Below are 144,179 nucleotides of genomic sequence, written 5' to 3'. Positions count from 1 at the left end.
TGATATAGAACAAAGATGTTAAAATATGAAAAGTAAGAAGCGAAGACCAAAATCATATAATCAGTAAAGTAGATAACATATGAATATGGAATTTAGAATTTTAGGCAATTCTTGCTATTACATCACATGATAAAATCCTTCAAAGGGAAAGAGAGTTGCAATCAAAGGAACAAATTTTTATAAGTCATTAGGGAATGGATTATCGATCCCCTTATTCACAAGCTCATCTACTGTCTTGTTACCTTCTCGATATATGTGATTAAATAAAAACTTATCAAAATATTTGCAAAGTTCCATAGCTTCTACAAGCTTTGCATTTAACTTCCAATTTGTAAAGGAGCCTTTTCTTAGATCATTAATTATGATAGTCAAATCACCTTCTATTTTGAGCTTCTTAAGTCCTAGCTCTTTACATAGAGCAAGTCCTTCCACCAATGCTAAAATGTCAACCCAATTGTTAGTAGCTTCACCAATATCTTTTTCTATTGTTGCAAGCTCCTTTCCTACATCATCATGTATAGTGCACCCAACTCTTGCTTTACCAGGATTCCCTCTCAAGGCACCATCAAAATTTAATTTGTATCATCCCTTCTTTAGCACTTTCCATATACAATAATTAATTTTGTCTAGTCCTTGAGCATCCTTCTTACCAATAAAGGGGGGGATTTTGAGGCTTGTCCATCGACCTCTCATCTCATCCCAATGAGACATAATTATTAGTTTGATATTCAAATTTGAGAGTTTATTGTTGGTCAATTCAATAATGGAGGCCTTTAATTTGTTGGTGAGTTGTTTGACCTCCATCTTCCTGTCTTGGAAGACTATTCTATTCCTCTCCTTCCATAATTCCCATTGAACTGTGGAGGGAGGGAAGGTCCACAAGTAGTGGGAAGTACTATCAAATTGTAAGAAGGTCTAAGCCATGAGCAGACTAATAATAGAATTTGGGAGATCCAAGCTCCAACCTAACTGGGAACACGACCATTACTAGTAGTGGTTAGAATAAGGACAATTAAGGAAGAGATGATCAACTATCTTGTCCTTTGACTCACATAGAGGAAATCTACTTGGTCCTTGGAAGCCCACTCTTCTAAGTCTTTCTATTGCAAGGGCTCTCTTATGGAGGACAATCCAAGTAAACACATCAGCTTTGAGTAGACAAATCTTGTCCCAACATAATTTTAATGGAAGAGGGCTCTTCACATGACCCTTAGAGGACTCTAACAAATTGTAACTTTGTTTGGAACTATATTTGGCTATTACTGTCATCCCATATAAGACCATCCTTAACACCCTTGAATGAGACTTTCTTGGAATGAAGTAATTTCTACAGAAGTTCCCCATCTCTTGAGGGGATATCCTCTCCCTCTAAATTCTTCCAATGCCATCTAAGTTTATCAACATAGAAAACCACATAATCTTTAACCTTTGATCCCCATCTTGTTTCTAAATACTCCATAGAATTGGTGAGAAAAGGGAATTTGTATGGGGCCTTATACCCCTTGAGAATCATGCCAGAAGGAGGCATCCTACCCATTTCCTAGGCTCCAAGCAAGTTTATCTTGGATGATTGTATCATAAATATAAGAGGAGTAACTAAGAGGGAAGGGGTGAATCAGTTACCACTAAAATAAATCCCAGATCACTCAGATGCCAACATAAAATATAAACACTACTGAAAATACTATTTCTCGACAAACACATAGGCACTTGGGTAATATGTTGTATCTCAATAACCACTGAAATACCAACTGTAACTCGACAAATGCTTAACATGAAATCCTTAAGATATTATCTATGATTAACCTTAATTAACTTAGTTTCATACACACAAAAGAAATAGCATGAACACAAGTGACACCAAGATTTAATGTGGAAACCTAATTTGGGAAAAAACACTAATTGCAACTAGTTGTTGATTTTCACTCTTCTGAAGTGAGCCCTGTTAGGAGCCAACCCTGTTAAAGGTTACAAAACACACTATTAGGTTTGACTCTGTTAGGAGTGGCCTTGTTAGAGGTCTTTAGACCCTTCAATCTAGAAATGCCACCTTGTTAGAGGATTTACAAATAACTATTAAGCTGACTCTTTTAAGAGATTGCTACAATGATTAGAGAGCAAAAATGAGATGATTTGATTTCTGATGCAACTGAATTGTTGATTATATATCTCAATTCTAGCTTGAATACTTGATCCTTTTTTATCAAATGTATCTTTGCAACTCCTTAGGGATATTTTGCTTATCCGTCTATTTCGCTTCCTCTTAGCATCTTCTACTCTTCCATACACTTGCACACATTCAATCCTTAACTTGACCTTATATTTATACCTTGTGCATTATCAAGTTGGCTTGAATACAACTTAGAATAATTAATATTCATCTCCTCAATCGACTAGAACCAACAAATAAATCCATTAAACTCAATATGCCAAAACAAAAAAAAATCCTTTGTTAGCCAATCCTACTCCGTAAACACTAACTCAAAAATGATTTTCTTGTGTTAACCAAATGAATTAGGTTAACACTGCATCTTCGCAAAGTTCCTTTGGTAATCGAGTGACCTTGGTTAACACTAGTTCCATCCAACTTTTCATTTGTTACTGGAGTGAGCTCAATTAACACTCAACTTCTGCAAACTTCTCTTTAACACCCAAGTGAACTCGGTAGTCACTGACTTCTAAGCTTGGCAAACTCTAGAATACTCGGTAGACACAAGGAACTATCTTCATCACTCAAGTGAGCTTGACATACATTGATTGGTAAAGATATGTCATTCTGTGTAACATCAAAGATAATACACAAGTAACCAATTGTATTCAACAATCTCCCTCTTTCGCATTGATGACAACAAAACGTGTCATAATACAATAAAATTTTAGAGAAAAATAAATTAAGGAAAATATCGTTAGTTTCATTCTGATTCTCATCCATGAGAACTCCCTCTAGTAGTGTGAACTCCCTCTAACTTTAGTTTCTCCCTCTATCAACAAACTCTGTCTTCAACATCTTCTTCTGATAGCAAACTCTCCTTCTTTGATATCAGATCAAGTTCGTCTTCTTTGACATCTTAAAAAAAAATTGTGATATGACAACAAACTCTTCCTCTTAAGAAACTTGATGTGATATGACACAACAAACTCTCCCTCTTTGACATCTTATGCCAGAGACAATATCCAATGAATTCCAATGTACCTTTTGTACCGATTCATATGCAATCTACCCTTTTCAATACTCCATCAACTGACTAATCTTCAATATGCACTAGTTAATTCATCGCTAAACTTCATTTAGTGAGTTTTAGATAGGGGAATGGCCCCTTACCTTATCTCTTAGACACAAAAATGCATCCTTAGGTAAAGGCTTATTGAATATGTTTGCAATTTGTTCTTTAGTATTCACATATTCCAATCTTACCTCTTTATCTTGCACCAATTCTCTTAGAAAATGATATTTTATTGCAATGTGCTTGGTCTTAGTATACATCACAAGACTCTTTGATATATTAATTGCACTGGTGTTGTCACAGAAGATAACCATTGAATCCTTGATCTCTACCTTCATACCTACCAATAGTTGCTTGAACCAAACAACATTGGAGCAACTAACTCTTATTGCCACATACTCTACTTCTACTGTAGACTAAGAAATATAATTATGCTTCTTACTTGTCCACTACACTAGTCTTTTATCAAGAAAGAACGTTCCTCCATTGGTGCTCTTCCTGTAATCAACATTTCCTATCCAATCAACATCCGTGAATGCCATCAAATCTAAAGTGCCTCCTTTTTTGTACCACAATTCATAGTCTTCAGTACCCTTTAGATACCTCATGATTATTTTGATTGCCATCATATGATTTTCTTTAGGATTTACTAAGAATCATGCCACCATACCAACTATTAGTGCAATATCTGGTCTTCTATGCACTACATATTGTAGTTTTCCAATCATTGATTTGTAGGTGGTTTGATCTACTTCCTTAGAACCATCATTCTTGGAAAGCTTATGTCCATTGGACATAGGTGTTCCAACTAGTCTTGAATCCTCCATTCCAAACTTCTTTAGTATCTCCTTGATATAGTTGGATTGAGTAATGTAGATACCATCTTTCTTCTATTGAATCTGCAATCCAACAAAATAATTTTATCTCTCTAAACATGGGCATCTCAAATTCCTTACTCATTTCCTCTGAAAAAGTTTTTCACAAATCATCATTTCTAGTAAACATCCACAAAGATTTCTACTAACACAATCCCTTTTTCTGGTCCTTCTTTGATATACAGGTTGATTTAGATTAAGGTAAAAATAGGTTTTGAAGGGTACCTAAAACCCTTAACAAAAAAGAAAAAGATAAACTAGAAAGCACAACCAAGTTTTACAAGGACTTGAAACCTGTAGTTTAGAAGTTACAAAATTAGGTTTTACAGGGACCTAAAACCACAAAATAAGACCATAAAATGAAACCAGGTTTTACAAGGACCTAAAACCTAGTTTTTAAACAAAATGAACAAAAATTAGATAAAAAACCTAGACCAAAGACCAATTACTGAGACCACCACTAGAACAGAGACTAGTTACCAAGGACACCACTAGCGGTTACTGCAGCTCTTTGATCATTTTCACCACCTCTTTGCCCGCCTCCGTATTGCTTTGGATGATATACAAGTTGTTGTTATTATTTGTCCTATGAAAACCAATCTTTATCATGTAGTTATGAAGTCTTTCATACCAAGTTGTGGGAACTTGCTTGAGTCCATACAATGCTTTGTGTAGTTTACAAACCATATCCTTTTTTATATGATCTACAAAACCTTCAGGTTGTTCTATGTAAACTTCTTCTTCAAGAATTCTATTCAAAAATATAGATTTCACATCCATTTGATAAACTTTAAATCCTTTATGTGCAACATAAGCAAGTAAGGTCCTAATACCTTCTAGTCTTGCAATAGGACCAAAAGTTTCACCATAATCAATACCTTCTTCTTGAGAATAACCTTTGCATACTAACCTTGCTTTGTTTTTGGAAACTTCTCCATCTTCATTCAACTTATTTATGAAAACCCAGTCTATGCCAGTTACATTTTTATCCTTGGCTCTAGGAACAAGAGTCCATGTCTTATTCCTTTCTATTTGTTCTATCTCTTCATTCATTTCTTCAATCCAACTTTCATTATCCAAAGCATCTATAACTGATCTAGGTTCAAATTCAGTAAGCAAACATGTACCTTTCAATATTTTTCTTGTCATTGTTCTGCCTGACTTGTTTCCAATGATCTAATCCGGTGCATGGTACCTTCTGACATATCTTGCTAACATAGGTACTTTGGATTTGGAACTTGTTCCACTAGCCTCACCATGATCTTCTATATCAAGCTCGAGTCCTATTATTTATGACTTGGGTCCTTCAAACTCAATTTACTCTGGCAACAACTTGGTAACCTTTGACTGTGACTTGGGTCACATTGGATGCAACTCAATAGCCTTTGGATATTTTGGGGACTTGAGACATGAAGTCTACTAACTTCCAATTGGATTTGACAATGTGTCAGGTTCATAGTAGATAAACTTTTTGTAGTCCTCAAGTTCTTTGTTACTCTCTTCTTTTCTCTTTTTTGCAAACTCATCAATCCTTACATATGCATTTTATATGATCTTATGAGTAGATAGATTCAAACACTTATATGCTTTGCTTCTGTAGGAATATCCTAGGAATATGCCTTCACCACCTTTGAGATCAAATTTACCTTTCTTAGATTCCTTGAAGATATAACATTGCTACCAAATACTTTCAAGTAACTTACATTAGGTTTGTAGCCATAACATAGTTCAATTAGGAGTTTGATTTGAGTCTTTCTTTAGTTGTACTCTATTCAAGGCATGCATTGTAGTACTGATTACTTCTTTCTAGTATTTGATTACAACATTCTTTTCTATCATCAATGTTCTTGCACAATCCATGATGGATTTGTTCCTTCTTTCAGCTATACCATTCTATTGTGGTGTACCAGGGGCTGATACTTATCTTTTGATTCCTCTTTCAGTGCAAAATGAATTCACCACCTCTATCTAACCTCAAATACTTTAGCTTCTTTCTTGTTTCCTTCTCTTTCAGATACATTACAGTCATCATTGTAGAATAATCATGAACAAAAAGAATAAAATACTTATTTCTACTATAGCTTTCAATTCAAATAGGTCTACATAAGTCTATATGAACCAGCTTAAAGACTTCTTCAGAATGGTAGTTCTTTCTTTTGAAACTTGTCTTGCCCATCTTACCAATTAGACAATTTTTGCATAGGCCCATATTAGGTTTCCTCAAACTAGGAATACCTCTCACTTTTTTTTTTTTCGTTCTCTTGATTAGATTATCAAAGTTCACATGACATAACATTTTATGTCATAACTAGCTTTCTTCTACTTGAGCAATGAAACGTGAACTTTCACTGAGATCTAGGTAGAATAAGTTATCTTTCATTTGATTACCAAACCCAACTAGATTCCCTTTTCCACCTAGTAGCTTGGCCTTCCCATTCATGAATTATACCTTGAATCTAATGTTATTCAACTATGTCACACTTAGTAGATTATGGTTTAATCCTTCAACTCAGTAAGCACTATCACATCTAAGTTCATTGGTTAGTGAGGTACAACCTTTTCCCTTTATGCAACATGGTTTATTATTTCCAAATCTCACATTTCCACCATCATAGTGTTCCATTCGTTCAAACTTTGTTTTGTAACCAGTCATATGATGTGAACAACCACTATCAATAATCCATGTATCATTTTTGCTAACATGAGAAATAAGTGTTATTTATCTTCTTCGTCATTAGATTCATCTTTTATAGCAATATAAACCAGCTCATCATCATCACTGCTATCTGAATCTTTAGTCATAAAACAAGATTTCTTACCTTTATATTTGTAGTCCTTGAAGTTCTTGAAATCCTTCTTGCCTTTTAACTTCTTGTGTTTCTTTTCATCTTTGTCTTCTTTGTTTGGACACTTTGTAGTGATGTGACCAACCTCCTCACAAGAAAAATAGATTAACGAAATTTTACCTTTGTACTTTCCTTTGCCTTTGGGATACCTCCTTGCAAGTAATGCTTCAATGGATTCAAGGTCATTGTTAGAATTGTCTTCCTCTTCACTTTCAAATTGTTTTCCTTTAGACCTTTTTGCTTTCTTCTCAAGTGACAACTTAGCTTCAAATGCAAAGTCAAGATTTCTATAACTAGGAACATAATTATCATATTTATCTAGCTCAAATGTTGTCAATCTTCCAACTACTGTGTCCATTATTATATCACTCTTTGGATTGCATCTCATTTCTTGAATTGCTAATACTCTAATTGCATATATAGGAAGAAGTGTTCTAAGAAACTTATTTACTTTTGTCTCATCTTTGATCTTTCCTCCTAAAGCTTTGATTGCACAAACACTGGCTTTGATTTTATCACTATACTTTGCAATGTTCTCATCTTCTCTCATCTTTATTCGATCAAATCGTCCTCTAAGACTTTCAACTTTACCTCTTCTTACATTATCATCTCCTCCATAGATGTCTTTCATCTTGATCCACATCTCATAAGCAGTTCCATAGTTCTTGACTTCGTCAACTTATGCATAGTTGAGAGATGAAGCAATATCAATCATCATGATGTTATGACTCTTCTTTTCTACAATTTCTTCAACAATCATAGTTCCAACAGGTGTCGTATATTTGGTATCTAGGTACTTTAGGCCTGAATCTCCAACGATTGCTAAATGCAGTCTCATGAGGTCTTCCCATACCTTGAAGTTATCTCTATTCAGCTTAGGGATCTACCTTCTGTAAGACATCCTAATCTTTAGCTTAGGTCCTTGAAACCTTCTCTGCAAGCACCAAATGCTCTGCTACTAATGATTGGAAATATAAGAGAAGTAGCTAACAAGGGAGGGGTGAATGAGTTACCACTAAAATAAATCCCAAATCCATTAGATGTCAACATAAAATATAAACACTACTAAAAATATTGTTGCTCGGCAAACACATAGGCACTTAATTAATATGTTGTAACTCGGTAACCATTGAAACACCAACTATAACTGGACAAATTCTTAACATGAAATTCTTAAGATATTATATGTGATTAACCTTAATTAACTTTGTTACTGTAGGACCAGAAAAATGGGCTAAAATGCATAACATACTATGAGCAAATCACAAACTCAATCAACATACGTTAGCACCCACTAGTCTACCATGAAAGCCAAACTAAACAAAAGAAAGCAAACATAATCAAAAACTCCCTCTTCCGTTTGTAGCTCCCATGTCCTTCTTTCTTCTCCAAATGATTGTAGCTCCAAAGTTGCCTATAATGCACACAAAATTGAACAAAAGCCTATGATAGTGATAATGCCATGAGAATACTTGAAGTGTGATTTTATGTGAGAGAGAGAATGCAAAATGCAAATTACTAAAGACTCAAAAACTCAAAGATTCAAGGATCGACTTAAGCATTCTAGATTCAAGAAGACCAAGGACCCAAAATGAGAGAAAGAGTGTTCATTTTATAATCAACACTCAAAGTGAGGGCATTGGATTTTTCACCCATAGATGTGTGATGTGGCAAGAGATTCCTATGACGCATATGACAGAATATGCCAATTTTGAGATTCTATGACACATGCAAGTCAAATTTGGAAGAGAATCTATGATGCGTCATAAGATTCCTCAACCCACTTAAAGCCAAGAATCTATGACGAATAAGCCAAATAGGGACATGCGTAAGAGGTAATAATAATTCATATGATGCATATGATAGAATATGCCAAAAGTAAGATTTTATGACACACGAGAGTCAAATTTGGAAGAGAATCTATAACGCGTCATAAGATTCCTCAACCCAGTTAAAGCCAAGAATCTATGACGAATAAGCCAAATAGGGACATGCGTAAGAGATAAGAATATTTGATTATGACAAATCTCAGCCAAGTGTCAAAGGAGAATCCACAAGGTGTCACATCCAAGTGTCATGATGATGAAATATTTTATGGAATATTTGAATTAAAAATCCTTTTATTCCACAAAATAAGAATTAGTAGAAAATGGAATTAATGATGGAAAATGGAACTTAGGAAATTGCAAATTTCCATGGTTTGTAGATAATGAATCAATTAATTAATTGAGGATGATAATTAGGAAGAATAATTAGTGAGAATAATAGAATTAAATTATGGGTTATTTAATCCTATAGAGAAAATTAGTAGATGATTGGCCAAATTGATTAAACGAATGCGACCGTATCTTTTGATGAAAATGTGACGATGATGGATATCGAATAAGATGATGAAAAGGTAGACCAAAGCCATGGTCAAATTAATTGATAGATCAAAATTGATAACATGCCAAGGACACATGACATGAATTAATTGATATGTAACATTTAACCGACATTGTAAATGCTACAGGATTGAAATTGATTGATAAGGTTGATCATAATAACACTGACGGACACAGTCAATATTATTAAAATGGTTGATGATGCCATGATTAGACATTGAAAGCCTCAAAAATTTCAAAGATTGGATGACATGAATGATAGTTTGACCTAGCACTGAGAGCCACGACAGTACTAAGGTCAAATTGAAAATATTGATAAGTTGATAGGTTTCCAAGGCACTGAAAGCCACAACAATACCTAGTAGTCAAATAAATGATGATTGATTTGGGATGTTTGATATGTTTCGAGTTGATTAGGACTGATTTCGGGTGATTTTGAGTTGATTTGGGGTGATTCCGAGTTGATTTGATATGATTCCGAGTTGATTTGATATGATTATGAGTTGATATGAAATTGATGTGAAAGGGGATACAAATGAAAAAATATGGTCAATCTGGCCAAAAGATCGAAGTTAGTAGAATGAGAAAATGGGACAAATTAGTATGAAGAAGTTATGAGGTTGTAGATGCAAACCATTTTTGAGCGTCTACATTTTGCCCCTCTTTGATACAATGTGATTTAGAGCATTGTATCAAAGAATAATTGATGAGAAAGCCACAACATGCCCCAGTAGGGATGATATATATGGGTGGCCCCTCGAAAAATTGACTAAGATAAGCATATGATAAGTCAATTTATCGAAAACAAGAAGACAAAACCATAGCAACTGATAGAATGAAAATCAGAGCTAAAATGTGAAAGTTATGAGGCCTAGAGTGTAGACCCAAAACTGTGCGTGCATGCCCAAAATGATGGAAAGATGTCATAACATGAGGCAAATCATCAAAAATGGTCGTATTTGGTCAAATATGATGAGAAAAATGTTAGACTGAGGTTGAACCAGGTGGAAAGCCATAGAAAGTTGATTGACAGCGTAGGATGATGCAAGAATGCATGAATGCAAGATGAAGATGATTTGGTGAATCAGAAGACATGATCATGGTGATGGAGAATGAGATGACGAAGAAAGATGAGATGAGGAGATGTTAGTATGATGGAAAGACTTTTGCTTCTAGAAAGTGCACTATATGTCAAATGGAGCTTTATTTTGATATGGCAAATGGAATGCAATGCATCATGGCATAAAGGGCCAGAGCGCAAATGCAAGCCTTTTGCGTAAACAAGCACGATGCAGACAGAGAATGACCTTATCCTTCTTGAGGCATATGTACATGCCCCAAACTCTCAAAGGTACATTATAACAAATAGAAATGAAAAAAGATGACCATGAACCATCCTGGCCACTCTCATAGATCAATTTATATCATCGAGTAGCATAGGGACATGATCAAAGAAAAAACAAAGCAAAAATAAATCACTCACTAAACAACGTGAGCCAACAGCTATTCTTGTCCATTATTACGTTCTTGTTAATGTTTTAGGTGTGTAGATAGTGTTCGACAGGTTGATGTGATAGCACTGGTTGTGGATTCAGTTGATAAGTTCATAGTGACATGTTGGATTGATTGTTGGTTCACGTTGCTCAAATATTGTGATTGGCATTGAAGTGGAGTGCTTTGATTTTTAGTCTGCAAAGCGCAAATGTTTATGCAAAAGGGGTGGTTATCCATAGTGAAAATGTGCAAGGTTTATTGCAAAATTTTGACAGGTTTTAATTTTTAGGGTTTTTGGAAATATTTGATTTTTTTTGTGTAACTGATTTCTTAGGTCATTTTACGATTTTTAGGGTTTTATCTCAAGACATTTTATGATTTTTAGTGCTTTTTTCAGGATCGTATTTGAATTTTTTTAAGGATTTTTTTTTCAAGACATTATGTGATTTTTAGTGATTTTTTTTCAGGACATTTTATGATTTTAGGGATTTTTTCAGGATCATATTTGAATTTTTAGGATTTTTTAGGACATTATGTGATTTTTAGTGATTTTCTTAGGACATTTTATGATTTTTAGGGATTTTTCCAGGATCGTATAAGCATAAACAAGTGTTAGCTCCAATCTGTTATGTGATAGGTCTAATGGATAAAAAGAACTTAGGGATATGCCCCCAGTTCAAATTCAAACTCATGCACCATGTAGGTAATATGCCCCCAGACAAGACGCAAACTATGTACAAAGGCCAATGGCAGAGTGTGTGTGCAGACTGGTGATGCTTAAGCAAGGTAACAAAGGACATTAACCAGTTCGTGAGCCATGATAAGGGACGAAGGATGTCTTGCAATATGAAGGATATGATCAAGGAATGATGGAGGGGGAAAAGACCAGATGGAATCCTGATAGATGGAGGAGCAACACTGATTACACATGGCGCCTATTTGCCAGGTTTTCACCATGGTACTTGCCCAAAGCGCCTGTTTCCCAGGTTTTCACTTTTGGACGAAATTTTTCTCTTGACTCAAATTTTTGTGCCAAGATGCCTATTTGCCAGGTTTTCATCAAGGCATCCATTTTTTCATGACTTTTTCTCACTTTTTTCTTTTCTTTTTTTCATGACTTTTAACTTTTTTTTTTGGTATTTTTTCAGGACTTTTTGCAATTTTTTTGATATTTTTTCATGACTTTTAGATGGAATCAAGAATGTCATTGACAAATGCTGAGAAGATATTTGTTGTTGATGCTGCTAGCTAATGAGCTCTGAATCCATGACTGACCATAACTACATAGGATTTGTTCTGAGTCTGTAGCTAAAATCAAACCACTATAAAGGCCTCGAGAGATACCATCGTGTACCGTATGTAAGACAATGTCTATCTCTTGCAAATCAAGGCATTTGAGGATAATTGGGTCAATAGATGTATCATGTGGGATGTCACTGATGATGACATATGCAAAGGCTTGTTGGATAAAGGACTGATTTAGTTTATTGGACAAATTAGGTAGCTAGATTTGGGGATAAACAAAGGGATATAAGGGAGGGTTGAGACCAATGACCTTCCGCATGAATGCTGATTGAGAGAGCTCCAAAAGACTTTGTGGCATGTTGAATGTTGGAACATTGATATTCATGGCATCATCTTTTTCATCTTGTATCATTGGGAGCTGCTTAGCTTTGGATTTTTTATAGTCTAATGGTGCCTTTTGATTTTCACCAAGAGACCTATGCTTGTTATTTCTTTCTCTTTTTGCTTTGTAACTAGAAGGTGGAGTAGGCTCCCCAAAGTATGCCAATGTGTTCTCTTTAGAAGAAATTGCTTCTTTATGATCTTCAATCATAATTCCTTCAAAGTCTATTATGAGAGTGTCATCATTGTCGAATTGATCAAAAATTGGTGGTCCACGTTGGTCCCAATCCAAAGGTTCAAGATAACTTGAGGAGATGTCATCATCAGTGTTGAATGAGCTTTGGTTGAAGGTAGATATATGGGTAATTGATTCAACTGGGTCATTGGGGTTATGCTCAGAGGCTAGGGGATTGTTGGTTTCAAGTGGGATATCCTCAGATGCCTTTTCATCATTCGAAACATCCATAGTCTTACATGTAGGTACCGTGGTACTAGGAGGACCTATTCGTAATGGTTTAAATCCAAGCCCCAAACTAGGAGGTTGTCCTTCTGTAGTGATAGGTTCAATGATTCCTTGTTTCTGATATCCAAGACCACTATAGCCATCATAGCCTTGTTTCTACATGATGGTAAACCCAAGTCCATACTTGCTAGGAGATATCAAAGTGGGTTCTCGTTCTGCTTTTGCTTTCTCAATACATACGGATGTATCATTCCCTGTATTGATCTCTAAATGTTGTGCTTGAAGTGGTTGTGATTTACCATGAGATTGGGGAGAAACTAGTGACTCCCTAATGTGAGAGACTTGAGACATAAAGTACTCTCCACACCCATTGTCTTCAATCTTCATCTTTTCCTTGGCTTTACTAAGCAGTATATCAGCATCCACATACTTAGAGGAATTTGTGGGTTGTGCTTCATTGTTTGTTGGGATTTGGTATGCAGTAGCATCTCTTAGATTAGCACAAAACTGGAAAGGATCTGGATCGCCAGGGATGGTAACCTCCATGTTATTATAGGAAAACTTCAGACATTGATGATATGTAGAAGGGACTGCTTTCATAGCATGAAGCCAAGGGCATCCTAGTATCATGTTGCAATTCATTTCTATATCTAGGACATGGAACAATGTATCTTCAATAGCTGGACCAACTCTGATAGGTAATGTGATGATGCCCTTGGAGAAGCGTTCACCATCATCATAAGCTTTTATTGTGATTCTTTGAGAGGGATCTACATCATCTTTTGAATAACCCAAATTGTTGACAACCTTAAGAGTACAGATGTTTAGTCCTGCTCCTCCATTTATTAAGACACGTCTGACTTTGGCATTATGGATGAAGACTTCGAGATAAAGGGGATCATTATGGTTAGGTTTGTCCTTAGGAATATCACGGGGTGAAAAGGTGATATGTTGTGATGCAGATAGGTTCCCAACCATAGCTTGGAACTGGGAAACATCAATGTTATCTGGGACTACTGACTCTTTAAGGGCTTGCTCCAAGATCTTATGGTGTTGGGGAGATGCACGCAGTAGGTCCAAAATGGATATTTGTGCAGGGGTTTTGCCGAGTTGTTCAACAAGGCTATAATCAGATGAAGTAGGAGCAGTAGGTCTACTTGGGGGTGCAGGTCTAGTAGAAGCAGTAGGTCTAGATGGGGCTCTAGGTAGGGTGATCTTGCTACGGCGTGTAGTGACAACACAACGAGGGTCTTCAGCCTTCAATGTGAATGTGGATATGCGAAAGTCAGACTCATTAAAGCAATTGGTGGTGTAGTCATAGTCGGTACGTGTGTAATTCACATTACCTTGCGAGTTTGAGTTTGAACTTGAGGGTTTCTCTTTGTCATGATTACCCAAAGGATCTTTGAAAATAGTATGATCAAAGTTGGATGCTAACAGTGATGGGTCAATTGTGATTACACCATCATCAATAAGGTCTTGTATTGCATGTTTCAATTGGAAGCATGATGAAGTCTTGTGTCCTTTGGTGCGATGGTAATCACAATACTTTTTGTCATCCCACTAATCTGCTTTACTTAATGGTTCATCTTTGATTGGGGGTAGCTGCAGGAAGTTATTACTCAGTAACTGTTATAATGTAGTCTCAAGTGGTATTCCCAATGGTGTGAATTTTCTATCCTTCGTTCTAGGATGTCTTTTTTCTTGCGTGGAAGTCTCAGTTTTCTGTTATTGAGGTGTTGTTTGAGTAGGATTTTGTGAATTTGTGGGGTTTGTGCCTTTCAAAGTCAATTGAGGTTGTGTTGTGCTAATCGTGCAGGCATCTACAATGCCATCATTAGTCACATTCTTGTTTTTGGAGAAAATTTTTGCCTTGTCATTAGATGAGTTGGTGTTGGTGTTGTCCTTGTTTGTCTTGAGGATTCCCTTACGAATAAGAGCATCTTCAATACTAGCCCCTTTTTTCATCAGTTTAGAAATGGTGCTTGGACTCTTCATTTTGAGTTCATACATTAATTCTGGGACTAAGTTTTCAATGCACAAGTTTACTTGTTGTTCTTCAGGAATGTCTAGTGAGCACTAACTAACTAAGCTTCTCCAACGCAGTAAGAATGTGATGAATGATTCTCCCATCTTTTGTTTAGTTGAGCACAAATCAGAAAGTGTCACCTCATTTGTAATGTTGAAGGAAAAGTGGGAGATAAACTTGTCTGCTAGCTCTGACCAAGATTTGATATTACCAGGAAGTTTGGAGTACCATTCAAGTGCAGGCCCACCTAGAGAATGAGGGAACAATCTCATAAGGTACGTGGGCTCATCACTGAGTTCGGTACATGAAGCACAAAATTCTTGGATGTGATCAACAGGGTTTCCTTTTCCTCGGTATTTTTCAAACCTTGGAGCCTCAAAGTGTCTTGGGAATGGAGGCATATATAGACTTTTATTGAATGGATTAGGACGTAGGTCCCTTTCTGTATATAGAGCCTATTTCTTTTGGACTCCCAATGCCTCGACTTGTTTGGAAAGTTGTTTGAATTGTTGTAACAGTTCTTCATTGGGGTTTTGCATGATGGTCTTTCCTTCAATTCTTCTGTGTCTATGAGTAGACTGTTTGTTGTGGCGAGAACTATGTCTACTTGGTTCTGACATTTCTGTGTCTGATGAGTCTGATGAAGTGTCGCTAGGTGGTGGAGGTATGTTGGCACCTTGAAGACAGAAAGGTCCTTGTTGTTGGGGTACTTGTTGTGGTATTTTATGTGGCATTTGTTGTGGGATTGATTGCGATTGTTGTACCATGTGTTGTTGTTGTGTCGTGTGTTGTGGTTGTTGTTGGGATACCTCTGTTGGTTGTATGTGAGAGCATGTGCGTGCTTTTTGTTCTAGAGGTATTTGTTGAGGTTGTTGTGGCACATGTTGTTGTTGTAACAAATGTTGCTAGTATGCGATTTGTTGCTCAAGGCGTCTTTGGTATTCCAACTGTTGTTTGAGTTGCTCTTGTTGTTTAGCAAACATCATTTGTTGTTGTTGGAATTGTTTATTATAAATTGTGTGTAAGTCAAGTGGGTCCACATGGGATTGCATATTAGGAATGTTGGATGTTTGCCCCACTTGTGGTTGTTGTTGTTACGTTCGATGTTGTTGTTGATATGTGGGATGTGTGTCAAGTGGATGTAGACTTGGTTGTGCCTTGGAAGTGTTGAGTCCTTGTACCATTGTAGGTTGTTGTTGTCGTGGGGGTTGACTAAGTCCTTGAGAATTGAACGTCATGTTTGTATTGTTGTTTTGGTACCTTTGTGTTTTAGATGTTCCTGCTTGCGACATCGTATTGACTTGACTATGAGATACATTTCTATTGGGAATGGGTGTAATGTCAATAAGACTTTTCCTTTGTGTGTCCATAGGGATGGTTGCGCTTGATGTTTCACATGTTGTATTTATGAGAGGCTCCATAGTATTTGATGTCGTAGCATTCAGCAAAGTTAGGAGTAAAGGTGTACTTTGTTGATTTGCCTCCGAAGAAGGTATGTCTTGCATCCCTAGAGCACGGGTCCCTTTAGGTGCATCTTGTTGTTGCATCATGTGACTAAAATCAAGTCTTAATGTCCTTTTGGGGTGTTTAGGGATTGGTGGTATTTCATCAAACAAGGGGTTGACATTGATGTGTTCAAATGTACTTTGGAGGATTTCAATTGTTGGTTCTTGATGGGATCTTATAGGTGCCATTATTGCATTTGAAAACTCCAAAGGTTGTTTTCCCTTTCAAGTCCAAATTTATCATGGGTTGGATGTTTTCAATTGTTGTGTTGGTTTGATTTTTGGACTTAGGACCTTCCAAGTTTGGGTTAAATTTGACAATTTCTTGAGCTGCCAAACGTTTGAAGTTCTTGCGAAAACTTTTGTCTTGACATGCCCTAGCCATTTCTTCATCAGTGATGCCATAATCAGTGTCAAAGTCATCACTTAGGTGTACAATACCTTGTTGTGTATTTGATGTGTTAGGTTGGCTGAATTCAAATGAATGTGATTGTTCATCTTCAGGTGAGGTTGGTACACTTCCTTCTCCTGGTGGCATTGGCACGAATATAGGTTCAAAGTCAGGACTCCATTGAACCATCCCATGTGTGGGGGAAGTGTTTGGACGAAATCTCATGATAGGTGCATTGTTCAAGGTTTGTTGTGCCATAGCTTGATTATGAGGATCTTGCGGATACATATTCAAAGGGTCTAATAGTAATGGTTGCGATGTCTCGATTTGGTCATCGTCAAAGGTTTGTTGGATTTTCTTGCTCTTTCTTTGTCTTGGATGAGGTTTTGGTTGTGCTTGTGCCTTAGAAAACAAAGGTTGATAGAGTTCCTCTAGTCTCTGAGCTGCTTGTCTCCTAGTAAGTGCTGGCATGATACCTAAGAGTGCAAAGATTGGTGGGTATGCAAGATATGAGTGTTTTTGGGATTTTTAAGTCTTTAGGAATGTTATGCAATGTGAGGAAATGCTAGATGAATTATGGTTTTGATGTGCAAAGTGAAAATGTCCTAGGGATATTATGCAAATGCAAAATGCAAGGTGATGTTTTGAAGTTTGACTAGAGGGGATGAAAATGACTCTAAGGTATGCAAAATGACAATTAGGGTTATGTTTTGGACTTGTTAAGGATGCTAAAGGTTGATGTATGCAAGGTATACCATGCAAAGGATGATGTTCTAGGGTTCGTAATGACGTTTGGGACATGCAAAATGAGGGTAAATGCTCAAGAAGACAATTTGGTTGATGGACAATTTGATAGGGTTTGGTAGTGAAAATGATGTTAAGGATTTTGATCAATGCAATATGAAGGGAATATACCACTAGGGTAAGTCAAAATGACATTTGGGGATGCTAGGGATATAATTATGCTATGACAAGGGTATATGGAAAGTTTTGAACTTAGGTAAAACCTTTTAGAAAGTATTTTGTCTAGGAGTTTAACCTTGTGATAAAGGACTTTGGATCTTGACCAAAAACTGATAAAAGACGAAAAGATCAAATTGATAAAAGATGACAAGGTCAAATCTATCAAGACATAGATAGATTTTGACCAAAGAAAATGATAAGAAAAGATAAAAAGACTAGTCAAGATCCATTATCCGTCAACACTGGGAGATACTCTAAGACTCATACTTTGTTTAGATTTTTGACTAAGTTCAAAGGTTTTGGGGGTTCAAAATGATGTTTTGAGGACTCAAAATGATGGTGATGCTAAGCGAATATGTCATACGGACAATGCCTATGATGCAAAAGGGGATTTTGGGTGTAAGATGTGATTTTGGGTCAAGTGCAGAACAAGGAGGTCTAGAGGCTCCTAGATGCAGTTTTGGGGTCCTGAAGTGCAGTTCGGAGGCCCAAAATGGTCATGTAGGTACCCAAGTGCACCCTAACAGTGCCAAGTGTGCCCTAACAGTACCAACTGTGTCATTGACACACTTGGAGCCAGTTTGGGCGCAGTTGGTAGTTTCTGGGCGTAGTTGGTAAGCTAGGAAGAACGTTTGCTGATTCTAAGGGGTATGGTTACCAAATTGACATGCCAGGAAGCCAGGATGCTAGGGTTGATGTTAGGATGGATTGGGAGATGCAAAATGAAGGTTATGATGCATAGAATGATGTCTTAAGTGAAGGTTATGATGATTAGGTGCTGTAGAATGTAGATTTGGGCAGGCTAGTGCAAGGGGAGCTAACCAGGTACATAAGGACACTGTTGAAGCCCCAAAATGTTATCTGGAACCCAAAAATGGATCTCAGGACCACCAATTGCACCCAGATAGTGCAGACTACGTCAATGATGCAGTTGGGGCCCAGTTAGGTGCAGTTGGTAGTTTCTGGGTGCAGTTGGTAAGCTGGGCTGTAACTGAGGCAATTCTGGAAGCTATGGTTTCAGGATTGATGTCACAGAGAGGTAAATGGTAGAGGACAGTGTTAGGGCTAGTTTGGATGCTCAAAATGATGATTAGGACACCTGGAATGATGGATAAAGTGGTCAAGATGATGAATAGGTATGCAAAGATGCAAGGCGGTGAATGCAAAGTGCTGATTCTGAGATGGGAATGCAAAAACTAAGGAAAATAAAACTGAACCTAAATGGATGCAATATGAAAAGTAATAGATACTAAATGAGGACTAAAAGGTGCAATATGAAGTCTATATGATGCAAGAATGAAGCCTAAACTAGGGTGAATGCAAGTGAAGTCTATGCAAGTGTGAGATCTACATTTTGCCAAGCAGATTTAAGAGCACAAGTCGCCATGTTTTCCAAGGTTCGAGTGTGTTGAATCAATGTTTGCAAAGTTTGATAAAGGTTGAAATGTTTTGGCAATGTGTGGTGTTTTGACAAGTTCAAATGATATCCAAGGTGTAAATTTAACAGTTTGACTTTTATCTTGATTATGTTTTACACACACGCAAGACACATTAATACAATAATAGTTGTTGTAAAAGTTAACAAACACACCACAACCTAGGCTTTTAGGATTGTATCCACTGAATTCCTACTTGAATTGAAGTTCAGCCGTGCTTATCCAGAGTGGACAACCTAGGATCTTGGCACTGCAGGCTCCCCCTTACAACGCACTCACTTCTCGGGGCTACCAAGATCCGCTTCCCAAGGGGCATGACTTCCCAAGGGACTGTTGCCTCTACTAAGGACCACAAGAATGTAGGATGTCTTCACGGGCATGGGTGGCCCCTTGAGCCAGTGGATAGAAAGGGTTTTGGCCACTAAAACATGGTTTTTAGTAAGGGCATTCCGTTCGGCAAGTTAATGATAAACTTCCGTAGAAGGTCTCCTAGCCCCGAGAACTGGGGTTTGACGCACCACAAGGGTACTGGAGGAGAGCTATCATGCAACAATACCGCCGACACAACTTTCACTGTAATCGAGTTTTATATAGTGGCTGGAACGTTGACGTGGCTTTGGCCCGTTGCCGCTCTGAGGTCGTCCCCTGGCATACCCAATATCGAGTATCTTGGTCCAAGGTAGGCCTCCTATAGAAGTTACACGAATTTCTCTTACACCCAAGATCCACGAATGGCGAGGGGAGAGGATACGTCCAATGCAACTCCTAGGGATCTAACACCGTAGACACGCCAGGCAGAAAAGAAAAAGGTTCTTTTTAAGCACCAAACAAAATGTTGTCTAATCTAAGAAATCCACAGACATAGTTTTGAAAGACACACAATGTCTTCGACAACATCCTGCAAAGCACACATCAGTAGTTTGTTATGATCATATCTTCATCCAACGATTGCCACACGCTGCAAATAGACCATTAGTAACACAAAATCACCTAATCTATGTCCTAGAGAATGATAGGAGCTTGAAATGCAGATTTTGATTGGTGCATGTGCTTACTATGAACCTAGGTGTGCTCCGATAGTGCAAATCTAGGTGTGAAAAGGAAGAGCAGATAGTCGTTATACCCTTCCAAGTGAGCTCCTTCCTTGCACTTACAAGCACAAAACAAGAAAACCCAAGTTAGATATGCATGTTTGTGTCGGGTTCGCCAAATGTAGGACCAGAAAAATGGGCTAAAATGTATAATATACTATGAGCAAATCACAAACTCAATCAACATACGTTAGCACCCACTAGTCTACCATGAAAGCCAAACTAAACAAAAGAAAGCAAACATAATCAAAAACTCCCTTTTCCGTTTGTAGCTCCCATGTCCTTCTTTCTTCTCCAAATGATTGTAGCTCCAAAGTTGCCTATAGTGCACACAAAATTGAAGCAAAAGCCTATGGTAGTGATAATGCCATGAGAATACTTGAAGTGTGATTTTATGTGAGAGAGAGAATGCAAAATGCAAATTAGTAAAGACTCAAAAACTCAAAGATTCAAGGATCCAAGACTTAAGCATTCTAGATTCAAGAAGACCAAGGACCCAAAATGAGAGAAAGAGTGTTCATTTTATAATCAACACTCAAAGTGAGGGCATTGGATTTGTCACCCATAGATGTGCAATGTGGCAAGAGATTCCTATGATGCATATGACAGAATATGCCAATTTTGAGATTCTATGACACATGCAAGTCAAATTTGGAAGAGAATCTACGACGCGTCATAAGATTCCTCAACCCACTTAAAGCCAAGAATCTATGACGAATAAGCCAAATAGGGACATACGTAAGAGGTAATAATAATTCCTATGACGCATATGATAGAATATGCCAAAAGTAAGATTCTATGACACACGAGAGTCAAATTTGGAAGAGAATCTATGACGCGTCATAAGATTCCTCAACCCACTTAAAGCCAAGAATCTATGACGAATAAGCCAAATAGGGACATGCGTAAGAGATAAGAATATTTGATTATGACAAAACTCAGCCAAGTGTCAAAGGAGAATCCACGAGGTGTCACATCCAAGTGTCATGATGATGAAATATTTTATGGAATATTTGAATTAAAAATCCTTTTATTCCACAAAATAAGAATTAGTAGAAAATGGAATTAATGATGGAAAATGGAACTTAGGAAATTGTAAATTTCCATGGTTTGCAGATAATGAATCAATTAATTAATAAAATTAATTAATTGAGGATGATAATTAGGAAGAATAATTAGTGAGAATAATAGAATTAAATTATGGGTTATTTAATCCTATAGAGAAAATTAGTAGATGATTGGCCAAATTGATTAAACGAATGCAACCGTATCTTTTGATGAAAATGTGACGATGATGGATATTGAATAAGATGATGAAAAGGTAGACCAAAGCCATGGTCAAATTAATTGATAGATCGAAATTGATAACATGCCAAGGACACATGACATGAATTAATTGATATGTAACATTTAACTGACATTGTAAATGCTACAGGATTGAAATTGATTGATAAGGTTTGATCATAATAACACTGACAGACACTGTCAATATTATTAAAATGGTTGATGATGCCATGATCTGACATTGAAAGCCTCAACAATGTCAAAGATTGGATGACATGAATGATAGTTTGACCTAGCACTGAGAGCCATGACAGTACTAAGGTCAAATTGAAAAGATTGATAAGTTGATAGGTTTCCAAGGCACTGAAAGCCACAACAATACCTAGGAGTCAGATAAATGATGATTGATTTGGGATGTTTGATATGTTTCGGGTTGATTAGGACTGATTCTGGGTGATTTCGAGTTGATTTGGGGTGATTTCGAGTTGATTTGATATGATTTCGAGTTGATTTGATATGATTATGAGTTGATATGAAATTGATGTGAAAGGGGATACAAATGACAAAATATGGTCAATCTAGCCAAAAGATCGAAGTTAGTAGAATGAGAAAATGGGACAAATTAGTATGAAGAAGTTATGAGGTCGTAGATGTGAACCATTTTTTAGCGTCTACAGTTACATACAAATGAAAGAAATAACATGAACGTAAGTGACACCAAGATTTAACGTGGAAACCCAATTTAGGAAAAACCACCAATTGCAACTAGTTACTAATTTTCACTCTTATGAAGTGAGCCCTATTAGGAGCCAACCCTATTAAAGGTTACAAAATACACTATTACATGTGACCCTATTAGAGGATTTAATCACACTATTTGGAGTGGCCTTGTTAGAAGTCTCTAGTTACTTCAATCTAGAAATGCCACCTAGAGGATTTACAAATAGCTATTAAGCCAACTTTGTTAAGAGATTTAGATCACTGCTACAATCGTTAGAGAGTAACAATGAGATGACTTGATTTTCGATGCAACTAAATTGCTAATTACAGATCTCAATTTTGGTTTGAATACTTGATCCTTTATGAGCGAATGTATCTTTGCAACTCCTCAAGGATATTCTACTTATCCTTCTAATTCGCTTCCTCTCGGCATCTTTTATTCTTCCATACACTTGCAACACATTCAATCCTCAACTTGACCTTATATTTATACCTTATCCATTGTCAAGTCGGCTTGAATACAACTGATCTCCTCAGTCGTCTAGAACCAACAAACAAATCCATTAAACTCAATATGCCAAAACAAGAAAATCCTTCATTAGCTGACCTTGCTCGATAGACACTAACTTAGAAATGATTTTCTTGTATTAAGCAAGTGAAATCGGTTAATACTACATCTTCACAAAGTTCCTTTGGTAATTGACTGAGCTCGGTTAAGACTGGTTCCATCCAACTTTTCCTTTGTTACCCAAGTGAGCTCAGTTAACACTCAACTTCTGTGAACTTCTACTTGACACCCAAGTGAACTCAATAGTCACTGACTTCTAAACTTGGCAAACTCTAGGATGCTTGACAAGCACAGAAAATTGTCTTCATCACTCAAGTGAGCTCAACATACACTGACTGGTAAAGATATGACATTTTGTGCAACATCAAAGACAATATACAATTAGCCAATTGTATTCAACCGATAGATCTACATTTGATCATTAAATTCCAAAATCTCAAACCCCTTAGAGGATTGGCTTCCCGAAAGAAATTTATTGGGTTAGGGAAAGACTTGTATCTGTGAGTTTAAATCCTGGCCCACTTTAGATGAGGGTATTTCAACAGTCTCTAAACTAAATTGAGTCCTAAAACCATCCCTTGTAGTTTGATATTCTCGATACCTCCCCCCCCGCACCAGATCCTTAGATCTACAGACTTGAACCTAAGCTAAAAGAGGGAACTTTATTTTGTCAACACTACTTTGCTAGAAGAAAGTTCTCAATTGTCCATTATTTTTATTAAGTTTACCACTTGAAAGGTCAATGCAAGAAAGTTGATAAATAGGTTGAGTAGGTAGAACAGACTGAACCAAGGCCTTCCTCCTACCTACAAAGAGTCATTTCACTTTCCAACCTACAATTTTTTTCTTCAATTTATCTATATTTGGGTCTCAAATCTTGGTAGTTCATTGCCCAACATCTAAAGGTAACCCAAAATATTTATAGGGAAGGTAACCTTTATTGAAATAGGAAATTATGCAAATTCACTCTTCCATGATAAGTTGGGTATGAAAGAAGAAGATATTCAATTTATCTTTATTCATTTCTTGACCCAAAGCCAGATAGTATTGTGTCAAAATGTTACATAGAGTGGCAGACTCCTCAATCATACTCTATCCATAAAGCATAATATTATCTACAAAAAGTTAAGAACCCAATACCTCAATCTCCTCCTACCATTGCTTTATTAGCTTCAACCAACTATCATCTTTGAGCCACATAAGTTCAAACTTGAAAGGGAAGTTGCTAAGGTGTTTAACATCCAAGATTTTAAGCTCCATCGAGAAATTATCAAACCAAGAAATAGATCTTACTTCAGAATGGAAATAAATTAAAAGGGATGATAGATTCTTGTGGATGAGGAATCTATTTATTTTTTCACTATATTATTGAATCCCTTCCTTCTATTGTTTTGAGTGAAGGAATCATATGAGTATTCCATTTCCATAAGCCCCATTTCATTGACCCAATCAACAAATTCCTTAGAAGCAGAGGAAAGGGACCTAATTCTCTCCCCCACCCCCCTCCCCCACTTTTTTGATGGATGAAAGATCAGCTTGAAATCTCCTCCTAGGATGAAAATTCCTTCTTCTCCTACACTAACCCTCTCTTCAAGTTCCTTCCACAAATTAGATTTCTCTTAGTTGCTAGACCATAAATATTAAAGAGATTATAACGAAACTTAGATTTTATACCTTTAGCTGATCCATAAATCCAGTATTTATGAAATTCTAAAGAAGAGATTGACACATTCCTAGGGTCCCATAAAACAACAAGACCTCCCAAAGATCCCTTAGCCATGGACTCCCTATTTTCTCTCCGTCTTAAAGACCACCTAAATCCATGCATCTCCTCTTTAGCTAATTTAGTTTCATGAAGAATAATAATATTCACTTTAGTGGAAGAGATGCAACACTTTAGAAGTTGCTGCTTGTTAGAGACATTAAGGTCCCTAACATTCCAAGTTAGGACATTCATGATGCCAAGGGAAGGACCTTCCCCTTCCCATCACGAAATAAATGGGTAATCCTCACTTGTCCTCTGTCTTCTCCGTTACTAGTACTAAGCTTTTGGAGGGATTTGCGTCCTCTTTTCCTAGAGGACTTAGCACAATCTAGATATGACCTACTCAAGAGAGAGGCTTTGAGATCTAGGGAACTTGATGCATCATCCAACAACAGTTCCTGATCTGAATTGCCATTATATTTGTTTAGAGTTAAGGGGGAATCTTCCTCTTCTTCATCCTTGAGAATCAAATTGATCAAGGTTGATTTATATCTAAGGACATCTTTTTCATCACAATTTCATCCAAAAATTGATTCATGAGATCATCCACCACCATATTATTCAGGGCTTTTGCCAAAATATTAACTTCTACCTCAATTTTGTTAGGGTAGTCACATGTTGCTACCTTTTAATTAGCTAATTGATTTATAGTTCTTTCTAGCTACTGATCCAATTCCATTGGATTACAAATATCTAGAGGAGGAGCTCGATTGGTTTGTGGAAAAAGGGGATCTTCTTCCCTAAGGGTTTCTGATATGACAATAATTGACTTCAATCGAGGAGGGTAATCTTTGATTTACCCTTCCTCTCACTCTTCTACCATTTGAACTGAGAAACCTCTAGCCTCTTCATTAATGTTGATTTGAACATTAGAGTGAGCCTGTGTCATGTCCTAGTTAATAGAAATTTGGGCAAAAGATTTAATTGGTTTTGGTTTCTCCCTAAAGAGTCTTGTTGCTATTCTCATCTTGACTAGGATTATTCTACCATTAATATTAATATAAAATAACTTTATGTTCTGGACATTGACATCTAACTTTACAATGATGGATTGGACCTATTAAACTTCGATTCAACAAAGCCCTTAAAAGACCTTGATTTATTACCTATAAGTTTAAGTGTTTCCTTACTTAAAAGTTCAAATGGAAGATTTCAAAGCATAACAACCTTCTCTGCTTCAAAATTTATAGAGTTTGTAGGATCAAATAAGGGTCTCCAATCATTTTTTTTGAAAGGGTGGCCAATTAAAACTAGGGTCTCCCTGGATAAAAGTTCACTCTTTAATACTAAACCATCACATGTTATATATAGGAAATCATTTTCCATGACTGCTAAGTTAATATGCTTACCAATATGATCTTTGATCCATTCAATAATTAAAACTACATCCATATCTGGACCTGTCCATTGACCAAAAAATCCTAGGCGTTGGCATTAGCATCAAATATATTCAATCGCATGTCTTGTTAAATCCAAGGCTAGCTGCTCTTGTTTGTCGATTTCTCTGCGGAATCTTCCAGACACATTAAGTCTTTGAGTTGGAGACAACCTGTTTGATTGTATTAGAGGGACTGAGCCAGAATTTGCAACGTGCTCCTTCACTTTGGTTGTCTTAAGAGGTGCGAAGGTTTTTTAAACTGAAAATCTTCCCTCTCCTTCCTTGGGAAAGACTTCGCTTGAGATCTGCGACTATTTACCCTAAATTTAATGTGTAAATTAGTTTGTCTCCTCTTAGATTTGCGAGATCGAACTTTGATCCAACCATTTCCTAATTCCTTATCTACTAGTTGTAAATCCACAGACTGGTAGAACAACATTACATATCTAGTTCACCTGAAATACGAACAATGCCTGTGATATCATTCCAAATCATCTTCTAGGCATAATTTTGGCATTTTTACATAGTTCACATTATTCGCAAAGATGGAAGCCATGATCATATTCACATTTTTTGTTTAATCTAAATTTTATTCTTATGGAAGGAAATAAAATAGACGAGGAATAATTAGAAATGTTTTTTTTGCTTAGCTCTAATTTAACTTCAATATTAGTTTTAATATTAATCTCTTAAACACAGATAATTGATAATTGTTTACTTAAAGACATAACAATTTTGAATAAGAGATAATTATAACTAACAAAAGGATAAAAAATTTAGAATAGATCAACTTATCTTAATATCAATGATCTCAGAAACTTTGATTCAAGCTCGAATCTACAAATGGTTCAAGTTGAGATCGGATGCCACCGAGATCAGAGGGGAATGTTGCTAGGGTGAAGTCTCAACCACTGTTATAGAAATGACAGATCGCATAAACTCCCTTTGTTTGCATTCTTAATATTGCCTGCTCTGCTTATAATATTTTATTGTTCAATCCAAATCTTTACTCTAAGATATGTGGTGAATTTTCCTGAAGCTCGCACTTTAGGGATCCAATTTCTAATTTAATCCATTTGCACTCTCCTTGAAATCACCTTTGACTTTGATTTATTTTTGCCTTGCTAACAATGTTTGCTTTGTTGTGATGTGGAGCCTAGTCAAACTCAGAGGTTAATTTCTCTCATTTTATTCAATGCGGTTTCCCCCTAGATTATTACTACAGGGGGTTTGGGGGTAGTGCCCCTTGCGGGTCCTAGGGCATAGCCCCAGGTGCACTCCTTGTTGTAGTATAACGTGGGGTTGAGGGGGGTAGTGCCCCTTGCGGGGTCCTAGGGCATAGCCTCAGGTGCACTCCTTATTGTAGTATAACGTGGGGTTGAGGGGCAACGCCCCCATGGCAGTTTTCAAGAGAAGCGCCTCCAGAGCCAAAAATAAATTTACTATTGTAAAAAGCATCGACTATTATATATTTCTATTGGACGACTTATTCTAGCCCTAATTTTGTAAGTGGCAAAAAACTTGTATAAAATGGCTTAGGGCTAGGGATTTTCATAATGTATGATGAGATTGTAGCTTCTTGCAGCTGTAAATGATTGCAAATTGTAATCACTAGATAATAATAATATGGGACTTGTTGTTGGTGGACGTAGCCCAAGGATTGGGCGAACCATGTGAAATCTTTGTGTCTTGTGTTCTCCTCTGTGTGATTTATTATTTTATGATATTAGTTATATTTGCATGTAATTGTTATTTTTGTCCATGGTTAGTCCTAACTCACTTTTGCATGAGGATCCCCTTAATTTGTCCCAATTTTGGCTTAGTTTTTATTTTTGTAATTGTTTTTGTTTTCCTAGGACAATCTTCTCCATAGTTTCTTCCCGATGATCAAAGTGGATGATGCTAGCATCTTTGTAGTTTTTGTATTTGAGTGATAGTTTTCTGTTGAGTTTATGATTGCCGCAATTGATTTTGTGGTGCTTCTATTTAATTTCTGTTATTGGATGTTAGAATGCTGAGTTGATATTGCTAATTAATCACATGCCACTTATTTGCTTATTCCCAAAACACCACTAGATCTTCTAACAGGTCTTTGGATCGAATCCCTCCTCCCTCTCTTTTTATCGCTACCAATATTGATTGACATGCCGATCCGCTTTTTAATCCTCTTCGTGCCCAACAATTGTATATGCTTTAAGAAATGTTAACTCACCTAATTATACTTTTTAACTCTTATTCTTGTCATTTAGAAATTACAATTTTTATACTTTTATTCTTGTCATTTAGGAATTACAATTTTTATAGTATTTCTAAGCATTAGTTTTTGATTGAGATAAATATTTTAATCAAATTGTCATAATCCTTTTTTAAAAACATAGATGACTACATCTATAAATTCCAACTAATTTCAACAAATAAATAAATATTTCAAATATAACAAATATAATACAAAATAATTAAAATTCGCAAGAACACTTGATCCCGCCGCCATTTAGGTGTAAAATGTTGTAGAAATTTGAGGAACACTGTACCGCCGTCTCGTTATTCATAATCGGACTCTGAGCAGCACTCTATCCTCAATAAACAGTGCAAATTTAGCTCTGTATCCATTCTCAATATCAATTGTTTTTGACATTCATATAGAAGTCACAGAAGCTTGGTATTCTTACAGCATGGACGAAGATTATGGAGGGCGCGAGGGCAAAGCCAGAGCACCCGAAGACACTGTTCTCTACTCCATTTTTCCAGACTTTGCTCTAACAGAATCCATTTCTTCTGAACAAATCGAATCAAAACTTAAAGAGCTCCAGGTAAATTGCCTAGACATAGTTTCTCCTTTTGAAAATGACTATATATGGCAGCACGATTCCTTCAGCCTCAAATCCTCAGACACAAACTCATCCTGCCGTTGCACTTCCTCTTCAGAGGATTCGAATTCCTCACCTCTCGTACCCCACCTACATGGCAAGTTGAAATATGGCGACAATGTGGATGATGAGTGGTTTGTAGTATTTCTACTATATGAAATCACGCGCAAAATACCATATGTCTCTGCCAGGGCGTGGGATACGGACGGAGAATTTTTACTGATAGAAGCTGCCTATGCCATACCGCGGTGGATTAAGCCGGAAAACAGCGCCAACCGTGTATTTATCCGTCACGGAGAGCTCCATATATTGCCCTTGCCTGCTTCCCCCGCAGAGATTTACCGCCTTCCGGTGAAACCTTCGGTGCCAGACTCCCTCCGCGTTCTTGCCGGCGGTTCTGTGGAAACGAGAGCCAGTGACGCTGTTCAGGACATTTTGAATGTGCGGGTTGGGAGCTTTCCGGTGAGAGCCGTACAGAATATGCACAGGGTTAGGGTTCGAGTCCCTGTGAGGGTTGCCCAGGTTTTGAAGCATGAGCCACAGTTGATTTCTAAGGCGGTCGAGGGTTTTTATGACAGGGATGTGGATTCCATGAAAGCTGCAGCTAAAATGGAGAAGTTTTTGGGCGACAAGGAGATGGTGGATGTGTCTGTGAAGATGTCCAGAGCGATGTATGCACAACTTGTGCAGCAGGTTTTCCAAGCACCTCGTTGCTATCCGATGCCGCATCTGTCATCACCTAATTACAGGTATGGAAATTTTTAACTAGCTTTTTTTTTGCCAATTGGCTCTTATTTTATATAAATATTTATATTTTGGTTTGTTAAATAGTAAATATATCAAATTTGCCTTATTGTTAAGCAGTTGGAAGCATCTGTAAAGTGACATTACTCGATACAATTTTATTGCATGTAGTAGCCATAATTTGAAGACAACATTCCTCTATGTTTGAGCACGGTTGTCATGCCACTGCAATTGCCCATAATAGTGTTGCATGATGATATGATATGATAGATTTTAATGACGTCCACGAGGCTAAAGTAGTCTATGGGACCCATGCAATCACCCTCCCGAGTCAGGAGCCAAACTAGTCAGTTGCAAAGTTTTGGTTAACTTGTCTCTTCTTCTCTGAATTTTGATAATCAAATCCGCTGTTCTCTTCACTTGATCTTCCTCGAATAAATAATTGAATTCCTTGTTCTGCAAAATTTTTGTATAATCAGATCTGATGTCGTTGTAAGCCAGGCATTCCTTGACAAAGTGTTGCTCTGTCTCAACCGTTCCCGTATTGCAGAATAAACATGTTCTGTCTGCCCACTCTTCCTTTGGAACTTGCCATCTACCAGTTTCACATTGCAGCTGATGTGAACTAGTTCTAATTTGTGCCATCAACATTTTTGCTTTCCAGTGAATAGGTGCCCTTATATAGGCCTTTTCATCATGACTAGAAGTGGGATTAAATTCTTTATGTAATAAGATTTTTTCCGCCCTATTTGTCTTGTCCACAGAATATTGTGAAATTTTTCATTGACAAACTTCTTTATTTCTTTAATGTTATCCGGGCAAGTTTGGATGTTGATATCCCATTTTTGCATCCATTTGTCATTTTGTTTCATCCATGTGCTTTTCCGCCTCACAAGTTTTTCCTCTATTACCAACTTGGGCCAACGATGTGTTTCCAGACCTTGGGTTTTCTTTAAATAGCTTAGCATTCGGATCAATGCGACGGCTTCTAATGGAAAGGAATCCACCTCCGCCAAAAGGATTTCATACGGAACTGTGGTCTTGACTTTAAGATTGCATGTGATGAACTGTTTTTGAATTCTTTCTACTTGCCGCCATTTCTGTTTGGACATACTACCGCTCCACACTTCACATCCGTATAGAATAACCGGAGTGACCAGCAAACCAAACAAAGTTTTCATGGTCGTCCAATCCCATAATTTTGCGTTCCTGCACTTGTTTTGTAAAGAGTATAACGCCTTCCAGCCCCCTTGGATCCTTTTCGATCTGCAAGTATCCCAGTTGAGTTTGTTATGAAAATCGATGCCCAAGTATTTGTACTCTTCCACAATCTCAAGGGGGCTATTTTCAAACAGAAACTTGTCTTGTATGCCTTTATTCTTCTTTAGTGAGAAGATCATAATTTTGGTTTTGCTAGTGTTAACTTGCATTCCTACATCACGACAAAAAATTTCTAGTGCTTTCAAGTGCTCTTTCAAACCTTTAGCTGTTCTAGCAAGAATTATGAGATCATCTGCATATAAGAGCAATCTTATCACGAAGTGTGCCAGCTGCACCCCCTCACCATTGGTCTTGTTTATCCACTCTTCTAACTTGTCAATATAGAGCCCGAATAATGTTGGAGAAAGCGGACACCCTTGCTTAACCCCGATGTTGTTGTCAAAATCTTCTGATAGCCCTTCTGTCTTTCTGATTTTAGCTTTGACCTGCTCATATTCTTTTCTTCACTCTTTGGCCATGTTCCCATGTGCCCGCTTACTTTATTTTGGCTAGCAGCCCCACTCAACTCATCTAGGAATTAATGTGCAGCTGGTGGTCTTATGACCTAACCATTTTCCTTTATTTTTAAGGAGCCATATTATTAAATTTATGTTAGTAATATTAAAAACAATTTGTGCTGCTAAAAGTTTGGGAAAAAATATAAAGCTGAAATTGGAAAGAGGTAAAGAAATCTGTGTAGCCATGATGCAGTTTTGACAGTTTGCAGTTGCTTTTTATTTCCAGTATGTCTTTTTGAACAGCTCATTTCAATTCCTAAACTATTTTCACTCCATTAAAATAGGGAAGGATTCTTACTTTCCTTTTCTCGTAATTAATGATTTGCATGTAATTTTCCAGTTGTATAAATTTGAACAGAAAACATATTTAAGTAGCTGTATGTAGACATGGGGTAGATATTATCTTAGCAACTGAAAGATCCATTCATTAATGAAGGCTCGAGTTACATGTTGTCTTGGGTTTTACTTTAAAAAAATGCTATTCAACAAATATAATAGATACAACTTCCTTTTAATGAATGTTCAATTTCCTTTTTTTGATATTCTTTACTGCTTTAAATATTGCATTTAGCATAGCAGAAACTTGTTTTTTTTCCTAACCCTACAAAGGTTTCTATTTGCCTTCAAACTAAAATCTTACTAGCATGGACTTTGATAATATTAATCCCTTCAAAAAAAAATGTAACTAGAGTATCTAACATTTTTAAAATTTCACCCCAAAATAGAGTTTCTAGTGCTACATGATATTATATTGAACTACATACATCTTACTGTAAAAACTTCCCAGGAAATCTTTATTCACTACTAGTGGTTTATCAAGATTATTTGAATCCTCACACCAAGGATAGGAATGACCACTGTAGACATTTGGATTTGCTCTTTCAATCTGTTTGAAATATGGGGTTTCTTGGAATCCTAAGAAATTGTGCCTTTGGAGTTGAAGGGAAGGGTTGAGTATTGATTCCCAAAAGTGTGCAAGTAATTCACCCCTTAACCTAAGATGGTCAAAGCAGTTCAGTTCTTTATTGATAGATCAACTTTGTTAGGAGGTTTGCATAACTTTGTAAATAAAGGAAAAAGGCTCTATCAAAGATGCTCAAGAAGAGACAATCAACTATTTGGGACAAAGAGTCAAATGATTCTTTCTTGGAAATTAAGGATGCATTCAAATGAGCATCAATATTGGCAAGTCCCGATTTATTTAAAGCTTTTCAATTTTCTTGGTTGCTTCCTTCAATATTATTTTTTGCTGTTCTACTTCAGAAAAATTGTTGATGGATATGAGTAGCCTATTGCCTCATTAGCAGGGCATCACAAAATGCAAAAATGCATGTATATGCTCTTGTTAGAGCTCTTGAAAGTTTCAGACCTTAATGTAAAGGAGTATAATTGATTGCCAATGTACCTCACATTGCTGTGAGGGACATCTTTGTCCAACAAGAAGCTCTGGACAAAAGGTTCTTGTTAGAGCTCTTGAAAGTTTCAGACCTTAATGTAAAGGAGCATAATTGATTGCCAATGTACCTCACATTGCTGTGAGGGACATCTTTGTACAACAAGAAGCTCTGGACAAAAGGTTTATCTAGGAGTAAGACATTGAGGTGCAAACAATGAGCATGACGTGTGTTGGTTGGAAAATCATAATGAGGTCATTACTGATGATTTTGGAAAATAAGGTTGTCATTGCTGGCAAACCATTGCATAGATAACATGATTTTGGTTAAGTATAAGAAGTTAGACCAGCCAGTTAATAGGAATAAGCGACTTGTAAGAAGGAACACTTAGTGGAAAGAAGTAAAGGAGAAGTTAGTCGGTGAATGAATCAAACAGGTAACAAGAACAGGTGAAGTGTTATCGGTACATAGGAATAGTCAAAAGGTAACGACCGAGCCTTAAAGTATATCATTTAATATTTGAGGTTTCAAGTTTGAAATAAGTGAATTTCTTGTAGTACTGATTCACCCCCCCTCTCATTACCTATCATTTCCAACTATTGGTATCAGAGCTTTGGTTTTCTAGAGGGAAAGTTTAATTGCTTGAGAGTAGATCTGGGAAGATGGAGAGATATGGGTATGAGAAACAATTGGAAGAAGCCTTTGAGGCTGCTAATGTACAAATTGTAGAACTGAAAGACAAACTGAATGTTACATGCCATAATTTGTATAAATTTAAATGTTCTAGGTAACCGTTGAGATTTCATGTGAATTGGAAGTGATTGGTTAAATTGCTTATTCATTATGATTTCATGTGAGTTGGAAATGGTTGATTAATATGGTTATTTGTTATGATTACATTAATTGCATTTGAATGATTTGGAAGTTTACTTTCACCATGTTATTTTTCCTTGCAGGTGCACGATGAAGGGGGCAAAGCATTGACATAGAGGGAATAGGGCACGAGCACCTACCACTAAGTTGTTAGGTATTCGTCTAAACCACTTTGGCCAGGGAAATCAGACTGGGATAGACTAAATAGTACTGAGTGTCCACTATGACTTGACTAGGAGGACATCTAATCTAAAAGATATATATATATATATATATATATATATATATATATATATATACGGACAATAAATGAAATAAAAGTCTTACCTTTAAATTTGAATATGGGTGTTCTGTACCATCTAATGTGGGACATGATATATTATAAATAATACACGTACTTAGGTATATTTGTACGCATATGTATATATATTTGTATAATAACACATACAAGTACACTTAAACAATATGATTATTATTTATATTAGTGTGCGAGAAATTCAATTACCAAATTAATTCAATTTAATTCATATAGTATATTGGCCTCTTACAATCCCATTTAAATATTTCGGCCTTTTACATTATTCATATTTTGCCAAGATTGTAAACACATGTAATTCCACCCTGTATTCTTCTTGCACATAACTCCTCGTGCTCATTCTTTCTTGTTATAGCCAAACTTTTTCTATATATTTTGCAATCGTAATTGTGCAGGGGCTGCTTGCACAACTCATCAATTATTATTGGCAAATCTGCAGTTGTTTGATTTAAATTATTCACTCATATTTATTTTCTTTGCTAACTAATGCTGAATAGTGATATCCGATTTGAGTCTCATTGGTGTTAGTTGCTTGGGTAACAAAAGCAAGACATATATACTTCGAAACCCCTCTTATCAGGTCGTTTCTCCTAAATTTTTATATTATTTTCATGTTAAGAAATATTAGACTACTGTGCATAATTTTCTCAAGATGGTGTAGTCGGATCTTGTATTGATATATGCAAGTCAGTTCAAACTGGAATAGGACTGATATACCAGTCATGCAGGGAGCCTCATGGGCTTATAATAAGTATGTTTTACATTATTTCCTATCTAAAGCTTATGTATTATGATGGGAAGAATCTTGCGTATATGCCGTGTGCTTCCAAATACAGTGATATCAATTTCACTTGTCTCTGAGATTGTGGAAGCCTATCCTTGGCTGGAAATCGTCTGGTTACATAGAAATCACAACTCTTCCTTTTCCTCATTCATAAATATCTTTGAAGGCAAAAGATAATACATTACATCATTAAACAAATACAATGTAAGTTGGAAAGTTACAACTGGGATCATCAAGGATAGCCAAGAATGGTTGAGATGAGTGGTGTAGTCCATATAAATTGGACATGATGAATAATTTGTAGAGAATAGAAAGATGAATCAAAATTATGATGAATTACAAACTGAAATTATTAATTTAGTCATATCATGGTGGGAATTGAGTACCATTTTTGTTTGTCAAGTCGAGTGGTGTGTGATCAGGCACATAGTGTCCTTTGGTAATCCCTGGCTAGGGTAGGTTTAGTGGCAAATGATGTTTGCTATGATCACTAGAGGTCAGGATAATTCATAGTCAAATGGATAGTTTGTTAGGAGGGTTCCATAGTCTAGGCAACTATGTAGTTGACAACTCTAACACCAAAATGCTCAAGTGGCAGGATGAGATGGTGTACACACACCTTATCACATGTAGGGTAGGACCATTCTCAGTTAGAGAATGAGTGGGGATTGCACTAAGTCCATGGTTGGGAGGTTAAGCTTCTGTCAATGCTTTTCCTCTCCTTCGAATGCCAAGACTTGTACAGAACGTATCAGATTCTACTTCACTTGACATGGTGTGATCTAAACCTTGCTCCTATTTCATTGTTCTCTTTTTCAATTGTGTTGTATTTTCAGTTTTCTCAGTTGTATATCTTAATGCAATTGTTTTATGAATATATGGTATAGTGGTTAGAATATTGTAGTTAGAATTTGATTAATTATTTTGTGAAATATATCTTAGTTAATCTATCTGATTGATTCTTCTAGTTTATCAAGAATAGTTAATCATTAGTAGGTAGTTAAGACCTTAACATGAGAATGAAATTAATTAGTTGTTTTTCATTATTTCTCTTCTTGAATAGCTAGTTTATTTTTATTCAATAAAAATAAAAAGTATTTTTAAGGCTTTAGAAATTTTAATTGTTACATATGGTATTAGAGCTTTGTGTTCGACATTGGACCTTGGGTTTGACATTGACATAAAACTAAAACGAAAATGTTTGAATGAGAGCAAGATGAGGACCCAAATGACACCTCGGAAGTGGTATTAGAGCTAATACTTAAGTTTTTTCGGAAAAATATATAATTTCTTTGTGAAATTATTTGTTTAAATTTCTTCAAAATTATTTCCGTAGATTTTCACTCAAACCCACCTAGGGTTTTCTGCCTAGAGTAAATCTCGAATTCGGGTTTGTCTGCAAATCTCGTGCAAATCCCGTCACTGCAGACTAGGAGCAATCGTTTAAAAAAAGTCACGTCCGTTTTAAAAAAAAGAAGGGGCAATTTCTTTGCTCGCGATTACCAATCTTGACTAGAGGTCTGTGCATGGTCGGCTTGCGTCTGGACTTTACGGGTGGCCTTCAAACATTCAAAAAAAAGATCTTGCGTTTTTTACTGCAAATCGTGTGTCTAAAACTCGCGTCTGAAGGAGCTTGTGTTGGGTAGATTTTGGTCTACAAATCGTGTCTGCAGAACGTCTGGACGTCTAGACAACTTTCTGCTCCTGCCACAACCTTAGATTCTGCAATTTTTTTGCCTAAATCTGCCATTTTTTTTTGCAGAGTCGACTCTCCAATCCGACGGCTAGGGTTTTGCCCGAAACCCTAATTTTTGGGGTCAAAATTTTTTCCTGATCGCATATTCTTTGTGGGTTTTTTGAGATCTCAAATGGGTTGTCAGATTTTTCTGGGTGCCTCAATTTTTGAGCCAGTGGATCCAAATTTTGACAGCATATTATTTTTGGGTTTTTTGAGCTCTCTTCTGGGTACTTATCTGATTTTTTTGGGTCGTTCATTTTCTCACCTCGAAGTTTGTGCCATTTGAGATATTATAAGCATCTATATCAGCAGCATCAGAAGTCATACTCAATTAAAAAGCAAGCCAATGCTGCCCAACACTCAGAGCAAAAAGAATCTATTGACCATGCCTTTATGGCTAGCGTACCTGCAGATCATTTGAAATCTTCTGCCTGGTACATAGATTCTGATGCCTCCCGACATTTCACTCACACACGTGATTGGTTTGTTGAATTCACTCCCTATTCTGACTTAGTAATCTTTGGAGGCGACGAAGAATACAATATTGTCGGCAAGGGCAATGTTCAGATTCAGTCCAGAGGAAGAAGACTTATGTTCCTTAATGTATGTTATGTTTCTGACATGAAACATAATCTTCTGCCTGTTAGTCAGATTATGAAGCACTCCCCTCAGTTGGATGTCGTTTTCAGTGGAAATAAGTGTTCGATTATTGATCGTGCTTCTTGCACTACACTTGCTGTTGGTCTTGAGGATCATGGTATTTATAGGCTTGTAGATTCAGGGGATTCCCTTGAGCATGCCTTCATCACCGAATCATCCGCTCTCAGTAGCCTCTAGCATCAACGATACAGTCACTTGAACATTCAATAGCTAGCACAACTTGCTTGGGATAATTTAGTCCATGGCCTACCTAATATCCAGACCCAGAACCATCGCGTTTGCGAAGCTTGCCAAGTAGGGAAGCGACATAGGACACCATTTAAGGATGGTGAATCATGGTGGGCATCTAAACAACTCCAGCTGGTCCACGCTGATGTATGTGGTCCGATGAATACTCCTTCTGTTACTGGGAATAGGTACTTCTTACTCTTTGTGGGTGATTTTAGTCGCAAAATGTGGGTATATTTTATTAAGCAAAAATCAGATGCTTTTCCTGTATTTCAGTAGTTTAAAGCCCTAGTAGAAAAAAGAGTTTGGTTCCCCCATCCATACTCTTAGGACCGATAATGGGGGGGAATTCTGTTTTTCTGCTTTCTCTACCCTTTGTACTACTCATGGCATTAGACGTCAATTCACCACACCTCACACCCCTCAGCAAAACGGTGTTGTAGAGCGTCAAAACCGTACCATCACAGAAATGGCTAGGGCTATGCTAGAACATAGAAATGTTCCCAGAAAAATATTGGGCAGAAGCAGTATCCACAGCTATCTACCTTCTTAATTGGTCACCCACCCTTGCAATTAACCATAAGATTCCTGAGGAAGCCTGGTTTGGTCGCAAAACTAGGATCAACCATTTGAAAGTTTTTGGCTCTCTAGCATATGTATTGATTCCTGATGCCAAACACACTAAGTTGGATTCCAAAAGCCAAGAACTCATGTTTATAGGATACAGTCACACACATGAGGCCTACAGACTGATTGATGTAAACATTGATTGTTTAATCTTCAGTCTTGATGTGTTTGATGAGGAACTCAGATCATTTCAGCTCTCTACCTCCCTGCTGCATTTCGAGATTCAGTCTTCAACAATCTCTGACTTGGGTCCTATTTTATATGAGTCATTTGATGCTATTGATACACCACCTTAGCCACCTTCAGATAATACAACTCGTGCTCCTGCTCCTCATCCAGCTATTTTGACAGCATCTGATATTGGCTCCTCTACTCTTCGGCCAAAATGGTGGGCTCAAATGATTAGTGATCTTCGTCCTGATGAACTCATTGAGGGTAGAACCTCTAGAAATAAGAGCATTCAGCACAACACAGTTAATGTTACTCTTATGGCCAACATCCATAGTCTCCCTAAGCCCCAGACATGCAGAGGCCAAAGGAATTCCAGAATGGGAACAGGGAATGGATGCTGAGCTTCAGAGTCTTCAACAGAATCACACCTGGATTCTTTCAGATCTCCTTTCGGGGAAGAAACCCACTAGCTGTAAATGGGTCTATAAGGTCAAGTACCATGTAGATGGTACCTTGGACAAATACAAAGCCAGACTTGTTGCTCGAGGATTCACCCAGCGCGAAGGCATTGACTATGAGGAGTCCTTTGCCCTGACAGCCAAGATGAGCACTATTCGCCTTCTTGCCATTGCAGCTCAATATGGTTGGAAAGTTCATCAGATGGATGTGAAGAGTGCTTTTCACAATGGTGAATTACAGGAAGAAGTCTACATGATGTAGCCCCTAGGTTTGAAGGTTACCAGTTCAAAACCAAAAGTATGTAGACTCCAGAAGGCCCTCTATGGTCTTAAACAGGCCCCTCGGGCTTGGTACATAAAGATTGATCAGTACTTGGTTGCTTAGGGATTTCAGCGTAGCCCATCAAACAATAATCTGTATATTAAACACTCTTGGGAATGATATTCTTTTTCTTGTTGTCTATGTGGACGATTTGATCATTACTGGGAGTTCAGAACATTTGATTTCAACAATCAAATAGGATCTATGTAGAACTTTTGATATGACAGATCTCAGATTGCTTCATTATTGTTCAGGTATTGAGGTTTGGTAGATTGACAATAGTATTTTTTTTGTCTCAGTCCAAGTATACCAGAAATTTGCTTGACAGGTTTCGAATGTAGGATTGCAAACCTGCCTCTACACCTATGGAGACTGGTCCAAAATTGTCCGCACAATCTGATTCTCCTCCTGTAGATGAAACACTCTTAAGGCAACTAGTAGGTAGTCTCATCTCCCTTACTACTACTAGACCTGATCTCAGTTTTGCAGTCAGCTACATCTCACGGTTCATGACGAACCCCAAGCCTGATCATTGGATTGCAGCAAAACGTGTGTTGCACTATGTACATGGTACTTCAGATTATGGTCTTCTTTACACAAGGAGTGCTACTTCTCTGCTTAGTGGATTCACCGATTCCAATTGGGCCGGCTCAGTTGATGACAGGAAATCTACTTCTGGCTATGTGTTCAGTATCGGATCTGTAGCAGTTACCTGGACTAGTAAGAAACAACAGGCACGGGCACTCTTCTTTACAGAAGCAGAATATAGAGGAGCTGTCAAGGTAGCTTGTGAAGCAGTTTGGCTCCGTCAGATGCTTGCAGATATGCATATTCCTCAAGCAGGTCCGACTTCTTTGTTTTTAGACAATCAGGGAGTACTCAAACTTGCCAAGAACCCAGTGTTTCATGAATGAACCAAGCACATAGAGCTTCATTGCCATTACATCCGACAGTTAGTAGAAGATGGATCTATTCAATTACTCTATGTCCCTACCTTAGAGCAACCAACAGATATTTTCACAAAACCCCTTGGTCCTGACAAGTTTGTTAAATTCAAGGATCTATTGGTATAGTAAATAGATTGAGCATTAAGGGGGGGTATTAGAATAATCTTTATGTTTTTTTTTTAATGCTCACTATTGTATCTTATTGTATCTCTGTAAATATTAGAATGTTTCTAATATTTAGTTGCAGTCTAGAATAGAATGTTTATATTCTATTCGACTCTCCTCTTTGTATATATAGATCATTTGATCTCTGATTAATAAGTCAAGTATTCTGCCATTTACGTTTGTAACAGAAAGAAACCCCGTCACCTGGTTCATATCTTTCTAATTAAGAACATGCTTAAATTTGATTACCCATTCTGTTCCATGCCTAGAGATGATGAAACATTAGCCCATGTCTTAATCAAAATAAAAAAGGAAAGAGTTAAATGGACTCCTACTAGGTAGGCAATCGTGAGAAACAAAATAATTCAAATTTGGAATTTAAAACAAACTGATCCACTTATGAGGTATCATGCACCTTGTATTAGGCAAAATAAGCCCAAGGAAGGAAACATACGGAATGCCCAGGGATAGGGTGTCCAATTTCCTTGAAGAGTAATGTTTGAAATTTTGTTCTCACAGTAGTGGCTAAACTATGTAATAAATGTAGTTGTAGTTGCAATAGAAACCCATTGTTTTATTTTAATTTGAAAATGTTAATCAATAAAGGAAGTGTTGAGAGCAAATGAGATTGTATATTTACTTATTCTTTTTATATCTTTAGCAACCAGCTAAAAAAAATTGATGGATGAAACCGACTTAATTTCATGGAAACTTGTTCAAAAACAATGACAAATAATGAAAACAACAACGAAGTGCAAAATGAGATATCCAGGGAGGATAACTCATGAGGTTCTATGGACTAACTTGTTCAAGTACTACTTGATACCTAGGCTCGAATGAAGCAAATGGAAAAGAGAATGAATGATCTAGTAAATCAACTTGGGCAAGGACATGAAGACATCCAATCCTCACCTCTTCCCAGAACTGAACCAAAACCATTTGGTCATAGCAAGCAAGAGAATAAGCCAATTCCAACTTAGCTGGAAATGCAAAAGAGAAATCAAATAGCCAGTGAATTATCCATTGACATAAAGAAAATTAAAACTCCAAAGTTTATGAGATATGAGTTTGAGGATGTTGTTGAGGCATGGTTAATTGAGATGGACAAATACTTTGAAATTAGGAGTTTGTCCGAAACCTCGAAAGCTATTTGGGGCATCTACTAGCTTACTAGAAAAGCTGCTATTTGGTGGGAAACACTAAAGGAGTTGAATCTTAGGACCATTGATATTACTCGAGACAAGTTTGTCACAATTTTTAAAAATAGGTGGTTACTAAAATCCTTCTATGATCAGAAAGTGCTAGATTTTCAGAACCTTAAATAAGGGGATTGGACAATGAATGTATACCGGTAAAAGTTTACTCGACTTCTGAAATAAGTCGCTGCATGTTAGCAAGACAAAAACTTCAAGGTTCAAAAGTTCACCATGGGGGTGATTAATAGAATTGGGGGAGCCATAGGTGTATTAGCACCCCGAACCATGGAGGAATCTCATGAAAAGGCTATAAGGCAAGAGTAAAAGTTGAAAAAGGATGATTTCATCGGAGATAATAAAAGGAAGGCAAATTGGTGTTCCTCTAGTTTTGACCGAGGAACCTAAAAAAGAGCTTTAAGAACTTCAAGGCCAACAAACCCAAGTTCAAAGGGAGCAACAGTAAGGATTTCAAGGACAATTCCAATAGTAATAATAGCGGCAAGGGAATGAAAAGAAGTGACAAAAAAGGGGCTGCTTTATCTGTGGCAGAGATCATTATATTAATTAATGTCCTAGCAAGGGCAAATCTAATCATCCAACACGTCCTCCATTACCACCTCAACAAACTATTTTTCAACAAAGAATTTGTGCAGTAGTAGATGACCGACGCAAAAAACACCAGTTGGGTCTTATAGAAACTCCTAATAAGATATATGGGAACTCTACTTCTATACTAATTGATACTGGAGCCATTGAATGTTTCATATCTACAAAATTGCTAAGGAGGTTTCCAAAAAGAACATGATTTATGACAAATCCTTGGACTATTGAGTATGCAAACTAGTCAAAGGCTTGGGTAGATCAATGTTTGTTTGAGGCTCACGTAGACTTTCCAACTTTTCAATTGAGGTTAACCTGTATGTGGCACCTCTAGGATCTTATGATATCATTATGGGAATCTATCAGCTTAGTGAGCATAGAGCAAAAGTGGATTGTCTTGCAAAAATAGTGGAATGCTTAGATGACAACGAAAACGTTGTGGTTATTCAAGGGGTATCGAATGATGTTAAAACTTGTCAAATACCAGCCATGTAACTTAAGAGATGTAGAAGAAAAGGGTGTGAGATTTATGCTTCTAAAAATGGAAGATATGAATGAGGTTTAGGAGAAGGTTTATCAAGATGATCACTTTTTAGAGGATGGGGAAATAAGAGAGGGAGGAAACAAATCATTCGCAGAAAGGTACCCTTACCTTAGGAATTATCAAGATGTGTTCTCAAAAGAGTTACCTAGATTACCTCCTTCTAGGGTATTTGATTTTACCGTAGATTTGGTGCTTGGAGCAAAACCCATATCCAGAGAACCTTATAGAATGATTACCACAAAATTGATGGAATTGCAAGTTCAGTTGCAGGAGTTATTAGATAAGAAACTCATCCGCCCAAGCGTCTCTTGTTGGGGAGCCCTAGTATTGTTTGTTAAAAAGGATGGAACCATGAGGTTATGTATAGATTATATAATGCTTAACAAAGTCACCATCAAAAACCGATATCCAATTCCTAAATTGATGATGTATTTGATCAAATGAGAGAGTATTAGTATTTTCTAAGATTGAGCTTAGATCGGGTTTTCACCAACGCAGGATTAAACGAGAAGATAGTCATAAAACAACTTTTAGAACCTATGATGGGCATTAAAAATTTATAGTCTTACCCTTCGGATTAACTAGTGCCCTTGCAACATTTATGAATCTTATGAATCATGTATTCTAGGATTGTTTTGACAAATTTGTAATCGTTTTCATAGATGATATTCTTATCTAATCTCGCAATGAGGAAGAGCATCAGAAGCATTTGGAAATAGTTCTTCAAAGGCTGCGTGAGCACAAGTTGTTTGGGAAATTGTCTAAATGTTCCTTCTACCAAAATGAAATCTAGTATTTAGGGCATATTATCTCTGAAAAATGAATTGCAGTAAACCCTGCTAAGATTAAAGCAATCAAGGAATGACCTACATGAAAAAATGTATCAGAAGTTAGAAGGTTTATGGGTCTAGCTAGGTTCTATAGGAAACTTGTTAAAGACTTATCTCAAATAGCCCATCCAATAACTACCTTGCAGCGAAAAGGAAAAAGGTTTGTATGGTCAGAAAAGTGTTAATGGACTCATAGGCAATAACCTAACCACAAAGTGACCCTCGGGATCTAGCACTTCAAAAGTACCAGTCTAGTAGTTAACTTTTCATCTCAGACTTGAACACTCTATGATTACAAGGATTGGGGGGTGTATTGATGCAAGATGGTTAGGTTATTGCCTATGAGTCCATAAAGTTAAAGATCTATGAGCAAAATTATGCACCACACAACTTAGAATTGGTAGCCATTATTCATGGTCTGTAGATGTGGAGGCACTATCAAATAGGGAAACTGTTCGAACTAATGTTAGATCATCATGGATTGAGATATATATTCACTCAACCTAACCTTAATGCTCGTCAAAGAAGATGGTAGGAATTTCTAGTAGATTATGATTTTAAAATTAGCTATATCAAAGGAAAGGATAATTGAGTAGTTGACGCCTTGAGTAGGCAAAGACATTTTTGCTATAATAACAATAAACATTGGACTTAGAAATGAGGTACTTCAGAAATTTCCAAGAAATGATTTCTATAAACAAGTGTGTCTAGCCCTCCAAAATGATCCATGTGATATTAGATACTGTGACAAACGGATTTTCATATCTAAAACAAAGACAGTTTAAACTTAAACTCCCCAACATTTTCAAATAGATAATTGATTCCTTTTCACATGACATTAACAACTTTTAACAATTAACAGAAAATAACTGTAATCACATTCAATTGAATTTACTAGATCAACGATTAACTATTCATAACTGTAATTCATGATCAGCTGAAATAAATAGATTAACAACTAACTATCATAACTGTATTCATGATCAACAATTGACAAAAAATAATTGTAATCATATTTAATTAAAATAACTAGATCAACGATTAACTATTCACAACTGTAATCATGTTCAGCTGAAATAACTAGATTATCGACAAACTATCATAATTGTATTTATGATCAACTGATTAACAAGTAAAGTAAATGCTTAACAAGAAAAGAAAGGAACATACAAGCATCATCGGAGGATCTTTAGCTGGTTGTGCAAGCCTTGGCATTGGTGAGAGGAGAAGCATTGACATAGGCTTAACCTCCTAGCCTCGGGCCATACTTATCCCCACACATTCTATTAAAATAGAATGACCCTCCCTACCTTGGGATCGGGCTTGGGATGTTCTTCAGTCTAGCCACCTGAGCATCCTGGTGTTTTGATTGTCCGCTTAGTTATGAAACGAACATGCTTACATAATTGGCGTTACTGATATCAAGCGATCATTAGATGACAAACTTGCCAATAAACTACTTTGGCCAAGGATTTCTGATGTGTTCATTGACCTGATCACCACCGTTTGACTTGACAACAGGTTCCATTACAGGGATACGCATGAGCTATTAAGTATTTTATTATTTAAGTTATTCATGTTTGATTTCTTTTCTGTTTTCTTGCAAGTTCATTTCACCTCTTCACCATACGTGGCTTCATCACTAGTGATTCCCAAGTGCTTGAAAGATTATGAGCACTTTGCCCTTTTTACACCTCTTCACCATTTCATGGCTACATTGCCGGCGAATCCCAGGTGTTTTGGAAAAGTTATGAGCATTCTGCTCTTAATATCTTTTATCACAAATTGCAATAACATAAAACATATTCTTGAGATCAGCATTACTCATTGAATAGTATTTCCAGTTCAGATTTTAATGTTCTTAAGACACTTACATATGGGTTGTATCCAATTGACTTATGGAAGTTTAAGGAAGAAAAAGGACTGATATTAAAGACATTGAGCAAGTAGCAGCTCATATTGAATCTTGAAAAAAAAATCTGAAATGATAAAATCTTAGACGCCTAATTGGCTGCTCTAGAAAGTAATAAAATTGTACTGAAATGTCATAAGATGACTTGATGTAAACATTGGATATGCTTGAATCCCTACAATCCGTACTGGAATCTACTCTTCTTTTGTTGCAAACGTATCAATGCAGATTTACTCCAAGGGTTGAGTTCTTACGGCAAAATTACTATTGTAATGGATGCATAGACTGGAAGTAAATAAAATGAAACTTTGGCTTACGGGATTATGTGGATTCGAATGCCAGAGATGTTAAAGAACAAAGAATGCATTTGTAATGGAAGGTTGATGGTAATGCAGATGCAAATATTGAATGTTTTAAAATGGCAAGGCAGACAAGTATATATAAAAGGTGTTGGACTTCATACACGGCATCAGTTTGAAGGTGAGCCATGCCTTCTTGGCTTCCACCGGTTATAGAGCATTTGTCATATCGAATTACCAAGTGTTTAAATTGATAAGAAAAGAGAGGAAAAATAAATAAATAAAAGGGTTGGAAGGAAGAATTGAAAAAACTATAGTTTCAATTATTTCATAATATATACTTATATACGTTCACGTAAGTATATTAATGGAGTGACATCATTAAATTACGTTATTATAATTTATTGGTGCCATTTCATTTTTATATTTATATGTACGTATGTAAGTATTTATTATAATATTATGATGAAGATCAATTAAAAATCTCGAGGTATGTTTTATATTTTAAATTAGACTATTTTATGTTTTCTTAGATTATTTTTCTTAATAGCTCATGCGGTCCCAAAAATGTGTCTTGTGATCAAGTCGTTGCGTCCTTTCCAAAGAAGTTTAAGGTCATACTTGCCGATCCTGATGACTGAACTTAAGCGAACATCCCATTTCGATGATCCCGTTTACCAACATCTTCTCCTGCAATCACCCATAAAAACACTTCTGCCATGATAATAATTCTATAATAATTCATAAAAACATATTAATTGTTATTTTAAATCAAACAATTGGTAATCACCTAATAAGAGTTGGAAAGACTATAGTTATTAACTTATTATAGTTGGAAAGAAGAGTTGGAGAGGGAAACAATAAAAATAAAAAGGCTGGAAGGAAGAGTTGGAAAAACTATAGTTTCAATTGTTATTATAATATATACTTATATACATTCATGTAAGTATATTAATGGGGTGACATCATTAGATTACATTATTATAATTTGTTGGTGCCATTTCATTTTTATATTTATATGTACGTAAGTATTTATTATAATAATATGATGAAAATCAATTAAAAATCTCTTGAGGTATGTTTTATATTTTAAATTAGAGTATTTTATGTTTTCTTAGATTATTTTTCTTAATAGCTCATGCAATCCCAAAAATGTATCCTGTGATCAAGTTGTTGCATCCTTTCTAAAGAAGTTTAAGGTCATACTTGCCGATCCTAATGACTGAACTTAAGTGAGCATCCCATTCCGATGATCCCGTTTAGCAATGCTTCCCCCCTCTTTATCTTCTCCTGCAATCACCCATAAAAACGCTTTTTCCATAATAATAATTCCATAATAATTCATAAAAACATATTAATCGTTATTTTAAATCAAACAACTGCTAATCACTTAATAACAATTATTGGTTAACAACCATCTTCATTAACAATTAATACAACGTATATAAATAACTACCTATTTCACATGATCATGAAAGAATAATTCGTTAAATCCAACGGTTATGAACAAGTTTAAAGTTAGGTCAAAAATTTGGGATTTAACAGATACGAAGGCTAGCAACTAGAAGAAGATGGACTCTTAAGGTATAAGGGGAGAATGTATATGCCTAAGGACTCTGAAATACACAAAAATAATTTTGAAGGAAATCCATGCCGCTCCTTATTCAAGACATCTTGGGGTAACTAAAATGCTAGCCGGTATATAACCACTATACTTTTCGAAGGGTATGAAGCAAGAAGCAGTTGAATTTGTTGTGAGTTGTCTCGAATGTTGGAAGGTCAAAGCTGAACACAGGTATCCAACATGGCTGCTACATCCAAATGAGATTCTATAATGGAAATGACAAATAATTGACATGATTTTCATATAATGGAAATGGCAAATAATTGAGACTTTTGACAGCTCTTGTAAAATTACTATGATTATTATTTCCATGTACTTAATTGCAATTGTTCATTAGAGATGATAAAACACAACGGGTGGGGGTGTATATTACATCCTAGATTTAGTTTAAATTTAAATGTTCTATGTAGTTGCTAAGATTTCATGTGAATTGGAAATGGTTGGTTAAATTGGTTATTTGTTATGATTTCATGTGAATTGGAAATGCTTTATCAATATGGTTATTTGTTATGATTACATTAATTGCATTTAAAAGATTTGGAAGTGTACTTTCGCCACGTTATTCTTCCTTGTAGGTGCACGACGAAGGGGGGGAAGCATTGACAAAGAAGGAATAGGGCACTAGCACTAACTTGCCACCAAGTTGTCAGGTATTCGTCTAAACCTCTTTGGCCAAGGACAAGTAGACTAGGATAGACTAAATATACCAAGTGTCCTCCATGAGCTGACTAGGTCATCTTATACCAAGTGTCCTCCATGAGCTGACTAGGTCATCTAATCTAAAAGATACATATATATTCATATGGACAATAAATGAAATAAAATTGTCACCTTTAAATTAGAATCTGGGTGTTTTGCACCATTTGATGTCGGATATGATTACTTAGGTATGTTTGTAAGTATATGTATATAAATAACACATTCAAGTACACTTAAACAATATGAGTATTATTTATAGTAGTGGGGGAGAATTCCAACTACCAAATCAATTTAACTCATATAGTCCATTGGCCTCTTATTGATCCCATTTAAATATTTCAGCCTTTCACATTATTCATATTTTGCCAAGATTGTAAACCCATGTCTTGCCACCTTGTATTCTTCATGCACGTAACTCCTTGTGCCAATTTGTTCTTGTTATAGCCAAACTTTTTCTATATATTTTGCAATCATAGTTGCTAGGGGCTGTTCGCTAGTTCATCAATTATCATTGGCAAATCTGCTTTCTTTGCTATCTTACGTTGAATAGTGATATCCGATTTGACTCTCATTAGAGTTCGTTTCTTGGGCAACAAAAGTGAGTGATATATACTTCGAAGCCCCTCTTATCAGGTCATTTTCTTTAAATTTTCATGTTAACAGATATTAGACTATTGTGCATAATTTTCTCAAGGTGGTCTACTCAGACCCTGTATTGATACATGCAACTTTGTTCGAATCGGAGAAGGACTGCTATACCACTCATGCCAGGAGCCTCTCGGGCTTATAATACAATATTTCCTTTCTAACGCTTATGTATTATGCTGAGAAATATCTTGTGTATATGCCATGTGCTTCCAAATATAGTGACATTGATTTCATGTCTCTGAGATTGCAGAAGCCTATCCCTGGCTGAAAAGTGTCTGGTTACATAGAAATCATAACTCTTCTTTGCCTCATTCGTAAATCTCTTTGAAGGCAAAAGATAATACTTTACATCATTAAACAAAGATAATGTAAGCTGGAAAGTTATAGTAGGGATCATCAAGGATAGCCAAGAATGGTTGAGATGAGTGGTGTAATCTATATAAATTGGATAGGGTGAATAACTTGTACAAAATAGAAAGATGTATTAGAGTCGTGATGAATTACAAATTGAAATTAGTGATCTAGTAAGATCATGGTGGGAATCAAGTATTGTTTTTGTTTGTCAAGTCGAGTGGTGGGTGATCGAGAACATAGTGTTTTTTGAAATCCTTGGCTAGGGTAAGTTTACTGGTGAATGATGTTGCTATGATCACCAAAGGTCAGGATAACTCATAGTCGAATGGATGAGAAGAATCTTGTGTATATGTCATGTGCTTCCAAATAAAGTGACATCGATTTCACATGTCTCTGAGATTGTGGGAGCCTATCCTTCGCGGAAAAGTGTCTGGTTATATAGAAATCATAACTCTTGTTCTTCCTCATTCAGAAATCTCTTTGAAGGCAAAAGATAATACTTTACATCATTAAACAAATATAATGTAAGCTAGAAAGTTATAGTAGGGATCATCAAGGATAGCCTAGAATGGTTGAGATGAGTGGTGTAATCCATATAAATTGGATAGGATGAATAACTTGCAGAAAATAGAAAGATTTATCAAAGTCATGATGAATTACAAACTGAAATTAGTGATCTAGTCAGCTAATGGTGGGAATCAAGTATTGTTTTTGTCTGTCAAGTCGAGCGGTGGGTGATCGAGCACATAGTGTTCTTTGAAAATTCCTGGCCAGGGTAGGTTTAGTGGTGAATGATGTTGCTATGATCACCAAAGGTCAGGATAACTCATAGTCAAATGGATAATTTGTTAGGAGGGTTCCGCAATTTAGCTGACTGTGTAATTGCCAACTCACACCAGGATACTCAGGTGGTAGGACAAGATGGTGTACATGTGCCTTTTCCCATGTAAGGTAGGGCCATTCTCAATTAGAGAATGAGTAGGGATTACACTAGGTCCATGGTTGGGAGGTTAAGGCCTTGTCAATGCTTTTCCTCTCCTCCGAATGCCAAGACTTGCATAGAATTGATCAAAATCTACTTCATTTGACATGGTGTGATATGAACCTTGCTTGTATTTCATTGTTCTCTTTTTCAATTGCATCGTATCTTCAGTTTTCAGTTGTATATCTTAATGTAATAATTTTCTGAATATATGGTATAGTGCTTAGAATATTACAGTTAGAATTTGATTGTTTATCATGTGAAATATATCTTAGTTAATCTATTTGATCGATTTTTCGAGTTTATTAAGAATAGTTAATCATTAGCTGGTAGTTAAGACCTTAACATGAGAATGAAATTAATTAGTTATTTTCGTTATTTCTCTTCCATGTGAATGAATATCTAATTTATTTTTATTTGAAAAAACTAAAAAGTATTTTTAAGGCTTTAGAAATTTAGTTGTTACATTGAAGGGCTCATTTGCAAGAAGAGGGAATTGTCATAACAACTACCAGAAAGTCTGATTAGCATTGATCAATTGTCAGAAATAAGTGTCAATTCCGAGGAAGCTGATGCATCTATAGCAGATCTGGTGAGCAAGAATAATGCACCGAATGAAGAGGTAACCAAGATGAAAAGGGAACAAGAAGTAAAGCGCTAAGAATGACCAAAGTAATGAGAGAACGAGAGCAGTTGAGAGTGACAAAGGAATCTTGGAAATTGAAAAGAGGAATGCAAAATAAACTACCAGAAATAAAGATGCAATCCTACAAAGGTTACAACAGGAGAATCACACATTGAATGAGTAGTTGAGTGAAATTAGTGATGAGAACTTGCAAATACTAGCTGAGAATGAAAGGTTGAGAGATGAAAATGAGCAATTGAAGAATGATCTGAAGGTTGAGAAAGAAGTCAATGAGAGACTCACAAGGTCTGAGCAGAGCATGTTAAAAATTTATGAGCAGTTGAAGAATCAAAGAAGACCTAAAGACAAAGCTGGTCTAGGATATACCAATGACAACAATTTTGAAGTTGGAGTCAGCCAAATCTAATGCTAAGCAACAATCATAGATACTTAAGGATCCTATCAGCATACAAGTTAAGAAATTCACTAAACCCACTTGTTATAATTGTGGAAAACCTGGTCATACATCAAATGTTTGTTGAAGCAGATTTGTGAATGTTCCAAGAGATGCCACCATTTAATGGTCATTGTTACAATTACAGGTCATCGTTACAATTACAGTAAGTATGGTCATAAAGCTTATGAGTGCAGATCTAGACCAATTAGTAGATCATTTGTAGAAATCTTTTCTGGCTACTATTACAATTGCAACCATTATGGACACAAGGCTGAACAATGCAGAATAAGGAAACCAACTGACCATGGGTACTAAACAAACTGATAAGCATTCTTAGGAGAGGATGTAATATTTCTACTATGTGCACTAGATGTGGACATTTTGGACACACGGCAGTGAATTGCAGATTGGGAAATCCTAGAGGTAATTTTGGACCTTGGCGATAAACAAGTATGGTATGTTTCATATATCACGAGTTTGAACATCTTGCAAAGAATTGTAGGTACCGATTCTCTACCAATGAAGACACGAAAGATAAAAGAGTTGTTGATTAAGAACAAGTTAAAAATGATATGAAGAATGTTTGGGTAAAGAAAGATGAAAGCAATACATCTATGGTAACCCACCATCCTCTGGTTCATGGGACTCATCTTCTAACTAAGCAAGTAAGCTTTGCTTAGGGACTTAGAAGTTCATTGTTACATCTACCCGTCCAGTATATTGATGAGCAATATCATCTATCAACATAATTAGATGGATTGAAGTTAATGTTGGTATATCACATGAAGTTGAATGAACTTGGTTATCATTGCTTTATCATTTGGAATTGTGTATCTATTGGTTAATTGAGACAACTATTGATATGAAGTATGAAATCGGTAAGTAACATGTTATCAGTAAAAAGGTGTCATATCAGTAAGTGACATTTAGTGTCTTGTACAGCTAGCTGTTGAACAACTTTTTGGTAAATAAATAGAACTCGAACCTATTCATTTTCACTTAGCATTTTTGAAGAGCAATTTCATGAGCAAGTTTCAAGTGCCTATTGTGATCTATTATGCGAATTACTAGTTGTGAGTACTTGTGAAGGATTGAATTGTGAAGTTGCAAACCTTGGTTGAGCAGTTGAAGTGAGCAGTGAAGAATTTCAGAGTTGCTTTCAAGTGTGAGCAAAAAAGTCTTGGAGAATCATCATGGCAACAAAGGTTGATACGCCAATCCTGATTGAAATTGCACAAGAGCCTGAGCTTGAGTATAAGCTCTACTCACCGAAGCCAATGAAGGTCGACAAAATTGGAGCCCTATCATTAATTTCTCCCCAAGTGATGCTGACAAAAAACATAAGAGTTTATCCACTGTAAATTGGTTGAATTAGGTGACAAGCAGATTCAAGACAAATATCTGGCTATGTGCAAAGACGGAGGGATGAAAGAGGAATTTAAGCATTTGGTAATGAGGGGTAATGAATGAGCAGACATGTCTTGTGGACACGTCTATTCATGGCCTATTCTCTTTTATAAATCTAAGAGGCTGTTGCATTTGGAAGACACATACCGAATATGGTAGTGCTTAGTACATTTGAAGTGATCCTCAGGAAACTTAACACCCCTGTTGCCCAGGGTGGTGTGAAAATGCATATGGAAGCAATAGTAGCGATCAATCATTGATAAATATACATTGAATGGTCAACTATCTAATAAGCAACTTGTATCAAAGAAAAGTCATAAAGGAACAATGATTGGTCAATTTAAGACAAAGTGAATATTGACTAAGTTGGAATTTCATTTGTGAGTTGTGAATGTGTACACCAAGCATCAAGGTGGCAAGTTCAAAATAGGTGATCTGTTTAGCAAACACAAGCAAGCGATTTGCTATGAAGTAAGCTAATGCAAAGAAATGATAGGATCTTGAGGTGTAATCTGATTTCAGTTAATAATGATTCCTATATAACGTAATGTAGGAAGAAGTTCAGTTAAGAGAACAAATGGATGATTTTGAAGAGGTACATCCACTTCCTAAAGAGAAATCACTCTCAAGGGACATCTCTCCCCATAAGACATTAAGCTCTTAAATGGAGGACAACGATTGAACGGGAAGGAATGAAGGAGTTTTAGAAGAATGAGGGAAATCAAATAAGTGTTTCAATCAAATACATAAGACAGTTATAATCTGCAAATGAAGGAATATCAATCAAGTAGGAGTTTGTATAAATGAATAATATTCAGAAAAAAATAGATTTATTGGGTCTAATGCGTTGTAATGGGCACCCCTGGATGTCCCAAAAACTAAACCAAATTGCTGAAAGGAATTATGTCAAACAGTTTGCATTCAACTTCTTAAAACCCCTTATAACTCCGAAAATCAAACGTTTATTTGTTTGTTGTGTTTCGTGCATGGAATTGGTATCATACAACATAAACAAGAAAGAAACTACAATAATATGCAAAGTGGAAATGAACGGCTGCTAATAAAATGTTATTTTCAGAATTCATAAAACCAAATACATGGCAGATTTATCAACTCACTAATTACTTCAGCAATATTGTCATAATACTCCAGCCCATGCTTACGAACTTGCTGCTACAATACTTTGTCCTCCAATCAGTCTGCTACCTTCATAATACCATTCCCTCCAAGCGGCATAAGCGTCGGACAAGTAGTGAAGAAGATATGGGCAAAATATCAAATCTGCCTGTAGCCGGAAATGTAACTAAACTGCCTGATAATGAAACCAATAAGAAAGAATTCCAAAGGCCAAACCCCAAGGGAATGACGTCTAGAATGTTACAAGAGAGGATAGACGTCCTCAAATGCCAAAAACAAAGCTGCAACTCACACACCAATTTCTTCTCATATTCCACCTGCCTAATGAAGCCACAAATGCTTCCTTTTATTCTATTCCCACGGGTCCCCTCAACTCATATGGGCAATGTGGGATAAAAGATGTGTAATATAAAACATATATTAAAATACCCCTTATGTCTCCCTTGGGTACACATCACCATAAAATAAATATTAAAGTAACACTTTAATATTTTACAATTAAATTAGACGTTACTTTAATAAAACTTCAGGCATTAAAATGTATTAGCAATCGGACTCCGAATAATGCGAGTGATAGCTCATCGGAAAGCTCTCACCGAGGAGTATCGAATCCAATCACCAAAATTGACCTGCACTGTGTCGTGCCGACTTACTAAAAATAGTAAGTATGCCTGAAACTGAGTAAATCAACTTCGTTTTGGCCCAAACTGGAAATGACTAGGCCAAAACACTCCAAGATCCCATTAAACCCTTCGTTAGCCCTCGGGACCATGTAGAACAAGGCTAACGCGCACACACTTGGTCAACTGCTAAAATGGGGACATTACAGTCCGCCCCCCTTGAAATTGCTTGTCCTCAAGCAATCTCAGTCCAGCGTGCTGAATAACCTGCTCACTCTCCCATGTAGAATCTTCCTCCGGCAGGTCTTTCCATTTGACCAAATACTCCTTCACTATCCTGTTTCTAAGCTTCCTCTCTCTGGTATCCACAATAGCCTCAGGTACTAACACAAGCTTCCCCTCCTCATCCAAAGGGGGTAAATCTGCAGAAGGCACTACACTCTGACCAATGGCTTTCTTAAGCCTAGACACATGAAACACATTGTGCACTCGATTGCCCTCTGGAAGCTCAAGCTCATAGGCGACTTTGCCCACTTTGCGAATCACCCTGTAGGGACCATAAAATCTAGGTTTCAACTTTTCAGTTCCGCTCTTCTTGAGCGATGACTGTCTATATGGTTGTAGCCTCAAGTAAACCATATCCCCTACCTCGAAGCTACGCTCTATTCGGTGCTGATCAGCATACAATTTCTGTTGATTCTGGGCCTGTTGTATATTCTCTTTGAGCACTTTCAGGATGTCCTGACTATCTTGCAATAAGTTTTTGGCTTTGGGCACTCTACTGTCCCCCAAAACTAAATCCATGAAGCTAGGTGCTTCATAACCATAGAGTGCCATGAAAGGAGTCATCTTGATGGACATATGATAAGTGGTGTTATAACAATACTCTCCCATATGCAACCATCTGATCCAAGCCTTTTGTTGTGTAGTTACGTAGTTCCTCAAATATCCTTCCGCCCATTTATTCACAATCTCTGTTTGCGGATGATAACTAGTGCTAGGTGTAAGATCTGTACCACACAACCTAAACAACTCTTGCCAAAAAACACTCATAAACTTACTATCCTGGTCGCTGACAATGAATCTGGGCAGCCCATGTAACCTGAATATCTCTTTAAAGAAAAGATCTGCCACCTGTGCTGCTGTGTAAGTGGACGGAATAGCAAAGAAGTGAGCAAACTTCGTCAAGCGGTCCACCACCACATAGATGCAATCCCTTCCCTGCACTCGTGGTAAACCAGTGATGAAGTCCATCGAAATACTTTCCCATTTCCTATCAGGAATGGGCAAGGGCTGTAATAAACCTGCAGGAAATGTGTGTTCTCCCTTATTCTGTTGACAAACCATACACTCCCTGACATACCTCTGAACATCATCCTTGAGCCCTTTCCATGAAAACCGCTCTTGGATCTGCCTGTAGGTCTTGAAGACCCCCGGATGTCCTGCTGTGGGTGCATCATGAAATGCTTTCAATATCGCCTCTCTCAAATGTGATGACGGAATCAAATAAACCCTGTCCTGAACTCTGATCAATCCATCTATCACCTCATAGCGATCATCCTGTATGGTACCTGAAATCAATCCAGAAGCCCAAGCATCTCCAACATACTCTGCTATAATCCGATCTCTCCAATCTCCTGAAATCTCTGCCAGAGCACATAAGTGAGGTCTCCGAGATAAGGCATCAGCCACCACATTTTTCTTACCTTTGACAAACTCTATGTCAAAGTCATAAGCCTGCAATTTAGTCACCCATTTTTGTTGCCGGTCATTAAGATCACGCTGGCTCATGAAGTATTTAATACTGTTGTGATCAGTCTTGATCACAAAACGTCCACCTACCAAATATGATCGAAATTTGGCCAATGCATGCATTATGGCCAACATCTCCCGGTCATAGACAGAATAACTTTTCTCAACTCCTCGGAGCTTCCTACTCTCGAATGCAATGGGATGCTTCTCCTGCATCAATACTGCTCCAATCCCATCACCTGATGCATCACAATGAAGCTCAAAAGGCTTTGTGAAATCCGGTAGAGCTAGAACTGGACATGAAGACATTACCTGCTTGAAATGCTCAAAACACCTCTGTGCTGCCCCTGTCCACACGAAGGCTCCTTTCCTGGTAAGATCTGTCAAGGGTGTAGCAATCTGTGAGAATCCCTTAACAAACCTTCTATAAAAACCACATAAACCAAAGAATCCCTTAAGCTGTGTAAGGTTTGTGGGAGTAGGCCACTCTACAATAGCTCTAATCTTTTCGGGATCAACCCGAACGCCATCTGCACTAATGATATGCCCCAGGTAAAGGAGCTCAGTCATGCCAAACTCACATTTAGATTCCTTGGCATACAATGACTCTCTCTCCAGAATAGATAACACCTCCTCCAGATGATGTAAGTGCTCCTCCCAGGTCTTACTGAAGACCAAGATGTCATCAAAGAAGATCAAGACAAATCTCCTCAGCTGCTTCCTGAATACCTGGTTCATACAACTTTGAAATGTAGCAGGTGCATTGGTTAGACCAAATGGCATAACCATGAACTCAAAGTGGCCATAGTGACATCGGAAGGCTGTTTTCTCAATGTCCTTTGCTCTCATCCTGATCTGATGGTATCCGGATCGCAAATCAATTTTGGTGAAGAAGCATGCCCCATGCAACTCATCAATCAACTCATCAATCCTAGGAATGGGATACCTGTTTTTAATTGTTTTCTTATTCAGTGCCCTGTAATCGATGCACATGCGCATTGTCCCATCCTTCTTCTTTACCAATACTACTGCTGAAGCAAAAGGGCTCTTACTGGGCCTGATATGCCTCATCTCCAACAAATCCTTAATCGCCTTCTCTATCTCATCCTTGTGTTTCTTAGGATGACGATAGGGAGTAATCATAACTGGTTTGGCTCCCTCCTCGAGCTCAATAACATGTTCCATCCCTCTGTCAGGAGGAACCCCATGAGGAATATCGCTAAATACTTTAGCGTGTCTATCAAGTATCTTCTGGACATCTAGTGGATGACTCTTTTCTTGTGGCTCTGGTGAAGTTGGCATAATGTGGCACTCTGCCGCCCACTCTATGTCATCATGACGAAAAAGTCTCTGCATTCTCCTCAAGGACACTATTCTGCAACCTCCATCTGAAAGCCCTCTAAGTACCACAGTTCTCCCCTCATGCTGGAATCTCATCTCCAATTTCGCTAGATTGAGTGTGAACTCAACTAGTGAAGCCATCCATGTCATGCCGAGGATGACATCATAATCTCCCATGTCCACAACATAGAACTCATCTTCCAACTCGTAGCCATCTCCAAACCTGATGCGAAGATTAGATATCTTCCGAGTGCATAATAACTTATCACCGTTAGCCACCATGACTCTAAACCCATCATGCTCCTCTGTCTGTAACCCTCTCCTGGCTACCAACTGTGCATTTATGAAGTTATGTGTAGCCCCAGTGTCAATAAGAGATATCACTTTCTGCCCCTGGATAGTACCCCTGACCTTAAATGTGATTGCCTTTTGGGCCCCTGTCAAGCATGCCAACGATCTATCATCCTTAGGAATGTTGCTCTCCTCTATAGTGTTACCCTCATCTGAATCGGAGTGCTGATCCTCCCCTTCTGACTCTGACTCTTCTGCTGAAAAATACTCCATTTGATTTGCCTTAGCCTTGAGAGAACATTTATGAGATAAGTCCCAAGGCTCTCTACAATGGAAGCACAGCTTCTTCTTTCGAAGTTCATTCAAGGTTTCATTGTCTAGTCCTTTTGATCCTTCTTTGGGTTTGCTATACTCTTTCTGAAATGATTTTTTGTCTTTGTCCTTGCGGTAGGAAGAATCTGTTGAATGGTTTTTTCCTTTGTATACCGAAGGGGCTAAATCTCGTGCCTTTTTAGTTGCTTCAGCTAACGTGAGTGGATCATGTCCCTTCACCCAACCTCGTAATGGATCAGCAAGACCATCACAAAATAACACCACCAATCTCCTAGGAGAGATATCAGTAACAAGTACAGACAAGCGCTGAAACTCGGCAATGTAAGCATCCACAGAACCTGACTGTTTTAACTGTGCTAGCTCCTTGAAATGTAACTCGGGATCCTTAGTGTCAAATCTCCCAATCAATGTTTCGGTGAATTCCTCATAAGATGTAATCTGATTATGCCCCAAAGTCACCATGCCATGATGCCACCATTCATGTGCAACGCCATCCAAGTGCATAGCCGCATACTTGATAGCCTCCTCCTCAGGCATAGGATTAAGCTGCAAGTATGTATCTACCTTCTGCACCCAAGCTCGTGCAGTCATCTTCCCTGAAGCATCATAATAAGGTAAAGAAAGTTTTCCAACTTTCTTCCTCAGCTCAAAGTTTTGATTCCTCCCTCCTGCTTTAGGCATGTGTCTCATCCTCAAGTCCATATAATCTCTAAGAGAAATATCCGCCTGAAACTCTGGTCCACTAGCCTCCCAGTCCCTCCTGAACTGATCCTGTAACTCGGTAATCTGCGGTTCGTTTACTGGATGAACCGGATCTCTGGGTGGAAAAGTGGGTAGAAGAGGTCTCGAGCTCACAGTCCGTGCTGGGCGTGCAACGTGTCTAAAGTTATCAGCCTCATTCCCATTGTTGCCGTGTCCATTATTACCATTAATGTTATTCTCAGGACCATTGTTGTTGCCTTGGCTTTCATGGTTATTGTTTCCCCCGTTGTTATTGTTTCCCTCGTTGTTATTGTTTCTGTTGTTGGCATCACCTGGATTAATATTGACACCCATCTGTCTAGCCATGAGCTGCAACATCATGTCCATTCGCCTATTCTGCTCCTGCTGCATACGCTGCCCCTGCTCTAATGTATCCAGTAACTGTCGGAACAGTACCTCCCCTTGATCTGGACCAGCATTTCTGCCTCCGCCTAATCCTGTATTCCTGTCATCTCGATCACCCATATTATTGTCCTGATCACAGAATATCTCCTCTGTGTCTGTATGGTTGAATTCAATGTCCCCCTGCACGGATGTACTAGACTGTTTGCTTTGCAAGTCTGAAATCCTATTTTGTCTTGCTCTGGTATCGCGGAAATTATAAGACCCCTGTCGCATGCTCAAACATAAATGCTTAGCCTGTGTTTTTTTTTACTTACTTTTTCCCTCTATCCGGCTGTTCCAAATTCCCTATAAGACCTCCACAGGATGGCAGGACTTATAGCTCTGATACCACTGTAATGGGCACCCCTGGATGTCCCAAAAACTAAACCAAATTGCTGAAAGGAATTATGTCAAACAGTTTGCATTCAACTTCTTAAAACCCCTTATAACTCCGAAAATCAAACGTTTATTTGTTTGTTGTGTTTCGTGCATGGAATTGGTATCATACAACATAAACAAGAAAGAAACTACAATAATATGCAAAGTGGAAATGAACGGCTGCTAATAAAATGTTATTTTCAGAATTCATAAAACCAAATACATGGCAGATTTATCAACTCACTAATTACTTCAGCAATATTGTCATAATACTCCAGCCCATGCTTACGAACTTGCTGCTACAATACTTTGTCCTCCAATCAGTCTGCTACCTTCATAATACCATTCCCTCCAAGCGGCATAAGCGTCGGACAAGTAGTGAAGAAGATATGGGCAAAATATCAAATCTGCCTGTAGCCGGAAATGTAACTAAACTGCCTGATAATGAAACCAATAAGAAAGAATTCCAAAGGCCAAACCCCAAGGGAATGACGTCTAGAATGTTACAAGAGAGGATAGACGTCCTCAAATGCCAAAAACAAAGCTGCAACTCACACACCAATTTCTTCTCATATTCCACCTGCCTAATGAAGCCACAAATGCTTCCTTTTATTCTATTCCCACGGGTCCCCTCAACTCATATGGGCAATGTGGGATAAAAGATGTGTAATATAAAACATATATTAAAATACCCCTTATGTCTCCCTTGGGTACACATCACCATAAAATAAATATTAAAGTAACACTTTAATATTTTACAATTAAATTAGACGTTACTTTAATAAAACTTCAGGCATTAAAATGTATTAGCAATCGGACTCCGAATAATGCGAGTGATAGCTCATCGGAAAGCTCTCACCGAGGAGTATCGAATCCAATCACCAAAATTGACCTGCACTGTGTCGTGCCGACTTACTAAAAATAGTAAGTATGCCTGAAACTGAGTAAATCAACTTCGTTTTGGCCCAAACTGGAAATGACTAGGCCAAAACACTCCAAGATCCCATTAAACCCTTCGTTAGCCCTCGGGACCATGTAGAACAAGGCTAACGCGCACACACTTGGTCAACTGCTAAAATGGGGACATTACATGCGTGATATATAGAGAGTTTGATCCTGGTAAGTTGCTATTTTGTCTTCGATGTAAGAATGTATGTAATTACCATATTAATAGATTTTTATCATTGCTCTTATGGTGTTGGGTATACTAATTTATCTATTAGATTCCTTAGTACGTCTATCTAACAAATTGTTCTGTTATGGAGGTGAGATAGGGCATATGAGGAATGCAAGAAGCATAAGGTTCCATTCAAGTTGGGTAACCTTGAATGGGGCTTGGAATCTGAATGGAGTGTGTCATTCCATGCTCCTAGGTTTGATGGATAAGATTGAGGTGCTTTATATGATCACCCATGGTGCTTAATAATTTTCACAGATAGAGGAAGTATAATTGGAACATATATGAGAAATGCAAGTAGCTTGGGATCCATTCACATTGGGTAACCTCAGGTGGGGCTTAGAGGCTAATTGGTGAGTGTTGGTCCATGCTCTTGGCCTTGGTGGATCGATGTGAGGTGCCTTGTATGAGTTTCCAAGGATCTCCAGTAAATAAAATTAGTTATATCACATAATTGAGTTAATGTTCCTAATCATAGGAGGAAGGATCACTAACATAATTGTAGGGTCTCAATCGGGATCTATCTTGTTCCCCAACTGCTAAATGATATAACTAATTGTATTCCATTTCTTGTTTTTTAGAATCGTAATTTTAGGGCATAAACTTGGGCATTGGAAAAGGGGATACTGCATTAAAAGTGGTGATTTACTTCTTGTTGACCAATAAAGTCACAAGATTTGGTTTGCGTACAAGAATAATAGTTGATAATGCAATTTAGTTTAGATATCATTACCTTTTTGACATGCATTCTAAATATGGGATTGTTTATAACAGTTCCCTTATCATTTTTTGGGATGTCCAAATATATGGTAGTTTAATTCAGTCTCTCATTAGTTTTATTGGTCCATGTGGAATTTGGTTCTTCGAGGAATGCTTGCAGGCAAAAATTTTGTTATGTTTTTTTTTCTTGTGCATTGTTTATAAATTTTTGGAAACTTGGACAACAGAAGTGAATTTTTTTAAGTTGCATGTAGAAAAGTCAGGGTATTTTCTCTTGGTTAATCTTTCCCTTTTTGAAATAAAAGAATGTTTGATAAAAAATATTGTCCAAGTATTTTATACGGATACTTATTAGTAATATATTATATTAATACTAAATCAATGCTTTTCTTTGAATAATAGCCCCTTAACACGTATTTTTTGTTTTTCTCTGGTTTGACTTGAAAGAGTTGGCACTTTTGTAGACATACAAAATAATCACACTCTGGGAAACTTTCATGATTACAGGGAAGCAGAATTAGGTATGAAGATAAGCTGTGGATTTGAGATGATATATCACGAGCGGTCACAATATGAGGAGGATGCTGAGCCTGGTGTTGTTGGTTTCAGCGATGCTGCAGCCAACAGCTCAAAGCTGAAAGAAGCTCAGAATAAAGATATTGGGTGGGAGGCATTTAGAAAAAGTCTAGAGAACAAGGGCTATTTCAGGGGTCTACTTGAAGGTTCCAGTGAATATCGAAGACTAATGAGTGATGCATTGGACTATTACAGGAGCACATCTCTTTTTTCTAGAACAAGGTAAGATTTCTTTCTTTGACTATTATCCTTTGATTCACTTTTGAAGGATTCTAGTTACACATAATAGACAGTGGAAATGGAACCTTATGACATATTCCCAGTAAAATTCTCTGTTAAATTTGACACTTCCACATTTTAAGCATTTTAAGCACAAAGCACTGAGATTTATGTTCCATCTGGGCAATAACCTGTTTTATGATGAGAATATTGTTGAACTCTTAGTCTGCCCAATTTGATGTTTTTCAATCTTTTTTAAAGTAAGGTTTGCAAGCCAAATTAGAATTTTCCTCTGCCACTATAAAAACTTGGAAAGCATAAATATTTAGGGAACTTGGCTTTGAAGTCTGATTATTTGACTTGAAAGATGTTTCCGCTTAGCAGATATAATTGTGGTCAGAAAATGTTGCATGGGTATGATAGGTCAGGATGTTTCTTCTATGCAATTTCTCTAGATAATTACTTGGACACGTGTGCCATGGGTTAATAGATGTATCTTTATCTTCTGTTTGAAATTAGAGGGTTGAATATTGGCAATGAGTTAATGCTTACAATACCTGGTAAGTGCATGGAAACATATGCCATGGGTTAATAGATGTCTCTATTTCTTTGGTTTGAAATTAGAGGGTTGAACATCGGCAATGAGTTAAGCCTTACCATGTCTGTTTGAACTTTAAATTAATTGAGCCCAGATTAGCTTTACTATAGAATTTGGCCATCATGTCCTTCGAATGGTTTTTGTCTCTTGTGGACTGTTGCAATGTTAGCTTATGTGGAATTTAACAAGCTTTTCTTACCATATATACTCTGTAATAGGTGAAGTTTTGTTATTGCTTGGAAAATAATTTACAGGGCATGCCTTTGGTGTCAGAATTTGTTATTTGATGAGTAGCTTGTGATAGTTTAAGAGATGGCACTGAAGCTTTATGAGTTTATTTTTATTATATTGTTGATTGTGGTAGTTGGATTGTATGACTGGAGGGCATTTTGACTTTAATAAGAACCTAAGGAAGTGTTTGAAATTGTTTGAATACTTAAAATTACGTTGCATTCTTCATGTGGAAAGAAGCCATTGGCAAAGAGACCTTTTTTGTAAACCAATTTCATCTTCATAAACACTTCCTTGGGTTCTTATGAAAGTCACCATGCCCTTGGGTCATACAATCTAACCACCTCAATGAATAATATTGTAAAAATAAGCTCAGAAAGCATCTTAAACTATCACAAGCTATCTGCAAACAATGAATTCTGATGCCAAATGCATGCTCTGGAAATCATTTTCCAAGCAATAATGAAACTAATTACAGAGTATATATGGTAAGAAGAGCTTTTTAAATTCCACATAAGCTAGCATTGCAACAGTCTGCAAGAGACAAAAAGCTAATCTGGGCCAAATTATTTCAAACAGATATGGTCCGACTTAATTCATTGCTGATGTTCAACTCTCTAATTTCAAATGAAAGAAAAAAATACATCTATAAATCCATGGCATATGTTTCCATGCAATTTACTCATTGCCAATGTTCTCATCCATAAACCTCTATGAGCATCACCTAGATGCAATGAGTGCTAAGTTTTCCATTCATTCTCATGAGAGACAAGTTTTTGTCTACTTATGAAATATGGGTCAATGAGTTTTGACTTAAAAAACTACACAGTTGACTCCTTATAGCAATATCACAAAACCATGGGTAAGTTAAAAAGTAGACAGAAGGTTTATGAAGAACAATTGATATTGAATTATGTAAAGATGAGGAATGGATTTGAGTATGAATGATTTGTTAATATGGCGGGGTCAATGAGTTTTGACTTAAAAAATTACACAGTTGAATCCTTATAGCAATATCACAAAACCATGGGTAAGTTAAAAGTAGACAGAAGGTTTATGAAGAACAATTGATATTGAATTATGTAAAGATGAGGAATGGGTTAGACTATGAATGATTTGTTAATATGGTGCTTAGCATTTATACATGAGAAAAAGTATTTGATTGTGTTTTGAAAATTATCATACAGAAAGCAACCTATATGTGGATAATTATGTACTTTTTGTTTTCATTTCAGCATGGTTATGCACAAACCAGTTAGGTGTATTAATGAAACTTTGGCATTGCCTCATTCATCTGCCGATTTTATTGGTTTGGAACTTCCACCAAGTGACGATGACTCGTGGCTCTATAATGGAGAAGAAGACTTGAATGCAGCCCTCTTAGAGAGACAAAAGGAAATGGACTTGTATGAAGAAGAACGCCGTAGGTACAAGCAATCAAAGAAGCCTAAAGAGGATTCCACCTCAAGGAAGATGGATGATTTTAATTTGGAAGATATAGCGAAGAATATGCATGCTTTTGTCGAAAATATGTCAAGCTATGAAGGAGCAGAACTTCCAAGAAATGCAAATTCTGAAACAGTATCTTTGGATATGAGACAGTTTCTCAAAGAATTAAAGTCAGCGGTTGGAGCCAATACAGAAAACAAATGTGTTTCCACTCAGGAAAACTATGTGGTTGATAGTGGCTGTTCATCTTCAGATATGGATTTTGGTATGTTCTATAACCGACTTATCTTTTCTCAGATTTTTTTTTTTTTTTTTTTGAATACCCAAAATCAGATTTCATGTTATTTGTTAGGAAGCCCATGCTTATGAAGCTATGATCATAGAAATAAATATGCTTCGTGGGAATATCTCATCAAACCAAAAGAAAAAGATATTATCAATGCACATTATTTTTTCCAATAAAGATAAATAACTTTATTTTTAAAAACATTTAAGGCCATCCTGATTTCATAGTGTGAGAGAGTGAAAGAAAGTGCACACCTTGAACTATTGAAAATTGAAATTGTGCTTTTTGTTCGAGTTTGTTGTTACTGTGCCAGCGTGTATGATGAATAACAAATAGTTTGGTTATGAAGGTCAAATCATTGTTTTGAATAGGCTATACATTATAAAGTGATGCTAGATTTGTTGGATTTAACCCAGAAACATAGAGAAACAGCAATAGGGGAGACATATCACTAAAGCAAACACCAGAAGATACCCTGGGAAAACCCTTCGAGAATGAAGGGAAAAAACCCCAGTCACACAACAAAATATTGTTTTATTGATAATAAATTCAAGTGTACAATGTCTTTCGCTTGAAGCGATATAAATAACACAAGAGAGACTCTTCACTTAACAACTGAAGGTCTCTTGAAATTCCCGACAGTATTACTTTTTATTACAATTACAACTCTTCATATTTCCATGCCTTAACGCATGATGAATGACACATGTTATGATATTTAATATTACAATTATCATAAATGTCCTTTTCAGCTGAAGATTACTATAACCGAATTAACGCCCAGAGATAAAGATTTCTATCGCAGCTACAAACTCCAACAAGATTATCCAGATTTTTTTATGAACAAGGTAAATAGATGATTACCTTATACAAGTTGGATGTAATCATGTGCAATATAAACTGGATTGCTTACAGTTGCAACCATTTAGGTCAGGTAAATAATACAATACAAGAGTATTTATTCCTCACAATTTGATGTAAATCCAGTATAAAGTAGTCTACTAATGTTTACTCAATCTTCATGCGATTGTTCAATGGTGTAAATTGTTATACCGGAGCAATAGGACAGAACCGTGTTTCTTGTGAACACCAGAAACATCACCATTTTTCATATTTTAGACCACTGCTTATGGTGCTCTATATTAGTACCATAACAATACCTTTCTCAAGAGATGAGCATATTGTCTGACTGACATAATAAACACAATCTTCCTAACACTGTTTACATCAGAATATGCAGTTAACTAAGGAACTATGGTAATATGTCATCTCAAAGAGAGATATCTTCCTGCTTCCAAACATGAATCCTAGCGAAGGGGTGTATTAACAGATGTGGGCTTAGTATCCACCATAACACTAGATGCAAAGTTTACAAAGAGCATGCAACTATCTCATGAATTAATACAAATAGCTCCTGATATTGAAACTACAATGTTCTGTTCACACCTAATTTGATTCACTGCCATCTTAAAGATATCTTTTTTGTTCTAAGAAAAATGCAGCAGAGTAAAGCTGAATGAAAACCACAGTTCACAACCTTCGAAGGTTAAAAATTGGAAGTTTTTAGAACATTTCCATCAACTATAAATTTTGGACAGTTTCGATTTTTCATGAGTATCAGTCTCTGCATAGAGATCTGGCTGAGATATTGTGATGTTTTTGCAATATCTGTGTGTATGGTTATGATAATTGTTATGCTTTGGTGTTTTCAATGTAGCAGCACAAACCGTCTGGAGAAAAAACTGGTGAACTTAAAGTATATGATCTTGTGAAAAAAATTGGGACACCAGAAAAATTGGATTTATACAAAATGTAAGATATTGTAGAAAAAAGTCAAACTACCTTTTTTGACATTTTAAGGGCATTTTCACAGCACAAAGATATAAAGAGCAAATAAAATAGAGGCTTTTAACCCATGAACTGTTGAAATTGGATTTTGTTGTGTATATTCATAGTGCGGATAATGTTGCATTGTACAGATCATACTTCATTGTGCATACATAATAGTTACATGCTTATGTTTAGTGGTGAAATTGTTACATCCCAATTTTCGACCTAATTTTAAAATTTGCTCATAGCCATTAGATTGAACGGATTTTTTTTTCATGATCATGTGAAGTAGGTAGTTATTTATATTCGTTGTATTAACTGCTAATGAAGATTGTCGTTATCCATTATTCTTATATGATGTTTAGCAGTTGTTTGATTTTGGAATTATGGTTAATAATCAAATTCTTTAAATGTTTATATGAAAACTATTGTGGAATTTATTATTATGGTGGAAGTGTTTCACGGGTGATTGCAAGAGAAGATGAAGGGGGGAAGCATTGCTAAACGGGATTAACGAAATGGGATACTAGCTTAGTCTAGTTAATAGGATTGACAGGTATGACCTTAAACTTTTTTGGTGAGGGCCTAGTGACTTGAACTTCAGGATACATTTGTAAGACCCTCATGCGCTATTAAATAAATAATTTAAGAAACATAAAATAATTTAATTAAAATATAAATACATACCTCAAAGTATTTTAAATGATCTTTCACCATATTATTATAATATATACCTGTGTACATACACAGACATAAAAATGAAGTCACACCATAATGTTATTTTCTTAGAATAACATAAACCATAATATTTTTCGAATTATAACCTTCAAACCTTCTTCCATCTTTTTTATTCTCTTTCTTGTTTGAAATCGATTTAACACTTGGCGTTTTTAATTGGCAAGATATTCTTATGTTATGGAAGCCAAAGAGCCACATTATTCTTTTATAAAAAATCGTGAGTGAGAGAGGAGGTATCATTTTTCAAGTACCTGACTACCTTTTCCAACAGACTGACTCTCTCTCTCTCTCTCTCTCTCATTTCCCAACGTTCATTCAAAGTCGATAACTTGCAATTACCATCTGAAAATCTTTGCCACTTATAACTTTCCAAGATCCTTTTTGTTATAGTTCTATTTGCACAAGAAGTGATCCATTTATACATTGGATATTTGCGCCTGAAGAACATTTGTGGAGAGGCTGAACCATTGCGGCCAGCTAGGCTCAAACTTCTTTCTTTTCCAGAATAGTCTTAGGTTACGTAATTAACCATGTTACAAGCTTTGCTGAATATTTCCATGTCATTTGTTACTGTTTTTCCGACTTTCATAACAGCTAGACAGTAGATACAATCATCATACATATTATCGGATAGAACCTCTTGAGAAAAGAGCTATTTAAATGCAATAAAACCTGATTGAAATATACCATAAGGAAATTTGAATTCAATAAAGTTTTCAGCTGGTCTCAAAGAACATATTCTTTTAAGTCACAGTTTGTGATAAGATATATTATTCAATGAATCCTTTTAAAATTAATAAATAGAGCAGATTGCTTAGAATTTCCAAACACCTGGGACTCACCGGCCGTATAGCCATGTAAAGCTGAAGAGTTGAGATGAAATTTACAAGAACACGGAAGTGGAATTAGATATGATTAAATAAATTAATTAACCATACTTAATAGCTCATGCTTGTCCCTAATAATGTTTCCTATTGTCAAGTCGAGCAGTGGTGATCAGGTCGTTGAACCCATTAGAAAAACCTTGGCCAAGGTAGTTTAAAGGCATGTTTGCCATCTATTGATTACTTGATGTCAGTTATGCTAGTTATGCAGACATTCTAAACATCAGAATGCTCAGGTGGCTGGACTAAGAGTATTCCAAGCCCAATCTTGGGGTAGGGAAGGCCTTTCTAATTCAATAGATTGTGTGGGGATAAGTATGGTTCGAGGTTGAGAGGTTAAGCTTAAGTCACTGCTTCTCCTCTTACCGAAAGCCAAGGTTTGCACAACCAGCTAAAGACCCACCAGATGATACTTGTATGTTTCTTTTCTTCTTTCCATGAGAAGCATTTATTTGTATGTAGAAAAGATAGTTAATTGTTAATCTAGTAGACAATTATCTTCAATTAATCATTAATTTAGTTCTTTCAATTGATCATGGATACAATTATTTTCAGTTAATCGCGAATTTAGTTATTTTATATGGTCATGGATACTGTTATTTTTAGTTAATCGTTGAACTAGTTATTTCAGTTGATCATTGATGCGGTTATTTTTGGGTTAATCGTTAATTTATGTTCTTCAGTTGATCATTGATATGGTTATCTTAGTTGAACATGGTTATTTCAGTTAATTGTTGATAGTTAAAATAATTAATGTCATATGAAAAGGAATTCAATTCTCTATTCAATGAATGTTGGGAAAATCTCTTTATAAATTGTTTTTGTTTTTGTTATGAAAAACCATTTGTTACATATGGTATAAGAGCATTGGGTTCGACACTGAACCTAGGGCATACTACTTGCTAGTAAACCTGAAAAATTATTAGAATAAATGTACAGGATGCAAGTACGTAAAACACCCAACAAGCAGGCTCGACGTCCCATCTTCTCATACTTAATTAAAAACATGCCAAACTTCGATTACACTTGCTGCTCCATGCCCCAAGACAATGAAACTCTGAACCAGGCCTTGCAACGAATGAAGAAGGAAAGAGTCAAGTGGACTCTTGCTAGTAAAGCAGCATATAGGAACAAACTAATTCAAAACTGGAACGCTTGTCAGGGCAACTCTCTTCTGCATTTCCACAGATCCTAGATGGTGCGGGATATGTACAAATCTAAATCAGAACTGAATGTTGAGAAGCAAAATTTAGATTCCATAATGTAAACATCCTCAGTAGAGGAAATTTTTGTAAATAAGGCTGCCATGATGCAACAGCAAAAGTATTAAAGTTAATTAAATAAATTGGTTTATTTATCTGTTATATGCACTCACAAAACTCTTTTAATTTGTTGTAGGTACACTTAAAAAAATATGCATACAAAAAATTGACACAAATTTTGTTAATTCACAGGTTAAACCAGTAAACAAACAAAATGAATAGCAACGAGAACGTTGCAGATGATGACATGGTCCGTGAAAACACACAATCATCCACTGATTTGTTACTTCAGATTTGGCAAGAAACGCAACTGAAGTTGGATAATATGGAAAGGAGAATGAATGAAATGGAAGCCTAGATAGGGTATAACCAAGAGGAAACACAATTATCACCTCCTCTTAGAACAAAGACAAAACTCTCCGGATACAACAAGAAAAATTCTTCACTCACTCAAGTTGAAAAATAAAAGAAACAAGAAATAGTGATCGATTTGTCAGCAGATATTAAGAAAATCAAACCACCCAAATTTGCTGGTTCTGAATTCGGTGAGGATGTAGAGGCTTGGTTAACTGAAATGGAAAAGCATTTTGAAATTAGTAACTTTTTAGAAACCTCAAAAACGGTTCGGGGAATATACCACTTTACTGGAGAAGCTGCTACATGGTGGGGAACACCAAAGTTGAGCAAAACATTAAAACCACTGAAATTACCTGGGAAAAATTTGTAACCATTTTTAAGAATTGTTGGTTACCCCAAATTTTTTATGACAAAAATTATTGGATTTCCAAAACCTATAGCAAGGAGACATGACTGTACACAATTACTAGGAGAAATTTACCGGACTGCTGAAGTATGTACCACCATATCAACAAGATAGAAATCTGAAGGTGAGGAAATTCATTTTGGGTCTGAATAATAGAATAGGAGCAATTGATGTTCTCACTCGTCGAACCATAGAAGAAGCTTTAGAGAAGGCTGTCCGACAGAAATACAAAATCAAGAGAGATGACTCCATTCAAGATAATAAAAGGAAAACAAACTGGAATACGAAAGGTGTAGATACTAGATCTCAGAAGAAACAATTTAAGGATTACAAGTATAGCAAGCCAGAATAAAAAAGAAATGTAATTAAGGATTTCAAAACTAATTTTAGTACAAGTAAAAATAATAAGAACAATGAAAAGAAGGGGCCATCTTCGGGATGTTACAATTGTGGGGGAGATCATTATGCTAGTAAATGCTCCGTCAAACCCAACACCAATCAGCCGCACCAACCACCTCTTCATGATAGCAACATGTTTATCAACGAAGAATCCATGCAACCCTGGACAATATACAAGCATAACAACAGATAGGCTTGATTGAAACTCTGGGTAAGATCTACGGGAACCTTGTCTCTATTTTAATTGATACTGGAGTTTCTGAATGTTTTATATTGCTTAAACTATTAAGTAGATTTTCAAAGAGATCTAGTTTTATGGCAAAACCATGGACAGTTGAGTATGCAGACTAGTCAAGGGTTAAGGTAGAGTAATGTCTATTTGAGGCTCAGGTTGATTTTCAAAATTTCTCCACTGAATTGAATTTGTAAGTAGCACCTCTTGGGTCTTACAACATTATTATAGGCATTAATTGGCTCAGTGAGCATAAGGCCAAGGTGGATTGTCTTGCCAAAACTGTAGATTGTTTGGATGACCAACGCAAACCTACAAGCATTATAGGGATTAAACATGAAATTAAATCAAAATAGATATTTTCTATGCAATTTAAGAAATATGGAAGAAAGGGCTGTGAGATTTTTGCAGTATGAGTTGAAGACATGAGAGATCCTATAAACACCACTTATGGAGATGACTAAATTTTTGAAGACAGGGAAATCAGAGAAAAGTTAAAGGAATCTTTCGAAGAAAAATATCACTATCTAAAAAATTATCAAGATGTGTTTCCCAAAGAACTCCTCGGTCTACCACCATCTCGAGTCTTTGATTTTATCATAGATTTGATACCAGGAGTAAAACACATTTCTCGGGCACCATATCAAATGACCACCATAGAATTAATAGAGTTGCAATTACAATCACAGGATATGTTAAACAAGAAATAGATTCGGTCCAGTGTTTCACCATGGGGAGCCCCGGTATTGTTTGTTAGGAAGAAGGACGAAACAATGAGATTATGCATAGATTATAAAATGGTCAATAAGGTTACCATCAAGAACTGACATCCACTTCCTAGAATTGACGACCTCTTTGATCAAATGAAAGGTGCAACAGTATTTTCAAAAATTGATTTGAGGTCAGGATATCACCAACTTCGTATTAAGGATGAAGATATTCACAAAATTGCATTCAGAACCAGGTATGGGCATTATGAATTCATAGTGTTACTTTTCGGGTTAACCAATGCTCGAGCAGCTTTTATGAACTTGATGAACAACATATTCCAAGATTGCCTAGATAAGTTTGTATTGGTCTTTATAGATGATATTCTAATGTATTCAAAGAACGAAGAACATCAAGAACATCTGGAAAAAGTCTTACAAAGGTTTAGAGAACATAAATTATATGGAAAATTGTCTAAGTGCGCTTTCTATCAAAAGGAAATTCAGTATTTAGATTACATTATATTAGCTCAGGGAACAACTGTAGATTCATCAAAAATCAAAGCAATTAAGGAATGACCTATACCTAAAAATGTGACAGAAGTTAGAAGTTTCATGGGATTGGCAGGGTTCTATAGGAAGTTTGTCAGGAATTTCTCCAAGAGAGCTTATTCGATTACATCACATTAGCGAAAGGGAAGGAAATTCGTATGGATGGAAAAATGTCAATTAGCTTTTGAATACTTGAAGGAAAAGTTAACCACAACACCCATATAAAGAGTACCTGACCCACAAAAGAAATTTGTTGTTATAACGGACCCATATAAAGAGTACCTGACCCACAAAAGAAATTTGTTGTTATAACGGATGCATCAGGAGGAGGAGTAGGAGGTGTGCTAATGCAGGGTGAGCAAGTAATTGCATACGAATCTGGGAAATTGAAGAATTATGAGCAGAATTATGCCCCTCATGATTTGGAATTAGCAACTATTGTTCATGCTTTTCAAATGTGGAAACATTATTTGATTGGGAAACTTTTTGATTTATGATCCGACCATCACGGCCTAAAATATATTACTCAACCAAATCTAAATGCTAGATAAAGAAGATGGTTGGAATTTTTAGCAATTTGACATAAGTTACATCAAAGGCAAGGAAAACAAAGTGGCAGATGCCTTAAGTAGGAGGAGACACATTTCTGCAATGGCTATTATAAATTTCAGACTAAAGGACCAGATTTTACAACATTTAGAGTATGATGAATTTTATGTAAAGATCAACCTAGCTCTCATCAGAGTTCCACAGGATCCCAAGTATTCAAAATTTAGGATAGAAGAGGATGGATTGTTAAGATATCATAACAGAATTTATATACCCAACAAAACTGAACTTCGAAGAATGATTCTGGAAGAATCTCATTCAGCTCCATATTTAGGACACCTTGGAGTAACTAAAATGTTTTCAGATATAAAACCTTTATATTTTTGGAAAGGAATGAAAAGGGAGATAACAAAATTTGTGGCAGGATGCTTAGAATGCCAAAAAGTAAAAGTAGAACATAGATACCTAGCTAGTCTTTTGCACCCAAATGAGGTACCGGAATGGAAATGACAGATAATTTCCATGGATTTTGTGCAAGGATTACCTATGACGTGAAATAGAGACAATACCATTCTGGTAGTAATAGATAGATTGACAAAAGTTGCTCATTTTATACCAGGAAATCTAACTGATGGAGTACCAGAAATTGCTCATAAATTCATAATAGAAATTTTTAGATTGCATGGAGTCCTAGAGAAAATTATTTCAGATAGGGATGCTAGGATAACTTCCAGATTTTGGCAAATATTATTTTCAGCACTAGGTAATAAACATTAGTTCAGCTTATCATTCTGAGACAGATGGTCAAATAGAAAGAGTAAACCAAGTATTAGAAGATCTTTTGAGAGTTTATTGTATGGATCGACAATATCAGTGGGAAACATATTTACCTTTGGCAGAATTTGCTTAAAACAATTCCTACCAATCCACCATTAAAATGGCCCCCTTTGAAGCTCTATATAGCCGCAAATGTAGAACTCCTATGTGTTGGAATCGATTGGAAGATAGAATTATTGTTGGGCTTGAAATGCTTACGAAATGGAAGAACAAATAATCCAAATTCGTCAGAGATTGAAGGAAGCTAATAACAGACATAAAAGTTATACAGATGCAAAAATAACACCTATGGAATTCTCAATGGGAGAAAAGACACTATTAAGGGTAAAACCACAGAAGAGTACTATCAAGTTTGGTAAGAATGCCAAGTTAGCCCCAAAGTATGTGGGACCCTCTGAAATATTGGAAGTTGTGAACCCAGTAGCCTATAGAATTGCCTTACCACCAACCCTTGCAAGGATGCATGATGTCTTCCATGTGTCATACCTTAAGAAATGCATTACTCATCATGATCATATAATTGATTCGAACCTATTACAGGTGCGAGAACCAGGGGTGGTGGAAATAGAACCATTCGGAATACTCGAGGTGCGTAAGCTACACTTACAAAATTGAGAGGTGACTCAATGCAAGGTCCAGTGGGATCAGTATGCAGAAGATAATGCCACTTGGGAAGATTATCACGAAATCTTTCAAAAATACCCTTATCTTTTCTCCAGAGCTAGAACCTGAACATTTCTTTTCTTGAAATAATTTGAATAGATATTGTTTAAAGTTTTATTATGATATTCATTGGGGACAATGAAAAATTTAAAGGGGAGGGTATGTTACATTCCAAATTTTGACCTAATTTTAAAATTTGCTCATAGCCATTATATTGAATGGATTTTTCTTTCATGATCATGTGAAGTAGGTAGTTATTTATATTTGTTTTATTAACTGTTAATGAAGATGGTCGTTATCCATTATTGTTATATGATGTTTAGCAGTTGCTTGATTTTGGAATTATGGTTAATAATCAAATTCTTTAAATGTTTATATGAAAATTATTATGGAACTTGTTATTATGGTGGAAGTGTTTCATGGGTGATTGCAGGAGAAAATGAAGGCGGTAAGTATTGCTAAACGGGATCAACGGAATGAGATACTAGCTTAGTCTAGTCAACGGGATTGGCAATTATGACCTTAAACTTCTTTGGTGAGGGCCTAGCAACTTGAACTTCATGATACATTTATAGGACCCACATGAGCTATTAAATAAATAATTTAAGAAACATAAAATAATTTAATTAAAATATAAATACGTACCTCAAAGTATATTAAATGATCTTTCACCATATTATTATAATATATACTTATGTACGTACACAAACATAAAAATAAAGTGACACTATAATGTTATTTTCTTATAATAAAATGATGCCACCTCACCAATATATCTATGTGTACGTAGATAAATATAAACCATAATATTTTTCGAATTATAATCTTCAAACCTTCTTCCATCCTTTTTATTCTCTTTCTTGTTTGAAATTGATTTAACACTTGACGTTTTTAATTGGCAAGATATTCTTATGTTATGGAAGCCAAAGAGCCACATTATTCTTTTATAAGAAATAATGAGTGAGAGAAAAAGGTATCATTTTTCAAGCACCCGACTACCTTTTCCAATAGACCGACACTCTCTCTCTTATTTCCCGACTTTCATTCAAAGTTGATAACTTGCAATTACCATCTGAAAATCTTTGCTGCCTATAACTTTCCTAGATCCTTTTTGTTATAATTCTGTGTGTAGAAGAAGTGATCCATTTATACATTGGATATTTGCACTTGAAGAACGTTTGTGGAGAGGTTGAACCATAGCGGCTAGCTAGGCTCAAACTTCTTTCTTTTCCAGAATAGTCTCAGGTTACGTAATCAACTGTGTTCGGGTATGTTACATTCCAAATTTTGACCTAATTTTAAAATTTGCTCATAGCCATTATATTGAATGGATTTTTCTTTCATGATCATGTGAAGTAGGTAGTTATTTATATTTGTTTTATTAACTGTTAATGAAGATGGTCGTTATCCATTATTGTTATATGATGTTTAGCAGTTGCTTGATTTTGGAATTATGGTTAATAATCAAATTCTTTAAATGTTTATATGAAAATTATTATGGAACTTGTTATTATGGTGGAAGTGCTTCATGGGTGATTGCAGGAGAAAATGAAGGCGGTAAGTATTGCTAAACGGGATCAACGGAATGAGATACTAGCTTAGTCTAGTCAACGGGATTGGCAATTATGACCTTAAACTTCTTTGGTGAGGGCCTAGCAACTTGAACTTCATGATACATTTATAGGACCCACATGAGCTATTAAATAAATAATTTAAGAAACATAAAATAATTTAATTAAAATATAAATACGTACCTCAAAGTATATTAAATGATCTTTCACCATATTATTATAATATATACTTATGTACGTACACAAACATAAAAATAAAGTGACACTATAATGTTATTTTCTTATAATAAAATGATGCCACCTCACCAATATATCTATGTGTACGTAGATAAATATAAACCATAATATTTTTCGAATTATAATCTTCAAACCTTCTTCCATCCTTTTTATTCTCTTTCTTGTTTGAAATTGATTTAACACTTGACGTTTTTAATTGGCAAGATATTCTTATGTTATGGAAGCCAAAGAGCCACATTATTCTTTTATAAGAAATAATGAGTGAGAGAAAAAGGTATCATTTTTCAAGCACCCGACTACCTTTTCCAATAGACCGACACTCTCTCTCTCTTATTTCCCGACTTTCATTCAAAGTTGATAACTTGCAATTACCATCTGAAAATCTTTGCTGCCTATAACTTTCCTAGATCCTTTTTGTTATAATTCTGTGTGTAGAAGAAGTGATCCATTTATACATTGGATATTTGCACTTGAAGAACGTTTGTGGAGAGGTTGAACCATAGCGGCTAGCTAGGCTCAAACTTCTTTCTTTTCCAGAATAGTCTCAGGTTACGTAATCAACTGTGTTACAAGCTTCGCTGAATATTTCCATGTCATTTGTTACTGTTTTTCCGACTTTCATAACAGCTAGGCAGTAGATACAATCATCATACATATTATCGGATAGAACCTCTTGAGAAAAGAGCTATTTAAATGAAATAAAACCCAATTGAAATGTACCATATGGAATTTAGAATTCAATAATGTTTTCAGCTGGTCTTAAAGAACATATTCTTTTGAGTCATAGTTTGTGATAAGATATATTATTCAATGAATCCTTTTAGAATTAATGAATAGAGCAGATTGCTCAGAATTTCCAAACCTGGGACTCACCGGCTGTATAGCCATGTAAAGGTGAAGAGGTGAGATGAAATTTGCAAGAACACGGAAGTGGAATCAAATATGATTAAATAAATTAATTAACCATACTTAATAGCTCATGCTCGTCCCTAATAATGTTTCCTGTTGTCAAGTTGAGCAGTGGTGATCGGGTCTTTGAACCCATCAGAAAAACCTTGGCCAAGGTAGTTTAAAGGCATATTTGCCATCTATTGATCACTTGATGTCAGTGGTGCCAATTATGCAGACATGTCCGTCCATAACTGTGCGGACATTCTAAACACCAGAATGCTTAGGTGGCTGGACTAAGAGTATCCCAAGCCCAATCCTGGGGTAGGGAGGGCATTTCTGATTCAATAGATCGTGTGAGGATAAGTATGGTCCAAGGTTGGGGGGTTAAGCTTAAGTTAATGCTTCTCCTCTTACCGAAAGTCGAGGCTTGCACAACCAGCTAAAGACCCACCAGATGATACTTGTATGTTTCTTTTCTTCTTTCCATGATAAGCATTTACTTGTATGTAGAAAAGATAGTTAATTATTACTCTAGTTATTTTAGATGATCATGGATACAATTATTTTCAGTTAATAGTTAAACTAGTCATTTCAGTTGATCATTGATATAGTTATTTTGGGCTAATCTTTAATCTAGGTTCTTTAATTGATCATTGATATGGTTATCTCAGTTGAACATGGTTATTTCAGTTAATTGTTGATAGTTAAAACAATTAATGTCATATGAAAAGGAATTTAGTTATCAATTCAATGAATGTTGGGAAAATCTCTTTATAAATTGTCTTTGTTTTTGTTATGAAAAACTGCTTGTTACAGAAATGGAAGCACTCAATAGGGTAGGGCCTTCACCTCACACTAACATTCAATACAAGAGAAAAAAAGACTTCCAAACATAACTCTCAATATAACTCAACTTAGATTGGCAAAACCCAAGGAGATCAAGGGATGCGAATGCTAAACCCAAATTACATTAAGGAAATATGCAAGCAAGCCCCTCTTTCATGTAATGAACGATGTGATTCAAGATATGTAAATATAAATGTGCAATTGAGTTAATTGATTTAATGAGAAGTGTATGATAGATCTAGGTGCTAAATGTAAGCAATCAACCCAATTATGATATGAAAATAGGTTTTAGACTAAAAGACAAATTAAATGATAAAGTTCTTACCTCAAAATGTGTAGAGGAGTATACGTTTTCACTCTAAAAATCACGGATCTGAACTTGTGAGGGAACTTTTGATTGTGGATTTGTGACCAGAATAGAAAACCTAGAAAATGTTGTTTTTCCCAGGGTCTCAAGAAGAAGTTGACTAGGTCATTGTTCCGAATGCTTTTTGACAAAGTCACTATGTTCGTAGGTCACTGTAGCGAAATCAACTAATCTTTTCTTTGGAAATGGTTCGACAAATGTTTTTTTACATTTGTGGTTGTAATTTGGCTATCCTATTTTTGCACAGTAAAATATGGTTTTTGTTTTCGTTGGGCGAGGGCTTGCCTTTGTCAAGCTCTAGATTGAGCAATCAACCTTAAAATTGAGATGTAAATGTTTTGATAAAGGAAATGGTAACATGTAGTGGGATTGAATATATCAAATGAAAGATATAATTACTTTTGTAGATGCAATTGAATTTGATATGCGATCAAGTCTGTAAATGTGATAGCCACGACTCAAAGAAACCATAAAGAAATTAAAGAAGCCAAAACCTCCTGAATAGGAATGTATGTGACATGCCATGAATGAAAAATGAAAGAACTTGAATGCTTGGAATCATAGATCTCCTCCTTAGAAGCCAAACTCCACTACCACCTTGAAGGAAAAAGCTTGATGCAAGAATGAAATGCTTGAAGTTGCGTGTATGCTTGCTCTCGATGAATGATAATAGTTTCTGTTTGAAGAATGAAATGCCCAAGCCTCCTTATATACTAATTTTTAGGATTGAAAACAAAGTAGGCTGACCCAAGAGCAGGGATTGAACAATGAGCAAACTCGAGGCACCCCAGGCCCTGCAATCAAAGCTCCTTCGGGAAGAGGTCGACGTGGTGTTGACCTATTTCAGAATAGGTTGACCAAGGTGACCTATTCTTGAGGGGATCCCAAAAAGGGGTCCAAAAGGTCTTGGATAAGGTGTAGAAAGAATTTGAAAATGATGAAGCAACTAGAAGATATGGCCAAAAAGGTGATAAGATAGCACCTAAAGGACCATGCCAAAAGATAAGAGGTGACCTCGAAATGTCGGAAAGATTGGGAAGAAGTGAAATAGACCAAAACTACGCTAAGGAGGGCTAAAAGGTCTCAAAATGAAGTGTGTCCATTTTAAGACGTTACATGTATCCCCCATTTTAGTTGGAGTATGAGGCAATTCATACACTAGGTAAAGGAAAAAGGAGAAGAGAGACAATGTTACAGCGAGATAGAACATCACCAAGCTCAAGGTCATAAGCCTCCAAACCTAGGATCCGAACTCCATTCCCATGCGTAAAAGCGCGAAAACAAAGCAAAATAAAACAATGGAAAAGAAAGCAAAGCAAAATCAAAATCAAAAGACTCGAAAAGTCCAAGGGGCCTCGATCGAAAAGCTTCACCCACTAATATCATGTTTGGAAGGCTATTATAGAACATAAGAGATGACATAGGACAGGCAAGAGCACCACAAAGGATTACATCCCTCGTATTTATATCTGCTACATGGAAGCATAGAGAGAGAGAGAGAGAGAGAGAGAGAGAGAGAGAGAGAGAGAGAATCTTGCCTAGAAGATTTGTGTGCCTTACTGTGAATCACAAAAACAAAACAAAAAATAAGGATCAAATGGTCTAGAGGTTTCTGTCCCTGGTAGGCATTCCTATACCAAAACAAAAAGTGTAGCGTGGTTGTGTTCCTAGCAGTCAATCCTGTGCGCCCGTTGGCGGCCTTTGCATGCATGTGTATGTATGTCCACCTATGGTTCAATTCCTTGGTATCAACAGAGCGTGCAAATGTGTGTATGCTTGATGGAAGTATTGTCATTGCTGTCAAAGGGTTTCATGAGATAGAACAAAACCATAAGCATAACCATCATCAATGTCAAAGTTACAAGAAGCCAAAGCTATGGGGTCTGTAATGGGTGACAAGTTTCAGATTTACAGAATAGCAAATATTATATAAGAATAATAATTTTATAATGACAGTATTCAAGAAAAAAGAATAATAATTATCGTATCAGCTGAAAGTGATACAATAGCTGTGCAAAAGATATACTATGACTGTACTAAGATAAACAACAACTTTCTTTATAAATACTTGAATGTAAACGATTTTTGTGAAGAAGAAATTACAAAGTTGTGATTACTGAACACTGATAGAAGAAGTGATTAAAGTAAAAGTTTGTGATGACAATATTCAGCAATGATTCAAGTTAACAGGGATGTGATTTGGAGGAAGATACAATTCAGTTAAAAGAAGAAGTGAAAGAAAGAAAGAAAACTATGCATATCATTAGCCAATGACATACTATAGCAGGAATTCATGAAGCACTGATTTTTAAATATCATCTCATGGCCATAAATAAAGTGTCCGTATGCGGACGTGATGAAGCCAACAGATGCATATCTTGCTACAGGCATTGTATGGACACCAAGGAAGATATAAAAGCCAGATATAGTCAAGAACAATGTTTTTAATATGCATAGCTGACGGTAATCATGATGCATCAAGTGAAAGCATACACAACAGCGATAATAGTTTTTGAGAAAGCTCGATAAGCCAAATTTGATGAGTCGAGAGACTTAATACAGGAATATGCATTGCAGAAGTGAATGCAAAATTTGAAGATCATAAACGAGCCAGAGTCTGATATGTGCTTCCACGTCATGGGATATATAGGGCAAAATTGATATCTGAAGTTTTCAATTTATACCTATTACTCCTAAACTGATGTCGCTAGCATGTATAAGATGAGTCAGCATATACAGCAATAAAAAGTTAATTCAAACTATAGCATATAAAGGAGGCACGATAACATGATGAAGACGGAATGATTGATGCGAAGGACAAAAAGAAGAAATGTACAGTAGCCAATCTCTATAATAAGAGTCCGTCAAGTATTAGGAAATGATATGTATTGCAGACAATGACAAAATCTTTCACATCATTGACAAGAGACAAAAGAAAGAATGTAAGGTTTACCACATCATCATAAGCAAGTTGAGAATTGCCGCACCAGGAAATCTTAATGAATAAGAGCCAGGATGTTATATGGGTGAAGGCTCGATAAGCAAGAACAGGGGCGATAAAGAAAAATGATGTTAAGACCTGCAGATTGAAGGAAAGATGCGTACAAGTTTGATTTAATTTGCTGTCAAGAGTAAAGCGGTGATGGTAAAAAGAAAATTAAATATACAAATTAAGGATGCAATTAAGTTTTAATTAGTAAACAAAAGAATATGTTCATTCATTGAAAAGTCACACCTTTTATATATATATATTCAGGTTTTTAATCTGATATATATACATATACAAGAAAAAATGTATTATGGACGATACATCAGGAATAGGAGTGTGTGGTGCAGATCAATGGAATAGGGAATATAAGAGGATTTATTTAGGTATTGAAAAAGAGATATTTATGCTAATATAGAGATATAGAAGTAAATGCAGATGCAATGCGAATTGTGCAAGGAAAAATAAAAAGAAGAGAATATAGGAGTGATTAAATTGTCTATCATCAGTTGAGTAAGCAACATTAACAAGGTGGAGAATCAGTTTGTGTGTAGTGGGTTGGTGCTCACGAAGACAATGGTGGGGGTTAGTGCTTCCAATAGGTCGGTGCTTGCGAAGTGCTGGAGTCAAAGCTTCCAGTGAGTCGGTGCTCATAAAATAGGGGGTTGGAGCCTACAAATCTTTTGTAAAAGAGCAAGTTTTGTTGTGGGCTTCTCTCGCATTGGGTTTCCACGTAAACATTGTGTTATTGTGTTCATGTGCATAATTGTTAATTTTAGTAATTGAAGTCATTGTGTGGATAAGTCTTAAATTGCAAAAGTTATTACACTGATCTTTAATTGGTATCATAGTGGGTTCCTTCTATAAAGCCTAACAGCTTAAAGGTAGATCTATTGAGCACGCATGGGAAAAAGGAAAGCAAATAAGAGAAAAGGAAATTTCAAAGAAGAGTAATAATAGAAATGTACCAACTACTAGAGATGAAGCAACTGATATCAAAATCCTCGAAAGAGAAATCAGCTCTATATTCAGTGATGATTGTATTGATATTATAGAATCAAATGCGTGTTATAATACGAAGGCTAACATTTGTAATGAGATGGCACTTGGAATACACATGGTAATAGAAAATGATGATGTGACAAATCAAGAAAGTGACAAATCAAGAAGACTTTTTGAATGATGGAAAAGAAATAATAGAAGATACTACAAAAGAAGTCCCAAATGATGGAAAACTCAAAAAGGATCTCCTACATGTACAGAAGATAAAGAAGAGGCCTACAACGAGGAAGAGGATGTTGATATCATGGAAGAACTTCATAAAGCTTACAAAGAAAATGAAAAGCTTAAGAAAAAGAATGCAAAACAAAGATCACAAATTCAAGAAATATATGAAACCCAAAATGAGTCCAATAGAGTAATTGAAAATCTGAAAGAACAATTAGAAGATGCCAAACGAGTTCTAGATAATACAACGATGAAGTTAGATGCAAAGGAAGCGGATTATGCCAAATCAGAGGAATAAGTCATGATGTTGAAAAGTGATTTAGAGAAAAAATACTGTCAAACTGAATAGTAGTCTCAAGCTTGAAAAGAGTTATGAAATTCTGACTAATATAATTGATAGCCAAAGGCCATCTTACAGCAAGAAAGGGGTAGGATATGAAAGAGGTTCGAAGAATAATGATTATACATTCAAAGGCTTCATCAAAGAAGGAAGTAATATAGCAGATTCATCTAAGAAAGAGGAAGAGCTTGAAAGAGACGTTGAAGTCTTGATAAACCCTATTAGAAATGGAGATAGAAAGAAGGATTAAAAGTCAAACACATCTTCAAAAGATAAGCAGGATAGAGTTTGAAAAGCTTTTCCTCCCAGACAAGAGCATACATTCAAACTCCGACATAACTTCTATGGATATTTGCTACCCATGCAATCACTTCGGTCACAACACAAGACAATGCAAAACACAAAACAAAAGCTTTCATGGATGGAACATAGCACGGTATTGTAGATATGGGAACATGAAATCACATGAAGGGTACAAGAGAAATTAAACAAAGATCAAACAAAAAGAACCTATATCTGTATGGAGAAAGAAACTTGGGCAAAGAAATATGAAGAAAATGATTCCTTATGGACCTCTAGGCAAAGTAATTTGAAGGGAAGAACTACAAAAGCATGGGGAAAGAAGATAACTCAAGGAGAAGGAGAAGCCAATGCAATTGCAACTCCTCCTAGTTTGAAAGGAGAAGCATGAGTTCAGGGGGAGATACAAATGAGACTATTTGTTAAACCCTTGGAGATAAGGGTAAGATGTTGAAGACATTTTCAAGTTTTGAAGACTAGATAAAGAAGTCAAGAAGATGATTGCATTGATGTCAAAGTTTGCAAGATGAACCTTCCAAAAGGCAAATACATTAAGGGTAGCTCTAAAGCATGTAGGAGCATTGAAGAATCCTCTTTAGGAGTAAGAGTGAACTTTCAGAGGGGGAGCATTTGATGATTAGTTGATTATCATCTCTTTGCCATTGATATCAAAGGGGGAGAGATAAGGAAAGGAAGAGAACTAGCAGAGATGAGATTGTTGTCAATGACAAAGGGGGAGATTGATGGAAGTATTGTCATTGATGTCAAAGGGTTTCATGAGATAGAAGGAGACCATAAGCATAACCATCATCAATGTCAAAGTTACAAGAAGCCAAATATGGGGTCTTTAATGAGCAACAAGTTTCAGATTTATAGAGCAGCAAATAGTATATAAGAATAACAATTATTAGTATTCCAGTCAAAGAATAATAACTATAGTATCAGCTGAAAGTTCTACAATAGCTGTGGTAAAATGGTAAAAAATATACTTTGACTGTACTAAGATAACTAACCATTTTCTTTATAAATACTTGAATATAAATGATTTTTGTGAAGAAGAAATGATACAGTAGTGATTACTGAACATTGATAGAAGAAGTGAGTAACGTTAAAGTCTATGATGACAATATTCAGCAATGATACAAGTTAACAGGGATGTGATTTGGAGGAAGATACAATTCAGTTAAAACCAGTGTAACCCGGGTGTGCGCACATTGGTCAAAACCATGAAGCACCAGGTGCGCGTACGTCCTTGGTGCGGGTGTGTTGTGCACCCGAGCACCCCCAATGGCTGAAAAAAGCGCGGCCGCATTGTGTGAGCACCCGAGTCATATGTGGGGACATGGGTGTGGGGGTGCGTGCTTGGGAAATTTGACTTTTTGCCATTTGTTTTTTATTGTTTTTTTTATGCAAGGGAACGCTAATTGAACAATGAATTTTGAATCTTGCATCTTTGTCATTTGATAAATTAATAGTCAATGGTTAACTTACTTTATACATGGCACTATGCATAGTAGGCATAATCACTGAAAGATCGGCGAGTTTCTACTAATCGCTGAGTTTTTCCCAAATTTAATTGCGACTAGGCTAGAGAAAAAATAGCTGAGCTTTTGTGAAAAAATCGCCAATTAATCCCTGAGTTTTTCAGAATAACTCTTTTTTTTAGAAATTTTATTATTATTTTTGTTAAAAACAAAAGGCAAAAAGCCTATATATATTATGTAAAATAGCAAATTACAGTATGCTAGTAGAGCTGGGAAGAGGAAGATGTGATTGTAATGATGTATTTACTTCTAGTTTGACACAAACTATTTACTATTATGCTTCCCGCCATCAACATTCCGCATGAGAATGCGATTTTGTACCCAGTATACATTTATATATATCTAAACTCTGCTTGTTTCTTTTTGTTCTCTTCAACTAACTCATTAGATGCATCTTCTCATTGAAATTTGCAAAAAAGTGTATTTTGAATTAAATTTCAACGGTTTTTTAGGTTCGCAAGTTTTTTTTAAATGGCCGATTTTTTCCTGAATAAACTTTTAGGGGGCTTGGCGAGTTGTTGCCCAGTTCGAGTTTTTCAACTATGGTACTATGTGTGGTTTATATTTTTCATTTATCATTATCAGTATTATGTTTAAAAGTTTTAGTATTTTTAATTTTACTAAGTTCAATGGTCATTGGTTATGGTTATGAAGTTTCAAGTTTCAAGTTTGAACTTATGGTTCGTGAATCACATTTCAATTTTCTATATTCAACTATATTTGGTATGTTATATAATATATTAAGTTATCATTTCATAATTAGCAATCATATATATATATTATGCAACACACCCCCCCCTCCCCGCCATTGCACCCTCGCCGTCCCCAAATTGAGGCCCTTTTTTTCCTGCACCCAAAAATTGTCTGGATGCACCTCCACGTCGGAGAAACACTGGTTAAAATAAATGTTGAAAGAAATAATTAAAACCATGCATATCATTAGCCAATGATATACTATAGCAGGGATTCATGAAGCACCGTTTTTTTAATATCATCTCATGGCCATAAATAAAGTGTCCATATATGGATGTGACGAAGCCAACAGATACATATCTTGCTATAGGCCTCTTATGAATACCAAGAAAGATATAAAAGTTAGATATAGTCAAGAACAATGTTTTTAGTATGCAAAACCGACAGTAATCATGATGCATCGAGTGAAATCATACACAACAATGATAATAATTTTTGAGAAAACTTGATAAGCCAAATTTAACGAGTTGAGAGACTTAATAGAACAATATGCATCGCAGAAGTGAATGCAAAATTTGAAGATCATAAACGAGCTTTAGTCTAATATGTGCTTCCACTTTATGGGATGGATATATAGGGCGAAATTAATATGTGAAGTTTTCAATTGATACCAATCACTCCTAAAGTGATGTCGTTAACATGTATAAGACGAGTCAGCATATATAGAGATAAAAAGTTAATTCAAACTGTAGCATATAAGGGAGACACGATAATATGATGAAGACATAATGATTCATGCGAAGGACAAAAGAAGAAATGTACAGCAGCTAATCTCTGTAATAAGAGTCTGTCAAGTATTAGGAAACAATATGTATTGCAGACAATGACAAAATCTTCCATGTCATTTACAAGAGAGAAGAAAGAGTGTAAGGTTTACCACATCATCATAAGAAAGTTGAGAATCTCCACGCTAGGAGATCTTGATGAATACGAGCCAAGATGAATGTTAATAAGACAATTTAAGCATTGAAAAAAGATGCGACTGAGAAGGTTAATCGCTTATTCAAAGAAGCCATGATGTCATATCAATGAAGGCTCGATAAGCAAGAATAGGGGCGATAAAGAAAAATAATCTTAAGACTTGCGAAATGAAGGAAATACATGTATAAGTTTGATTTAATTTTTTGTGAGGAGTAAAGTAGTGATGATAAAAAGAAAATTAAATAAACAAGTTAAGGATGCAATTAAGTATTAATTAGTAAACAAAATAATATATTCATTCATTGAAAAGCCACATCTTTTATAATAAAAAGATATATATATATAATGAAAGGATAATGAACATAGAAGTAAGTTAGTGGTTGAAGAATAGAAGAGAAGAAAAGTAGGGAAGAAAATATATATTCAGATTTTTAATCTGATATATACAGGTACAAACAAAAATGTATTTAGGAAGATACATCATGAATAAGAGTGTGTGGTGCAGATCAATGCAATAGGGAATATAAGAGGATTTATGCAGATATTGAAAAAGAGATATTTATGTTAATATAGATATATAAAAGTATATGTAGATGCAACAGGAATTGCGCAAGGAAAATACAAAGAAGAGAATATACGAGTGATTTAATTGTTTATCATCAGTTGAGTCAGCAACATTATCAAGGTGGAGAATCAGTTTGTGTACAATGGGTTGGTGCTCATGAAGACAACAGTGGAGGTTGGTGCTTCCTGTAGTTTGATGGCTGCGAAGTGTGGGATTTGGAGCTTCTAGTGAGTCGGTGCTTATAAACATAGGGGTTGGAGCCTACAAATCTTTGTAAAAGAGTAAGGCCAAGGCCTTTTCATTTGTAATAGTTAGATAGTTAGTGGAGTTGGAAGCTAGATAACTAGAAGTTGATTAGAGTAGGCTAGCAAGGGGGAGACTTGATCAAATTGCTTCTACGATGCTACCAAAGTAATTGATAGTTCATTGTTGGTTCTTCATAGAGTATTACTTAATATTGCTTTGAAGTGTTGCATGGTTTCATCAATCTTTCACTTGCAGTACATTTCTTTTAATGTTGAAGTTGTGGATTTTCACTTGCTTGACTCAAACAATTCTAGGTCACTAGCCTCTTGCTGATGGTAGAAGTGCCTTCTGTGGTTAGCTGATGATTAAAAGTACTTAACTTCAATTGATATTCAATCTTTTGTTTGCATCCATTTGATGGAATTGAAGAGAAGATATTGATTTGAAAACCATTGGAGTGTACCTTAGAAGCTTGCACTAGGTGGGTGGAGTTGTTGATTAAGCTACATCTAGTAGATTCCAAATCCACCCATGATTCCTTGCATTCTTAATTAGGAGTAGGAGTTGAGAGATCAATACTATATTTTCGTTCAACATTGTGAAGCTAAATCTGTTGAATTGCAAGAGTTGATATCCATTGAATAAGTAGCGTAAGTCCCCTAAGTTATTAACAACAAATCACATCATTTCACTAACCAACTATCCACAGTTAATGGAACCTTGAAGTCATTTCATGATCTTACATTGCAAATGAGATATGACCTTATATGAAGAGATGATTAAGTGTCTGAGGTTTCACTCTAAAACATTGAGTATTTGATTTTGCATGTTGTATTGGAACTAAGCTCACATAAACAACCCCCAACTAGGATTTTCTGACATGTGCTTTATGACCTACCAATAGTAGAATAAAATATTGAGATATTCTATTCTTGATCAAAATTGTGTGCTAAGATTGTGAAAGATACAGTTTATTCCAAGGTTTCTTTTCTCCTTGTCTTGATTATGCATAAGCTCAATGTTTGATTTTATATGCTGGTATCACGAGGGGCCTTATGTTATATTTCTTAAGACAATTTTAAACAATACTAGCAATGGGAGCTATCAAATGATTTTGCAATAAAGCTACCTTTTTGGCATTTTCACGAATATGGAGAAAGTAAAAGAGATTAGTATTGAGGATTGCTATTCTACTCTTAAGAATTTGAAAGATGAACTCTGCTACAATGGAGTAGTGTTCATCAAACTTTATTTTGCCAAATTTAACAATTACACAATGGAGTAAATATTATCAGTTATACTCATCTAAGTACTTGAAAGCAAAGTCTAAAGTAAATGAGGGAACAAAGAGAACACACACACAATAAGATACATCAAGAAATCACCAAACTTGAATGACAATTTTATTATCTTAGTACCTCATAAGTAACAGTCTCCAAATTTCGTCTTTACTAGTGAGACATGAGGTCCTTACATAGGTCTCAATTTAGAATGAGTTACCTTGATTGAAGCAAAATTGATGCCCTAGATAGTGTCACTTTAGCCCTAATTATGATTAGGGCAAGAATGAGAATTTATGATTAATGCATGGCCCACACAAACTATTCAAGAGAAAACCACTTCCTTAATGGGGTAATAATCACATTATGGGAGCCCATTCAGCAAGAGAGGGGCGACATGAATGCCCAATATGCATTTAATGCCCCTTTGCTAGGGATAGCCTATACTAGATTATATTTTTTTAAATGTCAAAATTTGGATAATATTGTCTCCAACTCATTCACGCTGATACTTGTTGCCGACTTTCGTTTGAATAGTCATTTCTGATTCACACCTGCGGAAACTCTTCTTCCAAATTGAAATCGAGTCTTGGGTCAAAGTACACTAGTTTACTTCTTAGGTTATCTGTAGTTTGTAGTTATATTATTCTTGGTTAGGCTCATTATTAATAAGGCTGCAACTGTGTTGGGTATTCCTTGCTAAATATTGTTGACAACCTTTCTCGATTGAGTTGATTCTCATTGAAATTCTCAAACATCTCCTTTGCTATGATTTCTGTACTGTACTTACAAAAAAGTATTACAAAGTAATTGGTAAAATTCTTGCTGTTATTAATAGAGACCGAGAGGTCTATACATACAAAATAATAAAGAGATTATCGTAAAGAATAGAAACAATCTATACTAGCTAAAAGAAAGCTAAAAAAGCTAATAGAAAACTACAATGAACTAAATATTAGAAACATTCTAATATTTACAATAGATTACAAATAGATTACCATTAACTAATAATAGATGTTTATCTATTATCGTAATACCCTCCCCTAATGGTTAATCTATCCACAACACCAAGCTGTCCTCTGAATTTGACAAACTTATTAGGACCAAGAGGCCTGGTGAGAATGTTTGCAGTTTGATCTGTGGTAGGAACATACTGCAAATCTATTGTCCCGTTTTCAGCCAGTTGTTGTATGTAGTTGACAGTGAACATCCACATGCTTGGTTCGTTCATGGAAGACTGGATTTCGAGCTAACTTGATAATGCCTTTGTTATCAACAAACAGAGTAGTCGGTCTTGCTGGTGACATTTGCTTATCCCCAAGCATCTGATGAAGACAAACAACTTCATCCTACCTTAACAGTCCCTCTGTATTTGACCTCTGTAGAGGAGAGAGAAACTGCATGCTGCTTCTTACTGGTCCATGTGACTGCATTGGATCCCAAATTGAACACATATCTAGAAGTTGACCTTTTATCGTCAATAGAGCTTGCCTAATCTGAATCTGTGAACCCACTGAGTCTAGGATTAGAACTTCGAGAGTAAAGAAATCTGTACTCTGAAGTGCCCTTCACATAACGAAGCACACACTTTGCTGCCATCCAATGATCAACCTTAGGAGCTGTCAGAAAGCGTGAGATGTAGTTGACTGCAAAGCTGATGTCAAGCCTACTAGCAGAGAGGTAGATGAGGTTGCCTACTAGTTACTTGTATGTAGTATCATCAACGGGAGGAGAATTAGACTTGGCTGATAACTTGAGACCTTTCTCCATGGGTGTAGATGTAGGTTTGCAATCCTACATAGGGAATTAGTCTAACAAAGCCATGACATATGTGGACTGAGAGATGAATATACCAGAAGATTGTTGCCAAACCTCAACACCTAGGCAATAATGCATGAGCCCAAAGTCAGTCATATCAAAAGATTGGCATAAATTCTATTTGATTCCCTGAATCAAAGATGCCGAACTGCTAGTGATGATCAAATCATCCACATACATAACCAGAAGGATGTCACTGTCAGTAGTCTTGATGCACAAATTTGAGTTTGAAGAACTCCTCTTGAAGCCTTGATCATTGAGATACTTATCAATTTTTATGTACCAAGCCCGAGGGGCTACTTCAAGCCATAGAGAGCTTTCACCAATGTGAGAACCTGATGGTCTTTACCAACAACCTTGAAACAGGAGGCTGCATCATGTAGACCTCTTCATGGAGATCAGCATTCGAGAAAGCACTCTTGACGTCCATTTGATGGACCTTCCAGCGAAACTGTGCAGCCATGGCTAGGACTAATATGATTGTGCTCATCTTTGTAGTAGGAGTGAAGGACTCCTTGTAATCAATGCCTTGACGTTGAGAAAAGCCCTTTGCAACTAAATGAGCTTTGTACTTATCCAAAGTACCATCTGATTTGTTTTTGATGTTGTAAACCTATTTGCAGCCAATGGGTTTCTTCCCTGGTGGAAGATTAGAAAGGACCCAAGTGTTATTCTTCAGCAAGCTCTAGTGTTCAGATGTCATGGCCTATTCCTAGTCTAGAATTCATTTAGCTCGAAATATGTTTGAGGTTCAAACACACTATGAATGTTGGCCGTGAGAGAAAAGGTAACAGACTATGTAGGTTTGCTCTTTTTCCGAGTAGTTCTCCCATTAATGAGCTCATCATCACGAAGATCAACAAGTGTCTTAGCTCATCACTTAGGCCGGAGAGGAGAACGACCAACATTAGTATCAGGAGTTGCTTGGTGATCAGGTTCCTTATCAAAAGAGTCTGAATCAAACTTAGATGAAGCATCTACAAATCGAGGTGATCTTGCAGGAGAAGTTGGAGGTGTCTGTATAGGGATCACTTGTATAACTGGAGCTGCAGGAGCTACTAGAGTCCTCCCATCAGGTGGACCTAATGGAATCCTAACTCCCAAATCATGAGCCTTAATAGGCTGGTCTGTTGGATCAGGAACAAGAGAAATGGGCATGAAAGGTCCTCGCTCCTCATCAAAGACTACATCACGATCGTAGATGAGACAAGATGTCTCACTGTCAATCAAGCGGTAGGCACTGTGGACTACTATATCTAGTAAGCACGAGTTTTTGACTCTTGGCATCCAACTTGGTGAGTGATGCATCAGGGATCCAAACAAAAGCAAAGGAGCTAAAAACCTTCAAGTGACTGATTTTGGACTTGCGACCTGACCAGGCCTCTTCCGAAGTTTTACCTTTGACTACCACTATGGGGGACCGATTCAAAAGATAAATTGCAGTGTTGACTGCTTCTGCCCATAATTTCTTTGGAACATGTCTGTGTTCAAGCATGGACCGAGCCATCTCGGTGATTGTTCTGTTTTGTCATTCAACTACACTGTTTAGTCGTGGTGTGTTGGGTGTGGTTAACTGGCGTTTGATGCCATTAGTATCCAAGAAGCTAGAGAAATCATTAGAACAAAATCCCCCCTCCAATTGTTTGATCTAAGAGCAATAATATATTTCCCAAACTCTTTTTCCACTAAAGGTTTAAACTTTTGAAATACAAGAAATGCATCTGATTTCTTTTTAAGGAAATACACCCACATTTTTCTACTGAAATTATCAACAAACAACAAAAAATGCTTGGACCCAAGAATAGGAGTGGCCATAGGGCTGCAGATATCGGTATGAACAAGCTGAAGTACCTGAGAAGCTTGCCATGAATCGCCACTTGAGAAAGGTGTATGATTTTGTTTCCCAGCTTGGTATGCATCACAAACTCCAAGTTGCTGAGTCTGAATCTTTGACAATCCAAGGACAAGTTCATCCTGAGCAAGCTAGGAGAGATAATGCACATTTAAGTGCCCATATAGTTGATGCCAAAGTGTGCTAATAGAAGACTGCTGAGGAGCCATAACTAAGTCACAAGAATCACCAAAATTGGTAAGTCGGAAAAGACCATGATCCTAAAGACACATTGCAATAGTAGACTGAGTCGCTCGATCAGTGATGGTACATTGGTGTGAACTAAATGTGACATCCAAGCGGGGAGAGTGTCCTAGTAACTAATTGACTGAGAGTGGATTTAGTTCTATCCTTGGAACGTAGTACACATCGAGGAAAATGAGATTCCGCCTAGCAGACTAAATCTGAATGTTACCTTTGCCGACAATACTGTACTCTTCTCCACCACCAAAACTGACAGAATTTGAATAAGGTTGGTAGTCAGTAAACCAGTCTTTGCGGTGAGTGAAATGATGAGGGCCACCTGAATCAATGTACTAGGCAAACAAATTCACATGATTTGCAAATCTTTTAACCATGAAGGCGTAAAAGATAGGTTCTATCTGCTCAATGTGCTCTGCATTGTTCGCTTTGGGCTACGAACCTAATTGCTTAGATTGTGCAGCTAAGCATTTTCGACATTGAACCTTCACGTGCCCAAACTTGTGGCAATAGTTGCATTGAATGTTCTTCTGGGAGCCGTTTGAAGCTCGTGTAGAAGACTTTTGCTGAGATAACTGCTGAAACTTTCCTTTATCCTTTTGAAAGGATTTAGTAGCAAAGGCTTGCTCTGCGGTGGTGGAGTTGCTACCAAACTGTTGTTTCCATCGATCTTCCTGAAGCAGAAGTGTGTAGAGATCAGTGAACTTCAGATCAACACTAGAAGACGTGATGTTGAGAGTCTCGATAAAATGCTCATAGGACTTCAGTAGACTTCGAAGAGTGATAACCACAATGTCCTCTTCCATCTTGCGACCAATGGCAAGTAACTGATCACAAATTTCCTAAATCCTACTCAGGTGAGCTTGGAGCGAGGTTCGCTCATCCATGATAATAGAAAATAGAGTTTTCATCAAGAAGAAAGCCTTGCTTTTCTTAAAAGTCTCATGAAGACCTTTGAGACATGTCCATATCTTGGCAGTTGTCTTGCCGGATGGAAATCTGAGAGAGCTGATCATCAGGCATGGATAATTTGAGAAGCATCATCACCTCTCGATTATTCAAAGCCCATGTATCTTGATCAATGCTAGGAGTAGTCGGGCGCTTCGCAACCTTCAAAACAATTTGATCAGTATTCCAATATTCAAAGATTGCTCAGATTCGCTACTTCCAAGTGCCATAATTTTAATCATTGAATTTTGAGTTTGTTCAAGCAAAATGTTTGTCAGAGATGCCATGGCACGTTTTCCAATGAAAAATGTGAAAATTTGTGAAGGCACGTTCTTTGAGGAAAAAAATAGAAGACCCAGACAATTTGAAGGATGACCTATAAAAGAGCTCGAAAAACCCAAAAAGAATATGTTTTTGGTTTTTGGATCAGTTGGCTCGAAAATTGAGGCACCCCAAAAAAACAGACAACCTAGTTGAGTTGTCAAAAAACTGACCAAAACTCTATAATCAAATTTTTTTGTAGTAAAACAACTAGGGTTTTGAAGAAAACCCTAGTTGGCGGCTATGGAGGTCGGATTTGCAGAGAAAATGGCTGATTGGTGGTAAAAAAAGCCCGACAATGGACGATTTTGATACAAAGAGGGGCGAATAGGCTGGATCAAACAAAAGTGACACCATAGGAGCTTCTAGAGGTAAAGTTTGGGCCAAAAAATGGCAACATGTAGTAATTTGAAGTTGCATTTTGTTGCAGATGTTGCGTTTGCTTCAGATCACAAGAAAAATTGGCGCAAATCACCAAAACTCATGATTCGTAGCCAAACTGAGCAGAAAAGAAGAAGCAAGCACAAACACGAGTTGACCAGCTCGCGAGCTTGAAACACAAATGTGATTTGTATAGATTGTGAGTTTTAAAAAAGAATTCACACCCAGTTGAAATCGTGAGTTGAAATTACACTCGGACACAATGTGGAGCGCGATTTGCAGCCCTAAAAGACGATTTTTGTTGACCACGAGTATTCAGACCTAGCCAAGATTCGAGTGTGCATAGATGATTTCCTCAAACAAACGAAACCCTAGATTATTTTCTCGAGAACAGAAACCCTATGGGTTGTAGAGGAAAATTTGAGAACTAATTTTGAAAAATTTGAACAAATAATTTCGAAAGAAATTATAAATTTGTCGAATTTTGTTTGAAGTATTGGCTTTGATACCATATTACGAAGTAATTGGTAAAATACTTGCTTTTATCAACAAAGACCAAGAGGTCTATAGATACAAAAGAATAAAGTGATGTTTCCTTAGGAAACAATCGTAAAGAATAGAAACAATCTATTCTAGCTAAAAGAAAGCCAAAAAAGCTAATAGAAAACTACAGCTAACTAAATTTTAGAAACATTATAATATTTGCAATAGATTACAAATAGATTACCATTAACTAATAATAGACATTTATCCATTATCGTAATAAAAAGATCATATGCATCCACTTCTCATATTAGTGATAACTACCAACCATCGACCAACATTTGCCTGAGAGTTTCTATTTAAGCTTGCAAATTACTTCATCTTGATAAATATGCTTATCATCTTATGACTCATATGTGCATTGGATCCTAGAGAGAATGGCCAACGCCCTTTTGCATATCTACACCAAGTCTTCAAAACATTTGTATGCCTCCTACAGGATTCCTTCTATCCAAGTATATGCACTTTGAGAAATCTATATGATTCTCTCAATGCCTTCCACCAACTCAGCAAGAAGACATGCAAAAGGAACAAAGGCCTAACTTTCTAACCTCAATGCCTTCCACTAACTTAGTTGGAATACCTACAGGAGGATCAAAACCCTGATTTTCTTCCCTTACTGGATGGGAAAAGTTGTTCAGATATTCACACAAAGCCTGGTTCTTGCTTTTGTCGTTTTGTTATTTTCCTACTAACTTCTTCATCTTCTCCTTTATTACTTGCATCAAATCCTCAAATTCTTCCTAGACATGTCCCAGAGCGAATGTAGTCACATTGTACATGTCTGGAACAATCTAGTCCTTTGTTTTGTCGACTGTAGGCATTGCCATCTGTAAAGTTTTGAATCCAGATTCATCGTTGATGAGTTTTCTCAAGCTTTTTCACCTTGCCCTTCTATTTTGACTTGTCGACTTAGTTCGAGATTTCTTGTAATTTCGATTTCGGGTTAGTTTCCTTTTCATGACTCCTTTGCAACCTTTTGCCTTAACCAATATGGAATGGCAACTTGCTGGTCATGGATTGACAATTGTTATTCTTTATTTAATTTCTTCCTTAGCGCTGAAACTTTCTGCTGTTGTCATTGTAACGTCTACTTATGTGGTAGAAATTTCCATTTGCATTGTGGAACTTCTATCTCCATCACTTTCTTCTTTAATATGGCCTCAAGGCTTTCCTCAATGGCAACCTCAGGCTTTCTATCCCCTCCTTCGGTAGATTCTCGATTAGTGCCAATATTTCTCTATCCTATATTGGCCTAGTCTTTTGATCATCTTATTGTGCCCTTCTCTTGCTTGTTTTTACCTTTCTCTTTGTGTAAGTATTAGTCAATAGTACGGTTGGTTTTCGATTGACTGATGAAGGAGTAGTCGCTAATATTTACCTCTTATGTTGGGGTTCTCCACCATGCGAGTCAAGGCTACTTCTTGGCTGTACTTGGTCAATACTCTTTCCTTTTTCTCATTTAGTACTCTCCAATGGAATTTCTCCTTTTATTCTCACTCCTGATAACGGTCATGGTCTATCATCCCCCAATGGTTGATGCCCCGTCAATTTATAAGTTAGGCCATCTTTGGACACCTTTAGTTTGCTGATTTGACACTCAATCCACATTTTAATAAATTTAATGACTTATTTGGATATGGAATCGAGATCCAAGATTTCCTTCGTGGACCAATCATACAACTAGATGATCTTCATTTCCTCTTATATCCTTACTAGATCATATTTGTATCTTCTTCCACATGATTTGGTACTTGGACGATTTGCATGCTCTATTCATGTTGAGTAGCAATTTGGAAAACACCCTTCTTTTGACTTCATAGTCATTTGCAATGCTGGCACAAAAATCTTCAAGGTGAACTGGTATTGGTATTTCACAAGAGCCACCACTCTAATTCTATTGTAAGGATTATAATCTGGTCTTGCTGGGCAAAATTCTAGATGGTAGAAATGCAGCTTATCTGCTGATTTTCAACTGCTTGCAAACAAGGACACATTTCATCTTCATCACCTATGGTGATTGGGGATTCATGTTCCAACTTTCTTTTCCATGTTTAAATTTTATCATATGCCGTTAGCTGCCTAGTGACTTCCAACAACACCATCTTGTCGGTAGGATACCTCGAAGGTTTATATTCCCTACAACCTGATGTAGGAGAAGGTTGGGGATTGGATGAGCCATGTTCCTTATTTTTTCTATCAACTTCATCGCCTTCATTGACACCTTTGCACTTTTAAGCGGTGCAAACCGCCGCCTCTTTGCATCTTGATCCATCATACCTTGTCATTTGAGCTATATATATGACATAGGAACTCATGCATAATTCTTTTGACTGTTCTAGGTTTCCAAGCTGCTCATTTAGATTGTTATCGATTCCAATCTAGTCCATTGTGTTCAATCCTTTGATTACTCGTTCAACAAAATACGACATCCATGGTTCAAATGCGTAGAATTGGAGGATCCCAAATATCCTACTCAACATCATGACCAAATCATTGTACTCTCATTGGAGGTCTAACTAGATTAGTTGCTTGGGGAACTTGGAGTAGTAAACCCTGTTCTTTCATAGCCACTTATGATTGATCACACGATTGCAATGGTCAACCTAGATAGTCTATACTCAAGTGCTTGCTTCTTTGACTTCAATACCATTGATCTGTATGCTGGGATTTCAAATACTTTTGAGATTGCAGGTGGAGAAAGGTTTGCCAACACTTTACCATCTGGATCTCTAATTGTCTTGTCTTTTGAATTATAATGTCTTTAGCACTCCACATTCAATTTTGCATGCTGGAAGGCCAAAAGAAATCCAGGTGCGATTATCCTTCTTTCATTGCCACATATAATTGATCACCCCATCGTAATGGTCAATCCCAACAGTATATACTCTGAGTGCTTGCTTCTTCGACTTAAACACCATTGATCTGTATGTTGGCATTCTGAATGCTTTCGGAATTGCAGGTGGAGAAAGGTCTGCCAACACTTTACCATTTGGATCTCTAATTGGTTTATCTTTTGAATTATAATGTCTTTAGCACTCCACATTCAACTTTGCATGTTGGAATGCCAAAAGAAATCCAATTGCAGCCACAATCCCGCTTTTTACTATCTGACTAGCTAAGTATATAGGGTCATGCCATTATACACAAACATTATCCTGTTGAATTCACCCATGTCAAGACCTCCTAGATGTGAGTCACTTACATTTTTCTACTTTGATACAACCTTTGATTTGAGATAAAATGCCTTCTACTCATTCTTGATTGAGGCCGATTTGGAATTAAGAGTGGGTGGGTCATACTATTCTAAGGGGTCCTCTGAGTAATTCCCTATCGATCTCCAAAAATAGAGTACTTAGTGGAGTCCTGTGGGGATTGACTTCTCCGCCTCATGACCCAGCAAAAGACTGTGCATGCAGAGGTTCAATTCTTTTCCCTTATCGATTAGTGAGTGAGGGGCAACAACTCCTATCAGTTGCCTTAGAATAGGGGTGAACGGTTGAAGAAGATATCTTATTAATAGACAGATAGTTCCATGGATAGTTCCATAGATAGAGATGAATTACTGTTAACGCGCTTTGTAGGATTTGAACCCACAACATCAGGTTTTGGAGACCTATGTTCTACCGAACTGAACTAAAAGTGCTTTCTGCATTGGGATCTAGAAGAAAAATAATTACGGGGCCCTTCTTTTAGAGAATTGTAACTTTGATGCCCCCTCCTTATTACTAACTATTGAAAGTATTTCCTCCTACTCAACCATGAATAACTGTTTCATCTAGTCTTTTACTATGTTATACCTGGGATAGGGGTGATGTAAAGTCTAAATCACAAATTGATTAGAGCTTATTCGTATTTGTAATTATTCGAAGGGGCCTGTACCACCACTGTCACTACTACTACTGTTACCAATGGTAGCTGTAGTGATAGCTGGCAAGACATGAGTGAAAAAAAGAATTGGGGCTGCCAGAGTTGTTTGCTCACGTTCTTAGAGGGCAGTTCCTTGCACGATGTCGTTCGACTGGATGGCCAAAGGTTCGTTGGCCCCATATAATAGTAGGGAAACTGCAAATGATAATAGAATAAATTAGATAGGAGAGGGCAACCTTTATGTACCAGCCCAAACTTGCTGGCGGGAGTGCCAAGGAGATGGGATCACCACCCACCGGCACTGCTTGCTCTCTAGTCCACCCATATTTTTCCTAGGAAACCAATAATAATAATCTAGGTTAAACTCATTTGCAATGTACCACCATTGCTCACTCATTAGGTTCCATGATTTCGTATGCTTGCGTGTTCCCCCCTCATCGAAGGAACAAATGAAAGTTCGATCTGATCTGGTGTGTAGATTGATGGCCTTTATATTGCTGGTAGTAAGTGGGTCAATTATTAATTAATTAATTGCGACAAACCCTGGGTAATTCATCCACTATTATGATTTAAGAGAAGAAGGGAATGCTAGTTCTTCATCTTTCAAGGGGGGCCTTGTCATATGAATGGAGCATCTAGATCCATGCTTGTTCAATGTCTACTCGATATGATTAGCGAGCAGAGATGGGGGAGTGCCCTAAGGGAGAGAGACAACCTTCAACTTGAGATAGATTCCCATCTACTCATTCTTGATTGAGGCCGATCTGGACACGCTTCTCCAAGGTCCACCATTTCTCCTTTCTACAAAACAAGATAAACTACATAAGAACGTTGGAAGAATAAAAATAAGATTAAATTTCTCCCCTTGCTGACTGATTTGTCTTTGGAAATTTAGTAACTATTTCTCTCTACAAAGAGATGCTCTATCTTGTCAAACGACTTATCGTTGATTTTTCAAATTTAGTGTTGAATCACCCCTCTACGAATTTCTCATTGTCTTTTTTGATTCTTTGGCTCAATGTAATTTCACTCCTCTCCCAAAAAATTCTTTGTTGAAAATTCTTATGCTTCCTTTCTAGTAACTTCTTCACAAATTCTTCAAAATTCTCACCTCTACTCTTATTTCTCCAATTGTTCGATGTCAGAATGAAATGAGAACTCATGTCTTATACGGACTCTCAATCTCCAAGTTGCTAAATTGGTGATGAGATAATTTTGGGCAGTTGCTTTTAATACACTTACATGTTGTCAATCCAAGAGAGATTCTTTTACACAAATTGCCACTTGTCTTCGAGTTTGGAAAGATGTTAGTTTGAGTGTTTTAGCTTCATCATTATTAAGCTTTGTACATGGGTGTGCATTTGAATGGGTTGGATTTTAAATATTTAGGCCTTTTTCCAACATTTTCATTAAATAGTGGATGTGAAAAATTTTCCGATATTAAATTATTTTTGAAACAATTCCAAAATCCAATATTTGATTTGTATCTTGACTTGCATACTCTGTGCTTATCACGATTTCAATACAATTTCATTGTCCACTCCATTTTCTTCATGGACTCGAATTATTGATCCTTGCAGAGTTTTATGACATTTGAATAGATTTTCATTATTGCCAACATCAGTTTAGCCACAACCTTTGATAGGAGAACTAATATAACATTTTGTTGTTTAATTTCATCAAGACTTCATTTCACTCAGTTTTTCCTTGACAATCTCATTATTTCTATTGTTTTCTTGTGGCATTATTATGAACACACCTTAAACGCGAATTTGAAGTACTGCTACCGAGTTATTGATCCCATGAGTTTACAAACATGATCATTTTCTTTTACATTTTCAAAAATTCATGCATCTATAACTTGAACTGCTTATGCGTGCATAGCAATACTTGCAAATGATTTCAATTTCATAATATTTCCTCCACCTTAGTTACTTTCCTTGATACATATTACTTAGCACTAAGCGCATTTGAGGCCTAATGACTGAGTTTGGGACAAAATGAAATTTCCTTGGTCTTGTATAATTGTTCTAGAGCGTGTATAGGCTGTAGTGGGGGATTTTTCTTCTTAATTTGATCTATCAAATTATTTTTAATTTTGAATTCAAGCGTCTTTACATAATTCAACTCCTTGTTTAAAACATTTCAAAACAATTTTCTTAATGTTTTCAAACATTCCTTCATTTACTAATGGCTTTGGATTATTATTGATCGGTACCTTAGTGAACCTAGGTGTCACCTCTTGGCATCCTCATATCAAACCTTGCACAATTAGAACTTCTTGTATTTTTGGACACAGACAGATCCTAACTCTATGTCCATGAACAAGATCTCATTGTCTTTACCATATTCAGTTATCAAGAATCTGAGCATGGGTGTGCTCTCTATCTTTATCTGATTTTGGGATTCCTTTCCATGGCAACCACATGAGAAAAAGCAGTAGATATGTATCTATTTAACTTCCTTTACCAGTCTCCACTTAAAAGCATACCATACTCTATGCCCACAATGGATATGTCAATACAACTTTGAAATTTGGATCAGATGCTTGTTGCATATGATTGTTATTCAGTTCTCCTACAACTGGGATTTCTGCTTTATCCAGCTGTGTTTCTTGTATGTTTGCATGGAATTCATCCCAACCTTCTACGTACTGCTAAAGCCATCACATTACTTGATACACCAGAGTCTATCAAATTGTTCATCAGCATTTTCCCAAAATATTGGGCCAACACAATAAAAGGGCTTGTTCATCCTTTCCTTGATTGAAAATCACAGGTTTCAGCATCCTTTGACCAGATTTTTCATTCTTTGTATTTTGCTAAGCATTGTTTCCATTTTACAATGCTTGTTGTTTGTTATGCTGGAGCTTTAATGTTTCTGGCTATCTCTTTTTCTTTGGCTGCAAGATCAGTTTGTGGTATGCCTTTCTTAGTTGCAACCTTTTGAAAATCATGGGCACCATGCTAATGAAGCTAGGGCAATTTTGTGGGGCATCAAAGGCATTGCACGATGTTGGTGGCATTTCTTGGACTACATTGGTATTTTTGTGCCAAAGTGGATTGAGGATATTTGGGTGTATTTCTAGGAGTATGTGACCAAAGAACCAAAAATCGGAATTGGATCGCATGTCCTAGACTACATTGGTATTTTTGTGCCAAAGTGGGGTGAGGATATTTGGGTGTATTTCTAGGAGTATGTGACCAAAGAACCAAAAATCAGAATCAGATCGGAATCAGCAAGGCTTACTCGGATCGTGAATCGCCTGAATCGCTGTTATGAATCGACAAAGTGAAAAATCCCTTGAAATTTAAAGATTTTAATGATTTAAAACTTGTTTCATACACCCATTTCTGAAAATAACTAAAAAGCACTATAACATCATCAAATAGAAGTTAACATACATAAACAAGAAACCTAATTGATATATCCATCACATACGTAAATGTAAATTGTAGCTTAAGTAAATAAATGTTGTCAAATGACATATATATATATATATATATATATATATATATATATTATTGAATTATAAATGTTGTCAAATCATAAATGTGTGCAAGACGAAGATCCATAATGATAAAACCAAATCAAAATGACATCAAATCATAATGTAAGATGAAGATCCATGATGATGAATCATGAAACACATCCATCTGTAAAGTCAAAGTGTAAACAAAATGAAGAAACAAGGCTCTAGCTCAAGCCTCGTCATCATCCTCAAGATTAGCTGTTGCAGCCTCAGGGTCAGACTCAGCGTTTGAATGCCTTCTACAAAGGCGTCTAAGGTAGGTCCTAGAGGAGCGACGAGCTATAGCCCCCGCATGTGAGATGGGTGCACGAACATCACTAGGGCTTGTATTTGTAGTGTGCTTTGTGCGTGCACATGTGCGTTTTCCAGTGCCTGAACATGCTCTAGCCTCCTCTGCCTCTCTATCTACTTGGTCAACCCACTTATGGTCTTCCTCAGTGAAGACTGCTGTATTTGTTGCCTTAGTGAGCCACTCTGACTCTAGATCAGTCTCCTCTAGAATGATCGGATAAGAGTTAGTGGCCAAAATCTGTCTGGTTCTAAGGCAGAGGTTGTAATGAACAAATGCAAGATCATTCAACCTCTGCATAGACAACTTTTTTCACCTCTTCAAGTGGATATGCTCGAACATGGACCAACCACGCTTACATCTAGAAGTGCTGCTAGGCTGACTCAAAATATGAATGACAATCTTTTGAAGATTTGGGGTTGATTGCCCAAACATTTGTCACCATTTATCTAAAATGAGGGAATAGAAAAACCATTAGTCTCATTTACAAGCACAACTTTAAGTCTAAATTTCAAAATCAAAAACTAAAATGCATAAGTCGTAACAATTATTAATTTAACTTTAAGAATATATTGTTTTTACCTGGTTGTAATGATGTTTGAGCCTCTATGGCCATCCTACTAGAGAAAAGCGGCCCCTCCTTATTATTGAATTTGTCCAACTCAATGGTTGTAGTTGTGGCACTACCATTAGGATTCAACCTCTGCATGACTATGTATAGGCCAATAAGAACCTCCTCATTCGCCTTGAAGTTAGGAAGGAAATGATATGTTGGATTAAGGTAATAGGCAGCTGCATGGATGGGCCTATGGAGCTAATTCCACCATCTCCTATCAATAATGTCCCAAATGGGGCCATACTTCTTTGACACTCCTGCATACTAGGCTCTAATGGCCTCTTTGGCCCTATCCATGCCCTCATATATGTAGCCTATAGAGGGCTTCTCCCATTAGCAGTTCATAGGATAGATATAAAGGGCTCACTGATCTGCACATAATGTAAAAAAATAAAAATTGAGTCAAAACTTAATTATAAAGCTAAATCATTAAATAATTAAAATTATTAAATAGTAAATAGCAATACTAAATGTCAAATTGTAAAAAATTTACCTTGATTATTTCTTGAGTAGGTGCTCAAAAACCATCCTCATCAAAGAGGATATTCCCCATATCTATACCCGCGGTAGTCTTATCATAGGAAGAAGAAACAAACTCCTCTCCAACAATCATGCGCCTTAGTTCTTCCCTTGATGTCATCAAGGACTTCAGTGTGATGCAATTCGAGGCAAACCTCGTGATGCCCGGACAAGCTAACTCCCCATTCTCTATGTATTTCCTCATTGTGGCGAGGACAAATGCATGATTGAATATAAACTTGCATATACTTTTTGCCCTTTCAACACATGATTTGATCCACTCAATCTTACCAATGTCCTCCAACATGAGATCAAGGCAATGTGCAGCACAAGGAGTCCAAAATATAGTAGGGTGCCTCTCCATCAATAATTTGCCTATAGCAATTTTAAAATTAATTAGAATTTTACACATGTTAAGAAACTTAGAATTAGAAAAGTTCAAAATTTGATAAGTTCAACTTAAAACTTAAAAGTTTACTTGCAACAACATAACTTGCTGCATTATCTGTCACCACTTGCATCACATGTTCTTCCTCCACCTCTGCTATGATTTCTTCAATAACCTCACACAAGTTTGTGGCATTTTCGACTTGAGAGGAAGCATCAATAGATTTGATAGACATGGTGGATCCTACAAAATTGAAATAGAGCAAAACATTTAATTATTATGATTATGATTCATGGACCATCAACAAATTAGCAATCAACAAATCAAAATTTAAATTAACATGCACGAAATTAGAATGATCAATCACCTCCACAGGAAACAAGAAAATTGAGGAGTGTTGTTCCTCTCCTATCTATCCAACCATCAATCATGATGGTGCAACACTTTATGGTCCATTTCTTTTGGCTAGCTCAAACTTCATGTCCTCTACCATTTCATCTAAAAAACAGCCACTCAACTCAGCTTCAGTAGGGGCTTTAAAGCTCGGACCACAAATAGTTACGGCATGTATCACGCCTTGCCAATAATTAGTCCTGTCACAAATAGATTATGATTAGAAATTTAGATAACAAATCATTATGTAATATCAAATATGAATCTACAATTATACAAGTAGAAATATTAAATAATAAAAAAAGAGAACAAATAAAAAAGAAATAATTACTTCGTTGCAATAAATGGAATGTTGCAAAAGTACCAAAACTTGCAAATTTGTTTTCTGGCAGCATCATGGATCTCCTTGTTCAAACTACCCATGCTCTCAAGTAAGTGTTGTGAGCCAGAGTAGTGCGTGGTACTAAGTAACTATCCAATCTTGACTGCCACACTCTAGGCTGCAATACAATAGGCCCAAGCTCAGTATAAGAACGACTAGCACTAGGACTAGCAGTAGCAGTATAACTAACACTAGGACAAAAGGGAGGCCTAGAAGAACCCTCTCCAATGCAACCTATGGATGTGGATGGGGGCGCATGGGAGCCAATAGCACCTAAATGTTCAAGTTGTCTTTTCTTATTTAACTTCTCTTGTTCCAAAGCCTCTAATGCCATATAGCATTTTCTTTTTGCCTCAGCGGTTTGTTTAGTGCACGGGGTAATACCATGTCCAGGTATGCCTGAAATATGATATTTGAATCTATAGATGCCACCCGAGTTTATTTCTTTACAAAATAAATATTTTGTTTGATATTTTGTTCTTCCAGGAAATTCTTTAGTGTAGATCCAAGTCTCATCCTTTTTAGGCATTATGGAATATGAAAGCTAAGGCTGCTGTAATAAGAAAAATCCATTACAAACTTTAACTAAAAAAAATAGCAAATCTTACATTATTTTTGAGCAAATTGTACAATGTAAAATCAAATAGATTTTTGCAATTTGTTATAAAAACATTGTAGGGCTTACAAGATTGCACCTTGCAATTTAGTTAAAAAAACATGTAGAAACTAAAAGACATTCAAGATTTATTCAAGATTTATAAATGAAAACTTAAAAAAATTGGCAAAAGAATGAAAAATACACTAACAGACAAAAAAAATCAACACTTACCGCTTGCAAATGAGTTGAGGAGTGTTGCTATTGGCTCCTTAAAGCTCACAATGCAATCTTATGGCCTCCCCAAACTAATTCTTGATCTCTTTGATGCTCTTCTTTCTTGCTATTTGCAACCCTATGTTTTCTCTTTTCTCTTCTTCTCTCTCACTTTTCCTCTTTTCTTCTCATACTAAACAATTAGAAGACCCTTTAGGGTTATAAGAAAGAGGATCGCTGAATCACCCGAGTTGCCTGAATCGCAGCGATTTACATTACTCTGTATGTGATGTATCTTGGGGAGTGGAGGGGCATCATCTAGGCTTCCCAACAACGTTCCCCTAATTTCAGGAATATTCATTAACTCGATTAGTGGTAGACTGACTTTGATTTTCTTGTCAGTGGATCATGACTAATATAATTCCTCTGACATATCTTTGCAACAAGATTTTTGTTCATTTGTTTATATGTGTTTACTTCGCTCATTCCTTCTAGTTGGACGTTGTTGTATAGTGAGGGGCAAATATAACCATTCCTTTGCATTGGTTTGCTTGGCAATAGAAGTCGAGTTTGGTACCCTGGTGTTACTTGATACTTTAGCATCTCCACATGACCATTTGCTGATGCAAGGCAGAAATTTTGATTAGTTTGCACTAGTATATAATCTTGAGGTTTAGTAGGAAACTTGAGATCATTGGAAACTAGGGTCTGATCATATTTAGGTGTAGATACTATAGCTCATACCTTGTAGGTGGAGAGTTTCCTTATATCTTGTTTATAAACATCAATAACCCTCTAGAAATCTTGACATTGTGATTCAAAGTGTTAATTCATCTCATGTATCTTACACCATCTTGATAATGCTTCTACTAGGAAGACTTTATTGGCAGGTCGGTTTTCAAAAGTTGGTGGCTTGTCCAATGGTGAAGGTACAACACTATTTTTTGGATTTGTACTCCAAGATCTTCTTTGGTATCTTTGATTATTGTTACAATACCCATAGTTGTCTTGATGTCCTTGGTTATTATTATAGTATTTGAGATTATTCTCTTGATACTCCCGGTCATGTCCTTAATGTTTTTTATGATCTGCTCGAGGATATCCATATCCTCAATTGACAGCTTGACATGCCTGATAATTTCTTTGTGAATTTTTGAGTTGATTGTTGATTTCTAAGGTAAGTGACCTCAATGTACAATATCTTAAGTTGATCTGTCAAATCCTTCATCTCATCTTTGCCTTCTTGAGTGCGCGTGGAAGGTGTTGTGTTCTAAGGATAAATGTGTTGTGTTGGCATTGCCTTAGACACAAGAGCTCATGGATGCAATACAATCTGATTGGCACGAGTAGGAACAAGACATAAGTAGGAACATAGTTCATTCTAAGTTGCCGATTCGGGTTCAGGGTGGATTCAGGTTTGAGTAAGGGCAAAAAAAAAAAAAATTCCCATTTGGGTTCGTGGGTGGGTTCGTGAGTATATATATATGTATGCAAAAAACAAGAGAAATGTGCGTACTTGCAAAACTAAGTCATTTTGTAGTATGTATAGATGTTGCTTGATCATTGATCAATGCCAAATGTCAATGATAAACATTAAATACTCATCATCAATCTATCTTCATGATTGTAAAGAAAATCATACATGGAATTACTAAATTATGAAATGACGTTGCAAAACATAGACTAGTTCATCAAATGATAAATTTTGAAACATAATGATAAATGAAAAGTGTTTAGTAGTTTCTCAATGATCACAGTATCAAATGCCCTTCAACAAGGGTCAAATGGGTCATCAAAAAATGTGGGATCAATGGCTTCATCCCCAACTGCAACTATATCTAGATCCTCATAATTGGAACCCAAACCGGTTCCACTAGTCCCAGTTGCTGCTATATTATCCTCCTCTTCCTCAACATAAGAAATTAGATGAGTGAAATATTTTTTATTAGGTTCCTTTTAGGGTTACATACAAAAAATATTAAAGAAAAGCTCTTTAAAGTTGTTTTATTTCAGATTTTGCACCCTACTGCCTTGGGCCCTCCTGGGTTTGGGTTCACCCGGGTTTGCTTTAGCATGGACCTGAGCAAACCTATTGTCCAAAATAAGGACCCTGCTCGGACTCGCAGCGAACCCAGATGTGAATCCGGACCTGCATGGATCAGGATCCAAATCCTGGCAGCAACGGACGAATCTGGTATGGTAACAGAGTCGTCATTCCTTGATTCAACATGTTGGCATTCCCAAAATAACTAGGCATTCCAGTAGTAGTAGTTGGTGATCAGAGACCAACTCTCTTGGTCTTCCTGGCAAATTGGTTGGAGTTGGATGAGTCTTTTGAACATTAGAGTGAAGCAATCCCAAAGTTGCATAATAAATAGGTCGGGTTCCATAATCACCTATGCGGTAAGGACCGCACCATCTTGAATAAGCTCTTCGAAGTCTATTAATGAAGACACCATTCGATTAATGTTCTTGTCTTGTTATCTCAATGAATTGCCTATGCTATTTGGCTGGAGTGATAAACTTCCTAGGAAGGCATCCTTTAACTCTTGCCAAGTTTGGATTTAATTGGTGGACAAATTGATGTGCTCGTAAAATGCTTCATTGGCCAGTGAATAGGAAGTAGTCTACAAGCAACATCTTGTTCCTAAATGTTTCTGATTTGGAGGATTTCTTCGAAAATTTTATTATATTCATCCACAATGCGGTTAACATTATTGATAAAGAACTTAGAACAAAAGTGCTTAGGGTTTTTTGACATATCATGATAAGTAGTAAAGATGCCATTGTTATTCAATTTCTGGAATTTGAAGTTGAACGATTGTAGGCGCAACTGTTTGCATAGGTATTTGATCTATTACTTGTTGAATTTGTGTAGCCTCTTGTTGACCACTTCTTTGAGTTGTTCCTTGGTACATGAGTGGTTCCTTGCACTTGACACCGTGGTAATGGAGTCTTGAATAATCTTATAATATCTGCTACACTAGGTGAATTTTGACTTGTCAATGCTTCTTTCTTTCATTGGACATTAACATTATTATCTTATCTTATCTTGCCTTGCCTAGGCTTTTGGATCAAACTTTTAACTCTTGTAATTATGTTGCTCTTGGCGTGAATCTTAGGACTCTTTGATGTACGTAAGGCGAGAAGGAGTTGATATGGTCTAGTATGTGAAGTCCTTATATCTCAAAGGTGTGAGAGGTTGTTAATTCCTCTAGATGATGAATGCTCTTTGAATATCTGCTTCAATATTTTGAGTTTTCTCTTCATCCTCCAATACAAATCTCACTCGCATAGACTCAGCAGTGGTTCTCTTAACTTTCTAGTCAAGAGAGTTCAATCATGCAACAATGTCTTCTTGGTAGTCCGCAAATCTGAGATTTGGCTATAGGATTGGTACAATGTCTTTATGCAGTAGTACCATCTTGATTCATGTTGTGAAATCTCTCTTCAGTAATACTTGTGTGTTGTTCTTGCACTGGTTCACATTGATGTGTGTTTTATGACCTACCAATAGTAGAAAAAAATATTGAAATATCCTATCCTCTCTTGATCAAAATCGTGTGAATGCTAAGATTGCAAAAGATTATATAATTGATTCCAAGGTTCCTTTTCTATTAGTTCTTGATTGTGGATAAGCTCAATGGTTGATGTGATACATTGGTATCACAAGTGGTGTTGCATTATATTCCTCAAGTTTACTTTAAATAATACTTGCTATGGGAGCTTTCAAATGATATTGCATTAAGGATATTTTTTTGGGTTTTTCATGAATATGCTGAAAGTAATAGAGTAGAGCCTAAGAATTTGAAAGATGAACACTATTACAATGAAGTCTACCTAACTTTATTTCACGAAACACAACAACTACGTAAAGTTGATGCAATAATTGAGGGTTGTGCAAAGGATTTGCACATATTGACGAATACTATCTTAACAAACAATATGCATCAAATACAAAAGTAAATTATTTACTTAAGGGCCCCAAACTAACCTTACACTGCACTTAAGAATCCCTTAAGAAGAAAAAGTATTAGCAAAGCGACTTGACCACAATAATAATATCAATTACATTCATCTATTTACTTGAAAGCTAATTCTAAACTAAATGAAGGAACAAAGACAACATGCAAACACTAAGATACATCTAAAAATCACCGAACTTCAATGAAATTTTTTTTATCTCAGTATTTCATAAGCAACAATCTCCAAATGTCGTCCTTACAAATGAGAAATGAGGCCCTTATATAGGTCTCCAATTACGATGCATGATCTGAATTAAGACAAAATTGATGGCTCAGATTTTGCCACCTTAGCCCTAATTAGGGTTGGGGCAAAGAAAGAGAATCTCTAACTAGTTGATTGGTCCACACACAACAATCAAGAGAAAACCACTCTCGTAGTGGGGTAATAGATTACCACTATGCTAGCCCATTCAGTAAGAGAGTGATCTGACATGAATGCCCATTATGCATTAAATGCTCCTTTTGTTGGGGATAGCATATACTTGATTCTGTTCCTTGAATGCTTTGAATTTGGATAGCGTTGTCTCCAACTCATGACACATGGGTGTCAACTCTTGCTTGAACTCCTGATCAACCATTTCTCATTCACTCTTGATTGAACTGCTGATCAACCATTTCTCATTCACTCTTGCTCAAACTAGTCTCCCAAATCTGGATTTGAGTGTTGGGTCTTGTGCATAACATGCAAGAATATGGGGAAGTTCTCAAAGTTATCCTCTGTGAAGTAATTTAATTGAAAGAATTCTTCTAGTTGACTTCTTAGGTTATCTATAGTTATATTATTTTCTGTCCTTCTCAGTGTTAATAAGTTTGCAGCTGTCTTGAGATTGTTTGCTAATTATTTCTAACAACCTTTCTTAATCAAGGGTATTCCTCATTGAAATTCTGAAACATCTCTTTTTCCACAATTACCGCACTATACTAACGAGAAAAATCATATGCTTCTCCTTCTCTTATTAGCCCACCATCAACACACATTTGTTTGAGAGTTTCCGTTAAAGCTTGTAGGTGTCAAATTGCTTCATCTTGATAAATATGCTTATCGTCCCATGTCACATCTATGCGTTGCATCCCTTAGAGGATGGTTAGCACCCTTTCGTATATTTGCACTAAGTCTTCAACAATTTTGTATGCTTCCTTTTAGATGCCTTCTATCCAAGCCTCTGCACTTTGAGAAATTTGTTTGATTCTCTTAATACCTTTGACCAACTCAGCTGGAAGACTAACAGGAGGAACAAAGGCCCGACTTTCTTCCCTCATTGGATGGGATAAGTTGTTTAAATATTCTCATAAAGCCTTGCTCTCGCTTTTCACCTTTTGGTATTTCCCTTCCAACTTCCTCATCTTCTCCTTAATTGCTTGCAGATAACCCTCTAATTCTTCAATGACCCGTTCCCTAGAGGCATGTCCCAAATCCAATTCTTGTCATATTGTACACCTCTGCAACAATTTGATTCCTTGTTTTGTCAACTTCACTTTAAAGTTTTGGATCCAGATTCCCTTGATGAATTTTCACAAACTTTTCCCCCTTGCCCTTCTATTTCGGCCTTGGTTTAGTTTAAGATATCTTGTAATTCCAATGTTGGGTTAATTTCCTTTTCATGAATCCTTTGCAACCTTTGCTTTAACTAATCTTGATTTTATTCCAGGGATCCTAATCCAATCTTGCTGGATAAAATGCTAGACAATAGAAATGTTGCTCGTCTGCTGATTTTTCTACTGCTTGCAAGCATGGACACATTTCATCTTCATCTCTTATGGTGATTGGGAATTCAAGTCCCAACTTCCTCTTTTGAATCTTATCAAATGCCATCAGTTGCGTAGTGGCTTTCAAAAGTTTATATGGTTTTGAAGAAAATCTCTGCAGCTTGATGTAGGAGAGGGTTGATAACTAGATGAGCCATGCTTCATACTTCCCTATCAACGTCATTGCTTCAGTTGACAACCTCATGTGTAATCTAGCTTGTAGAGTCTCGACAATGTGCATAGAAAAAGCATCATTGACTCTCACAAAGTCTTCCTTAGCATAGAGTTGTAACTGAGGGTAGCACTTATGCACTTTCATGTGGTGTGAATGACTTGCTATTGCTCCTTAGTATCTTAATTCGTCATACCTTGTCATCCGAGCTAGCATGTATATGACATAGGAACTCATGTAGAATTTTCTTGATTGTTCTAGATTTCCAAGTTGCGACTGAACATTCCAGCCCAGTGCATGGCATTAAATCCTTCAATCACTTGTTCAACAAATTACCACATCCATGGTTCAAATGCATAGGACTGGGGGATTCTAAATATCTTGCTCAGTATCATGACCAAATCACTATACTCCCATTGGAAGTCTAACCAGACCAGTTGTTTGGTAACTTGGAGTAGTGAGCCTTGTTCTTTCCTAGCTACTTATGATTGATCACTCCATTGCAATGGTCGATTTCAATAGTATGTATTCTGAGTGCTTGTTTCATTGACTTAAAAACCATTGATATGTATGTTGGGATTCCAAATGCTTCCGAAGTCGTTGGTGGAGAAAGGTCTGCCAACACTTTACTATTTGGATCTCTAATTGATCTGTCTTTTCAATTGTAATGCCTCAAGCACTTCACTATCAATACTGCATTTGGGAAGGTCATAAGAAATCTAACTGCAGCCACATTCCCGCTTTTGAGTGACTATTTAAGTATATGGGATGATGGTCTTAATACTAAACATACTCCTATTGAATTCACCCATGTCAAGACCTCTCATATGTGTGTCGTCCACATTTTTATAGTTTGATACAATCTTTGGCTTTGAATAAAATCCTCTCTATTTGTTATTGATCAAGGCCAATTTGGACAAACTTGCTCCTCTGAGCTTCGCCATTTCTCCTTTCTATAAAACAAAAATAAACATACGACCATTGGAAAAAGAAGATTAACAAATTTCCCCTTACTAAATAAACTTTAGTAAAGAGTTGTTTCACTCTCTAGAAAGAGTTTTTCTCCCTCTTAAAATATCTGTGTTTTCAATGGTTTTTTAAATTTGCTGCAGAATTACCTCACTATTAGTTTCACAACCTCTTTTTTGATGCTTCATCTCAATGTAACTTCACTTCTCTCAGAAAGAGATTCTCTCTCCAAAAAAACTCTTTTGAAAATTGTCATGCGTCCTCTTTAAAAACTTAGTTGTTTACACAACAATCTCATTATTTTTCCCAATGTTTTCTTGTGGCATCATTTTGAATGCACCTTAAACACGAATATGATTTTACTGAACTTCAGGAATTAAAAAAACAATTTCTTGATTCCCATGAGTTCATGCACATTATCATTTGCTTTTACATCTTTCAAAATTCTTGCCCATGTAACTTAAGTGCTTATGAGTGCATACCAATACGTGTAAATGATTTTGACTTTTATAAAGTTTTGTCCACCTCTTTTACTTTCATTGATACACATTACTCAGTGCTATTGAGTGCATTAGAGACCCAATTACTGAATTTGGGATGAAAAGAAATTTCCTTAGTCTTGTATAATTATGAGTGTGTTTAGGCTATAGTGGGGGTTGTTTTCTTTAGCTTTTTTGTATGCGCACAACCGATTTGCATTGTGGGCACGTATAAGACTATGAAGGATTTTAAACCTAATTTTTTTTCTTGTGTAAGTAGTATTCGTGCTCTTGGCACATTTGGACCCCAACCATGGATTGTTTTTGATGAGTGTGGTTCCTTTCATGTAGAGGATTAGTGCTTATAGTGCATTTGACCTTGTTTTGAGGAATTTTACTTGGAACAACTTTTCTTAGCCTTCATGTTTCAGCACTCAAGAGCGCATAAGAACCTCTATCATGGAATATTTTTTATTCTTAATGAATGTCAAAATTCTCACCTGAGTGCACATTTGTTGTGACTGGGAATGTTTAGGATTTGAACATTTTTCATCCCTTGTATTTTGTCATTGGGTGCATATTTGTGTGACTTAATGGCAAAACTTCCAACTTTTCCATAGTTGTCAAGAAGAGGTCATTAGGGATGGGAGATTTTATGTTTCATAGCTTTCCTGGTCGTGTACTAGTAGTTGTCGAGGATCTTGAACACTCAGTTTGATTTTTATCGTGTATAATTTACGTCTCGAGCATAAAGGAGAGCCTAAGGTGTATTTTGGATGGTTTTATCCTACTCAAAGACACTACATACTTCATTATGTTGAGCGTACATAAGACTCGATGCAATTTTACTTGTGGCAACTTAGCAATTGCAAGTGTTCTTCATCCATGGCATGTGAAATATATGCTTGGGCATAACTAAGACTTCTGAGAGGATATCTTTACCCATAATAGATTCCATGTTTTTTTTTGAGCATTTAAACATTTTGACAAAAGATTTACACCCTATGATGTTTTCTAAGGTATTGGTGGACATTGTCTTTCACAGTGTCAAATGTTTATTGCTGTTTGATGTCTTCAGATTCCTTTATCCTGCTCTTTGTATTCAATTTTGATCTTGTGGAAGAACTCTTTGCATAAGGATTGTGCACACAATCCAGGTATGGTGAAGAATTTTAATTTTCAGAGTGGTTTTCTAATTTCCCCTTGCAATTTTATATTGATCCTCTATGTTGACTATTTTAGGGCACCTCTTCATTTTGGGGAGGATTTTGACATTTTTGAATTACTTCACTTGCACTTCATTTAATCTCTACCCCTTTTTGACATCTGGTATATATTAGTGTCTGTGAGGGATTTCTTATGATGTAGTCATTTTTATCAACTCCAACCACTTGACTATTTCTCCATGTTTCTTGACCTGCACTTAGACAATCACTAGATTATTCGAAATTGTTGGAATTTATATCTTCTTCCCTGTATTTTGGATGCTCTTTGATTCTATACTTAGCCAAACTCGACACCCCTCACTTGTAACACAAGGAGGGTAGGAGGCTGAAACTAGAACTATCGAGAAAACACAAGCCAAAAAGAGCCGATCAAACCGAAAAGGTAGGGGGCCCTCATATGCAATGGGGCGATGTGTGGAAAGGATACAAACGACTTTACTTCATTTGCAATGTGTGGAAAGGTTACAAATGACTCTCCTTCATTTACCCTAAATTCCCAACTAGGGTTTGAAATTTGAATTGCTCTTGGAGAAAGGAAATTTACTTAGTTTTTGTAGTATGCCCTATGAGATTACGCCCATCTTCCCAACTAGGGTTTGAAATTTGAATTGTTCTTGTAGAAAGGAAATTTACTTGGTTTTTGTAGTATGCCCTATGAGATTACATCCATCACTCAATGATTCATAATATATTTGATAGTTAACATATTCAAATCCATTTTCTCACTTCTCTTCAAACTCAACTTTGAGGATAGGGAGTACTTGTCATAGGGCGCTCAGATGTCAATCTACAAGCGGATTCCTCGGGATTTCCATAACACATATTCATTCTCATCTTGGAACTATTCCATCAGATTTTTAGATATACACTCATTAGCCTCTCTTGGGATTTATCCACCTTGCGAGGAGTCACTCCAGCTGTTCCCAACAACCTATATACTCAAAAGGAGCTATAGGACACTGAGGAATTGCTCCTGTGGTTCCCTATAATGTATGTTCTTAAAAGGGGCTATAGCAAGAGACTAATTAATAGGTTATCAATATATTAGCATTTTTTATATTGAAGGTAGTTTACAAACCTTGTGCTCCTTATGAGCAACAACATAAGACTTGCAAGCTAATTCGAGCTCCTTACGAGCAATCACACTAGAAACAACAATTGGAAGACCAAGAGTTACTGCTTAGAATCCACCTTTGATAATGAGACAATTACAACCAATGGAGGTTAGAATCCACCTTTGACGATGAGACAAATACAACCAATGGAAGACCAAAAGTTACAACTTAGAAGTTCACAAAGATGTCCCTCTTGGGATTTGAACCATGGTCTCCACAATGAGAACTCATTGTTTTAACCAAGCTAAATCCCTTGACAATATTGGCGTTTTATGTAATACAAGTTACAACTTCAAATATATATGTATATATATATATAAAATTCTGAATTTACTATTATCAACAAATACACACATATTAGATCATATTAGATTTTCTTATCCCTTATAGAGTTTAGATAAGATATTCTGTAAATCAGAACTGATTTATAAATAAGTCACAGTATACTCAGGTTGCAGGTCTGAGCTATATTCCGACATTTATTACTCTCGTGTTTTCTATATCTGGTGATTAGAAACAGATACAATATTTAATCTCTCTTTCCATGATTATAAACTGATACCAAAGCTACATATATTTAATTGGACCACACGTCCCTTACTTTTAATAGCTTCCAAATTATAATCTGTGGAACAGTACGAGTTAAAGATAAGTTACAGCATAACCTTACTGTTATACAATGTTTGACAGTAAACCAATAGGGACTGATTCCTTTCTGATATATTTCTTAGATCTAATTTATAAACTTATTCTTCCATGCCCTTAACCCATGGCTTTCATTCTTCTATATCTCTTTTGGGTATGTGGTAAGTCATCTCCTTTCTGTTGATATCAGGCATTTCTTCTCATAGCTACTTTCCAAAAATATGCGACTTATGGTAAGTTGGGAACTGTTAGTTTAACATACATTTGTCTTGAGATAATCGTTTCCTAACAATGTTTGTTCTTTTTCTAGTTATCAACCGATGAACCTCAGATGAATATCTTTTAGCAAATTGTGGGTAATCATTTTACATCAACAACTTCATTGGCCAATAACAGTGATTATTCAGCGATGAAGTCACTTGGGTCCAGAGTACCACAGAAATATTAGGGTATATCGTGTAGTCGCTCATAGACCCTACATCAGTAATGATATGACAAATGCTCATTGACCCGATATCAGTAATGACAGGCCCACAAGGAGTGCATATACTTATAAAATACCGAATATATGAAGCGGCAAACTTATTCTTAGATGCTGTGGCAATAAATACCCATCCGAGATGAATATTAATAAACCTCCCAATCAGCATAAGAGCTCCACACACGCACAAAGGACAAATCTTCCATAGACTCAGTAATTGAGTCTTTTAGTCCACGTTGTCTTTTGTGTAAACATATAGTAGGAGCAAGCCGATAATGAATTCTGCCACCACAAACTATGATGCTTCCAAGGAACAGGCATATTGAATTGAGCTTAAATATTTGGCATCGACTGTGACAGACAATCTTAGCCCATAAACTTTGATTAGTATTGTTGATAAGATACGACAGTCAACCTTTAAAGATTACCAAGACATTCAAAAAGGCTCTGTGAGATACAAATCCACTTCCTCTTATCTTGATTGATTGTCTATCCTAGATAATTGTGAAGTCTTAATTGGTATATTAGATATCTTGCTTATCTATAATGGTGGGATGAGGACAGATTGAACCCCAGATTAGAACTAAGATATAACCTTCATAGAAAATAGAATACTAGAAACTCAAAACTTTTAATATGCAAGGAAACATGAGGAGCACTGCTACAAGTGTGTTATTGCAGGATTTGACTAGGTATCTCAAGAAGCAATCCGGATGTAATTCTGATATTCTGCTTGGATCAATGTTGTGAAATATTAGTTGGTAGTTGGATGTTGTTTGACATCTGATTTTTGATTAGGGCGTTAACATCAAACCTTCATGCTTGATTATTTTACCATCTGAAAGAGCTTTCCTTGTATTTTTGTTTAAAAGAATTTGATCCTGTATACATTTTCTTTTATTTTCCTAAAAAGCTAGATGACAACTTAAAGAAGCCAACCTCAACAATGCTGTGAAATTTTTGTTGGTTGTTAACTTGTTGGGTATTATTTGGCTTCTGATTTTTGGCAAGGGTTTTAACATTGAATTGTCTTGCTTCAGTATCTTTCCATCTGAAAGAGCTTTGCTTCCATTGTTGTTTACAAGAATTTTATTCTAATATGCATTTGCTTCTAGTTTTATAAATAGCTTGTTTATGACAGTTACAGGCGTGTTCATTTGTTACTATAACTAGATGGTTAATTTTTGTGTATACTTTGTTGGCCTTTGTTGGAGACTTTTGACACCAATGCTCTTGTGTGTGGAATTATTTGCAGACGAGAATGAAAGTGATACTGGTGAATCTATTGGTTTAGAAGAAACGGATGAACAACTTAGCATGACAAAAGATAATGATGGGTCCAGTGACACTTTTATGAATGAATACTCAGATGCCTTGAAGGATCAGCTAAACAATAGTACATTAGCCAAAAGCTTTGTTCGCCCAGAGGATTCTTCCAAACTTGGAGATAAAAATAAGGTGACTCATTTTCTCACATTTGCATTTGAATTGATCAGTTTTAATATAAACATGATATAGATCTGATTTAATGTTGATTATGATGATTCTATTTCTTTGTAAGAAACAGTTGTATGCAAGTAAAGGCTTAGTAGGATTATAAAATTTTAAACTTACGTAATTCCTAAAAAACAAAGAAAATTGAAACTCAAATGGCACTTTTCAGATTATATGATTCAATTACACGCATATATTCATTTCAATATAATTGATTAATAGAGATTTATGATTATTACATGTATTTAATCATTCTGATTGTTAGTTTAATATTGACAATTAATACATAAATATTATTATTAACAATACACTTAAATTATTGTTAACAAGCAAAACTCTCTTTTGACTACCTTGCTAGGCTTCTGAGCCCAACAAACATCAGTAAGTCATATATTTGATCACCACCATTGACTTGGCGTGTGGCATGATCCAACCACTCACATGGGTTGCATCCAAGGGTTTACATGAACAGAGATGGTTCCATGCATCCTCTTCTGCTAGCAGCTGATCAAGGGCCAAATGGAAATACATGTGGGAAGATCTCAGGCTACGCCTTCTTGATCAACAGGTAGTGGGTAAGTGCAGATCCAATAGGGGAACCCTCCATCAAAACTTGAATTGCTGACTAAACCTTAGAATATCAGTTTGGTCCCATCACATCCACATGGTTAAATCACATCTGCTTAACCCTTTACAGATTGGCATTAGGTTTTTGTTATCCAGAAGAATTTCAGGCAGACTCATTAACTGTGATCTCTCATTCCTACAAGACCAAAGTTGGTGGGTTCCACATAAGTCTATGAGGAACTCTCTTAGCTGGATACATAGAAACATGTTAACTTTCTACTCACCAGAGTACATAAAGCATTAACCGTCAATTTAATTGGGTTGAAGTCTGATTTCAAGTCCATATTTCAATTGATAATTTTGGATGGAAAACTTGGATTAAGGACTGTGATATTTGACTATGTGAGAAGCTGATGCTTGTCCTGCTCGTAGGCTGCTAAAGAAGACGCTTGGGCTAGATCTTCATCTAGTTTACTTGACATAAGGTGATTTCAGGTCTGTGTTCCAATTGGTAACTTCAGATGCAAAATTTTGTGTAATGGTTGTGATATTGCAAGTTTGTGATAAAGTGAATTTGTCTTGCTCTTGCACCACTAAACAAGACACTCGTCAAGGTCTCCCTCTACTATATTTGACACATGGTAATATCTTGATATTTGGGCAAACTTAAAGAGGTTTTAAGAAAATTGTAAGTTGGAACCTAGTCAAGACATGTGTGACTTACAATGAGATTGATTGCAGCTGAACCTCCATGAGGGAATAAGCTTAGTGATAAACTATTGATAACCTTGGATTTTCTGTAAGATGGGAAACTCATGGGTTTAAATCCTCTGATTGATTGCTCCTACCTAGATTCGCAAGAAGTTTCTTTGGTTGTTTGATAACCTGATTGTTGGTTGATTGGTCAATGCATTTATGATATAGGAGCATCCAAGTCCATAGGCCATCCTACATTACCCAAAAACAGGGCAGTTCAAATTTGGCTTTTTCATTCTAATTTTGATTTGTGGGTTTCGAGTTATTCCTTGGCAGCATGTCTTTTCAGGTTTTTGCTTTAGGGCATTCCTTAGTCTTAGTGATGCCAGTGGTGTGATTGTCATTGCTTATGCAATTTAATTGATCAATCTGTGACATTTAATCTCTGGTCGTAATCTTGCTTCTTGTCTGGTTTCATCTCAATTATTGGCTTCCGCGGAGATGTCTGCATGCTTGGCTGGCATATGGTTCAAATTTAGATCCAAACATCCGTGTGGTATACCACTATAAGCTTATTCTATAGAATGGCTTATCTGGTAGGGCACACATTATTATGTGCAATTTTTTAAGATAATTATCTTGATGACATTATTGAACTCCTAAGCAGTGTTTCTCCTATTGGGGTAGTTATTTGTAATTTCTCTTCAGTTGGTCATCTAGGGATCACATGATAGCTCCTTGCCAGGTCAAATGTTTTTTTCTTATTTACTGGATCTGTTTGACAATATAAATTGAGACCTGACATGAACTACTGCGTTGTTTTTCCTTCTATGCTGGTCAGTTACTCTTAGTAATGTTGTGTCCCATGGTGGCTAATACAAGCAGATGCAAAAAATATTGTTGGCAGACCATTGACATAAAATTATTATTGTGAATCGTTTCATAGAAATTTTCAACCTTTTATTACTGAAGGTTTTCTCTATCCCTAGGTCATGGGGCACAACTTTAGTGGTTAGCAGACCTCCATGTCCGTGTATGCTTTTGGTGTCATGGTTTTCTTTGACTGATGATGATACATTTATTTTAAATTGTTTCTGAAGGTTGTGGAGCTTTCTATTCAAATTTGTGGTCAGCAGATATTATGATGGGCATTTAACCAGGTGTACGTGTACGGGCCATTTCAGGGTGGCTTACCCAATATTGTGCCTATCTTTGCATAAAACTGCATCCATAATTTGGGTTCAATAGAGCAATGATTGCAGATGAAATTTTGTAGGATATCTTCCTCAGACAGAAGATAAAGGCAAATTTCATGAGAGGTTACAGTGGAAAGATATAGTTCCATAGGTGGGCCGCATTGAAGGTCTGTCACTGTAACTTGTGTGTTAGGTAAAGAAGAAGATTTTAAATACTTGTCGCTGGACTATGTGCCTGTAAGACAAGTTGGTAATCCAAAATTTGTAGCAGTAAAGATACTGTCTTGTTATTTTGAATTCCTTGAAGGTAATTAACTGCTATTCTCTGACTACATTTCAATCTGAATTTTCTGAGTTCAAGGATGATTGGCTACAAAGATTGCCTGTCCTTTACTGGGCAGTCGGCTCCTGTCTGCATTAAGTTAAGCTTGTGATCAGAGTTATTTTGGGCTACTGGAGCAGCCAATCCACAAGCGTCTGAGCAAACGTTAAACTCCTTTCGAGTATTGTTTGACCACATATTTGGGATTTCAAACTACTAAAAATTATAGCCTCCCTAGAAGAGAATTCTTGATAAAAGAATATTCAAGGTAACTGTTTTAAGAATGTGACAAACACTTAAAACAGGAACATTGTGTAGGTTCAACGTTGCATCTAAAACAAAGGGAAACATTTGAGAGCCAAATGAGGGTAGGACTAACTCAAAAACCAAACTGCTTGGGTATGATTTAAAATCACAAGGACTGATTGGTTATGACTTAAAGCCAAAAGATGCACTCGTAGCTTCTACTAGGTAAACTGCAAGTCAGCCAACTAATTGCATTATTGCAGGGTGCCCAAAGCTACTGCACAAATACTTATGCAAGGCCATCTGATTATAGCTTGCTTAATCACGACTTAATTCCTTACTGTGATACAAGAAAAGATTTGAACAAGAATCAACGATGGAGAAACTATTTAATATGGTTTTCAAAAATTCATTTAAGAAACTCATCAATGTTAGTCAGACAACAATTTTTGATTCTCATCACTTCTGATATTCATTAGATACTTCATGCATTGCAAAGTATTTAACTATTAGCTTTTGAGTCAACAGATATAGTCTTAACATGAAGGGTCTTTCTGAAACATATAAGGAATCATGTCTTGATCTCCAATTTACCATGCCACTCCTGCCATGTTGCACTAGACCAGTCCTGCATGTTAATATTCATTTATGAAGTAAACATACCAAACATGTCTAGGTGAAGATTCATTTTCAAGCCCTATCTATCAAGATGATAGGGATAACTGACCAATTTGTAGCACAATACTGCTGTTCCTTCAGCTTGTAATGCTAATTGTATATTCAATAACGAAAATGGAGTTGACAATATATAGGCAATTACATTACGATATTTCTAAAAGAAACAAGCACAGAAGTTGGCAACCGAAACTACCTAAACAAACTAAGATGATCATTAAAGAAATGTTACATTTATTTTAGTATCCTCCCTTAATGGTCATCATTCTAACAACCCTACAGAAGACATAATCTGTAGGTCTCTTGGTTACAAATCCATAGAACGCTGCCCCTTCTGGTGAGAACAGTGGGCTAAATGAGCTTGCTACTAAGACCCTCCCTGATTCTGCAGAACTTCTCGATATGACCAAGCTAACTACAAACCTTCCAACCTGATGTTGGGCAAACTAAAATTGCCCCTACCTGTAGCCAGAGACATTGAGAACAACTTCTCAAACTGAAACCACAATTTTTAGGAGAAAATTGCTAAACCTGAACTACTGAAAAAGTCATGATTTTGTCAAAAAAATTGCCAAATACTTTTTTAGATGAGCTCTATGACCCAAAACAGTCTACAAGAAACCATAATTTTTGAGGAGAAAATTGTCAAAGTCTTGACATGATGCTGAGATCATCCATGAAAAAATTCATGATTTTTAGGAGAAAAATCATAAATCACAACAATAATTTTTTGAGGAGAATATTATAAAACCTAATAGTAAATTTTTTGAGGAAAAATTTATAGAACCTTACAGTAATTTTTCAAGGGAAAAATTCTAAAACTGAACAGAAATTGTTTTTGAGGGAAAATATTACAAAACCATACAGACAATTTTTAGGAAAAAAATTATGAAACACAAAAATGATTTCTAAGGAAAAATTTAAAAAGCCTAGAAATAATTCTTAAGAAGAAAATTGAAAAAAAACATAAATGATTTTTGAGGAGATAATTTGATTGAAACCAGACATGATTTTTGAGGAAAATCGATCAAAACCAATCAATATTTTTTTAAGGAAAAACTTATAAAACTCTCCAGTACGATTTTCTTGGACAAAAATAGAAAACTTAGAAAAATCCTTCATTGCATAAAGAAATCTGCCCCACGACGATGTGTCAAAACCCTGTGCTGATTTTCAGAAAATCATGTTTTGGCAGACTCGGGTTTGGAAGATCAGGCAGAGTGAAAATTTTGCAAGCATTGTTGCAAAAAAAAGAAGCAATAGCTCTTGTTAGGAAAAACCCTAGGTTGTGAGGAATGACGGGATGGGGTTAAAATGTGCAGGCTGAAAACTTTGCAAACATTGTTGCAAAAAATACAGCAATAGCTGCTGCAAGGAAAAACCCTAGGTTGTGAGAAGTGGTGAGATGAGAATAAAATGCCCCATTGCGATTTTGAAACCACAATCGTGCGCAAAAGAAAGAAACCCTTGAAATAGCACATAAAGGGATCGTAAAATACAGACACAACAACTCTCACAAACCCATGAACCGCCAAAACATAGGGGTAGCAAAGCAAGAACCTTCCGTGAACAACAATTTTTCACATGTGAAAAAACATTCAAAAACACTGAGCAGACAAACACAGACAGAAATGGTCCTTTTGCAATCCAAAATGCAAAAAGTAGGCCACGAAAAAGTGTCCAATATGAAGATGCGATTTGCAGAGGACTGCGAGTCAGAATCAGCACCTTGAACAAGGCCAGAATAGTCCAAATCCGATGATGACAAAAACTGGGTTAAGGAAACCTTCAAAAATTGCAGATGTTACACCATGAATTTTTTATTAAAAAAACGATTAGAAAGTTCTTGGCATTTTTTTAATGGAGGCTCGAATTTCTATTAAAAAATAGCCAAACTCTCCATCGACTCACTCTATACCATGTAATGGTAATTGTCTATTCAATGATGAAAACAGAGTTTATAATATATATGGAATTGCATTATGATGTTTCTAAAAGAAACAAATGTGAAAGTCAGAATAGAAACTACCTAAACAAACTAAGATGATGAATAAAGAAACATTACATTATTTTAATACCATTGAGTTGAACAAAGTGAGTGGATTAGATGTTCCACCTGGCTACCCTTACAGCAGGTATTGAGTCCTATTGGGGGAAATGAGTGACATCTAAGCACGGGATTGCAAATTGATCTAGAACGATTTCTGTTTTGATGTACCTTTTTCACCATTCCTAAGTAGGTACCGTCTTCTACTTGGAGAATAGAAGCACATGTACTGATTATTGATGGAATATAGATATAACAAAGAATATCACATGATTATATTTACAATTTATATTTTGGGGCCCAAGAAAGGATGAATAGGGTAAAAAGGGCCACCGAACCCCAGTTAGGCTCCAAGTTGGCATTGAAGCAGCGATCCAAGATTGTGGTTGAGTCAAAAAATTTACCAAGACCTCATAATTATGTTGTATTTTTTTATTTTCCTTGCATCACATAGGAGCTCAAAGGTTTTCTATGTTAAATTTGAATTTGCATATACAATCATTCAAATGGATAGATTTTATCCACGCCACAAAGTTGCATGCATATTTATCCAAATCAGATGGTGGCATAGATATTCACTTTAATAGATAAATGCTTACAAATTGATTGCTCATAAAACATCCTTACTCTTTCTGCAATCCTTTTCAATCTAGTCACTGTTCAGCTGCTCTTCTGCTAGCAATATTTAATGGAATTCTACTTCCTTACTGACGGTTTTGGTCAAAAATAGCAATAGATTGACAATGAATATTTATAAAAATGCTATAGATTGTACTATTATCAAGCTAACTCTTGCACGCTTCTATATATTTGTGTTCTCTTTGACATTCCATTGAGGCCTATCTTCCTTTTATTGGTTCGATTTGGCCACTCATTAACTTCAGCCTTGGATTTCACATGGAAAAGTTATTATTCTTCTTCCTTCTGCTGCTTTAATGCTGTCAGGCTTTTGACTGTGCTTAAATTCTCTGCCAGTTTCTTTTTTGTCCTCTCTTTACAATTGTCATCTGTAATATTTCACTGCACCATTAATGAGCTCATAAGATTCTGCTTGTTTTGTGCCAATTCAATCATCCAATCCAACATTTCCATGGTTTTCACTCCTCATTGGTTTTGTTCTCTGAGATTCATGGCTGTTCAGGCACAAATTTCATTTCCAGGTTACTGTCTGTGCTACTTTTGACACTTTATTTCATGTGCCTCATCCGATGCTTTCGGATGCTGATGTGATGGATGACCTCTGTTCTATTTTGTTTGAAGTTGAACCCTCCAGGTGATCTGTGACCTGCAATCTGCGTGCAAACCAAAGGGTCATGACACTGAATGGTGATAGAATCAACCATAACCTTTATCAGAGAATTCCAGAATTTGCTTTAGTTCAAAAATTCTAATATTTCAAGTCATCGTCTATTTCTAGGTCATACTTGTTTAAATTTCTAGCTTTATAACATCTACATTCCACATTCATTTTTAGAGATCAAATTCATTTAGTGCTTTTTAAGCCACATGCAGACGTTATCAATTAGGCAATTATCTCAATCTCAATCAATTCATAATTTAATAACTATCTCAATTCTATTTATAGTTCAGTCTACTATTCCATAACTAGATCAAGATCTTAAGTGTTATAAAAAAACGAAGAATCATTTTAATCTTAATTGAGTACATATTTGGCACCAAAGTTTTATGATTACCTTAGTCAAGGGTAAACAATTTAAAATTAGATAAAAAATCCAATTTCATCAAGCTTAAAGAATATATCTCCGGTAAGTGTCAAGCTTTCCTAACAGGTGCTCCAAGAAAGGTTGCTGGGCTTCAGGCTGCAACAATTGCTTTTATTACATTTTGATGTTGGGGATAGAAATTTTGTCATAGTCAATGTGTGTTCTTCGTAATGCAATTTAGTTTCATGGTCCACTTTAAGTTTAGAATCTTTAGATAAGTTATAAATTTAGCTTGTGATACATCCAAGTCTTTGATTTGAATTCAAGTCTAATGTAGCTCTTGCTGAATATGTTTGAGACATCTATCTTTATCATCTTTTGGTAAATAGTAAAACCTTTCCAAGGTTTTCACCATGTGAATCCAAAATTTGGCTTTATAGAATCAATCTTCAGTTCCATATAGCCAAGGAACTTCTGTTATGTATGTCAAGGCTTCAACGGGCTTAATTAATCTGTGGGAGATAAAAAATCTTGCAAGAAGAGGAACCACCTGTCAGCTTTCTTTATATTAGATGCTCCTTTTTTGAGATATCTTTTTATATGATACCTAGTTACTTGAACTTATGTTCTGCTTGTGCCTGAAATTGAATCACAAACAATTGTTTGAATAATCTGTTAGATGCCTATTGGTGGAATATAAGACATTTGATTTCATATTGTATTGGGTTTCTAGTACCTTCTTATCAGATAACGTGAAACCCATCTTTCTTTGGTCTCCATGAATTTCAAATGCCCCATACATGGTATTTAAATTCTTTTTAGAGTTTGTCTTTTTATCAGTGTGCATGTCTTTCAGCTTCTTTGCAAAAGGTTTCTGTCAACTTGCAATATGTTTTTGAATCTATTTGATTTATGGGTCATTTTGTACACTAATTTCGCAAGTAGTTCTGTCCATTCTGGCATCTGACCCTTCTTTCACTTGAATGCAAATTGATTTTTATCTTTACAAATTGAGTTCACCTTGTCACCACTGGTTTAGTCTTTTTTGACTTGTCGCATTTGCCATATTGACAGATCACTTTTATTTGTGGGTGCAGGTAGAAACTGATGTTCAAGGGAATGTGGATGATGAATTGATGCCAGTTGATGTTGATTTTAACCTTGTCCAGAGTCTTCTCAACTCATTCTCCTCACAACAAGGCATGCCAGGTCCTGCTTCAAATTTACTTGGATTAATGGGTTTGCAATTGCCTGATGATTCAAAGACTGGGTAATGCAATTTTTTATATGCATGTTATCCTGGAGGTTCTTATAGTTTGAGCTTGTCGTAGAAAGTGATACAAGCTAATTACCGGGATATGATATAGCATATCATCATAATCATTGTATCAGTAGTCCAATTTGTGTGCTAACATGTAATATGTAGGTGGCATCTGTGAAATTTATATTTGTTTGAGGTTCCATCTTTTTGTTCATAATTTCTTGACTGTTTGTTAAAACATCAATGGGTAAATATGTTGATACGAGTTCTTTGTCAGTGGGAGGTAAAAGCAGTGTAGGGCAAGCGGGTTAGATCGATATTTGAAAGAAAGGAAGCAAACCATGGGTACACATGCTGTAATATAGATATTTGTAGATATGAGCAACCTTCATATATATACAATGGATGTACTGATTTGCAATCAATTTTTTTAGCTACAATTCAGTTGGTGGATACCCATGCTTATCTGCTTATGATCTCTGTAGAACATAAGTGGTAAGTGCTCGGACTTGGTTGCAGATATACATTATGATTTTCGCCTACCTGCTAAATTTGAAGTGAATAACTGCTTGTCTACTAAATTTGAAGTGAATAGCTGTAGACAAACAAAGCATGGTAAAGATTATTATTTGCACCTAGCAAGCGGCCAAACTTACACTATCTCTGGAGTGCCATATATAATATTGTGTCAGGACCAAACACTCTGCCTGTTTTCACATTTAATCCTATTGGACTTTTTAAAGTTATACAAAGGTGAAATTTCTCCTCCTCTTCTGTTATAGGGCAAATTTATTATAGTAGTTTGGAATTATTGTTATTATGCAGACCCTTATCAATAAGCTGGATTGAAACTATTTAGAACTGCCTTACAATAGACTCCAAATTGATTAAAATAAAATATGCACTGAAATGTCTTAATTAAAATTTAGAGATACTCCATTTACAGTTTGAAGATGGGAAATATGCTATTATCTTCACAAAATATGCTTTTAACAAAACATGTTTGCCTTGTGTGTTGTGGTGTTTGGATTGGTCAGACATATCTTGTAAATGAGTTGGAATGTGTCGAATATCATACTTTCAGCTGGTGATTTGCAATCAATTTTTTTAGCTACAATTCAGTTGGTGGATACCCATGCTTATCTGCTTATGATCTCTGTAGAACATAAGTGATAAGTGCTCGGACTTGGTTGCAGATATACATTATGATTTTCGCCTACCTGCTAAATTCGAAGTGAATAACTGCTTGTCTACTAAATTTGAAGTGAATAGCTGTAGACAAACAAAGCATGGTAACGATTATTATTTGCACCTAGCAAGCGGCCAAACTTACACTATCTCTGGAGTGCCATATATAATATTGTGTCAGGACCAAACACTCTTGCCTGTTTTCACATTTAATCCTATTGGACTTTTTAAAGTTATACAAAGGTGAAATTTCTCCTCCTCTTCTGTTATAGGGTAAATTTATTATAGTAGTTTGGAATTATTGTTATTATGCAGACCCTTATCAATAAGCTGGATTGAAACTATTTAGAACTGCCTTACAATAGACTCCAAATTGATTAAAATAAAATATGCACTGAAATGTCTTAATTAAAATTTAGAGATACTCCATTGACAGTTTGAAGATGGGAAATATGCTATTATCTTCACAAAATAGGCTTTTAACAAAACATGTTTGCCTTGTGTGTTGTGGTGTTTGGATTGGTCAGACATATCTTGTAAATGAGTTGGAATGTGTCAAATATCATACTTTCAGCTGGTGATGTTAATATCAGACTTTTTAGATCCATCCTCCCTGTGAAATGTTCCCACCATTAGTTCTTTATCATTTTACAATAGCTCTTTGTGTTGCTGAATAATTCTTTTTCTCCAGGTATTAATCTAAGTTGCAGGTCTTGGTTGGAGATGGGTATAAGTCCATATCCCCCCTTCTTTGCTCCCACTGGCCTGCTGCCAAATAAACATGCATACACTCACAGACATATGATTACATAACTGAAATAAAAAACCTCATTTCCATCAAAGAAATAATTCATAGGTTTGTGATTTGATAAACACCATTACAAAGTGAAAAATTAATGCAAACTTAGTCAAGATTCATTAATTTTTGTTATTTATTTAGTGTGCAAGTCGACATTTCATTCAATTTTGTTTGGAAGTGCAACTAATTGTAATGCTACTATCACTAGTCATGCCATTGTCGAAGTGGCCTTGTATATTTTGACTTTGGCAAGCTGTTATAACACTTAAATCCCAATTTTTTGTTACACCCTGAAAGTCATGGTTCAAATGTGACAAAAGATGTAATTTGGAGTGCTGAAAGAGAGTAAGCCATTAGATTTTTTAACGGAGGCAAAATCTAAGAGAGTATGTTGAAGAACTGACATTGTGTTGCAGTCAATATCTATAGTTGTACTACATAAGTACTACTTTATAGTAACAAAGGGAAATGGAATTATTTTCAATTATACCTTTGACAAGACAAAAAATGGAGAGCACGTGAGGTAGGGTGTCTGACGGAGGTATGGCCCATGATGGTGATGGGAGCTTCATTTTGATGTGGTTGTAGCTCTCGGTATTCCCTTGTTTTTTGTTTTGGGCTTTTGCTGTTTTCCAACTCTATTTTTGGTTTTGCATCCTCGTGTGTTTTGCTGGCTATGATAGGGGATTCATTCTTTTTCTTATTGCCTTTCACATTTTAAAGAGGCCTAGTCTTCTCACGACTCTCATTTCAATATTGTGAAATATGCCACTTTTGGAGAGCTCCAAGGGTTTCTAATGATGTTTAGGGTGAGATCTTGTTTCGAGCTTTCTTTTGGCTGTGGGTGGTTTTTTTTTAAGGGAATCTATAAGAATTATGATGAAGACAATGGAGGGGGAGCTATTTGGGTTTCTTTGTTTGACATCCTTTAGTTTCTTCAGGCTTCCTCTTTGTTGGGGATAGTTGTGGAGTGACCATTGTTCAATCATTTTGTAACTCCTGTTGTCATTGTTTTTTCTTTTGGCGCCACCTTTTTCTAATTTTGGTTGTGATATTCCTTCTACTTGGTTGGGACTTTTTCTTTGTCTAGGCATGGATCTTTTTTGAGAGGGACTGGGTATTGCAAAGGGCTGTTCCTTAGATCTTAATGAGGTTTTCTTTATGTTTTGCTTTCCCTATTACAACTATTCATGGTTGCCTGTTATGGCTCCATGTTTGAGTTCATTACAAATTTTTATTGTTGCTAGTGGTTCCATGTTGAGCTCTTTGTTGAAGTAAAATGTGTTAGGATGGGAGTGGTTGTGAAGGATGCAAGTGTTGTGATGTGGAGTCTAATCAAACTTAGAGGTTAGTTCCTCTCTCTTTATTCGACACGATTTCCCCCAAGATAATTACTTAGGGGGTTTGGGGACAATGCCCCCAAGATAGGGCCAAGGAGTAGCGCTCCTGTGACAATGCCCCTATGGAGGTTTTTGGGGGCAATGCCTCTAAAACAAAAAAAGAATATACTATTTAAAAAGGCGTCGACTGCAATTTTTTCTGTTGGATGACTTATTCTAGCCCTAGTTTTGTAAGTGACAAAAAACTTGTATAAAATGGCTGAGGGTTAGAAATTTCATAATGTATGATGAGATTGTACCTTCTTGCGGTAGTATTGAGTTGTAAGGCATTGCATATTGTAATAACTAGATAATAATATTATTTGAGTTTCTGTTGGTGGACGTAGCCCAAGGATTGGGTGAACCACGTTAAATCTTTGTGTCTCGTGTTCTCTTATGTGCAATTTTTTTTTTGATATTGGTTACATTTGCATGCAATTGTTATTGCCGTCTATGGTTAATTTTAACAAGTGGTATCAGAGTGAGGTGTCTTTTTTTAATAGTTATCCTCTACAGGTAGGTCGCATGGTTGAGTGAGAGCGATGGCAAACAAGGGTAGGCTGAAGGTTGAGAAGTTTAATAGGCAGAACTTTTAGTTATGGAAGATGCAAATGGAGGACTATCTTTATTAAACAGATTTATGGTGGTCATTATAAGGAAAATTCAAGAAATTGACCGCTATGCTAGATGAGGACTGAGAAATCTTGTATCAAAAGACATTTGGAAGTATTCACTTGTGCCTGGTGCAATCAGTGACATTTAATATGATGAAAGCTAAGACGACAGAAGAGTTGATGCAAACCCTAGCGAAATTGTATGAAAAACCCTCCACTTCAAACAAGGTATTTTTCATTAAGCGTTTATTTAATATGAATATGACAGAAGGTGTATCTGTTGTTGATCATTTAAACGAGTTTAATATGGTTACTAGTCAATTATCTTCTATAAATGCCAATTTTGATGAAGAAATTAGGGTTTTTTTGATTTTGTGTTCTTTGTCTAAAAGCTAGAATGACTTGGTAATGACTATGAGTAATTGTGTTTTTGGATTTAACACTTTAAAATTTGATGATGTGATTGGTGTTATTTTGAGTGAGGAAACTTGTATGAAAAGCTTAGATGGATCTACATAAGGAAGTGTTTTGAACGCACAAAATAGAGGCAAAATGACTGAAAGAGGAAATAGTTGTGGAAATCATGGGAAATCAAGAGGAATGCCAAAAGGAAAGAGGTCTCAATCCAGAGGACCAAGAGATTGTCACTATGCCAGGGCATAAGAAGAAAGATTGTTGGACTCAAAAGAACAATGAAGGATACAAACAAGAAGGGAACATTTGATAAGTAATAAATCCGAACATGATTCTTTGCTTTTTGTTTAGAAAGTGTTGATGATTCATGGGTTCTAGATTTAGGGACTTCATTTCATGCTACTCTCGATAGAGGTTTTTTTTTGACTATGTGCAAGGGGATTTCGGGTTAGTTTATTTATAGGATAATGAACTCTTTCAGATTGTTTTGATTAAGTAAAAATAGGTTTTGAAAGGACTCGAAACTTTGTACAAAGGGACAAGAACAATATAGCAATGAGAATCAAATACAATTGTGGAAAACCACTCGACAAACTTAGAGGGACATACAAAAAATCCCAACAAGAGGGCAAATAGCCCAAGGCACAAATTGTTGGAAACTCTTTCAGATTGTTGGAAATGACAAAAATAAGAATAAGTTGCAAAATGAGAATCATTGGCTATTACAAGAGGTAAGACATGTTCCAAGGCTGGATAGGAACTTAATTTCAGCAAAGCAACTAGGTGATGAGGGTTGCACAGTTACTTTTATTGATAAAATTGGAAGGTTTCAAAATGTTCCCTAGTAGTAGCAAAAGGTGTGAAAGTAGGCCACCTTATGCCTTTTTACATGTCATATTGTTCCTTTTAACTTTAATTGTTTCAGAAAAAAGAAGTAGTTTAGGAACAGTTGTTGCTGTTGAGAACTTAATATCAATAGGGCAACTGGGTGATGAGGGTTGCATAGTTACTTTTATTGATAAAATTGGAAGGTTTGAAAATGTTCCCTATAGTAGCAAAAGGTGTGAAAGTAGGCCACCTTATATCTTTGTACATGTCATACTGTTCCTTCTACTTTAATTGTTTCAGAGAAAAATAAATGTTTAGGAATAGTTGTTACGGTTGAGCATGAAGAACAAATAGTTGTTGTAGATTTTAAAACAATGCTATGACACAACAAACTTGGACACATGAGGGAGAAAGTTACAAAATTATTTCATTCAAAGAAAGTTTTACTAGGTCTGAAATATGTCAATATGGATTTCTATGGAAGTTGCATATGGAAAATGAAAGAGTTAGTTTTGTGAATAGTGGGAAGGAAAATAAAAATGAGAAATTAGAGTTTGTGCATATAGGTGTATGGGGACGAACTCAGGCATCTTCCCTTGGTGGCTCTCATTATTATGTTACATTAATTGATGATACAACTATAAACTTATGGGTTTATTTCTTTAGACATAAATATGATGTATTTATAATTTAAAAAAAATTGAAATGCTTGGTTGAAAATGAGATTGGTAAACTATTAAAGTGTGTAAGATCTGATAATGGTGGTGAGTATTACAGCAATGAATTTGAAGATTATTGTTCCTAATGGTACTCATGGACCAAAAACTGTTCTAAGGGCTCCACAAGAAAATGGAGTGGTTGAATGCATGAACATGACAATAATGGAGCGTGTAAGAAGCATGGAAGGAGCATTAGGTTGCATGTTGGGCTACCCTTAAACATGTGGGTTGAGGCTGTCAACACCGTTGTACTATTTGATCAATAGAGGTCCCTCTACTCCTTTGGGTTGTGATATTTCAGAGGAAGCATAGACTAGTAAGAAGGTGAGTTATTTTTTTCTTAGAATCTTTGGGTGTGAAGCATTTGCACATATAGATTCTAAAAACAGAACCAAACTAGAAGTCAAGTCAAATAAATGTGTATTTGTTGGATATTGCATTGATGAATTTTGTTATAGGCTTTGGGATTTTGAAAATTGTAAAATTGTAAGAAGTTGAGATGTCATATTCAATGAGAAAGTGTTGTACAAAGATTTGTTGCAACAACATGAGAAGAAATAAAATGATTATGTAGTGTTTGATGACACTCAAAAGAATGATGTTCCAATAGTCCCTCATGCTCCACAATAACAAATACCACACACTCGAGTGAATGTTAGATGGTTAATAAGATAAAATAGACCTCTAGACAGATTTTTTCCCTTTTAGTATTCTATTTTATTAATAGATGTTGGTGAACCTGAATGTTATGATGAAGCTATGCAGGTGGATACAAAGATTCAGTGAGAGTCTACAATGATAGAAGAATATGACTCCTTATTGAAAAATCAAACTTGAGATTTAAGCAAATTGCCTGTAGGTAAAAGGGCTTTACAAAATAAATGGGTTTATAGGTTGAAAGAAGAGGATGAAAGTAAGAAAAGTTTTAAAGCCAAGTTAGTTGTAAAAGAATTTGCACAAAAATAAGGTATTGATTTTGATGAGATTTTCTCATATTGTTGAAATGACTTCTATTCACATTGTTTTAAGTATTGTGGTTGCTAAAGATTTGTATTTGGAGCAAGGTTTTTTTAAGTGGCTAATATTTGTCAATTGGCTAATCTTAGATTTTTTTTGGATGGTAATTTGACTAATAATTTAAGATTTAATGCAACCTAAATCACCAATATTTTTATAAATTTTAGCTCTAAATTATTAAAAATCGCTCAATAGTATATTTTATTTAAAAAAATTATATTCAAAGATTCACCATAATATTTGATATATGATTAGATTTGATTCACCTAAATATTATATATTATTGGAGAAATTAAAATTAATTCACTAATAATTCTCATAATTATTAGTTACTTCAAGGATATATTACCAATATTTAGTTTTCACTATTGATTTAAAATATAATGTAATGATCCTCATAATATTCCATGAGTTGAAAATTTTCAATTTTCATTTATAATATTCTATCGTGATTAATGAAATTTCTATTATTATTGAGATGCATCAATATTTTCTATACAAAAATTACAATTCCAAAATAATCGCCGAAATATATATATATATATATATATATTTTTTTTTTTTTTATTTTTTTTTTTGAAAGATTCATGAATAGAATTTTTTTTTTTTTTTTTCAAAATAATGAAAGATTCGCCAATATTTTAAATTTTTTTTGGAGGGGAGTTTCTTAAAGATTACCTTGATTTGGGGCAGTTTGATGTTAAAACAAAGTCTTCATAGTGATTTTGATGAAGAAATATTTATGGTACAACTACATGGATTTGAGTTCAAAGGTAGGGAGAATTTAGTGTGTATAGTAAAGAAAATTTTACATGACTTGAACCAAACACCTCGGTAATGATATCTTAAATTTGACAATTTTATGCATGAGTATGGTTGTAGTCGGTGTCAATTTGACTATAGTGTTTATTTTAAAAGTTAGATGATGACAACTACATTATTTTATATTTATATGTTGATGATATGCTTGTAGCTGGCATATTGTATTAAGGGGTTAAAAGAATAGTTAGGACATTCATTTGCTATGGAGGATATGGAGGCCACAAAACAAATCCTTGGTATGGAAATTTGCACAGATAGAAAGCACAAAAAATTGACATTATCTCAGGTTGATTATATTGATAATGTGTTATAATGTTTCTTTATCTAGAATGTTAAAGTTGTTAGCACACTTTTACTTGGTTATTTAAAATTGACTAAGGAGATGTGTCCAAAGACATAGAAGATGAGGCTAGAATGTTCTAAGTACCTTATGCTTCAGCTGTAGGACATTTAATGTATGCTATGGTATGTACCAGCTCAGATATTGCACATGTAGTGGGAGTTGTTCACACACACACACATATGTGTATATATTATGTATATATACATATGTATATACACATACACACACACACACACACACACATATATATATATATATACATATATATATATGTATGTGTATATGTGTATGTATATATGCATATATATATACACACATATATGTATACACATACACATACATACATACATACATACATACATACATACATACATATATATATATATATATATATATATCATCTAGGGATTGAGAATTGGAATGCAGTCAAATGTATTCTCAGATATTTGAGAGGAACATCTAGTAAGTGTTTATATTTAGAAGATTTTACTACTGATTTACAGCGCTATGTTGACTCAAATTTGGCAAGGGATATTGACACCAGGTGCAATACTACAAGTTATGTTTTTACTGTTGATGGGACAACAATGAGTTGGATTTTCCAGTTGTAGAAGGTTAATGCTTTATCCACTATAGAGGCAACCAAGGAGATGATATGACTTCAGTTCTTCATAGAAGAGTTGGGACACCCACAGATGGACAATTATTTGTTTACAGAGAGAGTGCTATTAATCTTGCAAATAATTCTACTCTACATTCAAAGACAAATCACATATAGTTGCGGTACCATTTTATTCGGTCAGTTTTGGATGATGGATATTTAAAGTTGGAGAAGATAGATATAGATGATAATCCAACATATATGTTTACTTAGGCAGTAATAAGGGAGAAGTTGAACTCCTCTTCAACTTTGATTGGTCTTCTAGATTGAACAAAATAAAAAAACAACTGAGTCTAGGGTGATTTGATATTCCAGTGGGAGCTACAGGTTCAGTGGTACTATGATTAGTCTCCAAGTGGGAGGTTATTGGTGTGGAGTTTGATTAGTCTCCAAGTGGGAGATTGTTGTAATGTCGAGCCTAATCAGACTCAGAAGTTAATTTCTCTCACTTTATTTGGCACAATTTCCCCCCAAATTATTCCTACAAGGGTTTGGGGGCAACGCCCCTTTAGGGTCCTGAGGCTCTGCGTTAGGTGTGCTTCCTACCGCAGTATAGGGTGGGGTTGAGGGCCAATGCCCCCATGGGGGTTTTTGTGGGCAGCGCCTCCAATGCCAAAACAAATTTACAATTGTAAAAAACATCGACTATAATTTTTCTATTGGACGACTTATTTTAACCCTAACTTTGTTAGCGGCAAAAACTTGTATAAAATGGCTTAGGGTTTTGGGATTTCATAATGTATGATGAGATTGTAGCTTCTTGTAGCGGTATTGAGCTGTAAGGGATTGCAGATTGTAATCATTGGATAATAATAATATTGGATTTTTTGTTGGTGGATGTAGCCCATAGATTGGGTGAAACACGATAAATCTTTGTGTCTTGTGTTATCTTTTGTGCGATTTATTGCATGTAATTGTTATTTCTATCCATGGTTAATCCTAACAAATTTATGAGTCCTACTTTATTTTGTTCGTGGGTAGTAATGTGGCTTTTGATTCTTCGGAGAAGGTTTTCGATGTTGGGTTTGGTATTTTGGAGTGGCTCTTTTGGGAATTTGTGCTGTTTATGAGGAACTATTTTTCTTTCCCTTGTTGGTTTGGTGGGGGTAAAGGTAGTTATGCTTTTGGTTGTGGTCAAATGGTTGCTATTAGTTTTCAAGGGTATGTTCTAGTTTTCTTTTGTTTTATTTTTATTTTTGGTGAAGGTTGCTTTGGGGTTGTACTTTCCCTCACTGAAGTCTAGTGCATTCTATTGTCTTCTATATTGGGATCATCTTCTTCTTTGGTTTCTTCTCCATTACACTCCTATGGAGGTAGAACCTCTTCGTTTTGAGGGGATTTTGCTTGCAACTATGTTGTGGGTGGAACTCTTTGTGCTCTTTTCCTCTTTCTTGTTTCCTACAGAGATGGCTGCATCTCTTATATAGGTGGAGACGTGCTTGGGGGAGAAAGGTTGATTGTGGCTTCTTCTGGTCTTTCCTTGTAGTTGATTGCTTGGAAGAGTGGTAGATTTGGGACGAGAGTGGGGGTGGGAGGGTGTTCTTCACTTACTATTTCTTTCTTAGTTGCTCCTATTAAGACGAGTTGCTTTGTTATTGAAGTGGAATGGAACTTTATAGGTGAGGATTTGACTTGTGGGTGGAAGACCTAGTTGTTTGTTGTTGGATGGTTTTGGGAGCCATTTAAAAACCTGATTAAAAAGTTTTAGCTGTGTTATATCTTTATGTATTTGGACGTCAATGTTTTGAGAGCCTTGATAATACGCAACTTGTCATGGGTACTTTGTAAAACCCATGGATCTTGTTCTTGAGGGAGCCTTTCAAAAGCCTTTGTTGTATTTCTAAGGGCTTGGTCCTTGGCTTGATGAAACTTGAGTTTTGATGTGTTTTACTCTTGTAGGCTACAAATTTTTAGTTGATAGTTGTGTGTTTATGCTCTATTTATTGTAGCTGTTCATTTTGCAGGTTCTAGATTCTTTCAAAATCTATTTGTCAAGAGTTTTAGACCCCCTTAAAAACTTGTTTGACCCTTAATAAAAAATGAAAGGAAATGTTAAAAGTAAAAAAATAAAAGTATGTATGTACATTTGAAATAGAAGTTTTATGCAATAGGTTATAAGTAAATGGACTTGTTGTCATTTATGTAGACCCATTTGTGAAATTTTTCACATTGTTTTTGTTTTTAAATGGGTAAACACTTTTGATTAGAAGCTATGAACCAGTGATGTCACAAGCAAGGGACCTAATCTAGTGAATTTTGAACTTTGATTGCAAGAACAACACAATGTAACTATTAGACCATGATAATATGACTATTTTTACTTGTCTTGACGAATATAGACATTATATGATTTTTTCTTGAAAATGGAGCTAGTCAAACTCAATCTAATAGTACTTAAAGAAAATATTCTTGAATATCTATTTGACAATATTCTTTTAAATGTAGTCTTATAGTAACCTCTTCATTTGTATGTATAGACACTGTCTTAGGTAAAGAAACATACCTCTATGCAAGGAAGCACAAGGACATTGCCATTTTATTTCATTGATCAACATTTATCTTTTGCATTAAAAAAATAGCATTTTTTATGTGATCACATTTATTGACTACTATTTTTTTGAGTAAATAGGCATCATACATTTAATTGGAACATGGTTGATCCATATCAACACACCTTATTATTTAATGATGAATTTTGTGAGAGTAAAGACATGTCATGCGAACCTAGAATTCATAATTAATATCATGAGTTTTAATTTTTTGGGCTTTTATGTGTTTGCTAAATCTATTTCAAATGGAGTCGATGGCTATGGTGCTTAATACTCTTGAATGCTCACAAATTGTTTCAAGATATTTATGCATGATGTATATATTGTCTTGACAACCTAACCTAACATAGAAAATAAGACGATCAAATATTAAAATGTATATAAAGGTGGTATTGAAGATGGCCTGTGGTCACAAACATTTGAATCAATTTGGCCACCATGCACATTGTATTTATCTAATTTAATAGATGTGATAATATTGTGTTGTATCAAATTGAGAGAGTGGGGAACACTTGGATTTAAACTTCATTGTTGGACTAGCTTATAGTATTGTGTTATTTGTTTGACTTGGAAAATTTTTTAAGGGTCGACCAAGTTAATGGCTTCTTTGAGGACGTTGACAACAAATCTTGCTTTTTCGAGTGGCTTCTCATAATTGACTTCCTTGAAAATATCACCCACTTAAGAGACATTACAATGATATTGAATTTATGGTATATTTCCATCTTCTAGCACTTGTTTTGGGCCTTGTTTTCTTGATTGCCTCAATGATGCTTCAACAAAAGCCTTTTCCTTGGTCATTTTTTCATGGAGAACTAATGTAACCAATATGACAATAGTAATTGTTATAACCATATCTCACTAAGATAATGATTTGATAATGTTGAAAGAAAACCCATTGCTAAAAGTCCATAGCTATAAATGCAATGAGTGATACTCTCACATACAACCTCCATCACCTCATTCTTGAAGGCCTATTCTAATTCTCCTATTTTATTGGAAATGAATTATATATTCTCTTCTTAGGAGGAAGACGGTGATGACATGAAAGGCTATGAATCATTTGGTTGTGTTAAGTTAGGAGGCTTTTGTGATTATTTTTTAGGAAGAGGACATATGTTTTCTTTTGCTTTGTCACATACAATATTGTCTTTTTGTTCTTTGAAATATATATTTTTGTTTTGTTTTGTTGACAACTCCTTTGTATTGAGCCTTGGAAAAGTTGTTATTTCTAAGCCAATGGTATTGTATAGCTGATTTTTTACACAATTATATGAATATATTTATTTTGAAATTGGCTAGATTGTACAACCTCCACCATCATGAAGTTGTATCATCGTTTTATGTTGCAAATGTCAAATTTAAAGAACTAGAACCATTAACCATTTTTTATAAATATTAGTATTTCTTTTAATGATTTTACAATCTTTTGTTTAAAGAAAAACATCATAGATAAGATAATAAGATAAGATAATTTTATTAATGTCCAACAAAATACCACATGGGTCTATGGGACTGGAAGCTTACACCAAGAAGAAAGCAGACAAATGGTGTCCAAAAAAAGAACAAGTACAACAAAAGAAGAAGAAAGCAAGAGACATCACAGAAAGGATTAGGTATTTGTCCTCACAAGGAAAAAGTTCAATAGCGACTAATCTGTGTGGCTACCAGAGGCCCTGTGATGAAGCTGAGTGCTATGAGAGGAGTGTCACTAGTGAAGAGATCCCCTGTAGGGTCTCACAGATTTAGAATAGCTTGTGGTAGAGATCTTGTATGGTCGCTTCACACCCCGACCCGGAGCTAAGGGCGAGAAGAAGGTCGTAATAAGCTATGCCTAGGTTTGACTCCTGGGAAATGATAGCTGTAAACTATGGTCACGAAGCTCTAAGGACTCACAGAAATAGAGTACAATGCAATGCTAATCTGTGTACCTAAAAAAATCTGAGTGGGATTTGCGATCTCTAAAAAAACAATAAAATCTCCCTCTAATCTCGTAGTATATGGGGCAAAAAGGAAATGGATCTCAAATTCTGCCTCTGCTAAGGTACAAAGTCTACACACTAGATCCTCTCTAGCAATATGGTGATCGACCTATATCCGAAGTTTGTGCGAGCCCACCTTGAAGGAGCCAAGGGAGATATGTAGGGCGTGTGTCCAGTATGTGTGTAAGTACTCAAGGCATACAATAATCCCATCCTGAATATCTAAGAAGTGTTCAACATAGAAAGCCATCCTCAAACGTAGTCCCCCTAGAGGATCCACCCAGGTCCGTATGACATACTTCCTATAAATGTCAAGTCTGACATGCCCGTTCAACTCTTGTCGAGAGGGGAGTAGATGAGAAGGAGCATCTAATGAGAACTGGTAGGGAGGGAGACGGTTAATGTCGATCCCAACTGAACTTAGCAAGATAGTAGCCTGAGCATACCAACAACGAGCTCTAGTGGCCAGACTGGAGTCTATAGTAGCAACTGAGGAGCAATAAGCTAAGTAAGAGTATCTGTGTTGGCCTTTAGCTGAGTCTGTAAAGCCACAAAGACGGTGGAGAAACCAGATCAGGTCAAAAATGGCTACAAGCCTAAATGGGTGAGCTCCAAACTCAGCCAAAATAATACTGTAGGGGGTAGATCTATGACATCTGATAATATGATAGAGGAGTAGAGTCTGGGTATGCTCAATCATAGCTCAATCCAAGTCTAAAAGGGAAGGACCCCAAACCACTAAACCATAGAGCATTATGAGTCTTACTAAGGAATCCATGAGGGATAGCTTAGACGATGTGTCCTAAAAGTGGTGTCTGAAGCACTATCTCTCGAGCATGGCAAGGGAACCCAACCCTTTACTGATTCGAGGTTGAATGGTTGGTCTCAAGTTGAAACGAGATCTGAAAAACTTAACCCCAAGGTATGTGTATGATGATGTAATCTCAACTTCCTAACCCTGGAAGTGAAAATGGAGATGTGAGGTCTTTAGACCATAACATGAGTCTTCTCAAGGTTTACGACCAGCTGTCTCATGTCGCAAAAAGATGCTAGTCTATCCAAAAGCCTCTAAAGACCCTTAGGAGAAGAGGTAGGAAGAACCACATCATCAACAAAGAGAAGGATGGAGATCAATACCTGGTGTAGATGACAACAAAATAAACTAATTAATTATTAAAAATAAAATAAAACATTAGAAATATTTTTAAAATATTTTTTGAAAAATCAATGATATTTTACTATATACTCGCTTTTGATAGATGAAAATTTCTTGTGTAGCTCTTTTTCTCCTCTTTATTTTTTATAAAATCGAACGATCTTCAAAATCAATGATGATAATATGAAAGAAAATAATATTTTTTACTCATTTCCCTTTTCAAAATGAGACAAAAAGAAGTGTCTCTTTCTTTAGGGCTGAATTAGGGTAAATAGGTCTTTATTCTTTGATTTTTTTTTTCAAGATGTCCATGGCTTCACCTAGGTTTTATTGGATCCAAATATGGTCAACCTATTATTTCCCTTTATACCCAAGGTGGCTAGGTTAGACCTTAGATGAACCCCAAGATCCAAACATGAATGGAATTGATGTTGAAGAGGTTCAATTGGACTCAATAGCTTAGGAATTGATATATCTACATGAATATGTAACACCATTTGTTAGAGTGCAGTACTAAACCTTTTATTAACAATGGTTGATTAGTTCCCTGGTTTCTTTTTTGTAGAATAATATTTCTTTACTTAGGTATCTTGCATTGAATTGGTAAGTGGGATTACTGCCACCTATTCCAAAGAAAGGGTGAGAAAACTCAAAAACATGATAGATTGAAGAGTGTAAAGGGTACAAAATTCATGTGTTATATGGATAACATTGGTTTCATAATGTAATATGTGTTTTAACAAGCACCAATTTTAGAGATTAGTTATATAATAAAACAAAAGGTTAAATATCACATTAAAAATACATGTAAACATTACACTTTGTCTTGTGATATATTCTTGGATGTGTGATTTACATATATTTAGACTCATAGTTGATTACATTATGCACATTGTATTATTATATCATAATTGGTGTAATTAAATATTCTTAGTTACACTTTACTTAAGCTTATTAAGGATAATGCATTTGTAATGGCCTAAATTTTACACCCTAGTGTAAAATACATTTTTGCACGTTGTCCTCCTTTAGCCACTTGCCAACTCATCACTTGCTAAAAATTCCATGCACAACAATCCTGGCAACCATATACATGTGTGTGGTGCATTTTGCATCCACTTTGAGAGTTATAAATCTGCCACCTTTCATTTGTAACAACCAAAATGATGGGATTCCTATGTGGGATTAATTAGGGACCTTCAAAAGGGACTCATTTTCATGCAATTGGATCTCTTGGGCGTTCTTGTACTTTGATATTTGAATTTGCACTCTCTTCTTGGCTACTCATAACTATCTTCTATTGCCTTATTCACCATTTTTGCAGGTTTCTACCATTGTTGAGAAACTCTAGGCTTCTACATCTAGATTCACATCACATTTTTGGGCTATTAATTTTCTTTTGGGGAGTTTTCTCTCCTCTTCTCTTGTTTCTTGAGCATTCATCCTCTATCTCATTTCTATTTGATATCATTATTGTTATCTATTTCCATTATCAGTTATCTATACTATTTTATCATGTCTTTTGGTCATCCATGGAGGTGGAAATACCAAAGTGTGGGTTTGAGTGTGACAAATGACTCAAGAAACTCAATATTTTCCTATCTTTGTGTGTGTGTAGGTCCTATGGATTCAAAGGATGTCAGTGGGTTGCATTTTGAACCTTTGAATTGGGGTTTTCTTTCTTCTTTTGTTGTCCTTTGTCATCTCATCATACATCAAGTGTCTATCCTTTATTTTTGATAAATATCTAACTAGAAGTACTTTAAATCTATTTACCTGTTGGTTTTACTTCATTCCAAGATCTTAGAGTAGCTTCATTTTACTTCATTTCCCATTATGTTGTCATAATCTTGGTAGTTTAGACTATATTTTTGCGTCTCCTAGTTTTATTTCATAGTCTTTGTGTTCTATCCATATGAGACACTAGCATACCACACTAGCATCTTGTAGTCACGTTGTAGTCTTTGATATGCATGACTGTCTAAGGCATTGAGCTTATTGACCTTGAGATTTTATCTACTCAGTCCATACTTTCAGTTTGTGTTTTCCAAACATTCACATCACTCCATTCCCACACATAATTTAACTTTAAACTACACTTAATCATCTTTATGCCTTAGTTTATTAAACATTAATTAGTTTATAATCACATGGTTTTACATCAACTAATAAGTTTATAATCACATGGTTTAACATCAACTATTCAACACTCAATTAGTCAACATACACATCTATTCAAACTCCTTATCAAACTAAAAGGCTAGCTACACCATAGTGTTCGATATACCTAGCACTCCTAGCTACCATTGCAAGGTGGCTTGAATGGAATCATGCATCCCTTGAGATCTTAACCAATCTTTTCCATTTTCTTCCCCATATTTTAGTGAACGATATAATTTTAAACTAAATTCATTCAAGGCATTGTGATTGTTACATTTCAATCATGGTGACTATTACACCTAATTCCCCATAGGTCTGTAGGCTCTCGAGACAACCATATCTTTCACCCCTCTAGACAAGCCCTATAATAGAGAATCCACCCCCTTTATATCCTGACCTCCATTAATGAAATTACCCTTGGGGGTGTCTTGGTGGATCCTTCAAGTTGGGTTGATGTCATTAGAGGAAGCCATCTTTGTCAACAGGTTAAATCATGGGAAATATAATGATTATGGTGCCATCATCCATATACATTATGGAATATCTTTGCCTCCCTTGGGATTTGTCATCTTAACCATTAGGAGGGGTCCAAAGTTGTTTTCACCACTTTGTTTATGATTCCTTAATCGAATCCCTTCAAGATCAAGCTAGGTATCCCCTTGTTGACATTCGTGGGAGTTTTCCTATCATTATTTCATAAATATTTGAATTTTTTTCACATGAAGGGACTATCTATATGATCTAAGACACTGGTTATTGTCAATTGGTATCCCATAAGGACTTCACTCTCAATTGAGCATTTGTGTTTTTGGGAAGATGTCACATTACTTACATATCACACATATAAAGTCAGGTAAATGAGTCTACATGCCATAGCTACCTCATGTATTCATACTTCTCATGGGCCATAATGTGCTACTTCATCAACCCCTTCTTTGTCAGGCCCCAAAAAGAAGCATGTTTTCCACTGGAAGCCTCCTTGGACACGAAAGGTTTTGTAATCCTCAATGATGCTTTATGTTCTTGCATCCACTTCATAAGAGGACAAAGGGAAGGCACCTATGTTGCCTAATCCTAGGGTGTGCTTGTCACCTATCATTCCTATCATCCCACACTAATGCATTTGTGTACATTTTCTAATGAACAAGGCATTTTGTGTCAATCTTTTTTTTCAAATATTGTTTGCATTTTTTGGAATTCTAACGAGCTTCATAAAATGGCGATCATTTAATCATTTCTCTAATGTACTCCCCTTAGAATAGGGAGATTGATGAAGGCACATTTTCTTGCTAATGGACAATGAGAAGGGTTTGATTAAAATTACAGATCTTGGATTGGAAAGAGCATTCACTATTTCTATCAAGAAGTACATTCAAAGGTAAAATTTGTCACTTCATCCTATAATAGTGCATTCCATTACAATTTGGAGTATTTCTATCAATTATAGTAGTTTTGTAACATCTAATTTTAGAGATTTGTTTTGGGTGAATTGGAATATTTTTTTTCAGTTGATTTTTTCCCAAATAGACAACTCAAAGAGATATATATGGAAGATAATTTCACAAACTTTCTGAATCGAGATTA

At 36.1% G+C, this 144,179-nt stretch overlaps 1 protein-coding gene and 1 non-coding gene across 3 annotated transcripts; one reads left to right on the top strand and one right to left on the bottom strand.

The window, feature by feature from the left end:
* Positions 1 to 28,486: 28,486 nt before the first annotated feature.
* LOC149538019 (suppressor-like protein) lies at positions 28,487 to 126,389 on the top strand. 2 transcript variants are annotated; one of them, XM_089799417.1, is made up of 5 exons: positions 28,514 to 29,658; positions 61,694 to 61,984; positions 64,046 to 64,524; positions 117,052 to 117,254; positions 125,801 to 126,389. In XM_089799417.1, the coding sequence occupies exons 1-5, from the start codon at positions 28,715 to 28,717 to the stop codon at positions 125,975 to 125,977; spliced, it is 2,094 nt and encodes a 697-aa protein (XP_089655543.1). In that variant the 5' UTR covers positions 28,514 to 28,714; the 3' UTR covers positions 125,978 to 126,389. The 2 variants fall into 2 exon arrangements, with proteins under 2 accessions (XP_089655544.1, XP_089655543.1); XM_089799418.1 differs by lacking the exon at positions 61,694 to 61,984 and having other exon boundaries at positions 28,487 to 29,658.
* On the bottom strand, positions 97,711 to 97,784 carry TRNAW-CCA (transfer RNA tryptophan (anticodon CCA)). The gene has a single exon. It is a non-coding gene; the product is annotated as a tRNA-Trp (tRNA).
* Positions 126,390 to 144,179: the final 17,790 nt, after the last annotated feature.

The sequence above is a fragment of the Cupressus sempervirens genome, chromosome 9, assembly GCF_028749045.1.
Source record: "Cupressus sempervirens isolate cs-2001-9-10 chromosome 9, ASM2874904v1, whole genome shotgun sequence".
Classification (NCBI taxonomy): Eukaryota; Viridiplantae; Streptophyta; class Pinopsida; order Cupressales; family Cupressaceae; genus Cupressus; species Cupressus sempervirens.
Note: the sequence above shows the minus strand (reverse complement) of the source record. Positions and strands in the feature narration are given on the sequence as shown.

Bases quoted from the DNA above. Each gene is read 5' to 3' on its own strand.
- LOC149538019 (XM_089799417.1), top strand. From the start codon at position 28,715: ATGGACGAAGATTATGGAGGGCGCGAGGGCAAAGCCAGAGCACCCGAA. The intron at 29,659-61,693 runs GTATGGAAATTT...TCATGATTACAG, and splicing joins CTGTCATCACCTAATTACAG to GGAAGCAGAATTAGGTATGA. The intron at 64,525-117,051 runs GTATGTTCTATA...AATTATTTGCAG, and splicing joins ATCTTCAGATATGGATTTTG to ACGAGAATGAAAGTGATACT.